Source organism: Mus caroli, unplaced genomic scaffold, assembly GCF_978045245.1.
Source record: "Mus caroli unplaced genomic scaffold, Mus_caroli_1 scaffold_11, whole genome shotgun sequence".
NCBI classification, from domain to species: domain Eukaryota; kingdom Metazoa; phylum Chordata; class Mammalia; order Rodentia; family Muridae; genus Mus; species Mus caroli.
The window spans coordinates 105,134,444-105,275,810 of NW_028227266.1; the positions used below are offsets into that span (position 1 = coordinate 105,134,444).

The 141,367-nt window shown below is 51.3% G+C and overlaps 2 protein-coding genes across 4 annotated transcripts; both read left to right on the forward strand.

The window, feature by feature from the left end:
- Positions 1-3,570: 3,570 nt before the first annotated feature.
- Poc1a (POC1 centriolar protein A) lies at positions 3,571-74,358 on the forward strand. 3 transcript variants are annotated; one of them, XM_085827972.1, is made up of 11 exons: positions 3,571-4,346; positions 5,724-5,808; positions 7,811-7,982; positions 8,343-8,522; positions 9,731-9,838; positions 10,839-10,954; positions 17,902-18,035; positions 27,970-28,038; positions 30,656-30,748; positions 52,687-52,802; positions 72,284-74,358. In XM_085827972.1, the coding sequence occupies exons 1-10, from the start codon at positions 4,329-4,331 to the stop codon at positions 52,753-52,755; spliced, it is 1,044 nt and encodes a 347-aa protein (XP_085684098.1). In that variant the 5' UTR covers positions 3,571-4,328; the 3' UTR covers positions 52,756-52,802; positions 72,284-74,358. The 3 variants fall into 3 exon arrangements, with proteins under 3 accessions (XP_085684098.1, XP_021027756.1, XP_085684099.1); XM_021172097.2 differs by having other exon boundaries at positions 3,583-4,346; positions 52,659-52,802; XM_085827973.1 differs by having other exon boundaries at positions 3,967-4,148; positions 52,659-52,802.
- Positions 74,359-91,134: 16,776 nt separating this feature from the next.
- Positions 91,135-98,309, forward strand: Dusp7 (dual specificity phosphatase 7). Its single transcript, XM_021172595.3, has 3 exons — positions 91,135-91,803; positions 93,194-93,628; positions 96,160-98,309. The coding sequence occupies exons 1-3, from the start codon at positions 91,284-91,286 to the stop codon at positions 96,465-96,467; spliced, it is 1,263 nt and encodes a 420-aa protein (XP_021028254.1). The 5' UTR covers positions 91,135-91,283; the 3' UTR covers positions 96,468-98,309.
- The last annotated feature ends 43,058 nt before the right edge of the window (positions 98,310-141,367 follow it).

The following is a 141,367-nucleotide window of genomic DNA, read 5'->3' on the forward strand; positions in this document are numbered from 1 at the left end:
GTATCTGAAGACAGCTACAGTGTACTTACATATAATAAATAAATAATTTTTAAAAAAAATCTTCAATTTGTTAGATTTTCCTGCATTGTCTTTCTTACCCCGCCCCCAAAACCCTTCATCTTCTACACACACACACACACACACACACACACACACACACACACCGTGCCTTGAATGTTCAGCTGGCTATGGAGACAAGGTTGTATCCTGCCCTAAGTTACTTTACATTGTGTGACAAACAGCAGCTTATCAGCTATGCCTTGCCCTAGTGGACTCCACATTACACAGCAGCAGATGGCTTTGTAGTGGATGCAAACACAGGGGCAGAGAGACTTTTCCTTTTTGTTTGTTTTCACATGTAGCTTATCACCACCTGTCTAGGCACCAGCCATGACACACAGACTAATACACACCTCATTCTGTCAAGTGAAAAGTCACCACCTACATTCATTCTTCTCCATGTAGAGAGGAAACTTGTAGGCACATGGGTATTTTAAAACCATACCAGAGAGGCTGGAGAGATGGCTCAGAGGTTAAGGGCATTGACTGCTCTTCCAGAAGTCCTGAGTTCAATTCCCAGCAACCACATAGTGGCTCACAACCATCTGTAATGGGATCTGATGCCTTCTTCTGGTGTGTCAGTGTACTCGTCATATATATATATATATATGATAAAATAAAATCTTAAAAAAAAAAAAGTACCAGAGACTCCAGGCCTGAGAACTTTGCTGACTTGTGCCTGGGTCTCACTCTGCAACTTTGGCTGATCTAGAAATAGCTGGCCTCAAATTCACAGAGACCCTCCTGCCTCTCTGCTCCAAAGAGCTGAGATTGAAGGCACATGCTGCTATGCCCAGCCCCTTGAGAACTTCTCGGAACAGACTGGACCAAGGAAGAGTGCAATAACTTCCTCTGGGTTCCATAAAAAGAAGACCTAACACCACCCTGTAACAGCTCCACTAACCTGCTTTTCAGTGACCAGTCCCCCAGTCACCAAGTGAATGTGTGAGGGGGCCAACAGAATTCACAGTCCTTAAGGCTCAACGAAACTCCCTCTCCTTAACTTGGCTCATTCAAATTCCTCTGATGTCCTATGGTCATCCATATCTGAGATGACCCATGTCTCTGCAGCCCCTCTGCCCCTGCAGGGTGTCCCTGAGAACCACCTACAGTTCTCAACTATGCTCATTAACAGCACGTATAACAATATTCAGAACTCCTCGCAACTGTATCCGATCCCCACCTCTCCTTCCAGCAAGGCTTCTTTGAACTGTGTAGCTCTCTTCAATCTCTCCTTTGTAGTCTACATAATAGTACATTGTTGGGGACTGGATGATGGCTCAGTGGTTAAGATCACTGACTGCTCTCCCAGAGGTCTCGAGTTCAATTCCCAGCAACCACATGGTGGCTCACAACCATCTGTAATGGGATCTGATGCCCTCTTCTTGTGTGTCCAAAGACAGAGACAGTGCACTCAAATAAATAAAATAAATCCTTAAAAACAATACATTGCATATGCATATATTCCTATATACACATATTTCCATGTACCTTATTATGTAAAGGTAAGAGATCTGGAAGCAATGTTAGCAATTAAGATTGAAATCATGTAACTAGAGTTATAGATCAGATGGGACCTTGCTTTGCCTAGCATGCATAAATCCCCACCATTGTGTAAACCAAACAAGATGGTATAAGCCTGTATTTCCAGAATGGAGGCAGGATCATCTGAAGTTCAAAGCTTTCTTCAGCTAATGCAGTGATCTGAAGGCCAGCCTACATGAAACCCTTCTTATAACAAGCTCCCACAACTGACTCCACGGCAGAAATACCATTCAGGCTGTAAAACTCAGCACATAGATAGCACTGCCTGCCAAAACTAAAACAATTACCTAATTCATCAAAGTCCAGAGATATGGGAAGCTCTCTAAATGTTGCTTGCTTTTTAACCTTGCTTTTTGACTTCTGTCGTTTCTCTTCTAATTGTTCATGTTAAGTATGTCAATCTAGAACATGTTTTTTTTTTTTTTAAAGATTTATTTTATTTATTATATGCAAGTACACTGTAGCTGTCTTCAGACACCAGAAGAGGGAATCAGGTCTTGTTACAGATGGTTGTGACACACCATGTGGTTGCTGGGATTTGAACTCAGGACCTCCAGAAGAGCAGTCAGTGCTCTTAACCACTGAGCCATCTCTCCAGTCCCCCAGAACATTTTATGCTTAAAAGCTCACCCTGAGAAAGGCTTGCGGCTACAATGGGATCTTGAACAACACCCAGTGTAGTTGCTGGCTGGCTAATAAAGACTTTTAATTGGCTTAAATCCATGTCTTAGCAGTCTTCTCTGGTGGCTACCCCACAATATTCTTAAAAAAAAAAAAAAAAGAAAAGAAAAAAGCAAGACAAAAGAAAAGATTAGTGGGGCTGGTTTAAGATTACTTAGGATCGGGTTTCAGTTCCCAGCACCCACATGACAGCTCACAACTGTTTGTAACGCCAGATCCAGGGGATCCGATGTCTTCATAAGACATCAGACATAAGTATGGTACATATACGTACAGGTAGGCAAAACATTCCTACATATGACATTCCTAAAAAAGTAAAAATAAAAAGCCTGTGGCTGCCAGAGGAAGGAAAGCTAGGACCAGATAGAGAGACCTTATCTCAAAAAGCAGCAAACTGCTACAGCTCGGGAATTTACTGAGAGGCAATACATCTTGACATTGTAGGAATATACAAACGTGACCATCATGTTTCTGGCATGGGGTGCTCATGACACTTATTGACAAGAGGAAAAACTGAATACTGTTTATGGGAAGGCTGGGAATTTGTGAGCAACTATTTTTGTCTTGAGACTTTCACCTTGCCTACGTTAAATTAGCTTAAACATTTCTAATGTCAAGGTATCAATTCTATGCCAACATAGTTAAAATAGGATCAGATATAGATCCTGTATCTCTCATCAAAACACTAAAAGAATTATTTTTAATGGTGTGTGTGTGTGCCTCAGGAGACAGGAGGTGTTGAACTGCCTCTGAACTGGAGTTCCAGGCAGTTGTAAACCATCTGACATGGGAGCTGGGAATAGAACTTTTGTCCTCTGGGAGAACCATATACACTCTGAACCAATGAATCATTCTTTTAGGTCCAAATACACTCCCCCACACGCCAGTTTCTGAGTTTACTGTCCCTGCAGATTTAGGGACACAGTTTCAAGTCTAGGCATGTGGTAAGAAACCTCAGGACACAGCCAAATCCTAATTAGTGTTTGAGTATGGACAAGTTGGCCGGCCCAGGAGAGATGATGGAAGGTTCTTGAATCTTACAAAACATCCAGTTCAGGTCAGATGCACAGGTCACTCTGGGCCTCGGCTGCTTTCATTGCAGAAGGTGGGAAAGGACGGCCTCTGGTGGTTCCGCCCGACGATTGCTTCTTTTACCTTTTTTTTTTTTTTTTTTTTTTTTTTTTTTTTTGGAGCTAAGGTCAGGCGACGACCCAAAGCCTTCTTAAGGCTAAAGAGTTCTGAGAGCAAGACGGGCCGCAGTCACATCCCCTCTTAAGACAAACGCTGAGGCAGGCCCTCCGAGTAGATGCATTTTTCCTAGGTCACCCAGTAGAGAATTAAGAATTGAATATATGTCTTTCTGCACCATGGTTCTGACTCTTGAATGACTCCAGTTTTTTTTTTTTTTTTTTTTTTTTTTAATAAACACTTAGGAGTATTCGCAGGAACGAACCATTCTGGGGTCCCAAGGCGCTAATAACTTGGTTCTCCATGGCGCCTCGGTCGGAAGCTTTAAGCCAAGAGCAAGGCCAGTATCCTAGTATCCTCCTTCCGGGATCCTTAAGCCTGTCACTCATAATGGTAAAACTCCGCCCGCCCCGGAGCATCTCGGTAAATGTAGTTCTACCTTTATTAAGACTGTGGGGTAAGTGCTATGTAGAACTTCATTTCCCCGATGGCTGCGCGCTCCGTTACCTGAGCTAGAGCTGAAGGGCCGAAACCTTCATCTAAGATTTTTCTTTTTTAAGTTCTCAGGAGGAAAGTGTGACAGCGAACTGAGGCTTTTGGTTGCTCGGCGGGTCACCTCATCTGGAAGAGCGGGAGGACGAGAGCTTGACGCTTATCGAACGACCCAACTTCCGGTCGGCGGGCAAAAACCTAGGGCGCTTCTCCTTTAATTGCGGTGGGCGGGACGCGGCGACGCCACCGGCGTTGCTATTGGTGGCGATTGGGGGCGCGGAAACTGAACCGGCACAACTGCCGACCCAGCTATCTCTGGCACTTGGGGCGCAGCTGGTCCTGCCAGCCCCGCTAGCCCCGTCATGGCTGCTCCTAGCCAGGTAAGTCCCTGGAGAATGGGCACCTGACTGGTTGGAACAATGGCCGCGAGAGTGGCGGATGGTGACGCGGGGTTCTAGGGTGACCTCCTCATCCAAGGTTACGGAGTGGATCTGGGCATTGACTTAGCACTCCAAGTGCCAGGCTAGATGCTGGACCACCAGGACGAAGAAACAAGTCTCTGCCTCTGGAATGTACGGCTTATTGAGGAAGACACAATCAAGGCCCGACCCTTGTCGGGACAAGCCTCGTAAGCTTGGCCTCTTGTGAGCAACAGGTCTTTTTGGAGGTGACATCCTTTCCCAACAAGTAGAAGCAGTTGGCCATCGGGATGCCTGGGATAGCGGAAGCCTGCAGTGTGTCCAGGGCTCGATTCTGACCCCTCCTCCCACTCCAGAAAAGGACTTCAAATTGGTCCTTTAAATAAGAATTTGCTTCCACAGGGCCAGGTGGTAGCTGGTGGCCCCTGATGCACCTGAGAAGACTTGGGTAGAAATAGGACCCAGACTTTTGAGTGCCAATTTGATACTCTGTTTACATTTAGCCCCACACAGATTTTAGGGGAAACTGTTCAGGGAAGAAGGCATTGGGAAGGGGTGTCACTGATGGAGTCAGACCTGAATCTGCTTCTGCCCACTGAGCCTAGGATGGATACTTCCTCACCCTTATGTTTCTGAGAGACTCTGGTGAGGACAGGAGAGGGAATGAGCCCTTGCTCCTTAGTTGATTCTTCCCCCTAAACTACCAGGCCATCTGTTAAAAGGCGTGAACTTGCAGGTGTGCTTGGGGGTGGAGCTGGGCACTGGGCCTCACCTTTGTTTGGGGTAGAGCTTTGTGGAATAGCAATGGCTTTGCTGTATCATAGAAATATCCTTTCCCAAGCTGGGTTCCTTGGAGCTCTTCAGGTGGTTTGGTTGTGTGTGTGTGTGTGTGTGTTTTGTCCATTTTTTTGTTTGCTTGTTTTGTTTTTAATTTTTGGTGTTTGAGGCGGAGGGAGATAACTTACTATGGTCTTGGCTCTCTTGGAATTTACTGTGTGGATCAGGCTGGCCTTGAACTCACAGTTCCACCTGCCTCTGCCTCCCAAGTGCTGGGATTAAAGGTGTTTGCCCTCCCAACACTGGGCCCATATTCGATCTGTTTGTTGTGGATTTATTGATTCGTCTGATTGTTCGTGGTTGTGTTTGCTGATCGTGAACCCTTCCTTACTGTACTCATTTGTCCTAGCAGTTTATAGTGGATTCCTTAGGATTTTCTACGTACAAGATCATGATTTGAGTGCTTTTAACATCTCCTGGTTATAGGAAGAGTCTTAGTTCCAGGAAGGACCCTTTTTTTCATTATAACCATTTGACCTTGCTTTTTTTTTTTTTTTCCAGGAGGACCCCTCACTGGAGAGACATTTTAAGGGCCACCGAGATGCAGTCACCTGTGTGGACTTCAGTCTCAACACCAAGCACCTGGGTAAGAGAAGGCCTCAGGATTCTAAACTGAGACGGCTGAGTTTCTCACTGGGAGACGTGGTGTAGGACCGCCAGATACAGCAAGGACATGCTGCTCTTTCTAGCCTTGGCTTTGCTTCTAGCTACCAGCCTTCCGGATGCTGGGCTCAGTAGGCTCCATAAGTCCTTTTGCATGTGAAGAGTATAATGAAGCATCTGTCTATAGCTCCAGTCCCTAGGGGTCTGACACCCCCACACAGAGATACTTGCAGGAAAAACACCAAATGCACATTTTAGAAAAAGTATTAGAGACACACTTGTGTACACACTCAGGAATCCCATAATGACATTAAATTGGAATCTATAGTATGTACTGCAGAGGACCTGGGTACAGAGGCATGCAGGCTCTATGCATGCTGGTAATGCAGTCTTGAAGAGAGAAACTAGGGCCAGGCATGGTGGCATTTAATCCCAGCATTAGGGGAGGCAAAGGCAGGTGGATCTTTGTGAGTTCCAGGACAACCAGGGCTACACAGAGAAACCTTGTCTCGAAAAACCAGAAAAGAAAAAAGAGAGAGAGAAAGAGAGAGACAGAGACAAAGAGACTCTTTTTTCCTGTACATTCTAGCCACATCTTCAGTCTGTCCTGTGGCATGGGCCTCAAACTGGCTGCTTTTGAGTCTTCAGTTTGATTGCCAACAGTAAAGCGGCACATTTTCTTGTTTCAGAGGCCTCCCAAGTGAAAACGATGTTGAATAGGGTCTGTCTCCTAACTCCATACCACTGCCCCTTCCTTGGACACTTTGGGGTTCCTAAACAGCTTTCCTGGCTGCAGCTTGCTTTTTGCATGGATTCAGCTCGCCTCTTTGTCCAGACGCTGTTGATGTAGTGGTTTTGCTGTAAGCAGGGAGGGAGCTGAGGCCATTTTTTGTCTTCTCCTTGGGCTTCCTATTAAGTTTGGTTCTTTCTTTTATTTTTACCCTGTCTGACTGTCTGTCTGTCTGTCTGTCTATCTATCTATCTATCTATATTTCTTTTGGTTCTTTGGGACAAGGTTTCTCTGTGTAGCCTTGCATGTCCTGGACCTCACACTATAGACCAGGCTGGCCTTGAACCCACAGAGGCTGCTTGCCTTTGCTCTCAAGTGTTAGAATTAAAGGTGTGCATCGCCACCGCTACCACCGCCACCTGGCCTTTCTTTTATTTTTAATTTATTTTTCGATTTTCTTATTTTCTGCACATGAATGTTTTACCTGCATGCATATCTGTGCGGCACATTTGTGCCAGGTAGCTCCAGAGTTCAGAAGAGAACATCAGATTTCCTGGAACTGGAGTAGGGACTGTTGAGAGCTGGGCCCAGATCCTCTAGGAGAGCAGAGAGTGCTCTTAGTCACCGAGCCGTCTCTCCAGCCCCAAGTTGGGTCCTTTCTTTTGTTTTCTTTCTTTTAAAGATGTATTTACTTATGTATGTGGGTGTTTTACCCGCATGTACATTTGCACACCAGAAGAGAGCATTGGATCCCATGTGACTGCAGTTATAGATGGGTGTTAAGAATTGAACTCAGGAGCTATGGAAGAGCAGCCGTCTCTCCAGTTCCAAATTGGGTCCTTCTAATAGTAAAAGGCCTTTGTGTCTGACTGGCTCCTGAGTGTTGGAAGTACTTGCCCCTGAGCTCTTAGATTATCAATGGGGAGACCATGGGCCCTACCGGTTTAAATTTCATAGAACCTTGGTGCGCAGTACAGAAATGTCACGTAAATGTCCTGTTAGTCTTGTGTTGGCCTGCTGCAAGGAGATCTGCCAGGCCATAACTGGCCAAACTATAGGTCAGCAGTCATAGGAGATGTGGGCCATCCCAGTGGGATCCTATCCGTGCCCTGCTGGGAATGCCTGGGAAGGTGGAGCTGGGCCTGTTGCTCTCTTGTGTCCCTAGTGTTGAGGGGGAGCTGGGCCTGTCCCTAGCGTTGAGGTGGGTGCTCACAGTCCTGAGATCTGAGAATCATCATGTTACTACTCTCCTCAGCCAGTGGCTCCATGGATTCAACCCTTATGATCTGGCACATGAAGCCCCAGTCACGTGCCTACCGCTTCACGGGCCACAAGGATGCTGTGACCTGTGTGAATTTCTCCCCATCGGGACACCTGCTTGCCTCAGGCTCCCGAGACAAGACTGTTCGCATCTGGGTACCCAATGTGTGAGTTCTGGACTTCAAGGGACTGACAGCATCGAGGGACTTGGTATAGGAGCTGTCCCTCCTTGGGTCCTTATCCTGGCTTTGAGCTGGTCACGGTGGGACATGTGACCTCTGAGGTGCCATCAGAGGCTGAAGCTTCACTGGGGCTGTCTCTGTATGTTGGAAGGACTGCTACCTGGTGCTGCTGCTCACAGAGGGTAGAGCTGGGGGGAGAAGCGCTTTGTTTCTTTTGGGGAGCTCTGGCCTTTTTTGGGGTAAGACCGGGACAGTCAGGCCTAGAGAGGTGGCGAGAATGTTGGCGTCCTTGTAGGCTCTCATGTCTGTTATGAGCCTCCTGAGTCTGGATACCTGTCTTCATAGCAAAGGCGAGTCAACTGTATTTCGTGCACACACGGCCACAGTGAGGAGTGTTCACTTCTGCAGCGATGGCCAGTCACTTGTGACAGCCTCTGATGACAAGACAGTCAAAGTGTGGTCAACTCATCGCCAGAGATTCCTGTTTTCCCTGGCCCAGCACATCAACTGGGTCCGCTGTGCCAAGTGAGTATTTCCTGTCTGAAGAACCTGGGAGGGGGAAGGGGTTGGGAGACAGAAGGACTTGTGGGTGTCAGCTTCTAACCTTGGGTAAGTTGCTTAGTCTCCCTTTGTTCTATCCCTGAGCCTTCTTTGTTTTTTTCTTTCTTTCTTTTTTTTGATTTATTTATTTATTATATGTAAGTACACTGTAGCTCTCTTCAGACACTCCAGAAGAGGGCATCTGATTTAGTTATGGATGGTTGTGAGCCACCATGTGGTTGCTGGGATTTGAACTTCGGACCTTCGGAAGAGCAGTCGGCACTCTTAATCGCTGAGCCATCTCACCAGCCCCGAGCCTTAATTTTCTAATCTGTAATATGTCAGTAGTGGTTGCTATATTGAACTTATTGGGAAGCATCACTGAGCTCATGTGTTATACATATTAGTAGGCCATGACCCTCTGCCAAGTGTGCAGAGCACTCCCAGGATAGCAGATGGCAGGTAACAGCAGCAACGGCAGCGGCAGCAGGGTCCTCTCAGCACCACCGTGTGCTTTCTCCTTGTTCTTGCGGACAGTTCTGCCAGCTGGGTGGCATCACTCTCAGTTTGCAGGACCAGAGACAGGCTGACAACAGAACAGTGCCTTTTCTCCGCCGAGCTTAATTGTGCTCCAGGGCTGCTGGGTAAGGCCTTGGTCTGGAGTCCCCGGCCTTGGTGCAGGAGGCGATGCTGTGATATCGGATGCCAGTGACCTGAAGAATTACAGAGACAGATATTCCTGCCTGTAGTTTTGTCAGCTTCGTTCAACAGAGCTTTCTCATGTCACGGCTCTGCTCCAGAGGAGGGGGTTAAGGTCCGTCATATTGTGCTTGATGCATGGCGGTGTTCAGGAGCTCCACAAGAGTACATCAGCACAATATGACGGGCCAACAGAAGCACACGGAGGTCCTGGGACCTCCCGTCCAAGGCCTACTGAGGACGTAACAGCTCAGTTTGCTGGCTTGCCCTCCCCATCAGTACCCACTCTCAGAGCAGGGCCCTCCCAGAATAAAGAATGGTTCTATCATAGGGAATAAGAAATTTCCAGAGGAAGAAAGTTCAATGGTCCCCAACCTCTGACTTTCATGGTTTCTTAGTGCTCTCTGGAGACCTTAATCCTCTCCTCTGGAAGTGGCTGTAGAGAACGTGATGTGGTATTCAAAGTCGTGCGACTTACGGCCCTGTCAACCTAGGTTCTCCCCTGACGGGCGGCTCATCGTGTCTGCCAGTGATGACAAGACTGTCAAGCTGTGGGACAAGACCAGCCGGGAGTGTATCCACTCATACTGTGAGCACGGCGGGTGAGTCCCTGCTGTCCTCCCTCTGCAGGTCCTCCAGAGTGTAGGTCAGGGCCTGAGGAGGCCCAGGGGCCTTCAGGGGATGGGGGGCCGGGGGCGGGGCCGGGAGCTGGGGCCACCTGCCTTTCCTAGGAGCTTTTCCTTTTCCTTTGTGGATGGAGAGTTAAGCCCCACCCTTACCCCATGGACAGCAGAAATCCTTTACCTAAAGTCACACAATAGTTTGGCCTCTTTTAGTTTCTAGTTCTCAAAATTATAATGTGACTCTCTGAGCATTGAATCAACCCCCCAAACTTCATGTTAAGACTTAGTGTCACCGTGGTAGTGGCTCTCCATTCTGTGCCACATTACACATGAGAGTAGGAGGACCCTGCCTCTGAGCAGGGATTTAGCTCTTCTGCATGTCTAAGCAGACTGCGGCTTCACTCCTCATTCCTTAAGCTAGGGCTCACCAGCAGGGGCCCCTCCAGAGTGCCTGAGTGTTACATGTTTGCATTGAAGGCTCTTGACCTGTCTTCTAAGACAGATGGGTGAGCAGCCCTGTAGCCCTGCTAGACCCTCCCACCCACTCCCCAGTTGGTGGGACCTGTCGTGGAGCTAGCCCTGGCAAAAGAACTCTAGAGCAACTTGGCTGACCAATTAATGGTCTGAAGATAGCTATCTCCACTCGTACTTAAAAAATCAGCAGTGGGCTAGGTGTGTTACATTCACACACACACACACACAGACACACACACACAGACACACACCCCTGTAATCTTAGTCCTGAGGAAGGGAGGTGGGAAGGCTGGCCAGGGTAACATACTGAATATAGAGGTGTTGTCTCAAAAAAACTTAAAGATGGTCCCTGATAAGTCTACTTTATATCACTGCTGGTCACTGTTGTCACCTGCTGTTTGGTCTCTGGCTACCTGATAAAGCAGCATGTTCCAGGTTGAGGGAGCTGTGTGAGTGGACACACAGGGAAGACCTCTTACAGTATCTGACCGCTCTGTCTCTCCAGTTTTGTCACCTACGTGGACTTCCACCCCAGTGGTACCTGCATTGCTGCTGCCGGCATGGACAACACGGTGAAGGTGTGGGATGCGCGGACTCATCGGCTGTTGCAGCATTATCAGTGTGAGTGTTGAGCAGTGTCCCAGGCCCACAGGCAGCCACTGCAGAGACTGTGCTAGGGCCGGCCATTTGCTTCATTGCTGTGGTGCTTACGTAGGCTCAAGGACAGACCCTAGCTGGGAGGATTCTTGTTGCTGTTGGGTTCGCCAGGATGAGTAGTTGGCAGTGTAATCATCTTGGCTTGGAAAGTTGGTCGGGTGGTACCCCGTTATGAGATAGCAGAGTCTCACGCACACTGTAGCTGTGGAGTCTTGGTTGAGTTTCTGGCTAGGACTGTACCTGAGACCTACTTCTTGATACCCCCATACTACTCATCTCTCCCTGTGACAGAGATGACTTTCCGGGGTCAAGGAGACAGGGCTGCCCATAGAGGTTGGTGGGACCTTGGCCTCATGTTATCTTCCACAGCTCTGCCTAGAGCCATGAACCACGTAGAAGGTTGACTTTAGCTGGTGGCTAGGCCCTGGTACCAGGCCTAGGCCTACGGCCCGTTCTTTAACACCTGCACCTGTGGATGCAGAGCACGGGGAGCTGACGGTGGGTTTGGAGTTCAGTCTTTAGCACTCTCTACCCCACTATTCCCATAAGCCTTTCTGGGTTGATTGTTGGGTGTTGGAAAGCAGCACTTTCTTGGGTAACTGAGGTGAGCGGACCTCCAGGAACTGGGAGAGTTCCTGGTTTAGGACAGGACAGAGTGGAGTGTGGATTCTATAGGCAGCTTCAGCATCCTCAGCTGTGTGACACTAGGTAGGTCAGTGGACTCCTCCAAGCTCTTGGGACAGTGATAGGGTTCCTCTTACAGGTGGCAAGACAGGGTTTGACTTGGCTCTTGTTAAGAATGAAGAGTGGCTGGCACAGCATGGGAACAGTGACAGAGATGTTGTTGCTGCTGGTCCCAAGTGTTCAGGAGTCATCCAGTGACTTGCTGAGGCATACAATTCATGGTGCCACCACCAGGTGGCAGGGCTCAGCCACAAGAACTAGGTCTTTCCTGTTCAGAGCCTAGGCATCAAGCATTGATGTTCTTTCAGAGCCCCCCCCATGGGGGGGGAGGCAGGGGGGGGGCTTCCTCCAGGAGATCTGTGCTCCCCACTTCAGGCTCAGAGACTTATTTTCTGTTCTGGCCCAGGCCCAAGTAAAGAACTAGGGCTGGAGCCTGGACACTGTCTCCATGTTGACTGGTGACGGTGGCAGAGCAAGGAGGGTTTGAGCAGGGAGAGATGAGACAGAAAAGTGAGCAGGAACACAGGCTGTGTTCTCTGGCCCTTGCCCACGAGGTGGAAATCTGATGAAAGAGTATTATAGGTATTAAGGTATAGTGCTGGGTGAGGTTGTGACATAGGAACCCCTACCCTGGGGGAAGAAGATGTCTAGCTGTCTCTGGAGGAGTCTCTCTAATGGATTGGGAACCTCGGCCTGGTATTCATGAGTTACAGCAACATGTACATACACATTAGAAGAGCTTTGAATGCCACCTTTAAATGTAAGATTCCAAATTCTAGCGGCTGGGAACTCTGGGGCCTGGCACTTGGAGCAAATAGAGGAGGGGCATTTGAGAGGACAAGCACTGCGTGAGATTCTGCTACAGTGTGGGGTTGATAGACCCTGGTCCGTGGGTCTCCATGCCCAGTGGAGCATAAATCAGAGTGGTCAGGCCAAGGGAGCTGCTTTATGTAGAACGAGTAGAGGTGGAAGCTGATGCTTGGTTGGTGGTGGGGCCTCCTGGGCCTTGGGATCTGGGACATGAGAAGGGCCAGTGCCATATTCTGAGCCATTATAGATGGAGGACCACTGAAGAGAAAAGATCTCCACCGCAGCCAGAGGGAGACCCATGAGATAGCCGAGGAGGGCAGAGCCCTGAGGAGACTGGGATCTCAGGAGGGGGCCGGCAGGAGGTGGAGGAATACAGAGGAGGTAGGAGACAACTGTGGGTTTCAAGGGAGTGGGTAGAAGTGCAGCTCAGGGCTAGCAGGGCCAGGTGGTATGTGGACTTGGGTGAGCACCAAGGCCAAGTTCCGAGTGGACGGGAGTGCTTGCAACCCACAGGTTCCTCTGAAAGCTTTCAGTGGGCGTTTGCTGCTGTCCTTGCCTCTTGGGATGGAACTCCTCAGCCAGGCTGCAGGGTCCTCTTTCTCGGCTGTCCTGGTGTGTGTCGGAGCCTAGTGGGGACTTTGTGCAGCCTATAAACACAGCCGGCTTCCTCCTGAGCTTCCTGCACAAGGCTGTGGCACCTGGTAGGTGTTCACACGAGAGCAAACTCATCTCTTAGCTTTGGGGATCACCTTCTGGGAGGGGGAGGGAGAAGTATGCCTCACTCTACTCTCTGATTCCGGGACCCTGGACAGGTCTGCTCAAGTCAAGAGCCTTTGCAGAGAGCTCCGCGGCTAAAACCCTGCCAGGGAGGATCACGCCTCTCCAGTGCACATGTGGGTCTGTTGGAGGCTCCTAGCACTGTTGTGGCAGCAAACCTCTGATCTCTCCTCTGTTCCAGATTGAAGGGGAAACCCAGGTGAAGGTCTTAAGGACACAGAGTCCAAATGGCTCCCCTGGCAATCGGGATGGTTGCCAGAACCTTCTGAGTAGCTTTCTGATTTGAGAGGCTGCTGGGCTCTTGTAAGAGATGAGGTTAGAGCTACTGCAGTGTGCACCCGGCGGCCCCGTGCTCATGCTTCCTGCCCTCACCTCGGTTGTTGGAGTAAAGCTTGCTTCAGCTTTGAGCTACACCCTGGAGCCATGCTCTTTTTCTAAGGCCCTCCCAGGCAAGGTGCTTCTTGGCTCCTCCCTATCACTTCAAGGATCGGTTCTGATTTCCTAATTCAGCGAGGAGGAGCCGATGGGCTGCTGGTGGAGCCCTGACAGTGCCAGTTCCCATGGAGGTGGTTAAGCGCCATATGCTCAGAGCCCACGTTACGACTGTTCAGACATCTGAGCAGCAGCCCCCGCCATCCCTGAAACCCAGAATGTGCTTTGCGGTTTACGAACATGTGCAGGTCCATGATCCAGGCACAGGCCTGGGTGACCAGCAAGGCATGGCCACTCCCTGCTCCACCCACAGGTAATTCGAGGCTTGCCTAGAGTCACGCAACTGGAAGCCAAATCTAGCTCTTCAGTAGGAAGGGTCTGGGAGTCTGCCCACTGTTCCCACACTGGGTCCTACACACTCTAGTGTTTTATTTACAAAGTTCCTGGGAGAGATGGGTTATCAGGAGGCTTGGTGTGGTCATTTTCAGAAACCTGAGTTGCTGAGTCTTGAGTTCTCTGGTCACTGGCTCCTGAGAACATTTATGTACCCATCATACCCAAGGGGGGTTTGTTTAATTTTACTTATTTTTGTATATATGAGTGTTTTGCCTATACATATGTTTGTGTGCCAAGTGTGTACAATGCCCAAAGAGGGCAGAAGAGAACACTGGGCCCCTAAGACTGGAATTACAGATTGTCATGAGCAGCCATATGGTGTGAACCAGGACTTGAACCAGGGCTTTTCAGAAGAGCAGCTAGTGCTTGTAACCACTGAGCCATCTCTCCAGTTTTTTGTTTTTAATGTGGCACTAGGAATTGAACCTAGGACATTAAGCATGCTGTCATCAAGCCATTTACCCCAGTCTCATTACAAAGGCTTCTTTGCTTTATTTTTTTTTTAAATTGTGTGTGTATGTGTGTGTGTGTGTGTGTGTTTGTGTGTGTGTGTGTGTGCGCGTGCGCATGCGCACATGCGCACACATGCATGCAGAGGGCAGAATAGGATACTGGTTTTCCTAGATGTTGGAAACTAAATGCAGGTTCTCTATAAGCACAGTATAGGCCGGGCAGTGGTGTCGCACGCCTTTAATCCCAGCACTTGGGAGGCAGAGGCAGGCGGATCTCTGAGTTTGAGGCCAGCCTGGTCTACAGAGTGAGCTCCAGGACAGCCAGGGCTACACAGAGAAACCCTGTCTCGAAAAACAAACCAAACAACCAAACAACCAAACAAAACAAGAACAGAACACATTCTTAACTGCTGAGCTATCTCTCCAAAGCATCATGAAGGGCTTTTAAATGGCTTTATAGCTAGCAAGATATTGAGCCCTTCATTTGGTGTTTTAAATTTTTAAAAATTATACGAATTTATTCAAATGTTTGTTTAGAGTATTGTGCACACACATGTGCACACATGTGAATGTGCCATGGCATTCTTGTGCAGGTCATAAGACAACTTTTAGGAGTTGGCTCTCTTTCTGTCATGTGGGACCCTTGACAACTTAGGTTGTCAGGTTTGGCAAGCACTTGTTATTTCTCTGGTCCTACTTGGGGTATTGAGACTTAATGTATTGGTCAGGAGCAGTGCTAGCCAGACCACCTCACTGTATCCTACCATCCCAAAGTGGCCATTTATGTGACCTTAGCAAAGAGGGACACTTAAGGTGTCCTTGCTGCTAGTATCAGGATACATTTAAGTTTATTCAACATTCCTTGGAGACCCAGAGGCCACTGAGTCACTGGGAATACAAGTTAGCATCATGAGAAACATGTTGGTCACTTGGAAGTGCACAGACCCCTTTGTGACAGGATGCGGACATGGAGCTCAGCCCCAGCACCGTCTACCTCAGAGAATTCCATCCTGCCAGGCGCCAGGCATCCCCTGGGTCCCTTGCCAGCCTTGGACTCTGTCAGGCTCAGGTTTGCCAAATGCTTCTTCCTGGATACAAAATAGTGTAGGTGGGATGGATTGTGTGTACGTAAGTCTCTCTTCAGGTTCTCTGCTGCCCAGAAGCTGTAGCCATTTCCTGGTGTTTAGGGACAGGGCTGCAGGACCCCACCGGCCCCTGGTTGACCTGTAGCAGTGTTCTGCTGTACATCTCTGGCATGAGTTACAGCTCCCACTCTCCATCACAGCTAGGAGCACACGGCTACCAAATGATAATCTGTGTTGTCCCTAATATCTGCCACAAAGCCAAGGCGGCCCGGACAGCTCAGGACTTCATAAAAAGGAAGTTGTTCTTGGACAGACACTGTTCGGGTGTTGAGGAAAGGCTCACCCTCTGAGGGCAGATGAGCCCTTGAGCCTAGATGGGTCCTGTGCACTACCTCAGCAGAGCAGAGTGGGGGAGGCTGTGGCCAACAGTCCAGGCAGGAGAACAAGTGGGGAACAGTGGGGGTGGGCTCCATGTCTGGGTGTCCCCTGAAGCCTGACATGTCAGCTCAGCCCTCCTCGGGAGCACATGGCTGGAGAAGTTGGGGACCCTGGCATTTGTAACAGAGTGGGGCTTCTGTTGTTCTTCCGTTGGGGATGGTTTTCTCTCAGGTAGGGTTGGGGGTGCATAGTGTCCTGTCTACACAGACTGCTGCCCCCTGAGCGTGCCTCATTGTGTTCCACCTTTCTGCCACTGGCTGTGCCTCTGCTGCTTTGCCTTAGGTGGGGCAGGGGCCGTGGTGGCCTTCACTCCAGGGTAGGCTGAGGGGTCTCTGTTCTGTCTCCAGGAGTGGGCTGCAGAACCCTTGAGATCTTTTCCATGCTGCTTCCCGGAGTTGTGTCATTGGAACGTGTTGTTCAGATATAAATATCAGGTTACATAAAGCCTTGGCTGTCTCCCTAAGTGTTCCCGGGAACATGTCTGCATGCTCCCCGCACACTCATACACCAATGTGGTTCGCATCTGAGAGGCTCCTTGTGATCCTTGTGGGCTCTGCTGAGGGCCCCAGAGGTTCCCACAGCCCAGCTGAGAGCCTGGGTTTTGATCTTGTCTCTATTCGTGATGCTGCCTACCTGACAGGGTCATGATTACCTCAGCTCCACCGTTTCTTCACTCCGTCAGTGGTAGTGACTAGGAAGGCACTGGGCCTTTGCAGCCTGTAACGAGCAGGTCCATGCATTAGCTATGACATTGCTCCTCCCTGCTGTGGACTACATGGGTCTGCCTGTCTCTCTAGCTCCATACACAACATGCCTTCAACCTCAAGGAAGGGCTGCGTAGCCCTCAGGGGCTTCCGAACAACCCTCGTACTTCCTTTCCATTTTCTAAGTTCTACTTGGTGCGAGACACCAAGCTAGTAGTGAGGGGACTGGTCTTAGCCTCTGCCTGGTAAAGGTGGCAATGCCACGAGATACCCCAGTGCAAGTACAGTGGACTGGTGTGAGGCCTGTGGTGCTTTGGAAGAGCAAATGAAGGGAGCCCAGCAAGTTTCCCAGGGGAGGTGACTTTAAGTGGAGAACTTTATGATCAGGGACAGGGCAAGAGACTTCTAGACACATTGAGAACAGGGGGTGAAAAGGCTCCACACATGGGTAAACCACCAAAGTTGGGATTCCGAGAGTGAGGGACATCAGAATAGATGGTCAGCTTGGTGGGAAAAGAGTCTTGAATGGATAGAAGAGAAGGGCACGGGGGCCAGAGGAGAGGCATACCCACGCTGGCACTGGGGCAGAGGGTTCAGCTTGAGATCCCCATGCCAGCCCCAACATTGGTATGGTGCCAATAAAAAAGCTACCCAGTTCAGTTAGAGATTGATCAGGGTCACAAGGCAGACCAGTAGGGAGTCTATGACGGGAGCCCAGGCCTCTCTGTGTCTTCTGCTTGCCTGTCCCCACACAGGTCCTCTTCTAGAGGATACCACACTGTGTTAGTGTTTTGAGGGTTTCCCCGCAGTAACAGAATTCAGCGCTGTATTTGTGTGTCCTCTTCTCTTCCAGCTTCAGTGCTGAGCATTGTGGGAAAAGGTAAAGGATCAATTTGATCCTTTCGTATGTGTCTTCCTTGTGTCTTCCAGTGCCTGCCCTTGGTCCCCATCCATAGAATGTGCCGCTCTCCTGGGAAGTCCATGTGGGGTTCCCTACCTTGCTCATCAATGGCCATTCTAGCCTATCCCTTGAGGCCACTGCTGAAATGCTGTTGACTCTTATTGCCTGTCTCAGGCTTCAGTTGTATTCTGGGGACCTCTCGGCCAGTTCCTGATGGCTGTCCTTTCTCCAGTACACAGTGCAGCCGTGAATGCCCTTTCCTTCCACCCATCGGGAAACTACCTCATCACAGCCTCCAGTGACTCAACGCTGAAGATCCTGGACCTGATGGAGGGCCGGCTGCTCTATACGCTTCATGGGCACCAGGTGAGGGACGGTGACATGGCATGGGGCAGAGGCACAGCTTTGACGTAGGTACAAGGCTAAGTTTCACCTAAGGGGATTCATCTGAGGGGTGTCCCCTGGAGCCCACTATGGTTCCATCTCAGCCTAGACAATGCAGTGAGACACAGAGACAGGCCTGGCAGCAGCAGGAGCTGACAGAGGCCTTTTTTGTGACCTCGCTTGATTGCTGGGGTTGAACTTTATGTGCCTGAGGAGGAAGTAGGGAACTTAGACTGGAGAGCTGTGGCTGAGTGGAATCAGTCCCCTAAAGAGCTTAGGCTCCTTGGTCTGGTGGTTGAGTAGTGTCCTGGAACCCTAGTCACCATTGGTGTCCTGGGACACACTGATGTCCCATGACCTCAGAGACACAGATACATTTTTCAGAGGTTGGGGCAAGAGAAGGACTCTGCATGTTTGTTTAAGGATTTCTGGCATTGAGTCAAGGGGGCAGAAGCTTTCTGTCTGAGTGGCTTTCAGAGAGCGCTAGCCCTCTGAACTCTGGTGAGTGGTGGCTAGTGTATGCTCCTGTGGCCATCTATGGAGTTAGGCTGCAGGCAGCTCTCCCGGTGGCTCACCTGGGGCCAGGCCTCAACCGTACCTTCTACCAGGGAGCTGTGATGTAGCTGTCTCCTGTTAAACAGATCAGTCACCAAAGTGTCATCTGTAGGCACATAGTCACTATGAGCAAGCTGGGTAGCGTGTGGGGTCCAAGGATTTTAAGTGTGTCCTTTTCTCCATCTGTGAGCTGGAGGAAGGCAGGATAAAGAGTAGCCCGGAGCCAGGTGTGGAGGATCTAGCGTAAGGCTCCTGAGCTGTTTGGGGAACTGTTATCTGCTGTTAGGGCACATGGAGCCTTTTGCCACGGCTCAGAGGTGAAGACACAGCCCTTTCTTCTTTCTTGGGACCTGAAAGCTACTTGTTGTCCCTATCCTAATGGTGAGGACTGTCTTCCCTGTGTGTTGAGGAGTAGGCCTGTCTTCCTTGGGCCACCACAGCCAGATACAGTGTGCAGTGGCCTGGGGTGTAGTGACTGCCAGCCAATTGCTTAGATTCATGTGTAACCAGTTTGGGTCTTGTAACAGGAGGGCCTGTGGACGCCACCTTTCCTGCTTCCTGTGGGCAAGACAAAAGCACTCCTGAGAAACAACACATAAGCAGGTGCATATCAAATGATGCTCCCGAGTTCCCTCTTTCTGTGAGGGTTCTTGGAACAGTGGACTTCTCTCAGCCAGGGACACTTCAGTGTGGACTGTAAATGGCATTCCCAGTATTCTGATGCATTATTCAGCACACAAAGGCAAACCTGTTGACATTGTTCTTTCTGCATCTGTTTGTCATCTGTTCCCTGCTCACTGGGTCACACAGGAGGGAGACGAAGTGAAGGTCATGGTCCTACTCTTTGGTGCTTTCAGCCTGGGCTGTGAAGAACTTCACTTAAGGCAGAGGAGCTAAGGGACTTAAGAAGGGCAGGCTGAGTCTTAGAGAGTACTGGCAGGGTTGGGTAAGAGTGAACAGGCCCTGCCTGTGTCCTGTGGTGTAGCTCAGATGGAGGTGATAGTCAGAATCTAAAGTCCAAGGATTTCTCCTTGCTCCTCCTCTAAGTTCCCTGTCCAGTACAGCGACAGGGTTGTTTGTCACAGGCTACAGGTTCCTCTTCTTGAGGTCTGTGATGTCCAGCCCTCTGCTGTGGTAGTTAGTGCAGGCCCAGGGATTCCTTAGGCTTGGTTTCTTCAGACTTCTGCAAGCTGGCCAGGAAGCCAGGGATTGCCTGGCTCTGCTCCATGCCCGTGTTTCCCAGAATTCCTGCTCTTTCTAGAGACACTTGTTCTTTGTCTACCTCCTCCTCTTATCGAGGCCCCTGTGCACTCACAGCTGGTGGTGGCCACTCAGCGCTGTTCTCCACACCAAGTTTCCTCTCAGTATAGGGTGGCTGGTTTGCGCTTTCTTTTGGGTGCTTACTAATGTAGAAGTAAGTGATTTCTGGTTTGAGAAGTTGAGTGTCAGGGTTAAGGAGAGGCAGTAAATATGAAGTCAGGGCTGAACAGAGAAAAAGGCCACGACCGCTCGCATGTGTGGTGGTGTAGATAAAAGAGAGGTCATGACCAGAGGCAGGAATATCTGGGAGAGTCTAGAGCCACCGTGATTCTGAACCAGGCTGTGTGAAGAGGGAAAGGAGAGGAGAGCAAGAGAGTAAAGGGTAGACAGAAAGGATTGCTAACCAAAATGGCTGGATTATATAGGGAAGGGCATGCCAGCCATACCCTGTAATAGGTAGGAACTGAGGGATGCTGGGAGAACCTGGCTTCTAAGTCCGCTTGGATATGTTAAATAGGCACCTCAGCCATTTGCCATGGTTTGAGGCCTAACAAGGGCTGCTTGAGCCTCCCCAGCCCGGTCCCACTCACCCACCTGGCTCTGCCCTGTTTGGAGGTCCAGTGTCAGCTTCCCAAAGGGGAGAATGTTACAGGAGAACAGCCTTGAATATCTGCTTAGTTGGTTAAAAAAGCCCACCATTCAGCCCCCTCTGAATATGGAAAGCTGTGGTCAAGAGTGGTCTCTGATCCACTCCATCCTTGGAGGTTGGTGTAGGCTGTCTGTGACTTGAGAGTTTGTCAGCTGCTACCAAGCAGGTTGGCTTAGCTGCTGGAAGAGGCTCTCTCTGGCTGAGTCCTTGAGAGAATATCTAGCTGGAGTCACGTCGTCACAAGAGGCTGTTCACGTCGTCACAAGAGGCTGTAGACCACTGGTTCCAGGCCCAAGTACTACTCCACTTGGGTTGTCCATTCCCAGCCTTGATCTTCCAGAGGACGTGCAGGTGGGCTCTGGTGCCTTAAGCTTTCAAATCCTGTTCCAGGGGGCAGTGGTTTGATGGGGGATTAAGCACAGCTGTTACCATCCCACACCCCACTCCCAGCTTTATGTGGCTTAGAAGCTCTAGGGCTTGCAAGTGGCTTCACCCTGCAGATAAGCATCCTGGCAGATTAGGAAGCCCTTCTGAGGACAGGTGACACTGAGAGCCTCCTGAGCTTCTCAGGACAGCAGAGCTGAGACAGGTGCTCACATCACAGTCTCTGCCACACCCACTTGCCTGTCTCATGGCTTTGACATTTGCGCCATAGCTTTTACCCTTGGCTGTGCATCACTGGTCTGGATAAGATGCCAGCAAGTCTCATAGCTACTGTATTGCTACTTTGTGTGACCCTGTTCTGGCCTAGTAGGAGGGGTACCCCAGGAAACTAGCTTAAACTTGGGAGACACAACGGTGGGTTATGGGGCTCTCTGTGCGTGGTGGTCCCCAGGCATAATCCCTAGACGATGTCACCCAGAAGTGCACTGAGTAAAGTAACTTCCTTGGGCTGAGGGTGGAGCCAGGGGGACAGCCTCAGTCACACCAGGAAGCAGCCCTTGATCAGGAGGGAGGGGCTATGCACTCTGGAGAGCCGTGCTTCCATGTCCTGTCAGGGCAAGGCCTAAGCAGGCCCTTTTGGGGAGACTGTGGGGGGGGGGGTCCCACATAGGACGAAGGGCCAGGGCTGCAATACTTTGGGTGACTTTCTTATCTGGGTTGAGGCCACAGCTGCCTCAGTGTGCCTTTCCATTGTCTCCCTGGGTACAGGGGCATTAGCACAAAGTAACTTGCCAAGCACCAGTTTGAGCGCAAAATCAACTCAGTCAGTTTTGTGTTTCTTAGATTGGACCTGTGCGCAGATGTGGAAGGCAGCTATCAGCCAAGGAGTCATTCTCTGGTGTATGCTGGGCCAGACTTCCCGCAGCCAGGGGTTTGCTAGAGGGTGGAGGACCCCCACTGTGAGACTAGGGGCTCACTATGGGGTGAGGGCTCACATTGTGGGGCACAGGACTTAGTTTTGGGTGACTGTCTTACTTTGCTGAGCTAAAGGCTCACCTGAGTTTAGAGGCTCACTCTTGGGTGAGGAGTTTGCTGTGTGGGAGGGCCTCATTTTGGGGTAAAGGACTGATTCTGTTGAGCTAAGGACTTCCTCTGTGGGTTCCGGGGCTCTTACTGTGTAGAGTGAGCTGAGGGCTCACTCCGCAGGGTAAGCAGATTGCCTGGCTCCACTTCTTGTTTGCTCTAACAAATGCCTTAGGGCCACACCTCCAGACTTAGCAGCATACTGTAGCAGTCCCAGCATTGAGGAGCCTAAGGCAGAAGGTTTACAAGTTCAAGGACAACCTGGGCTAATAGTAAGCTGTTGCCTCAAAACAACAGCTATAAATAAAAAAATTCCCCAAGTTGGGAAATTGATGAAGCTAGGAAGTTGTTTTCTCATGCTCTGAGACTGGGAGGGCCAAGATTAAGGCGCTGGCCGGTGAGGGTTGTTGCTGTTCTCCGCTTTCAAGGTAGTACCTCGACACCGCCTGCTTCTGGGGATGAGTGTCATGTCCTGTGTCATGAGTTCTACCTCACTTGGCAGAGAATAGGTGGGCCAAAAAGCCAAATTCCCTGTCCGTTTATAAGGCAGAGCCTGACTACTGGATTTTCCCTTTAAGACCACACTTTGAAGCACTGCAAATTTTGGGACTAAATTCTAGCATGAATTTTTAGAAGAACAAAAACATTTAAACCATTCAGAGAGATAGAAATTGGTAAGTTTATTGTAGGCATAAAGATTTCTAGTGTTATCATGTGGGCTGGCTTTGGAACTCAGATTCCCGTAGTCCATTTCACAGTCCATGTTGCTTGCCTGCATGGGGCGTGTGTGGCCGGCTCTTCTGAGGTTCTGTGGGGACTCTACTGAGTGACGTGGCTGACAGGTCAGCGAGCAGGGTGAGTTCTTTGCTGGCTTAGACTTGCGTGGGCCCTGGCCCTTTTTCGCTCTGCCTTAGCTTGGAGCCTCTCAGCAATGGTGGGAGGCAGGGGACTGTCTGCAAGCCACCGGATTCAAGCCTGAGTGGACACTGCCACTCTGTCATTCACTGGATCATGACAGCTCCAGAGGGGGCCTGCTCCAAGTCTGAAGCTTGGGGTCTGCCACTATCATGACGCTAAGCAGGAAGGAAGGGTTCCCAGCTCGTCTCTCCACTCAGGGCAGATTTAGGGAATTGAGAGCTGTAAAGGAGCTGCCATGCGCCCCCTCATCTTACGTCAGGGAACACCAGCAGGAGAGGGAAGGGCTTTCCCACTAACTGCAGCTGTCATTTAAAGCTTCGTGCCCTGAGCAGGGCCCTCACAGATCTGTGTGGCAAGTGTGGGGGCAAGATGCTAGAAATACAGATTTATTTTTCTATATTTTCTGAAACACAGTCTTGAGCCACGCTCATTTTGGTTTAAATCCTCTAGAGCTATTTGGGAGAGGATGGTGGGTGGGTGTGGGCGGAGAGTTAAATCTGGTATTAGTGGCTGTGCACTTGGTTTGCATGTTACTGCAGACTGTTACTGTGGAGAGACTGAGTAGCAGGCCATCCGCTGAACACAGGCGTCTGCCATAATGTGGGTGGGAACGCTTACATTGGACAGAAGCTGCTAGCTGTACTCGGTGGGCTCCTGAGGGACCCACAAATGTGTCCTGGGCACGTGGGGCTGGGCTTGGGGAACTGGAGGAGAGAGAAGAATCTTTGGTGCTTGTGCAACCCCTAGGCTTCAGCAGTGGAGGTGAGATTCTGGAATGGGTCTGTTTACCCCGTGTCCCGAGTCATTTAGTCCTCCTCCAGTCACTTCATTTTGGAGTATGTTAGTAGTCATAGGGTCGTACTTGGAATTGGTTAGACCCCTCTGGGAAGTATAAGGAGCCATGTAGACAGTAGTGGCGTGCACCACCGTAAGAAAGCAGAGTCAGCCTGGCCCCTTGTCACCTTCTAGCAACCCGAGTCGGGAGCCGGGCCCTGCCTGGGTCAGGGTTGAGAGACTTGCTGTCCCTGGGTAGCACCTCCTACACAGAGTTGCAATGTCCCTGTGGGTCACCACTTAGATATATAAACACTGGACTGAATTTCAGCATAGGGTCAGAGGCCAGAGCACCCACACCAAAGTTCCCTGGCCTCCTAGTCACCATATCTCTGATGGCCACTCTTCTTTTTGTCCTTCTCAAGGAGTGTGTGGTGTGATAGTCCTGTTTGCTTATTGGTACCTGGCTAGGCTTCGGCCAGTGTGAGGAGAGTGCTGAGGTCTGGATGGGCTGCTTAAGGGTAGCACAGTATGCAGTCCGCTTACTCACTATGGGGCTGTTCTGCCTGTCTGCCCTGCCTCCTTCTCTGCCTCCCTCTCTCCTCCCTCCCTCCCTCCTTCCTTTCTTCCTTCCATCCTTTTCCTCGTTTCACTGATGCTTGCTGTTTAAAGGAAATAGACATAGAACTGACCAGATTGCTTGTGGGTAAAGAACCTTGCCGCCAAGCCTGATGACCTATATTCTCTACCCAGAACCCACCTCTGCAAATAGTCTTGCTTCCACATGTGTGCCATGGTGCGCATGTTCTTGTTAAATAACTAAATAAAGTGTAAAGGAAAAAAAAAAACCAGAATAGCATAGATTCTGTGAGGCTGGAAATTGACCAGGGAAAGAGGCATGTGGTGAAATGGCAGTGTGAGCTCAGCCAAGCACCATAGGGTGAGGAAAGAAACAGGGCAGATACCATGTGTATGCAGTGTTCATGACAGATTAAGAAATGTCACCTCATAGAACAGCTTTGGGGAAGGAGAGGCCTGGCCTGCCGAGCTAGAGCACCTGCATGGATGCAGTCAGGAAGCAGACACGGGGCAGACAGGCTTGCCAGCACATGGGGCACTGCTGCTGTGGGGTGCAGGGCAGCTGGAATCACACTGCCGAAGGCCCAGCAAGAGATGATGCTCAGGCCACATTTAGGACCTGAGGAGGGGCCAGGGACAGGCCTGCCCTTGGGAGGGAAGAACCCAGCAGCATTCCTGCCTGGAGCCGGGTGCAGGGCACTAGGAGTGATTAATCAAATGGAAGGAACAGGCTGCCACCAAGCTAGAACACACCGTAGCTGATCAGTGACATGCATAGAAAAGATTCATTCACTTCCAAATAACTGACTGCCTGAAGAAGAACTGGAGTCAAAACTGGCAATTTGGGAGGGCATGTCTGTGAGCACATTACAGACTAGGAACTTGTGGGATCTGGCGAAGGTGGAGTCATAGACAAGTGTATTTAAGATGAAGGACGATTGAGAATGACTGAGGAGCTGGTGCTGGGGCCTCTACAAGGAATCCTGAGAAAGAGGCCTTTTCTGGCCCAGCCTTTGAGGAGCAGCGAGCAGTCAAGTAGGTAGAACATTGCTGAAGAAGGGAGGAAAGAGCCTGGCAAGGTGAGCAGAGGCCAGAGCAGAGATCAGGTAGAGGTCAGCAACAGAGCCTGGTCTGCAAAGTCAGTCTGAAGTACATCATCATGTGATCTCATCATCAAGCAAACATTGTAGCCTGCACTTGACAAACCGAGGGGCCACAATGGCCCGGTGATGCAGTCTGAGGAGCCCAGGCTGCTTCCCAGGGCTCTGGACAAGCTAACAAGACGCTGGAGGAATGCTGTTCTTTCTAGGGGTGCAGAGGGCCCTGGTTGCAGGCGTCTTGCAGTTCTCTTAGTAGACAGGCACTGCTGGGGAGGAGTGTGGGCCCCACAGAGCCTCCTGGCTGTGGGTGCATCCCTGAAGTGCAGTGCCTGGCCTCTGGCCCTGACCCCTGTAAGCGGAGTTCATTCTCCAGTGAACACTCCTGTTGCTGCTGCCATCTTGTCCCCAGCCTGGCATCTGGTGGTGGAGTGATGACAGGCAAGGGGAGTGGGCCACCTGTGTGCGTGTGCTGGCTGCATGCTGGCCCCTCCTGGCGCTCTTCCCATGAGCTCTGGATAGGCAGAGGGACTGGTCTGCCTTTGATGAGCCCTGGGTGGGCGGAGGGGCCGGTCTGCTTTTGAAACCCTGTGCTCTGGTTTCTTCCTGTTTCTTTCTTACCGATTTGGGTTTTTCCCCCTCAAAATGAAGAAGCATTTTGTTGTCTTTTTTTTTTTTTTTTTTTTTTTTACTATACCACTGACATACGTTCATTAAAAACTTACAAATATGAAAATGGCCATGATGTCAAGAATCAGGTAGATATTCTTGGAAAGTGTATCACCTCTCTCCGTCAGCCTTGTAACCCCTTGCCACCTGTCCACTAGAAGGGACACTCCCCAGCTCCACTCTCTGCACGTACAGCCAGTGTTACTCAGAAATGGAGTCACGTGGACCAGGATGCCTTGCACCTGGTATTTGATGCTCACTGTTCACAGATGTGAGTGGACAGTGTTCCCTATCAGTAAAAGTGGGTCTGTGTTATCTTGGTTGACTGTAGCTTAGAATTTCTGGGGCTGCCAGGGGTAGGGTACACTGGAGCCTGTGGCTCCACTTGTGTGGAGAGGGGGGTGACAGGCAGGTGTTGGCTTTGTATTGTATCCACTTGGGCTTTGTTTCCTCCAGCTTGCAGTAGCAAAGGCACACACCGTCCTCTGGGGATGAGATGGGTTAGTGCAGGTGCAGAGCTCTGAGCCATGCTAGCTGATGTGGGATTCTTTCTGTCTCTCACTCCATTCTGAACACCTCTGAGAGAAAGAACTAGAAATGGAAGTGTGAGCAGGCATGTACCCTCCTGTCTCTGCTCAACCTGCCTGTCTCCTGGGGGAGGAGAAGCTGCTCATGGCTGTGAGGTCTCTTTCCAACCTAAGCTATGCTGACTGCAGGGAGTCTCCCTAGCTTCCCCTAGTCTCTAGTCCAGACTATGCTGCTGAAGGCCTCTGCCGTGGGCAGGTCTTTTCTCTGTGTAGCCTTGGCTGTCCTGGAACTCACTCTGTAGACCAGGCTAGCCTCAAACTCAGAAATCCCTCTCCTGCCCCTGCCTCCCAAGTGCTGGGATTAAAAGCGTGTGCCACCACTGCCAGGCGTGGGCAATTCTTGTTACACTCTGGTGGTCTAAAGGAGCTGAGACGACCTTTGTGACAGATGCAGGAGTCAGCCTTTGACCGGGTTTTGCCTGCAGCATGCCAGGCACTCGCCATGGGAAATGCGGCGCTGGAGGTTTGCGTGTAAAGGTTGCGTCTGTGGCTGTGGCCAGATCCTTGCTTGGCTTATCTTTCTGGAATGGATTCCAGGCATATGGGGAGGAATGTTCTTTCTCTATTAGAACATGATGCTCCTCCCTTCAACCCAACCTGGGCGTGCTTGTCGGAGAGTGCTGCATAGTATGTACTTGCCATTCCCCTTTAGATGGTCGCTCTGACCGTCAGTCCCTAGGAAGCCAGAGCAGCACATCACCCAGTGTTAGGCCCAAACTTAAGGAAAATGCATGTGCATTGCAGAGACATTGGCGTCATTTGGTCCACTACCCAGGCACCTTCAGGGTTTCCCTCCTCAGCCCCCTTCTTGTTGTTCATACCCCTGACTTTGCCTTGTTCATTCGAGCCACTGGCTCCTCCTTGGGGCTCCCATTTCTCTGGGCTGCAGCAGGGCAGTGTTAGGCTTACACCAGATAGCTGAGTGCTGGTCTCAGCTGTGCATCTCACGGGGGAAGCCATGGAAACGATGCCAGCCAGGCCAGACTGCCAGGGTGGGTGTCCCGCTCTCCCCTCTGCCTGCCCTTGACCCCATAGCCTAGCCTCTAGTGAGATGTTTGGAGGCTGAGGCCCAGCTGTGCTTCTTGTCCTTCAACACATGCTGGTTTCTGGGACAGAGGCTGAGGAGGACCATGTGCTGAACAAGTGCCCAGGCCTTTGTCCCACTGCTACTGCCATTCAGGAACTGTGCAGTAGACTCAGAGTGACCTTTTGGGAGGGTTTTATATATATTGAGATAGGGTCTCATGTACCCCAGGCTGGCCTGGAATTGCTGATCTTCCCACCTCCACCTCCCAGCACTGGGATCACTGGTGTGCCACTATGTCCTGCTGATCTTTGCTCTTTGCTCCATGTTCTGCTAGGGGCCTGCTACCACTGTTGCCTTTTCAAGAACGGGGGAGTATTTCGCTTCTGGAGGCTCCGATGAGCAGGTAAGAAAGAATGGCCTAAGGAATCCGAACCCCATAGGAGGCTGGAGGCTTTCAGCAAATGATAGAGTGAGGGTGGGGCCCCCAGGACCCAGGTGTTGGCTGCTTCCCAGCAAGGCTCCCTCGGGGGTGACCTCATGGAAGTGTGTCAGACTGGAATGGGTTGGAAGGACTTTGAACTAATTATCATGGTGAAAAAGTTAGATTTTCAGGTTTTTTTTTTTCCTGATTGCATAAACAGTGAAGAATTACTGGCTACTTACTGCAGATCTGGTAATATCGTCAGTGTGGCAAGGATTTCATAGCTCATTTAGTTCTCCTGAGTCCTGTGGAGCGAGTCTTCCTATTTTATTCTTATAGATGAGAAAACAGTCCTAGCTGGTGGCAGGGACAGCGTGGGCCCTAAGCCCATCTGACTGCTGGGCCTCCTATCCCAGGAGCCTCTGCTCCATTATCTGCTGCCTTTTCCTTCCCAGCTCACTGCCCATCCTAAGGGTCAGCGTTTTCTGTATCCTTAGCTGAAGAGAGGAAGTCCTGTCCACCTCATCACCACTTGCACTGAGGCTTCATCCTGTCAGCCCTGTGCCTCTTTACCCAGACTGCTAAATGCCACGGGCTTATCTGCTGGGGGAGGGAAGTATGCTGACCTTGGTGCCTAGCTCAAAGCCTGGCCCAGGAAAGGTGTGGAGCACTGAGGGATGCACCCGTCAGCAGTCTCCCAGAATATACACAGCCCCCTTTGTCCAAGCACGGTGGAGGAAAGAGTAGTGGCCACCAACACGCTTGATCTGGTGGCTGCCGAGAATGGTCATCCTCTGGGTGCTCAGCCTAGACAAGTCCTGTTGGCCTTCTGTAAGTCCCAGCTGCAGTAAAATGTACTGATTTCTCAGTAAAGCAGAGGTTAACTAAAGGCTCTTTGTCCACAGCCTACATAAGAGCCAGCTTGTATCTTCCTACCCCATCACTAGGTCCTAGCTATCAGCCAAAGAGGAGGAAGGCCATGGAAAGCCTTGAGCCTTCAGTGAGTGTACAAGCAGGGTTGTATGGCGGACTCTTGAGTTGACTGGGTAGTAGATGTGCATGCTAAAAGCCAGGGTAAAATAGAGTCACCTACACAAGAAGCTTGCTGTGGTCTTCCCCAGACAGCGAGGCTGTCAATTCCCTCACCTTTTTCAGTTTGTTCTTGTTTTTCTGGGGTGACATTGGTGTTATGTCTACCTTCGTGCTGGCCACTCTGTTGTTGGTAATGTTAGGTCTCCACAGTTACGTAAGGATCTTGTCCATGTGGTATGTGTATGCCAACATTCAGTTTGTAAAATGGCAGATGAGGTACCCATCTGTATGCCCATCTCTCTGGGAGGTATGAACAGTGGTGGGTAACTGTGAGGAGCCTCCGGAGGAGTCATGTGCATTGCTGTTTCCCAGTGAGGTGGCATCTACATGTCACGTCTTCTAGAGTGATAGAGTGGTGGCTCTTGTGTGACACCACTGTTGCCTGATTCCCCCTCTAATGGCCGAGCCACCCTCTCTGAAGAGAAGCCAGCAGCACCCAGCTGCCATGGCTTCTAGCCACCACTAGGGCGTGCTCTTGCTTCCTGGCAGGGTGACTTTCTGAGCCTTTGTGATATGTTTTTAGGCATTATCCTCTTCTGGAAGACAGTGTGGTTAGTTAGTTGGTTAGTTGAGATTTTTTTGACATTCATTTTTGTATCTTTAGCTTTCTTTTTAAAATGAGAATAGGTGTTCCTTGCCTCTATGTGTGTCTGTGTATCATATTTATGCAGTGCCTGTGGAGGCCAGAAGAGGCCGTCGGATCCCCTGGTACTAGAGTTACAGAGGTTATAGTAGCTATGTTGAAATCAAACTTACCTGTCTGTCTGTCTGTCTGTCTGTCTGTCTGTGTAACTACATTGATCTCACTCTTTAGTGCTGGGTGGTCTGTGTAGACCAACTTGGCCTTGAACACAGAGATTTACTGGCTTTCACCTCCAGTGCAGATGCTACCATACCCGGCTAAGAGTGTATTTTTTTTTTATTGTTAAACTTATTGGGCTTAAAATAATAAGTGTGTTACTGTCCATTCCATGATGCCAGTGACTGTGTCCCATTTTGTCCTGTGAGCCTCCTAGCAACTCTGGGAGGTGGGAGCTGGGATCTTTTCATAGAAGAGGGCACAAGACAAATGCTGAATCCCTCTCCTAAGGCCTCACAGTAAGGGGCTAGAGTCAGGCCATTTGTCCAATAGTGTGGTCTGGAGTTTATCTTCATGACTTCACGATTTCACAGAGTGTCATGGGCAAGCCACTACCCTCAAGCCTTCCTTTCCAGGTCGACATGATAAACAAGGAAAAGGAAACAAAGGGATTTAATAGTGATTCTGACATTGAGACATCTATGGCACTTGGGTAGAGGGACAAACAGGTGCTAAGATCTAATCGTGCTACGTGGTGATACCCAATCCTGGTGCCACATGCACCAGGCCTGTCCCCAGAGACTCCTCATCAGGGATATGGGGCAGGACCCAGAGTTGAGTTGGCATTATCAGGTGGGAGCCACCACTGCTGAGAACTTTGGGGTTAATTCAGTTACCTCTCTCACCTCTGCCTGTTGCTCTTGGCAGGTGATGGTCTGGAAGAGTAACTTTGACATTGTTGATTATGGAGACGTGAAGGCACGGAGGCCCCCACCCCTAACCAGCTCTTCTGGAACTCTGGTAAGTGGCTTGGCAGTTAGGTCTTGAGCCATGTGACTCTGAGATAGTCACAGTGATCAGCACAAGGCTTGGAGATGAGGGGGCCTGGAGGCTTCTCTGTCACGAGAAAGGAACCCTGGTATGGTCTATCAAATAACACTTTGAGCCTTGGTGCCAACCCAGAATGAACGAAGGAGACATAAAGGCAGCAGAACAATTATAGGGTACAGGATGCTGGCCCTTTTGGTGGGGGTACTATCATGGCATGCGCTGCTGCTGGAGTGAGGCCAAGGCACACAAGGACCTGTCCCCTGCCGGGCCTTTCTTCGATCACAGGACCCACGTACATGGTTCCTAGAGGGCTCAGCTGGGACGGACGAATGGGAAAGACCCTGGTTTGGTTATTCTCACTTCTTTTTTCTTTTTCCCCTTAAACCATGTAGAGGAAGTTTGTTAGCCACAAACCATTTTTAGTACCTTTGTTGGTAAAAGGACATTCAGTATTCCTGAGTAAAAAGAATCTTTAATTTTGTAAAATAAATAATTGGGTGAAAAATGATAGCTGATAAAGGCTCATTAGATAAACCTATCACTTATTTCAACTTTGGTTGAAACCCCAAGGCTTTAAGCTTCTGTGGCCATGGACTATGTACTATGTACCCTCTCTTCCCCCTGGGCCAGAGAAGCACTGTGGCCTCCTGGGCAGGAGGAAGCTGGCCTGAGCAACAGGAAGCGGCTCGCCCAAACCCCCAGCAAGTCAAGGCTGGAACTCAGAATAGAAAAGGAAGCCTCCTGGTCTGTCCCGGGCTTGCAGTGGCTGAATCTCTCCTACCACTTGCCCAGTCTGCACTAGAACTGCCTCTGGAGTAGCCCACATTGTGCCTACAGTTTTCTCCCCAAGGATCTCTCCCTTGACTAGCCACCATGGCTGGAGGCTTTGTTTCTGTTCCGTGTCTGAGCTATGGGCTGTTTGGGGCTCTCTGGGTCGCCCCAGCATTCTCCTTGCTGCCGATCCCTTTTCTGCTTAGAAAGCACTTTGAATGGTGAGGCTGGGGTCCTCTGTGGATCCTGCCCTCTATCCTGCAGCTCCCTGACTGTTGGGCACTTACAGGGAGACCAGCACTGCTGAGACCTTTCCATGTGCTCACTGCCTGCAGAGCGAGTGGGCGGTTCTTGCCCTAGTTCTCTGGTGAGACTCTGAGCTGTAACCATGCTGTCCTCTGAGCAAGGCTAAGTAATCATGCAGGTGGCTGCTGGTGTCAGGGGCTGCTTGACAGCTCTTCCCATCCTAGGAAGCTACTGCTGTCTGCCTCGGGGGGATGGTTAGCATCGGGAGGAAGAAAAATTGACATTACTACTATTTTATTATTATTAAAAAGAGTTTCATGCAAGTATTGAGCGTATTTCTCCCACCCCCTGCCTTCTCCACTCTCTTCCTCCCCCTCTTGGCCACTGTCTTTGCCCCTACAGTTTAACTTGTACTTTCATGTTATATGTATATACACAGTTTATGAATTTATATTAGATATAAGAAGCGCAAATGAGAGAAAACATTTGGGACTGGCCTTTCTGAGACGGCCTTGATTTATTTAATCCACACAACTCTGATTGCGTCAATTTGCCTGCAAACAACACAGCTTTATTCTTTCTGTAATTTAGCTGTTGTGAGGAAGGCTGCAGGTGTCTCTGGGCTATGCTGACTTGGAGTGGCAGAGCTGGACCACACAGTAGATCTGCTTTGAGTTGTTTAAGAAGTCTCCACTCTGAGTTCCACAGTGGCTGCTTGCTTACATTTCCACCAGGGAAGTACAAGTGGACATTTTGTCTCCATCCTTGCCAACATTTGTTGTTTGTTTCTTACTGTCAATTCTGACAGGACTGGGGTGGAATCTCATTGTAGTTTTGATAACTAGTGAGATTGCCTGTATTTTTTTTTTCTTATAGTTATTAGGAAACTAACTTGGACAAACTGCCTGTTGTCCCTCGGCCCCACTCAGAATGGGGAACGCACCCGCCTTGTTTCCCAGAGCTTCAGGGCCTGAGAGTCTAGGGTGTAGTCACGTGGGTAGAGGAAGCCAGCGTGACAGAATGGAGAACTGGAAGTGAAGGGCTCAACAGGACTCAAGGTAGCCAGTTGTCCCCAATCTGCATTGAGGCCCATATCATGGCTATTGCTATAGTCCTACCAATGGGTGGCCCTACATGGGACTCAACAGGGGACAGGATATGAGTTCTGGTGTCATGGAGCTGCCTCTGAACCCTGCTGAGTAGTCCTGGGCAAGCACCCCATCTTCCCAAGCCTCCATTTCTTCAGGGGTTCAGAGTACTCACGGATGTGTCTTGAAGGCACCTAAAGTGACACAGTAATCTTAGCGTTATTCTTGGTTGAGATAGGAACTTCTTGTTCTTTGTCTTAAGTCCCTTCTAGAGCCTTGAGAGAACAGGTGTGCCTTCTAGACAGCCCACCTCCCCTAACACACACACCTAATGCTGCCTGAGGGGGTAGTTTCTCTGAAAGGGGAAAAAGAAGACAGCCCAGGGTATTGTTCTGCTCGGTTTTATTGTAGGGATATATATGGAGATCTCTCATTCACATATATATATATATATATATATATATATATATATATATATATATATATACATACACACACACACACACACATATAATATACATATATACATATGTATATACATACACACACACATATATATACATATATATGTATATATATATAAATTGACCGTTTTAACCACGTGTCAGTGTCAATCTTAGTAAGCCATCGGCATCCACCGCCACAAGTTTTTCATTCTCCTATGCTGGAAACAGTAAATTTTTTCAAAACTGTGATGGCTAGGTTCTCTCCTGAGGTAGGAAGGGAGCTGGGTAGTGAGTTCCCTTCTTCCCTGGCACTTAGGTCCCCTGCATGGCCAGAGAGCTTGGCTCCTCAGGGGAGCTCAGGCACTCTGCTCTGTCCTGTGAACCAGGTCTGACAAGCTTCCACACCTCATCTCTGCCCACATCCCATCCTTCCAGTAACTCTAGGTTGCAATATGCATTTGGAGCAGATATTCTTTGAGTGCAGTCCCGTGCACCATGATGTCTTTAGCATCCCTGGCCTTACCTGATATGTGCCAGTAGCATCCTGCTTCCCAGTCGTGACGACCAGAAATGTCTTCAGCTATTGTCAGGTGTCACCATTGAGAATCACTGCAAAACCTCCTCCTTCCAGAGAAGCTCAGGGAGAAAGCGGTTGGGAGGCGTGGGGTGAGGCTGTGGGAGAAGTGTTCAGGGGAACTGAGGTAGGCTGCTCTAGGAGCCTGTACAAGGGTTCTGCTCACTTGGGTCAGGTTTGGATTCCCACCAGAAGATGTGGAGCAGAGCTCTCAGCTCTTAGACCATTTTGTAGCAATGCTGTTTGGCCTATCAGATTTCAGGCTCTCCTAGAGATGTTGGTAAACAATAAGAAAAGACTCTTCACCTTTAGCAACTGGATTTCCTTCAGATTGGCTGTGTATCGCCCTTCCTGCCCAGAGGCTCTCTGACTCAGAGGCAATACCTAATGAGGGGCCTGTGGGTGGCAGGGTGGTTTACTCTCAAGTCATGGAGAAGTAACTCTGCTGCCACTCTGATGCCCTCTGCCCCTTATCTCTGTCTCTCAATCACTAAAACAAGGTGTACACTCCTAGGCACTTAGGATTGTCACGGAGTTCATGGGGCCAAGCACATGTGGAACTTCTGACTTGTGCTTTCTCCAGTGTGGCCATTGGAAACCAGAGGGACAGACCTTGCCTGGATCCTTGCTGCTCCCGCATCCCCTAGCAGAGACTGGCAAGGACAACCTTGTTAGCCTTTGGAGGTTCTTCACCCTTGAGCCGCCCTGCCTGTGGCCTCGTCTCTGAACGTGACGTTTCAGCTTTCAGATCCTGGAATGAAGGCTGTCCTTAAACTCACTCGGAGAGGAGCTGTGCTCACTGTGGAGCTATTTTCAACCTCTGGTTGAGATTCACAGCTTATTTTTAGGCACATTTCATGTTGAAAAGCAAAAGCCATTTCCCAGCCATTCAGACTGAGAAGAATGGGTGCCATTTTCCCTCTGTTCTTGGTCGAGTTGTACAAAGGAGGGATTTCAGGGCTCGTGGCTGGGGCTCTTTCTATGCTTGGAAGATTGCACATGAAGGATTCCAGGCCATGCTGTGGACTGAGAGTACGCAGGAAGCTCCACGCTCTGCCCTGGAAGAAGGCTGAAAGGACGGCTTGTGGGCAGATGAGTGCCTCCTGGAGGGGTACGGGTGGGGGTATCCAGAGGGCTTCTCTGTAGCAGATGCTTGTAGTGATGTTTCAGGGAACTACTGCTTAGCCTGTTCCTTGCTGCAGCCCTGCCCACTGTCTGTTCTTACCCACCCTCCTGTTCTCTGGACTGAAGGGTTTGTTCCTTAGACAGAAAGACCCTGGTGTCTTGGCTGATTTCAGAGTTAGCATCTTGCCCACCCCAAATCTTCTCCAGGACAGATTTCTACTCCAGCTGCAGAAGTACTTTAAAAAAATATATTTATTTTATGCATATGAGTACACTGTAGCTGTCTTCAGACACACCAGAAGAGGGCATCAGATTCCATTACAGATGGTTGTGAGCCACCATGTGGTTGCTGGGAATTGAACTCAGGACCTCTGGATCTCTCCATCCCCAAAAGTACTTTTAAACTTCTTGTTTGTTTTGTATTGGACAGGGTCTCTCCACATAGATCAGGCTGACTTTGAACTCAGAGATCTGCCTGCCTCTGACTGCATACTAGAATTAAATGCATTAATTAAATGCCCAACTTTAAAATCTACTTTTAATGAATATTTGGATCTGCCCTCACTTTTGCCATAGTCAGAGGCCCATTATGCAATTGAGGAGTTGTACTAGGTGGGGTGAGAGATGAAGAACACCTCGTTTTAGGTAGTTCAATGAAATGGACAGAGGAAAAAACCAACCCACTTACTGAGCTCTCAAGGTTGGCTGCTCCGGGTTAGAAATTAACCTTGGTCTCTGGGTTGAGGGCGCTTCTCTGCTCACTTCTCAAGATGACATTTGAAGGAGGAAAGCTACCTGTGGTTAAGAGCTTGGCTTCTGGCTTCCGACCAACCAGTGGCCGGATCTCTGAGGTCTTGGTTCCTCTTCTCAACCTGAGAGATGCTGGGTTCTCCTTTGGTGAGATTTCACGGGTGGTATGCCAAGCAGCTCCTGGCTCTGTTCCTGGCACATGGGCAGTGCCCATGAAGCCTAGCCATTTCAAGAATGTTCTTCTCCCTCTTTGGTCTTCTGAGAGCCAGTCAGAGGAACCAAGTGTTCAAACCTTCTGGGGAGAGGGACACTGGACAAGGGTGTGGCTGCATTGCTGACTGGGATGATTTCCAGTGCCGGCTCCTCCCACAGCTGGTTCTTGTGAGGCCCAGGGAGGGTTTTAGACCCTCCAAACATATATTGTTTGTTTTAACTGACAGATCCAAAGTCCTCTGAGCTTGCAGATTAGAAGGTAAACCTCTGAGGAGGGTAGAAACAATCACACATATACACTTACGCAATGCACCACACATATACATACCACACGAATCCATCACACCACACACACCACACAAACACACACACACTACACATATCACACACACACCACACACTACATCACACACACACTACATCACACACACACACACACAAACACATCACACACTACATCACACACACACCACACAAACATACCACACACTATATCACACACACAAACACACCACATACTACATCACACACATTCCACATACTAAATCACACACACACACCACACACATCACACACACAAACACACCACACACATCACACATACCACACACACATCACACACACAAACACACCACACACACATCACACATACCACACACACACACAAACACCACACACACACACACACACACACACACACACACTCCATACATACTACATCACACATACAGACACACAGACACACACACATACACACACACCTTCAAAACTACTTAGGACAAAATGCCCAGGAACCTCAGAGCCTTAGTGCTAGAACCTTTCGCAGAGAAGTGGTTGGCTTAGCCAGGGGTATCTGCCCTTAGCCCGGGGCCGCCTCCTTGAACCCCCTCTTCTGCCTTGTGCCTCGGGTTCTAAGGGCAAAGTTCTAGTTGTTGCTATGCCTGTGTTTTGTTTTGGGTTCTGCCATGTGCTTCTGATTTTTGGGTGCAAAGGAGATCTGATTTCTGCTCCATCGCTATTTCCCCTATTCTGAGGATTTGGAGGGTCCTCAGTGTTTGTGGGGGTTTTCAAGACTTAGCTTTTCCCCACAGGAACCTCACCTAAGGAGGCACAGAGGAGAAAACATTTCCATTTGTCTCAAGGATCTCATCTCGGTGCCTTTTGGCTGCTGTAACAAAATACTGTGAACTAGGTAGCTTTTAAACAACACATGAATGTCATGACATTCATGTCTGACAGTTCCAGAGGCACTGGTGAGGATGTGCTGGGACGGGCTAATTCCTCTCCTCTGTGTCCTACTGCAGTAGACAGTGCTGGCTAAACCCCTTTTATAAGGGCACTAATCCCAATCAAGAGGCTCTGTCCTCATGACCCAGTTACCACCTCCCCCCAAAGGCTTGATTCCAAATATGCTAGGGATTATGATTCTAACATATACATTTTATGGGGGATACAAATGCTCAAGCTATTAGCAGTTTGACTTCCTGCGTTGGGTCTGTTTCCCAGAATATAAATGTCTGGTGCTGGCATTTGCTTTTGTAGTGAGAAATAAGGACTCAAGCTGGGTGTGGATGGCACACGTCTGTAATTCCAGCCCTTGGAAGGTGGTGGGAGGGAGATTGGAGGCCAGCCTGAGCTACAGGGGAGCCTGCCCCCAAAAAACAAAATGTAAAATAAAGGAAACTCGAATTTGAAGGCATGCTTAGCAGGAGGGTCATTGAGGGTATTTGAAGCAGAGTGAGCCCAAGATTTATGTGTCTTAAAAAGGAACTTCTCCCTTCTCCACTTGACCCCATTTCTGGCTTTTTTTTTTTCCCCTCAAGACTGTTAAAGGGAAATCTTGGCTTTCTGTCTGCTCCAGTGAATCAGATACCCAGGAGTTGCACAGCTTGGAAAAGGGTTGGGTTTACAGGGCCCATTGCCCCATCATTTGGTGCTGCCCTTGCCTCTGGGCCCAGGGCATCTTGGTCGTTATGCGGTATCTCTTTATGTGTATATGTTGTGCACCTGGCTGAATGACCAGCTTTGTCCATCGTGTACCTCATCTTTGTGAGTGATAGCTTGGCCCCAATCCTGTTTGGTGTTGGGATGCTTTGCAGATCTCAGAGGACTTTGAGGGACTTAGGAACAGTGGGGATGTTAAGACTGTTGTATATCTCTGTGTGGCTCCTGGTACAGTTCATTCATGCCTTCTGCATGCAGAGGAGGAGCCTACACTCAGATCATATGACATTCTGGTGAATGGTTCTAGACCCAGTCAAGTGCGGGCCCCTGGGGTGGGATGCAGCAAAACCAAGAGGGCCTTGGATGAAGAATCAAAAGGTGTCTCCCCATTTCTCCTTCAGCACCCTCAGACCTAAGACAGGCCCCCAGGCTCAGTGTGTGTGTGAGTACACACATGTAGAACCGTGGCATTGCTGTCTTAGGGGCTTATGTCTGCATTCCTACCGTCGTTGGTCAAGTGTGTCATTAGTGTCTACTGCTGCTGCTTAGTGTCATGCTGCAGGCATGGCGTGCTGCGGATCCAGGAACAGGACTGGGGTGTCAGGTAATCTGGCTGCTCAGATGCCTTCCTGGTGTGAAAGTGCGAATCTTACAAGGACGGATTGCATTTGCAGGAGTCCGTTAGCTGTCAGGATAAAGACAGGTTTTTGTTTTGTTTTGTTTTTGTTTGAGTCTCACTATAAAATATTGGCTGCTGTTCTCAAACTCATAGCGATTTGTCTAGTTCCTGCTGCTTCCCCAGTATTGGGATTAAAAGTGTGTGCCACCATGCCCAGCCAAGGCAGTCTTTTTAACATTTGACATATATTTATTATCAGAAGCTTCTCCAATTGGTTCTCAAACTTAGTGGTGCATCATAGCAACATGGGGATGTTAAAACTTAACTGCCAGCTTGGCCATCCCCAGGGTGTCTTACTTGCTAGAGAGTTTCTACTTCTACCACATCAGACACCGATGTGGCCAGTGCAGACCACTCTGAAAATTGGTCTATTGGAAGATGTGTCCAGTGGTGTTTGACATCCCAGACAAGGAGTCCTTTTCCATCTTAGATATTTCTGTGACTGGTTCAAGTTGCAGCTTAGGAGAGGCAATTGAGGAATAGCTTGTCCTTCTCATCCCACTATAGTGGACAGCAAGTGTAGGGGGAGGGATGTGGCTCTGGTTTGAATCTTCAGTATTGTTCCAAGAGATTCCAGTGCTGTCCTGTGAGTCTTTTAAACCTATAAGCACCCATCAGTGGGCTTAGAACTAGGCAGGCTGACCTACAGCCTTCTCACCAGCAAAGACTATCAGGAAGGAAGATGCTGCCCTGGCATGGGCTTCTGCCAGGCTTGTCTTTCCCTCTTGCCTCCTGGCTGCTGTTAGATGCTGTCTATAATCTAGTAGCTTGTTCTTGAAGCTCCATTTCCAGCCACTGCTTTCTGCGTTGTCCTCAGTGTCTCCTTTTGTGTCTCTGTTTCCTACCTCATACCCCTTAGATGTGGATCCTTAGACCAGCTCCATCCTCTAGAGAGCCTGCTGACTCTTGAATCTGCATGGAGCTCAGAGGCCTCAGGTTCAGTTCTGCATGTATCAGGACTCACCCAGCATGTAAATCCAACCATGCGCACCCTTCCTTTGAGCTCTGCTAACTCCTTTGGGAGATCTTCCTTCTTGCTGTGGGCTCAGGACTGTTGGGAGCCCCACTTTTGCATGCGGAGAGATGGTTCCAAGTCAGGCAACAATGGGGTAGCCAAACCATTGTGCTTAGCCATAAGGCGCACACAGCCCTTGAGTGCCTGTCATCTCAGCAACTGCTGTGGCGTTGCCATTTTTCTGATGATGATGACAAACCCTGTCTGTCCACACTTTGCAGACCCCCTCTCTACAGAAGAGCCGGCAGAGCCACAGAAGAACGCAGCCAGCTTTGTGGTGCAAGCAGAGCACACATGAGCACTGGGCCTTCAGGCGCTTGAGGCTCGTCCTTTTCTTTTGGCTCTATTCTATTTTTTAAACCCAGAAAGCTGAAAGTGGGAGAAACAAGCCCCATGTAGAAACAGGCCCAGATGCTTGAGCTAGCTCTGCTTCTCTATTCCCAGCAGAGATGCCTTCCACCATTGGCTCTTTCCAGATGGTACCTCCTTCATGCAGTCTTTCCCAGGCTGGAAAGTCTTTCTCTTTCTCCTCTCCTCTCCTCTCCTCTCCTCTCCTCTCCTCTCCTCTCCTCTCCTCTCCTCTCCTCTCCTCTCCTTTCCTTTTCTTCCTTTTTAAAAAACAAACAAATAAACAAACAAACAGGGTCTCTGCATAGCTTGGCCATCCTGAAAATCACTATGTAGACCAAACCAGGCTGGCCTGGAACCCAGAGATCAGTCTGCCTATCTCCTGAGAACTAGGATAAAAAGTCATCACATCTGGCCTTTTTTATTTTTAGATAGATAGGTAGATAGAGAGAGAGAGATTGTGTGTGTGTGTGTGTGTGTGTGTGTGTTACAGTGAAAGAGTAGAAGTCTGAAGACAACTTTCAGAAGTTAGTTCTCTTTCTACCATGTGGGTCTTGAACTCAGGGCATCACATTTGGAAGCAAGCACCTTGACTCCCTGAGCTGTCTCCTCAGCCCTAGGCTGTCTTCCGACCACGCCTGCCCAGAGCCGCCTGCGTCCCAGAGTGCGCTCTCCTTCCCACCATCAGTTGCTCACAGCCCTAGGCCTGAGCTTGGCTCTCCCACAGCAGCCAGTGTGTGCCTGGGACAGGATGCTGAGGAGTCAGGGTGTGAAGGCCATTGCCTGGGACCACAGAGTCGTGTGCCTCAGTGCGTGAGCCTGGTAGCTGACTGGCTTTGGCCCCTTCCTTAAGGCTGTTTTTGGTTTTTGTTTTTAAATTTTTGTTTTGTTTTTTCATGGTTCCAGACTAAATGAAGAAAGTAACTTTCTGGCTTCATTTGTTCCTCTGGCAGCTGCTGGCATGGGGTGGTACAGGCATCCCTCGGGCCACAAAGGGAGGTAGAAGCTACATGTCTGGATTAGACTCCAGAGCTTCTCATTTGAAATGGAAAACCCCTTTTTGCATTTTATATTTTCCAGATTGGCTAGTGGTGTTGACCATGTGGTGTAAGGGTGTTGGATAATACTTATGTTTATGTTCTTATTGGTTACCATGGCAAAAGAAAAAACTCAGAATAGATGGTTTCCATGGAGATTATCTTACCGTTAGTTTCCCTGAAGGCCTGGACACTGCTGTGGGCTCAGTGGATACTGTTACTGCTATCAGAGGCTCTCTCTATGAAGTGCCATCGCCTTGCGCAGACATTCTTTCCAGTTGGGCAGAGCATCTGCCTCCCATGCTTGCAGAGCCCAGTGCCCTAAAGGTGGTGGTGACTCTGTGGCTCTACTTCCTGCCAGAGTTTCCCAGTGTGGCCTCAGCCCACAACACTTGTCATCAAAACAAACAAAAGCCCTTATGTGGCAGAATAATTCAGATTAGCACTGGAGTGGAGCAGATAGCATAGCAACCCCTTCATCTGGATTCTTCACTTGCCGACCTTACATCTTCCCCACGCTTGTCAGAAGCCCTCAGAGCACGTCTTTAATTCCAGATACAGCATTTTACTCTAAATAAGGATTTTCCTTGATTGCATAACTGTAAGGCTTTTGTCACATCCAACAAAATTAATCATTCCTTCATAATAAATACCTAGAACATGGTCACGTTTTCCCACAATTGTATCAAGAATGTCATTTTGTGGGGCTGGGGATATGACTCAGTTGACAGAGTACTGTGTTTGATTCCCAGCACCAAATAAAAACAGGTGTGGTGATCTATGCCTGCAACCCTGGCCTTTGGGAGCAAAGGCAGGAGGATCATAAGTTCGAGTCATCTTTGACTACATAGCCGTTTTAGAGCCAGCCTGGGTTACATACGACTGGGACTGGGGGTGGGGGTAGGGGTGTCTTTTCACTCGAGTAAGGATATAAAAACTTGCATGCCCATGTGTATCATCCTGCTGTCTACACTCTCCTCTCCACCCTGCCCATAGTTCTGAGTCAGGTCAGGAACAAGGGTACCTCCTGGACCCACTGTCCTTTGGTAGACCTAACTCTTCCTGGAGCTATAGTGCCTACATAGGCAAGCTATTGCTAGGAGACCTGGGCCAGGCACTGGATAGGATACGCTGGCCGTCTTTGGAGCCTGCAGGAGGAGGGGAGAGAGAGATGATGTAACTATAGTTCTTTCTGCTGTCTGCAACTTCATTTTCCAGGAAAGAGAGGCCATGAGACCCCATGGGACACAGCCTCCCTAGGAAGCATGGGGCACTGGCATCAGATTCTAGCTAATCTGAGGCCAGCTGCCTCTGCTGATTGGCTAGAGTCAGGCCTGGATATCTGTCTTGGCAGGCCTAGTTCATATACTTTTATGCTGTGCAAAATATGAATTAACTGAACTTGGGAGTGATGCCTGGGGTCTGGTCGGTGGCTCTGCCACTCTCCATTGAACTAAGTGCAAGGAAAGTTTAAAATAGTCTAGCCTTTGTTCCCAGAGTTTTAAAATTCAACTCCAGTAGTTACAATGATCTGTCTTCAAGTGCATCTATAAATAAACTGCTACTGTTCCTCTTTGTCACCAAAGCTTCCGAGTCTTCCAGAGACGTCTCTGCGGCTCATCTTCATTAGATGCCTCTCATCTGTAGGGCAGCTGCAGCCATCAGCAGGCTGGGCTGACACATGGAGTTTGTAAAAACAGCAGCGGCACATTCCCTTTTAAAAACCCAGTTCCCCCCAAATTAACTCTGGAGGGAGAAATAGCAGCTTTGCATTGGAGAAGCTTGGAGAGAGGACAGTGCCCCACAGAGCCATCAGCACTAAGTCCTGAGTGACAGACCCTGCAGGGGCAACATGTGTAACCTCAAGTCAGTCACATGAAATATGGGACAAACACAAATTGAGAAAACAACCATCTTGTATTGTTGGGAAGTATCAGTCCTGGAGGCCGGGGGAGCTGACACAGATGGCAGGAGGCTGGGTAAACAGGAAAGGATGCTGAAGGGGCCAGGGAGCGGGCGCGGGCCGCTGGTGCTGTCAGAGCCACAGCACACAGACCTCAGCACCCCAGTGTGGAACCCCAGCACTCATGTAGAAAGCCAGGTGTGGAGTGACAGGGAGACAGAGACAGGATGGTCACTGGCTGGCCAGGCTAGCTTAATCAGTGAGCTTCAGGTTCTATGAGAGACCCTGTCTCAAAAAATAAAGTGGAGAGCAACTGAGGAAAGTCAACAGTGTTGACCTCTGTCCTACACACACACACACACACACACACACACACACACACACACACACACGAAAATCCTGGATAATATTCTGTCTCGACTAGGGATTGGAGGATATCAGCTGCAGAAACTGGTGAAACTCGAATAACTTCGGTTAGTGGTGTTTCCCAGTGTCGCTCTCCTGATCTAGTGACTGTGTATGCTCTGGTTATGTAAGGTGCTAACATGGGGGGCAGAGAGTAATGGAAATTCTCTGTACTATATTTTGCAACTTTTCTATAAGTCTAAAATTAGTTCAAAGCAATTGAATCTTTTATTACAAGCCAGCTGCAGTCAACACTGGGGCTTTGTTAGAGTTCTTCATCTCCTTCCTCCCTGCCCTCCAGGCACTTGCTGTGTGGAGACTCGGTGTAGCTGTAGTGGACTTTACAAAAGGTTTGTGGGGCCCGACCTTAGCACAAGCTGTCCTGACTGGGACCCCTGTGTGTCCCAGGGGAACACTCTTTCCCAGGAGGGAGTCTCTGCGTGGCTACATTGTTTCCTTTAAAAAAAAAAAAAAAAGGTTCCTATCCTCTGACCACTCACCTTTATTCTGATTGTCTTCCTTAAATATTAGCTCATTTTAAAAACTTTTTGTTTGTTTGGGTTATTTTTCTTGTTTGTTTGTTTTGTTTTTAAGATGATCTCTTTAGCCACAACTGGCCAAATTGTCTATGAAAACCAGACTGACCTTGGGTTCAGAGATCTGCTTGCCTCTGCTTCGCCTGTGCTGGAATTAAAGGGGAGCCACTCCATTGTGCCTGGCAAACACTTTTATTTACTATGTGTGTGTGGTCTGTCTCACCTGAACTCAGAGGTCAGAGGTCAGCTGCAGGAGTCCGTTATCTCCTTTCGCCTAACCCTGTGTGCATCCCAGGGATCCAACTCAGGTCTCCAGGTTGGGCGGCGCTGAGCTGAGCCACGTGAGGCTGGGGCAGAGGCATGTCTCTCGGAAGTCCTAGGAGACTGTGAGGAAAGTGGGCTTCACTGGGGTGGCCCTGCCTCCTGAGCCGCTTGTAAACCAGGTTAAAGGACCTAGACTTCACTCTGCCCTCTCCCTCTGTGTGTTCCTGATCCCACCTTACCAAGGTGCCACCAATGTATGCCTCTGACTGTGCTAGGGCAGTGATGCCCTGACCACCGCCCCAAAGGCTGGTTGTTGTTTCTAGCCCCAGGAATGAAGGACTGGGACCTCCTGGGAAATGTGTGGTTGTGATGGGCGTGGCCAGTTGCTGTCTCAAGGCCTCCCTTGGTTTAAAGTGCTTGGCTTTCTCAGTTTCATCTTGTTCCCTCACCCCTCACTTCTGAGAGCAGAGGTGAACCCTGCCTGCCAGGGCATGCTCTCCCCTCTTTTGAAGACACCCCTAACCCCCACTCTGTGTGGAAAATGGTTGGAAACTTTTGCAGAGCCAGGCTGGTTGTGGGCCCAGGAGTGGCTATCTCGGCCCTGGGCCAATCAGAGTGGGGTTCTGTGCTTTGCTTGTTTATTGTTTGCTTCACGCCCACAGGCCCGAGGACAGCCTAGATGTAATGGAATCACCAGTATTCCCTCTCTCTGGGGGAATCATGACATAAAAAGGAACCGTATTGCCTTTGGTCCCGAACCCCAGATTGCACTGGCCTAGGTGGCATGACTGTGTTGATCAGACCCATGGATTCCTTGCCGTCTATTTTAAAGACACACACTCAATTTCCAAGCATTGAGAACCTATGTAGAGTCAAAGTGTAGCTGGCTGGGACCTGGCTGGGATCTTTGGTCGCAGAGTACCCCATTCAGCTGTGAACTACTGCTTTGGCCTCAGACCTTGTATTTGTCTGCCCCTCAACTTAAGCCTGACCCAGCACCCTGCCCTCCCCAGAGCCTGGGGTGGGGAACAGGCATGGTCATAAGTCTAGAAAGCCAGCAGCTGTAAGCGAACCCTGGGACCACATTTGGGCCAGCATCGGCCAGACTGCCAAACAATTAGATGCTTTTAAGAAACCAGAATTCCTCGTGGCTTCAGAGCTATGTTTAGAACCAGAAGTTTGTTCCCTGTTGGATCCCAGGCCAGAACCCAAAATTACAAGACAAATAAGGGTATAGTATATCTAGTTTGCAAATGTGTGTGATTTAAGAAGCTAGCCCTGCCTCTTCCACATGAGAAGCTGGGTGTGAGGCTGAGTCCAAGTGAGCTCTACCTTTTAATTCCCTCCCCAGGGCCCAGTTTAGCAAAGCTGAAGGCAGCTATAACTTCTGAGAGCAGCCAATGGCCTGAAGTCAGGAAAGACCTCTGAGCTCCTCTTGCTAAGTGAGTAGACTACAGTGAAAGAAAAGAAAGCTGAAGAGGTTTAACTATGGTGTGTGTGTGTGCATGCACACGTGTGCGCATGTCCATCTAGTCCTTCCAGTGTGGTTTTCAGCCTTTCTTTGGAAACTCAGTGAGATGCTTTGATGTGTTAAGTAGGCAATGAGCAGGCAGGCTGTGCAAGGAGGAAACTAGTGAGAACCCAGCCCTGGATCACCCAGCCTCCCCATTCTGGCCCCAAATGAAGCCATGGGTCAGTTCTTAGACACCGAACCATTACAGAGTTTTCATTTTCGGAGCAGGCTAGGGAGAGGACAAGGTCCAGGGTGAACAATTTAAAGAAAAGGAGAAATGTGTACTCTGGGCAACCATTAATCATCACCCGCCCACCCACCTGCAGCTCCGTTCTGTTAGCTCAGCATCGTCCGGTCAAATGGCAGGTGCTTCCGGCTACTTGCCCACTGTGCGCGGTCCTTGCTTGATGCTGTGCGGATCCCTGCGTAGCTAAGGGCTGCTTGGGGAACCTGCCCATGGGAGTGTGCTGCTTCCTCTCTTCCACTGAGGAGACTGCGCTGAGATGAGACGCTCTGCTCTACACAGGTGGAAACTAGTTCCCATATTGCTGGCAAGCCTCACACCTCTCACCTAGAGTCATCAGCTCATCACCTTGTGTGTGGAGTGGTAGTGATGGACTGACTGTCAAGTGTGGGATGTGCTGGACAGGTCGGCTCCTAGGGGCACCGAGATGTAATCGTAGCTTTAGAGGGAGTTGATAGAGTTTTGTAATTCCAATGGTAATATTCACCTTGAAGAAAGGTGCGGTTCTGAGTTTTGTCAAACAGATCCAGCTAGGTAACCCCATACCCCAACACACGACCAAGATCCAGAGTATTTCATTTGTTTCAAAAAGTTTCCTTGTGCCTCTTTGAATATATAAACGACACTAATTGACTTTCTTGTTGTAGGATTTTGTTTGTTTTTGAAACTGGGTCTCACTATGTAGGTTTGGCTGGCTGGAACCTGCTATGCAAGCAGGCAGGCCTCCAACTCCTAGAGACCTGTCTGCCTCAGTCTCTGCTGAGGTTAAAGGCAGGAGCTGTCATGCACAGCTGTTGTGGGGTGGGTTTTTATTTGTTTGGTTTTTGTTTTTTGAGAGGTTTTTGCACATATGTGTGAGTAACATGTAAACATGTGTGGCTACATGTATATGCAGCTAATGTGTGCACGTGCTTGTGGAGTGTGACATTCAATTATCCCCTGAACCCAGAGCTTGCTGATTCAGCTAGCCATCTGGCTCTTGGAATTCTGTCCCCATCCCCAGAGTACTGGGGTTCCCAGCCGCCGACACACCTGCTCAGCTTTATGAGGCTGTGAGTACAGCCCCAGTCCTTATTCTGGCCGGCCAGGCCCTTTACCCGTCCCCCCAGCCTCACATAGTGAGTTTACTGCCTAAGTTAGTTTGTGCCTCTTAGAACTTATGAAAGTGGGATCATACAATTACTTACTCATTTGAGCTGGTTTCTTCCAGCCTAATTATTTTGACACTGATCCACGTTGTTACATGTGTAAGTAGTCATACTTTTTACTACTGAGGAGGAGCCAGTGGAGTGGATACATCCCAGTCTGTTTATCTCCCTGAGGGTAAGCATTGGGTTACAGACAACAACACTAAACTGCTGTGGGCTTTCATATGCATGTTCATATGTCTATGGATATATGCTTCTGGTTTTCTTTCTTTTGTTTTTTAAGATTTATTTATTTATTTTATGTAGTAAGTACATCCTGTCTTTCTTCAGGCACACCAGAAGAGGGCATTGGATCCCATTACAGATGGTTGTGAGCCACCATGTGGTTGCTGGGATTTGAACTCAGGACCTCTGGAAGAGGAGTCAGTGCTCTTAGCCACTGAGCCATCTCTCCAGTCCTGCTTCTGTTTTTCGTACAGTGTATGGCTAGAACATATAATGGGTATAATACAAAGCTTATGCTAGTATAAGCTTTTAAGTAACTGCACGACTGCCGTGGGCCCCCGTGCTAGTCTTACGCAGCACAGGGATCAGACCAAGGGCCTTGGGTGTGCTAGGGAAGCACACTGAGCTGTGTCCCTAACCTTAGCCCTTTTGGAGGCGGACAGGACAGTTCTTTCTTCCTTTCTTTTAAAAATGTATGTGTATGATGTGTTACCTACATGTCTATACATGCCTTGTGCCCAAGGGGATCAGAAGAGGGTGTCAAATCCCCTGGAACTAGAGTTAACAGTGGTTGTAAGGAGCTGGAGAGATGGCTCAGTGGTTAAGAGCACTGACTGCTCTTCCAAAGGTCCTGAGTTCAAATCCCAGTAACTACATGGTGGCTTACAACCATCCACAATGAGATCTGATGCCCTCTCTGGAGTGTCTGAAGACAGCTACAGTGTACTTACATATAATAAATACATACATCTTTGAAAAAATGTAAAAAGGAGTAGTTGTAAGCCACACTGCATGGTGCTAGGTACAGAACCCAGATTCTCTGGAAGGGAAAAAAAGCTTGGCTCTTTCAGGTTATTCCCCTTTTTCTTCTTAGGGGAGGATTGCTGCTTTTCCCCAACTCCCAGTATCCTAGGCCCTTTGAATAGTCAGCCAACCTAGAGACCAGCCAGGAAATCGATCCAGAGTGATTTCTCTGACAGCAAAGACCTACAGGCGGTTCAGGTTTGTTTTTAATGAGATTTCATGGGTTGATGCCTCGTGTGCCTGGGTGACTGAGATAGTGATTTTAATGCATCCCTGCTGTGTATGAAGGGTGGAGCCCATGGTGGCATATGACAGGGAGCTGGCAGAAGGAAAGAACCTACGCAGACATCCTTTAAACATGCTGGCAGAGCCTAGAATCCTACTCCTGGGTGGCCTGAGAAGAGACCCCTACAGGTCCCAAGGGAGTCTCCACATGTTTCTTGTGGGTTTGGTCTAAAATAGCATTTGATGTAAAAGGCATAGTGTGGAACTGTACCTGTGGACTGACCTTGGTAGGGAGTTTACTTAGGATGCACTGTGTTATTAGTTTCGTTTCCCCTGCTGTGGGAAAGTACCTAGAAGAAGAAGGGAAGGAAGGAAGGGAGGTTTATTTCAGCTCCCAGTTTGAGAGGATACAGTTTGTGCTGCTGGAAAGGCATGGTGGCAGAGCGTGAACTAGTGGCCGCAAGCCAGGAAACAGAAAGAGACGGATGCTGGAGTTCCGCTCAGTTCTTCTCTTTTACTCAGCCTGGGACCACGGCCTGTGGGATGTTGCCACCCACATTCAGGGGTGGCAAATCCTCTGTTAAAGCTTTGAAAACACCTGACGGTCAGGACCAAAGGTGTGTGCCCTGATGACTCCAAGCGTAAGTATCCCACCCAAGAACCACTGTGGCCCTAGGATGCTTCATGTTAAACTGCTATGATCTTCGCTCTTCTGCACTGCTATTGCATCTGCAACTCCATTACTAGGGCTCTACTACCTTGGCACTTAGCTTTCCTGTGTCTGCTTTTGTGCTTATTCACAGGGCTTCTCAGGGAATGCTACAGCTCTTGAATGCTGGAGTGCAGGTGAGCGACAGCAGGGCTGTTGGGGTGGGGCTGTGGCCCTTTGCTGCAATGCAGATGGTGAAGAGGTCTTGTCACAGGAATCTCACTGCTCCTGTGGGTTGGGCCCATCCAGGCATCAAGTGTTTGTGGAGGGCCTCTGTTCTCACCTGGGCAGACAGACATTCCAGGATAGACAGGGAGGGCAGTGATGCAGAAATGGATCGGCTCAGAGGAGCTGCTGGCCTCCACAAAGACACTAAGGAGAAAGTGCGCAACCAAGTCCAGCTGCAGGCACCTGACCTATCACCTACCACAGACCACCTGATAGCCAGGGATTTGTGCTTTGAGGTTAGATCCCAGCAGAGTGCTTTTGAGAAAGTATATAACATATCAGGGTGATCTTTCCTGAGAGAACACTTAGACTGAAAAATAATAAAGCCATCCCTACCATGAAGGAGCCTCGAGGAGTTAATGAGGTGACGTTAGATCAGGGCTCACAGTAGATGACAGGTAAACATCACTGGCCAGCCTCAGTGTGGTGATTCTAGGCTTTGTTCTTTTGAGACAGGATGGCCCAGACCATGGCCTTAAGTTCACTTGGAGTCCCAGGCTGGCCTCACATTTGTGATCCTCCTGCCTCAGCTTCCCGAGGGCTGGGGTTACAGGGGCCATACACAGCTTCCAGAAACCCCAGATCCTTCTTAATTGTTTTCCTATTACATTTTTATTTTTATTATTATATTTTTCATTTTTTTAATTAATCCTACCACCCGGGAAGCTGAGTTCAAGGCCGGACTGGTCTATAGAATGAATTCTAGTACAGCCAAGGCTACACAGGAAACCCTATCTCAAAAACTATACACACACATATATACACACACACACAGTTTGTTTAAATTGAGTGTGTATGACTGCACCAGTCTGTGTGTAGTGTCTTGTGTGCATGGAGGGCAGAGGGCAGTGTGTTAGTCAGTTTTTTCCTTCTGCCATGGGTTTGGGACTGAGCTCAGTAAGCACGTGTCCTCATCCTGCCATCCCGTATGTCTCCACATGTAGCCCAGGCTACCCTGGAAGTCACAGCCCTCTTGTCTTAGCCTCCACCTGCTGGGATTTGCATTTCTTTCCTCAGTTTCCTTTGTTGTGGCATGAAGACAGCCCAGACCCATGGTATCCATGGGAACACATAAATCCCCTGGAACCACTTCTCCAGCTCGGAGCACCACAGCTCCAGTCTTTGCTGCTCCCTTGGATCTGCTCAGCTTTGGCACAGACGGAGATTGCTAAAGTTGGCGCTCACTCCCCACCCCCACTTCATCATCCCCTGTTTCCAGAAGCTCAGCTCAGCACTGGCAGCTTCCAGGCTGCTCTGCAGAAACACTCAGAATTGCCATCCCTCCTTTCTGGGCAGCAGGCAGCAGGCAGCACCAGCCTGGCCATACCCAGGAAGATGCCTGCTGTCGGGACAGGATGCCTCTAACCTTCTCTCAGTAGTCTGTTCTGGTGGGTCCACAGTTCTCCTGCCTTGAGGAAGAGTGTGTCTGTCTGAAAGGAGTGGGCAGGGGCACAAGACTTGATGGTGACTTCAGGTGAGCTCGTCTAACTTACTGACCCCATTTTACAGATGAGAAGGTAGAGATACTAGCTAGAGTGATAGAGTCAAGGCCTCTCCTCACCTGTGACAGAAGCACCTGAGCCTGGAGATCACTGTGCTGAGTCCAAGCTGTCTTGGCAAGGCTGGCAGGCTTCTGAAGTGTTTCCTTATGGAATGGGCTTCTGGGTACATCGATTCCAGGACTGGAAGAGCCATGGTCCTGATAGCCAAGAGCTTAGGAAATGTCCACATCACACAGCAGGCATGTCAACAGTAGGCACGTGGTCATGACACCAATCTCCTCAAGAATGTCCCTTTGGCTCACGTCTCACACTCAAGTTCTTTGGCCACCAGAGCTGGCATTTTTCAAGTTCGCATCAATATGTCCTTGAGAGTTTGTGGTTTATAAGATCAGAACTCTTTCCTGATAAAGAGAAATATTCAGGTAGATTCCACATGCTGACCTGTCATGCATTCCTTTGTCACGTGAGCCCTCTCCTGCGTCCATTCTTTCCAAGGACGGTGATGTAGTCCTGGTGAGCATGCCCAGGCCAGGTCATCCCCACAGTTGGGTTGACACTGAGGGGAGATGTAAACAGCCAGCTGATGATGGGTCTGCAGGCATCCCAGTGCTGTCAGGGCTGGGTGCTATCCTAGCTGAGTCTCAGTTGTCCCCAGTATACTCCACTGCCTGTGGTTCTGGGAGGTTGGCAGCTTCTGGGTGCAGTAGGCTTAGCTCTGTGGTACAAGGGTGGTCCACAAGTATGAGGAAAGGTGTGACAAGCACAGCCCACACTGGAGCCCCCTGAACAGTCAGAACCAATTCCTCTGCCTCTGTGCTAGCCCTTGTTCTGAAGATGACGTAGCTAGAGGAACAGGGTGGGAAGGAGGAGGCCCAGGTGTTCAGGGGCAGAGAAACTCCTGCTGGGGAGGACAGGTACTTTTAGCAGAGTGAGAGGGTAGGCAAAGCATCCATAGGGAGGAGAATACTGTGTGAGTGCCAGGGCACAAGCAGGAGAGGGTGTAGACGGAGGTGGATTGGGTTGGACAGAGCCCGGGGGTGACATGGTACCTCTGGAGTGTCCACTAGACATGTGTGGGTCATCAAAGCTTGGGGACTGACCCAGAGCATGGGTCACTATTGCATTGTGGAGCTAGCTGCAGGATTAAGACTGTGGCATCTGCTGAGCTGCCTCCAGGTACCCGTACCATGCTCAGGGAATCGTGCTCCATATATGCAGGCTGCTTCCTGGGACAGGAGAAGCCTTCATTCGAGTACAGAGAGGGGCTCTACTTTTATGATTTGGGAGCTTAGTCACTCTTCAAGTCATAAAAACCCAAGTGCCTCCCATTTCTGGAGTCCTGTTTGAAGCAAGTCAGCTGTGGCTGTCCTGTGGATTCTGGCTCCTGCCAGCCATCTGGGCACAAGAGTCACATAGAGATCTTTGTTTTTCCAGGGGATCTGGGGCAGGGCAGGGGTTGGAACATCCCCTCTAATTTCTGGACCACAGCTGCTGGGCCGTTGGGAGGGCAGAGTTGAAATCAAGCTGTCTGGGAGAAGAGGGGCTTCAGGGCCTTGCAGCCTTCATGTCTCTGACTTCCCCACAAAGCATCCTGGTTGGTGCCTGAGAGTGAAGAGTTGTAAGCTGGACCAGCCTCCCTGAGGACCTCTGAGACCTGAGAGTGCTCGGACCACTCAGGGCTCCACCTGCCCTGTGCTCAGGCCCCATCTAGTATGGACTGCCGGGCACTCAACTCCACTTCTCCCCAGTCTCTGCCATGAAAGATGGGCATGTGGACGTTGGTGTGTGGAAGGGGTGCGTGTCCTGTCCCTGCTGTTTCTGCTGACATAGAAGCCATTTCCTCGGCCCTCCTGGCTTCTCAGATAATCCTCTAGAGATGCTCTTCTTGTTTCCTCAACTACTAAATAGACTGAGGGCCTGGTCTCTTTCTGTCTTTAGCCAAAAATGGATTTGCCTGTCCCACCAGGCAGAGACAGGAGTCTGGAATCAGTTCAAGGCGAGCCCCAGGAGTCCATCAGCATGCCTCAGACACTGACCAGCACACTGGAGCACATCGTGGGCCAGCTGGACATCCTCACGCAGGTAGGGCCGGATGGGCTACACCTCTCGTCTTCATGGCTGTCTTGCTTGGCTTGATGTTGGTTGGCTGGTATTGAGTTTTAATACCAATGAGCCAGGATTACTTGGTTGGCCTAGGCTGACCTTGAACTGGAGACCCCCTTACTCCAGCCTCACTCAGTATTGCTGTCAAAGGTGTGTGTCTGTCACCATCCCCAGCAACTGCTAAGTTTTTAAAGGCAAGCTTAGAGTGCCTTTGTGTTCCTCATGGTCCATGTCCTTCACTGGATCAAAGGCATGGTGCCTGTCTTGTTATGATTTCTGTTGCTGTGATGAAACACTATGACCAAAAACCAAAACAAGTTGGGGGAAAAGGATTTATTTGGCTTATGCTTCCTCTAATGACAAACTAGAAAGTGGAAGTCAGGATAGGAACTTAAAACAGGGCAGGAGAGCCGGGCGTGGTGGTGCATGCCTTTAGTCCCAGGCAGAGGCAGGCAGATTTCTAAATTTGAGGCCAGCCTGGTCTACAAAGTGAGTTCCAGGGCTACCCAGAGAAACCCTGTCTCGAAAAACCAAAAAAAAAAAAAAAAAAAAAAAAAAAAAAAAAACAGGGCAGGAACCTGAAAGCAGGAGCTGATGCTCAACCTGCTTTCTTAAAGAATCCAGGACCACCAGCCCAGGGGTGGCTCCTCCCATGGTGGGCTGCTCCCTCCCTCATCAATCACTAAGAAAATGCCCTGAAGGCTTACCAGCAGCCTGATCTTATGAAAGCATTTTCTTAATTTAGGTTCCCTCTTCCCAGATTACTATACTTGTATCAAGTTGACATAAAACTAGCCAGCACAGTGCTTACACCTTTGGTTTTAGCACTGGGGAAGCAGAGGCAAGTGGGTGTTTATGAGTTTGAGGCCAGCCTGGTCTATAATTAGTCTTCAGGCTGCTCTTAATAAGTTCTAGACTGACCAAGGTTACATAGTATCTTAGGAGAGAGAGAGAGAGAGAGAGAGGAAGGTAAAGGTAAGTAGGTAGGTTGGTTTCTGTGAGTATAAAAGGAGGGTCTGGGGGGCAGAATGGATCTATTTTCTAGCTGACATTAATGAAATATCAGTGTCTTCCCTGGGATTCTGACTTTATCAAAAGCAATGGAAGCCCCAGCCACTAGACTCCAAAATCACCACACAAGTCCCGCCAGAGTTTGCCTACCCTGGTATGGCTGGGTCACAACAGTGCTTTGAGAGGAACACTGTCCATTCATGCTGTTCTCACCTGGCGGGAGCAGGAGCCTGGGAGCTAGACTCTCTGCAAGCCTGGCTTTGAACTCAGTGCCATCTGTGCTTTGCCCAGCTGCCTGTGGGATGGCCCCTTTAGTGCTTTAAACTCCGGTGCCCTGACTGATGCACAGGAGGTCGGGGCGCTGACCTTTGCTGTCTTGGTAAGGGTTAGCGGATTTGAATCTCTGCAGAGTGCTTGGCTCTTGCCTGATTCCAGGTATCTGCTGAGTAAACGTTTCCTATGGCCTGTGGACCTCTTCAGTGAGGTGAATGTGGGTCCTGCTCTTGGGAGCTTAACTTACAGCATAGAACCTTCAGTAAAAGCAATGGACCCCAACAAGGGTGGCAGCTTCACCGTGGTTGCCCAGAGGAGCATCACATCTGAGGGAGGCCCTGACAGAAGAGCAACCTGCCTGTGGTCTGGAGGAACCAATCCAGGGTAGCTGACATGTGGCACAAGGGGAGCAGTGGGCAAGGCAGTGTTGAAAGATGCTCTGTCTCCCTGGTGCCGTGGCTTTAGATGCCTGGCAGGGACCCTACAGATTGCTACTGTGCTGGCAGCCTGCAGGAAAGACTGTAAATGCAGGGAGAGGCAGAGCTGCCCCAGCTCAGCCCTACAGGAGGCCTGCAGAGGACAGCCAATAGAAGTGGAGCTCAAACCACCTGCTAGGCCTTCCCGGACTCTAAGCCCTGGGCACATAGATGGAGGTACCCACGGGAGAGACTGAGTGGCTGCTCTTAGGGTTGTGGGACTCCAGAGCACAGTGTACAGACATTCTGGGAAGCCTGTTAACCCCTGAGAAGAAAGAACGCCTTCTCTGAAGAGACACAAGCAGTGTGCCAAGGTTTGAAGATGAAAAACTCACTTGAAGCCCGACAGAAACTGCCTCCTGTTCTTCACAGCCTCTTTGAGTGAGAGGTCAGGGCAGCTGGAGTCATTAGGACTTCACGGGATAAAACTGGAAATTAAGTCTGAGAAGACGGCTAAAAATACAGGCATACAGCTCCCAAAACATCTCCTGCTGCTGACACGGGGGGTTGTTTGTGTGAGCAATCAGGAGGATGGTAGTAGCTTTGTAAGAAACGCGGATCACAGAGTAGAAGTGGCCAGCAGCTGGGTGTCAGGACGTCCTACTTGACACTGGTCCCTTTGCAACTCCACAGTGGTCTTCTCTTCTGACAGTGCCCATGTGTTCTTTGGTACCACGAAGTGAAAAGAGTTGCCCTTGAACCCACTGTGTCTTGAGGAAGCTCGGATTCCTTACCGCCCCACACAAGCTCAGCCCCCTTTTCTACATGGTACATTTGAGTTCTTCAGACCATGCTCTTGGGAGGCCTGGTCCTAACTGAACCAGCCCTCTCCTGAGGCTGAGCCCAGGCAGCTGATGCCACCTTCCTTTTCAAGTGGCTTGCTGAGCAGGACTCCATTTAGTATGTGAGTGCTGGCCTAGGGTGCTACTCCCTCAACACTATGTGCTTGGTCCTAAAGCTATCTGTGCTCTGGCCACCTCAGCATTGACTTCCACTTCAGCGATGTCCACGTGAATCATCTGTTGTACTGTGTGAGCAGACTTCCTGCCCTTTTCCTCCTCCTCAAGGCCCCCTAGAAGGAGATGGTACCGCCTGGGTTGCTTACACTTCTATCCTGCAGAGCATCCATCCAGTGAGAGCCATGCCATTGTGCTGGATGGTGGACAGGGATGATTTCTGAATGAGTCATGGGCCCTCCAGTACCCTGTTACAGAGGACCCTAGGGTTTTTTCTTTCTTTCTTTTCTTGTGTTTGTTTGTTTGTTTGTTTGTTTGTTTGTTTTTGTTTGTTTTTGGTTCTCTATGTAGTTTTGGCTGTCCTGGAATTTGTGCTGTAGATCAGGCTGGCTTCGAACTCACAGAGATTCTCCTACCTATGCCTTCCAAGTGGTGGGATTAAAGATATGCACCACTGCCACCCAGCTAGGGCCCTAGTTCTTAAAGCTGAACTCGTAGTTCACACTGGCAATCCTGGCACTTGCAATGCTGAAGCAAGAGGATCAACAGTGTGAGGCCAACCTGAGCAACAAAAAATATAAACAAACAAAACCTACCTTCTTAGTAAACAGTCTTGTCTGGGGGTGTGGGTGGTGACAAGACAGCCTCTGTGGATGCTTGTAGTCTGTTTACCTCCAGTCTGAGGGACAGACACAAATTCCCAGCCCTCTCCAGGGTGACACTCTGCCCCAAGCAGCCCTCTTAGAAAAGTCCTAAATTCGGGAAACTAAGCACCACTCCTCCTCCCCCCTCAGGGCTCAGAGTATCTCTGGCTTCTGGTGATCCGAGGAAAACCTAAGCCTCCTATAGGGCTGGAATGCACCCAGTCTCCAGGGCTCTGGGAATATGAAATATGCTCACCCGTGGGGCTCATCAAGCAGTGCCCAGCGGGCTTTGTACTCTTGTCATGTTAGGAGCTGCTCTTCCCATTGCTACAACCCAAGGCTTGCTGGGGCCAGAGCCTTCTGTATGACAGCACCACAAAGCCTTCCTCCAGTTGTCTACTGCCTCCTGAAGCTAGCCCTTCCCAGGCCCAAGGCAGCCATTTCTCAGCCCTTCCAATAGCAGTGATGGTTCCCCCTGTGAACACACATTCACTGAGCCCATTCTGTTTGCCCTTGTGTGAAACCCAGTGCCATCCCTGAGAGGTCTCCTTAACTGAATGTGACGTCAGAGTCAGGCTTTAAGGGGGAGCAGGCAGCTGGGGCCATTCCAGAAGCTAAGAGCCAGGCATGGAGGTTTTGAGTCCTCTGGTGGGGGTTACAGAACAGCAACCCAGAAGTGATGGGACACTGAAGACACCAGAGCTGGAGCTTGGCCTGGCAGAAGCCAGAGGAATGTGAGACAGAGACTTAGGCAAGAGGCAGAGCTGTCATAGGCTTGCTCCTGGGAGCCAGACTTCACTGCAGGTCAAGGAAATGGATGGAGAGATCAGCAAAACTGAGGCTCCAGCCTCCCAAGGCAACAAGGTGGCCCCTGGCGTCAAGACGCCTTGCAGGCCCTCAGATTCCCAGCTACCCGTAAGGTTTGTACTACATCAGAAATCAGTTCTTTAGCCCCACGTTGGGGTTGAGCTGGTTTTACCTTTTAGAGACTCCCATGTTTGTAAAGTGCACACATTAAGTTTCAAAAGTGTATTTACAAGCCAGGTATAGTGGTGCACGCCTGTAATCCCTGCACTCAGGAGGCAGAGGCAGGTGGATCTCTAAGTTCAAGGCCAACCTAGTCTACAGATTGAGTTCTAGGACAGGGTACATAGAGAAACTCTGTCTGGGGGCAGAGGCGTCTATAAGAGGAACACAGCTTTTGAAATGACCTTGCAAGGTGTGGGACCCTTTGCTCCCTTTCTTCCTGTCTGTATTTTCCCAATCGGCCCAGTCTTCTGGCTGGCCTGAAGACTCCTCAAATTGTTTTAGATGGGAAGCCCCTGAGTATGCACATCCTGATACTTGGCTGGAGCCAGCAGCTCTTCCCGGGCTCTCCTCTGTACCCTCACTTGAGCTTGCCTTTGGACTTCATGGAAGTTAGCATCTTGCCAGGTGCTGAGAAGGCCTCAGTAATGGCTTCCCCCGGATCCAGCCTGGGTCCACCCAGCTGTGGCTTTGGCAGGAAGCAGGTAATCCCGATTAGCCACCGTGGGCAGAGCATCACTGCATCCCTGCATCTCTTGCTAAACAGTTTAGGATGTCTTCATCAAGAGTGTCCTGCAGAAGATGTCTCACCTTCTTTTTTGGTAAGGCATTTGCTGTGCCTGCCAGTCTTTGATCCCTGGAATCCTCATAAAGCTGAGGGGAGAGACCGACCCCTCAGGGCCATCCCCTCCCCTCTGTGCACGTGCTGGGGACTTTGTGCACCTTCCTTCCTTCACTAATGAATAATTTTTTTAAAAGTTTGAGGCTAGAGAGACGTCTTAGCTGTTAAGAGAGTTTACATAAAAGTGCTGGGACATAGGTAGTGTTCGCCCTGCATTTGCAATACCCTCATTTCAGCCTCTGCTACTGCCCACCGGAGCCACTTCCTTTAGAACAAACTTGGCCCTCCTGAAGGACAAAGCCATGGTTCTTGCTCAGGGCTCTGAACTCAGAACCCAGAAGGCTAGCCCCTGAGGCCATCTGCCCAGAACACACACATGTGCACCATATTCTCTCTCTTTCTCCTCTCTTCTCTTCTCCCTCCCTCCCTCCCTCCCTCCCTCCCTCCCTCCCTCCCTCTCTCTTACCCTGGCCTGTGCTCTTGCTGTAGGAGACAGCTTGTTCTTACTGTCCCTGTGAGGCTGCTACCTGGGGCTTCACTTGTTCCTCTGCTGAGCTCATGGAGGATGTGATCCTAGCTGGATGTCTTCCATGCTTAGAGTAGCCAGGATTCTTCAGCTTCATTCATCCCCACCAAGCATGGAGATGCTCACTGAACAAGCCGCCTGCCTATCAAATGTCTCAGCGCATGCACTTTCCTAGATGTGAAGGCAACTGGATGTCGTAGACCTTGATATAATTCCTGTGGCCTGTTTCTTCCTTTCTTTCTCCTCCACCCCTAGTCCCCCACCTGAGACAGGGTTTCTCTGTGTAGCCCTGGCTGTCCTGGAATTCGCTCTGTAGAACAGGCTGGCCTCAAACTCAGAGATCTACCTGCCTCTGCCTCCTGAGTGCAGGGTATAGCCAAACCTACTAGGTCCTTGGTTAACTGTAAACTGGACTGGGGCAGCTATGATAAAGACCAGCAGTTTCTAGTGTTGTACGTGGCACCGTGGGACAGCCCTGAGAGCCTATAGCTTGGGAACAGCAGGAGTGGCCATTCAAGTCCAGGAGTCCTGTAAGCTGCCAGGGAAGTGCAGGTGTCTGGGGGGAGGAGGGTGCACAGAAGGTGACAGTGGCACTGGAGTGAAGCTGTTGATCCTGGACTAAAGCATCCAGGGCCAAGATTGAAGTTCTGAAAGATGGACAGTTTTCATGGCAGTCATTCTTACAATCCAGTTACCGCAGTAGCCTGGGAGGCCCCTGTGAGAGGCCCAGCCAGCGTTTAGGACTTTTCGCTTAGACATCAACAGCAACTGGCTTGGGGGAAAGGTGGGTGTTTCTTCCTTCTTTTTTAAGATTTATTTATTTTTATTTTATGTGTATGGGTGTTTTATCTGCTTGTATCTCTGTGCATTCCATGTGTCTGGTGCCTGTGGAGGCCAAAAGAAGTCATCAGACCCTCTAGATCTAGAGTTATAGATTATTGTGAGCTGCCATGTGGGTGCTGGGAACCAAGCCTAGGTCCTCTGGGAGAGCAGCAAGGCTCTTAGTGGCTGACCTCTCTCTAGCCCTGAAAATAATGGGGAGAGGGGGCACGGAGAGGCAGGGTTTCAGTGTGTAACATTGGCTGGCGTGGTGCTCAGCTTAAAGATTAAAGGTGTGTCCTATATGTGTTTGCCTTCCCTGGGAGGACTCTGAGCTCATCACCTCCATGCACCACATGCACTGCCCTGTGGCTCCCTCATCAATCTCTCCATTGGCCTGCCTGCCTCTGTCAGTTTTGCTAACAAGGCTGAAGCCTGCGGAAGGGAAAAGCCAGGAGCAGGAGCAGAAAGGCCTGGCCACTGTGGCTGGGCTTTGCTCCTTAAGGCCTTCTGTAGGGTGAAGCAACTGGTACAGCAGTGAGAGGCCCTCGGAGTGGCCATTCCTGCTGCTTCTGCACTGCTGGCTGTCCCACTGCCTGTATTGTCCTTCAGAAGAAGTCATTAGACCCTCTAGATCTAGAGTTATAGATTATTGTGAGCTGCTATGTGGGTGCTTCAGAAGCAGGGATGCAACCACTGTACTCACCACCTTTCTGTCTTCTGAGGTAGGCAGCAGACATCAGCAATTCTGGTAGAGCCAGGGCTTCCCAGGAGGCCTTGTGAAATCTGTTCTGCTGCCATGCCAGGCTTGTCCCTCATGGCAAGACCTGAGGACTCAACCCAGACCCTAGGGCTGACACATTCGCTTGTGTGATGTCATGTCTAGAGTGACTCTGGCATAGGCTCTGACCTGCATGCTCTTTCCTCTTGCACCCCTATATTGACGCTATAGGAAAGTTAGCTAGCAGGCTAACTCTAGAGTCTTGATCAGCTCAGCTCCCCATTGGCTCCCTGTGTTACACTGTGGACTCAGAATCCTGAAGGATTGCTCGGCAGGGCCCTGGTGTACTCTTGATCATTTGAGGCTCTGGTTTTCTCTTCAGGACACGGGACATGGGGTGGAGCATGGAGATGTCGACAGTGACTCGGGAGCCTGGGAGGCTTGTGTGCGCAGCCCGCACAGGCTTAGCCAGGGGCTCAGTGGTTCTGTTTCAGGAGCCGACAGCAGAGCTATTTTTGACTCAAGTTTCACATCTTGCTGCTTTTTAAAAATACCAAGCCATGAAATTCTTGCAAATTCTTGCTCCAACTGGTTTTTTAATAGCAGGCAGTGCTTCAGGCCAGCCCCAGCCATGCAGTGATGTCACAGTTGGGTCCCTGTGGCTCATAGAGACTGCTACACTCTAATCCAAGGCTAGAAATTTAAGCGAGAAGAACCAGACCATAGCAGCTCTGCTGACTTGGGGCTCCTTGGCAGTTAAGTTTTCCAGGTGTTGAGCTCTGCTGATGTCGTTCAACAAGGCCAAGGGGTTTTGTTTGATTTAGGAATTTAGATACTCTAACTGCCCCTACCCTGCCGAGTCCCTGCTTAATGGGCCCCTGGCATAAAGCGTCTGCTTCCACACTAGTGGGAAAGGTGAGATCGCTAGCCCACACCTCTGCTTTGGCCACGCTGCTAGGCTGCCTGTGGGGCTTTCAATGTCCTTCCTTGTCAGTCAAGCCAGCTGTCCATTGTAGGAACAGACTGGATTCTTAAGTAGTTACACATTTTCCCTATGGGTCCTCTCATGGGGTCCCAAACCCAATTTGTAGGGAAGGTACAGAGCAAGAGTTCCCTCGCATGCCTTCTGGCAGTCCCTGCTTACGAGAGGGTGCTTGTTTGTTTCCCCCAAGACCACCCTCTGCACATCAGCGTTTGCTAACAGGCACATCTAACCACACACAGGCAGTCCAGAGTGAGTTTCTTATCCTCTCATACGGGCATTCCTGGGCTATCCTTTCAGCACAGTCAAGTTCAGAAGGGCCTGAGCCCCTGCCACTTGTGCTCCTTTATCTTTCTGTTGAGAGGTTACTTCTTGGGAGACAAGGGACAAGACATTGTATAATCTGTGGTGGGGACAGGCTTGATGCCTGCCTTTAACTAGTTGTAGACACTCCAGGGAAGAATAAGAACATCTGTCTAGTCCCTGGCTCCTCCTCCCCAGCCCTGTTTCTGCCTTTGGCATTCAGTCCACAGGCTCCTGTGGCTTTACAATAGGGAAGGGTGGGGGAGGCCATTCCCGCCTTTTGCCCTACCAAGTCAAGGCAGTCTGCAGCCTCCCCTCCTGGCACGCACCTCATTAGCTGCACTTCAAGCCTAGCTTGCATTTGGTATTGCATGGAAGGCTGGATGGCAGCTCCCATAGGGACCTGGCAGACATCTCTTGCTTTCCATCTTCCATCCCGTCTGCGGTTGTGGTGAAAAGAAACACCCCTCCCCCAAAGAAGCTGCAGAGTGAAATGGGCTGGGCAGTGGCTGTGGTTACCTCTGGAGCCTGGGAATGTCACGGTTGGTCATAGGAGATTTCTTCTGCGGCTTCAAGCTAGAGTAGTAGGGCAGGCTGGAAGGGGGACACATGAGATGCGTGCATGGACCCCTCATTCTGGCTGGTGCGGGATGTGCTTAGAAATGGGTAAAGGGACTCCAGTATCTGTTCTTGTTCATCTGGAGCCCTTTAAAGGAAGAGTCAAACACAGAATACAAGCAAGGGGCCTGTGTAAGCTTTGTGTCAGACAGCTGCAGACAGGCTGATGCTGCGATGAACCGAGCCACAGCTGACCCTGTGCACTGGCTGCCAGGCGCTCTCTCTGCTGAAGTTCCATCACACCAAACCAGGGGAAGCAGAAAAGCTGCACCAGGCCTGCTATTCCCCTCCACTCACTCTGACTCAAACCTGTAGGTGAGCACAAACCCTTTTCCTACTCTGGGGCTGCACCCAGAAGGGAAAGTGGAAGGTTGAGCTTAGCCTAGCACAGCATGGAGAGCGGGTCCATGCTTCGTCCTGACCTTGGCCTGGCTGGCGCCTCTAGAAAAGTCAGGGCAGCTGGGTGTGGTCGCGAACACCTTTAATCCCAGCACTTGGGAGGCAGAGGCAGGTGGATTTCTGAGTTCAAGGCCAGCCTGGTCTACAAAGTAAGTTCCAGGACAGCCAGGGCTATACAGAGAAACCCTGCCTTGGAACCCCCCCCCAAAAAAAAAAAAAGAAAAAAGAAAAGTCAGGGCAGCAAAGTGGGTTTTCCCTGGTGTGTCCATGTGACAGGGGAAGCGTATGAAACCCACCCTGATGACACATGCCCTTCACTGTCCCTGCAGCTGTCCTGTTGGGCAGGAGTTGCAGCTAGCCTGCCCGGCTTGCAGTGATGGTTTGCAAGCCTCCCAGCTGCAGAGCAGTCTCCCAGGCTTGGGGATGTAAAAGGTGGCCAAGGTTCCTGCGCCTACTTAGCTCAGTGTAGAGTCAGTGTAGCAGAACCTCTGGATAAACGTGCCTGCATCCTGTGCCTTAGGTTCTGTCAGATACCTGGCTTCCCAGGTGGCTTTCCCATGGCTGGCAAGGAGAGGCACCTAAACACAGGTCCACGTTGGCAGGGCTGTGTTTTGGTCTCCTCTGGTGTGAGCAGTACTCCACAGGTCCCAGGAGCATCTGACTTTACAAACGCTGGAGGTGGGCCCTTTTATAGCTTCTCCATCTAAGGAGAGGCTCTGCTTGTTTGAGAGGTGGAAAGAGAGATTGCTATGAAGCCAGGAGAAGGAAAATTAGTCAAAATTCCTTATCCCAGTGGCTAATCCAAGGATAGAAAATAGCATTCCGTGTACTTCCCTAAGAAAGCTAATCCTCAGTAGAGATGGGGACTGGGGCGGACGAACACAGCAGAGAAATCCTATACCCCTGAGATAATGTGAAACAGAGCCGGGACCCAGGAAAGCTTGTATTGCTTGCAGCAGACTGGGGGCTGGGGGCAGCGGGGGAGGTTAGAGATTGTGAGGGATTTCTGTAGATTCTTCTTTTATGGGCCAGCTATGTGTGATCCTGGGTACTTCAGCATTACAGATGTCCTCAGAAGAGAGGACCTCCATTCCTTCCCTCCAGAGTTCCGGCCTTAAAGCTGTAAATCATCAAATGAGGGCTGATGGGAAGAGGAGGAACCCGCAGATCCTTTGACTCCAGCTCTGACTTTGTCTTGCCCCATTTCCTGTTCTCCTAAAGTCAGGGGGAGGGGGCTCTCCCACGGCCAGGCAGTTGGAGGGCCATGCTCGGGGTGGGGTCGCTGGTGTCGATCACCCCTCTCCCTCCCCTGCCACACTTAAGCTTGCCATAGCCAGGGATTAAAATGAACTAAGTGCTCTCCAACAGCCAGGCAGACCCACCGCCAACCTTGGGCTGCCCTTTGCGCTCAGGGAACTTTGTTCTCTCTATTCTCCCAATACTCAGGACACAGCATTTGTCCATCACGTACTTTCTAAGTGCCACCCGTGTCCTGGAAGAGGAAGACTTGGAACTTGTCTGTGAACAAGATTTATGCACTAGATGTCTAACTGACAGGCTGCTTGAGGGCCAGTGTGGGCACCCTCAGAGTTAAAAGCCCCTGTGCAACAAATCATTTGATGTGGGCTGTGACCAAGAGCCTGGGTGTCACGAAGGACTGAACTCAAACTAGCAGCCTGTCCCCCTCTAGTTCCTAGTCATCTTCACATGTGACTGGCCATGGTCCACCATCAGCAAGACAGGGCTTCCTCTGTGTACACATGTGTGCACACATTAAGGATCTGTCCCTGTGCTTGCTAGAGGCAGGGTAGAGCTGGGACAGACTACCTACTCGGCATTTGTACTTTGATTTAATAGCTCATAAGACCTCACACCAGAGAGAGACTCCCCATTCGTTGCTTCTGTTTTAGATGTTGAGAATCTGAGTAGAGTCAAAACCATTCAATAGGGAGATTAATTCCACATTTTCTGTCTTTAAAATGAACAAAGGAGGGCTGGTGAGATGGCTCAGTGGGTAAGAGCACCCGACTGCTCTTCCGAAGGTCCAGAGTTCAAATCCCAGCAACCACATGGTGGCTCACAGCCATCCGTAACGAGATCTGGGGCCCTCTTCTGGAGTGTCTGAAGACAGCTACAGTGTACTTACATATAATAAATAAATAAATCTTAAAAAAAAAAAAAAAAATGAACAAAGGAGTTAGATGTGTGTAGCACAGTCCAGGTTCCTAGAGCCAATAGCCATCCCTAGAACATTCTCCCAGACCTACCACTTTTACTCACAGTGGTGTGCCAGAGTAATGGAACCTTTTTTTTTTTTTTAATGACACTCCTTAGCCTCTAATAAGAGTCCTGTATTTGGGGGGATACTGGGGAACCCAAGACCCTCCAGAGAGACCTCCTGGGGGGAACCCAAATCAGCCACAGTCCTGGAAATGATTAAGAACAGTTTTCCATCGTAGGGGAGCTATAAGAAGCCATAGACCTCCTTGCACCCCACTGGCTCAGACCCTCCTAGGACTGATCACAGGAAACTCCTTTGGAACGTCAGTGTGTCCCAAAATTCCAAAGCCCAGCCAGGGCAAGAGCTAGGGGCATCATGTTGCCTACAGTGCACCCTATTCCCACCCCTACAGTATGTGTTGAATAAACATGAGTTATTAAGTGAGCATTGCAGTAGCTTTGAGAGCTGTATTTTACATACAAAAGAACTGAAGCCCTGAATGTGGTAACGTAGCCGAGGCCAGTCAGCCAGCTGGTCAGGTTCAGATGTGAGCATGGGCCATCAAAGTCAAGATCCTGCTCTTTTGTCCTACAGGCCAAAGCTTCTCACTGAGACTAGCTGTGACATTTCCCAGGGGTTCACACCCCTGCTACAGCCACAAACACAAAGGAGAGGAAGGCAGGCCCCAAGCATGAGCTGGGGCGAGGAGGGGATCCTGGGACAGAAGTTGTCCCTGGGCTTCAGGAAGCAGTAGTGGCCACAAGTGCCATTTGAGTGTCACACACAAGGAGTCTGATGTCTTGAGTAGAAAGGGTATCACATCCTAGAGGCGGTGGGAAGGATGGGATTCAAGGGTCACCCAGGACAGGGGTCACTAGGAAGCTGCGATGTGGGTGTTGAGGGGACAGACAGGCAGGGAAGGTGTGGGTCCGTAAGGCTGGTGTGTGCTAGCACAGAAGGAACCCCTTCTCTGCAGAGCCCTGCTGGGGCTACCATGGTTGCTATGAGACAGCTGAGTGCTACCTTCTGCCCAATGCTGCTGTCTTTTCCTAGCCAGAGTAGATCTCTGTCTTGCTCCAGACTAGGGAAGATGTCTCAGGCCGAGGCTTCCCTGCTAGACTTCAGTTCCTCCTCCTCTTGCCCAGGCAGGCGTGTGACGTGGCTCCTGGCTTAGCCACCTTGCCCACTTCCATGTTACCTACTTTCCAGCTCATGGAGCAGGCCCAGGAGGTGCCCTCCTATCTGGAATCTATTCCCTCTCCCAAGAGGGCCCAGGATTCTCCTTGGAGTAAGACCTGACCACAGGGAAGTGCTTTGGCCAGGGCGGGTCATAGCTGCTGGGAAGAAGGTCCCCAGAGCTGAGTGGGGAGTCGGGTAACCGAGGGAAGCTGCGGTGAGTCCGGCGCATGTGCAGACCCTCCCGAGAGTCTAGCCATGTATCTGAGAAGTATAGCTAGAGTGGCCGGCACACCACGTGCCTAACAGCTCACTTCTTAATTCCTCCTGAGATATATGTCACTTACCATCAGTGATAGCAGAACGGTTTTGCCAAAACTCAGCCCTCCCAGACTTCTACTGGTGACAGCAATGTCTAGACAGCCTCAGGAGCCAGAGTCCCTTGTCCTGCATGTAGTAGGTCTTCTGCACAGGTGGTGGCAATGGCTGAGGGAACAGTAGCTGCTCGAAGGTCTGTGACTCTGAGCATGTGTCATTGGTCTGTGTTCTGAAGAGCCTTCCATCCCTCTGCTTGTGGGACCCGGGGGCTAGGGTCAGGTCTTCACCCAGAGTTCCTTCAGCCACCAGCAGACACCATATCATCTTTCCCGATGGCATCTGCTCAGACCTGTGACTTAGTGACACAGTGAAGGCTTCCTCCTTCCCTCCTCTTTTTGGCTAGGTCCTCTACTCTAACTTCCTTCTTTCTTTTTTTCTTTTCTTTTTTTTAAATTGTTTTGTTTTTCTTTTTGAGACAGGGTTTCTCTGTGTAGACCTCTATAGACCAGGCTGACCTCGAACTCAGAGATCCGCTTGCCTCTGCCTCCCTAGTGCTGGGATTAAAGGCCTGCACCACCACCATCAGGACCTCAGCCCATATTCCTCTCGTGTACCTTTTCCTACCCGAGCACACTGGCCTCCCGACTGTTTGCCAGGTGTCCCTCAGCCTTTCCACTCATCCTGTGCATCAGTCTGCCACCTGGTGACATGTGTCAATCTTCTCCCAGAGGTGGCCTCCCCAGCCCTGAGAGCTGCAGCCTGAGGCCCAGAGCCCATTCTGTCAGGATCGCCATTCCAGTCAGTAAGACATTCGCCCAGGTCCGCTCTCTTGCCGTCTTCCCAAATACACAGTGAAATGTGGGATAAAAGAAGAAATAAACAAGAAGAAAGAGTTGTAGAGCCGGGCAGTGGTGGTGCACGCCTTTAATCCCAGCACTCGGGAGGCAGAGGCAGGCGGAATTCTGAGTTCGAGGCCAGCCTGGTGGTCTACAGAGTGAGTTCCAGGACAGCCAGGGCTACACAGAGAAATCCTGTCTCAAAAAACAAAACAAAACAAAAAGGTTGTAGAAAGATGCAGTATAAGCCCACCTTGAGAAAACCAGGCCAGAGAAGGAAAGGGGCTGGTGAGACTGTAGGGGAGGCCAGTGGTGAGGAGACGGGAGATGAGCAGGAGGTGACCATGAGGAAGTAGAAGGGATGATGACAGGCCCACATAACCCAGGGAGAGAGCACGAGGGTGTCAGGGGCCATTCCCTGAGGTGAGGACCTCACAGGTACAACACAAGTTGTACCTGACCTTTTCATTATTTCACCTTCCCTTAAGGAAGAAATCTAATCTCCGAGGTCCTGGACTTTCTCACCCCTCCTTAAAATGCCCAGAGAACCCTTCTCTGGGAGTTTGCAGGGACCACCAGTGCAGTGTGGCCACCTGTGAGGCCCTGTGAACTCACCCTATCTTCCTAGTCACACCAGTCAGGGAAGCCAAGAGTTTCCCCTCGGTCACCTCAAGCCAGCAGATGCTCAAGCCCAGGCTCGGTGCCATGCAGGGCATCTGGTCAGGCCACTGTGGATTCTTGGTCCTGTCAAGGACAAGGCAGGAGGAGCTAGATTCAGTTGTTTGGGGGTCCCTGAGTTTTCTTGGGATCCTAGTGGGCCTTCAGCAGACACCTCGGAACTCATGCTGGTACAGAAAGACATCTTCAAAACGGCCCTGGGGCCGGGAGCCCAGGGCCAGACTTGCCAGGCCTGCATTTTGGTGCAACTTCTTTGAGAATCACCATGGTACTTAGGTGACTAAAAATAAAGGCTGTCACTTTAGAGTCCATTCGTTTTTGACTGTGTAGAAGGTCCTTCAGAATATTACATAAAATGTCTTACTCGCCTTGAACTGTGAGTGAAAGAAGCCGTATTTGCCTGGGGAATGTTGTCCTAACCGGGGGCAGATCGCTGTCTCCCCTCCCCTCAAAGGAAAATCAGGATGGAAATAGAATACCATTGTTGAGCCTATCCTAGGAGGATTTTCCTCCAGAAGCCCAAGATGAGTCACACTGGCAGCCCCACCCCCTGGCCCCAGCTCCTAAATCCTCACTTGCTGGGCTGAGCCAAGGGCTGGCCCAGCCACTTGTCACTACGCCCTTGGGTTTTGTCCCCAGCACCTCACTCCCTTCCTGCTATCCATTCACCTCGGCTGGGCAGCCCCTCCCTGGCTGTCTTCCACACGCAGGGCTCACAGCACCCTAGATTGTCCCCTGTCCTCCATCAGGGGCTTCTCCTCCCCCTCTGCCCCCTCCAGCTCTCCCCGCAGTGAGGATTGACTCAGAAGCGCTTATTCTGCTGCTCACTGAGCCTCCTCTAGACCAAGACAAGGCTGATGTGTCCCTTGGTCCCCTCCAAGGGACCTCACACTCCCTGTCTCTCCTGGGCTCTCTTCTCTAACCTGAGTCTTGGCTCACTCTCCAGAGAGTTCTCTAATTTTGTCTATTTTCCTCCAGGGCTTCCCTGTCTCCAGTCTGAACCACCCCCACCCCTCACACCCTCCCATCTTGCCTTCCCACAGCCCTGCAGCCCCTCCCGACAGCAGCCACATCCTCCACGCTCTTCCTGCAGTTCTCAGGTCTGTGTGGCCTGAGGCCCTCTCTCCGAATCACTGTGTGAGCTCCTGTGGTTCCTTCTTCCTTCCTTCCTTCTTTCTCTTTCTTGTATAAGTATGATGCACACACATACATACACACACATACATGCCTACACATACATGCCTGCACACGTACCACAGCATGCATGTAAAGGTCAGAAGACAGCTCTGGGGATTCAGGTCTTTCCTTCACCCGTGGATTCTAAGGATCACACTCAGAATGGCAGTCTTGTGGCTTACCTGAGGAGCCATCTCACCAACCCAACATTTTTTTCCTTGCTTTTATGGCTTCTGTGAAAATTCCAAACTTCGGTGTTTAGGCAAATTAAAGACCATTTGCCTGAGGTTTGGGGAGATGAAGCTGGCAATGGAGAAAGTGCGTCTCGGTGTTACCAGGTGTGTAACAAGGCGGGCCGGCCGGAGTCAGGAGCTCTGGAGGCCTCCGCCTTCTCTTTGGGCTGTGCATGCTTAGACATTGGGCTGGAAGTTGTGGTAGATGTTCTGCCCCGCGGGCACCTGCAACTTGGTCTGACACACTTCCATCCGAGGGCCTGGAAGGCCAGGTCTTACCCGCCTTTGTACTAAAGAACATCAAGGCAGGTAGGCTATGGAGTGTGCTGTACCAATATTGCAGGTGTACTTAAAAAAAAAAAGATTGATTTATGTATGTGAGTACATGGTAGCTGTCTTCAGACACGCCAGAGAAGGGCATCGGATCCCATTACAGATGGTTGTGAGCCACCACACAGGTTGCTGGGAATTGAACTCATGCCCTCTGAAAGAGCAGTCAGTGCTTTTAACCTCTGAGTCATCTCTCCAGCCCCCATGGGTTTACTTTTATTAAGGTCCCATTCACATCCTGAGGGACAGGGATGACCTTGTGTCCCAGCTCAGACAGATCAGACCCTCAGTGACAGGAGACTCCCATGGGGTTGAAATGAGGTGAGCAGCTAGCCACCTGTGTGACCAGGCTCCCCTGCAAGGCACTGGGCAGTCAGAGTCCTCTGGACACTGATGCAATACATACTTACCAAGCCCTGAGTCACTGACACTGGTGTAGACATGTGCTCCTGCAGGTAAAAGTCCCACTATGAAAAGGCCCACATGAAGTAGCTAAGGGAAGTCCCAGATGTCCACCATGATCCTCCAGATGTTTTGTCCCTCCTCCTCTGGGTCCTGGCAAAGTGGCAGCAGCCTCTCCCGGCCATTCCAGTGCTGTGACCTGTGCAGACCCTGGCCAGGGGCTTGCTTAGTTATATCACCAGGCTAAGTGTGTGTGTGATCCTGCTACTCAGATACCCTGGTGGGCCTTCCACTGCTGGGAAAATCCTCTCCTTTGTGGAAGAAAACAACATCATGCACTGGGGATATAGCGGAGTTGGTAGTCATGTATCTAGCATGCACAAAGCCCTAAATTTGATGCCCAGCACCTAACTGGGCATTAATCAGGCATGATGGCGGCTCGTGTATGCCTGTGATCCTAGCACTAGAGGCAGGAAAAATTCAAGGCCACCCTCAGCTTCATAGAGTTCAAGGCCAGCCTAGGCTACAGTAGACCTTGTTCCAAAACAAAGGAAAAAGAAGAAGAAAAAAATCTAGAATTTTTCTGGAAAGATACACAATTCGAATTAAAGTGGGTTACAGTCTCACACAGATACCGCAGTGGAAGTGAAGACGTGGTTCCCAGGGCCCAGTTCTGTCATGGGAACCCTTGTTCTTAGTGAAAATGAATGCACATGTTTTATTGGAATGGGATCCATTGAGGGGGAAACTATCAAACAAAGAATGCCAGAGAGCACTGGTACCTAGAAAGCCCCTCCTGCCCAAGCCCAGCAACGTATCTGGAACTGTATAGTTAGTTATTCCTGGTGGTGACTGCCACCAGGGGCAGAACAGACAGAGAAAGTGTGGCCCAGATGCAAAGATGTCTCGACTCTTCAAGCTGGCCTGGCAGGGAGGGAAGCCTGAGAATGGTAGTGGGGTGGGGGGTGCAAGTACGAGGGGCGCACTATGAAGCATCCCTTGCCAGACATGGTGTTCTTGTCTCTCATCCCAGCACTGCAAGGGTTGAGGCAGGAGGATTGCCACAAGTTTGAGGTCTGACGTACATACAACGAGGCTTCAAAGCAAGGAGTCCCCTTCAGAACTGTATGCAAACGTGTCCCCAGTGGGCCTGCCACCCTCCATTATTCCATTTAATCTAATATGGACACATTTAAGGACCACATCCCTGCCAGGCTAAAGTATGGGCCTCCCTCCTATGGAACCAAGTAGAGGTCCCAGTACTGCCATTGGCCCAGCAAGTCTTGTTTTTTAGATCCACAGTTTCTGCGTTTGGAAATTGGGTTCCTATTAAAAGTTTAAAAGGGGAAGAAAAAAGAAAAAGCAGGCAGAAAAGGAAATGCCATCAGTCCTGCTCCCCCACTGTGGCCTTGAGTCCCGACTGTCTGTCGGAAAGGGTCTGGAAGGAGACCGATTCTGGCAGTGTGAGAGTTTGACAGCAGCCAATGGAAACTCGCAGGAATGCTGCTTGGGCTAGCCGGGGGCTGTTTCCACTGCTGCTTTTACGAGATGCAGACCCGTTCCTCCATTCCTCCATCCTTGGCTGGCCAACTTGAAGATATGAGGAGTTCTTTGAGCGTAGCTCTGCCTCGGGGGTCCAGTTCCTGTTCTACAGGCAGTGATTTTTCAGGTTCTGTCCTATGATCTAGAGTACAGAGTCCTCCCATCCCTGGCCAGCTCATGCAGAAGGGGCCAGCCATCAGATGGAGCACCCTCTATGACAGCTGACGTCCACACAGGATGCTGTGAGAATTTATAGCTGCTGCATTGAAGGGGAAACTCTTTCTCCAAATGTCTGTTTTATTAAGTGTATGAAAGCCTCCTTTCTGCTGGATCAAGCTCAAGCCCTCGTGGAGCCTCGGGGAATGAGATGATCTCTGTTGAGAAACGTTCCCTGGCCTTTCCAGTGACGGTGGGAGCCAAGCTTGCTGCGCTCCGTGCAGGGACCGTGTCTTCACAAATGCAGTAGGCACTCAGCAACCCTCAGTGATGGAAATGAAATGACCGGTCAGCTCAGCCTGGTAGGGTAGGTGAGACTGGAGGGACAGGCAGAGGGACAGCCCTTGGCCAAGTGTACAGCTGCCCAAAGCCAGGGGAGGTAAACAGATTTCCACAGCTTTTGTGGGAGCCCTGTCTGCAAGACTGGTCTTGGTCCATGAAGTACACATAGCCTTAGGTACACTGGGTGTGTGGAAGTGGTTCCAGAAGGCATTATCACTTGCCAGTGATCACCCTAGTCCTCACCCCCAGGTGGCACTGTCTCACTCTTTCCTCATAGACCCACATAACTAGAGCCCCCACCCTCTGGGCTCGGGCTGGTGGGGTGACTGAGGACTGACTTCCCAGCTTTGTCTCCTGCCAGCCTTGGAAGAAGTGCCCTTAGCATGGAGGGAGGTCTCTGTCCTGGGCAGGAGTACCAGACTAGGGCTCAGGATTCCCTAGACCATGGCTGTCTTGGGGGGAACGACTGGAGGCTATGAGATCTGTCATCTGTCTTCTCTCTTGCTGCCCACAAACTCCAGAGACGGGTGCAGAGGGCATGAAAGGCCAAGCATAGCCCACTGGCAGGTAGTGAGGCACCTGGTATTTGGGTACCAGGCTGAAGTGGCTTATACTGACTCCTAGGGCAGCGAGGCAGGCTTTCCATCCTGAGCCTGATACCTTTTCTTTTGCAGACAGTGTCCATTCTGGAACAGCGACTGACACTGACAGAAGACAGGCTGAAGCAGTGCCTGGAGAACCAGCAGCTAATCATGCAGAGAACGCCACCGTGATGAGGGGAGCAAGGATCAGGAGCTCAGTGATTGGGGGGATAGCAGGCCAGGGATTTGTATGGGGACTTGAGTAAATAAATAAAGGGATCCCACCTGAGAGAGCCACATCTTACCCAGTCTGGGATTGGGTGCCCTCCTCCCCACCCCTGCAAGTGCTGTCTGTACCTGGAGCTTCTCCATCTGACAATGGGAAGCTCCCAGTGGGCAAAGCCACACAGAAAGGAGACTGAAGACCCAGAAGGCAGGGCCACATGCAGTTTAACAAACTCAGAATCCTAAGATGGTGGTCTCTCCTCTCTCTCTCTCTCTCTCTCTCTCTCTCTCTCCCTCTTCTCTCTCTCTTTCTCTCTCTCTCTCTCCCTCCCTCCCTCCCTCTCCCCCCCCCCCACTTGCTAGGTCTTCATTTACCTCACCTTCAGCCTCCTGACTGGTTTCTAAGTTGACTGCTCTTTCCTTAGATGAGCCAAGAATTTCTTTCCATTTGACCCTCCCCCTGCCCAAAGCCCCCCAGGGGACCCACCCAGGTCAGGTTTGTTCAGGACAAGCTGGATGGGATAGGTGGAGCCTTTGCAATGCCCTTAATTCCTGTCACCACATATATTCACCAAGACCCATGGCTTCTTCCTTTCTATATGCATGAGAGTAAAGGAATCTGAAAATGCAGACCGCTTTGCCTGATCTTGTGCAGGAATGGCTTGTTCTGGGTAAGACCCACTCAGCCCTCCCATCCCAAGGTCCCTAAAGGGAGAGTCACAGCAGAGGCAGGAAGTGGGGTGCTCAGAGACCAAGGATACCCTTATTTGCAAGGATAGCCAAAGGCCCTGTGTACTACCCACAGCCTCTTAACTGGCTTCCATAGGATGTAGAAACCCCGGGCATTCTGTTTCCATTCATTCATGAGGGCTTCCAGGGGCCTCCTCCTCCACATCTGGACTGGGAAAACCACAGTGAGCGCGTTCCATGTCTGAGTTGCTTGTGCCTTCAGCCTTGAGCATCTTGGAGCTTAGCCAATCAGGGAGGTCCTTACCCGCCTAGCTTACTGCCCTGCACCAAGGTGGGTCTCAGTGCTGGAACTTCTCAGAAGCTGTCAGTACCGGTGGGTAATACAGCCAGCCCTTGCAGCTTCCAGGAGAAGCAGAGCCTGAAAGTCTTAAGACTTCAGGCTGGCAAGAGGGTCAATCTGTGTTGATTTCTGATAAGCCGTAGTATGGGAGGTTGCCTCCTCCAGCTTCCATTAGGTATGGAAAGCTGAATTCCAGGGTCAGACCTTGGTCCTGCCCACCCCAAGCTGTACCCCTTAATACTGTGGTCTAACCAATCTGAGGCTCTGCTTGATAGAGTTTTGAAGTAATGACCCTGTTCCTCCAGGTGCTGTCTCCCCCCACACACACACACACCCCTCCCTGCCCAGTGCAGACTACTGGCTCAAGGGAACCTGTTGCTCCGTCCAGTCCCACTAGATGGCAGAGCCTTTTGTCAGGGACAGCAGGTGGGGAAGAGCCAGGGGCTCCCAGGATGCCCTGAGAAGCTGCGGTGTAAGAAGCCCAGTGGCCTCTGGTAGGGAGGCCGCCTCGGGAGACAAGCACCCCATCGCATGAGCCTTAGCTGGCAGCCAGCCCAAAGGGCACTGCTTGTGTGGCCAGCCTTGTCATCCCCTCCCATGCTGCCTCCGCCACCCAGCATGGGCTCTTTTGGTGGAGGCAGGCAGAGTGTAGCTAGGCTCACATGGGAGCATACGCCTTTAATTCCAGCACCCAGTAGGCAGAGGCAGGCGGATCTCTGAGTTTGGGCCTATTCTCACAGTGAGACCTGGTCGGTCTCAAAACACAAGTGGGAGTGGGAACAGAGCATCAGCATCCACCCATCCTTCTCTGCTTCCTGGCTCGGGGTCGGTAGTAACCGGCTGCTGCAAGCCCGGGCTGCCACGGCGTCCCTACTGTGACAACTGTGAACCAAATAAACCTTCCCTTGCTGAAGCTGCTTTTCCACGTCTTCTGTCAACGCTATGGAGAAGGTAAGAGGCTGCCCTCAGGAGGAGCCTCTGCAGCTCACACACCTCCCTCAGCAGAGCTGCCAGGAAGGGACCTCAGGGGTCCCAGCCTCCTCACATCGCTCTTGGAATGAGCAGAGATCTTAACTTCCATGCCCAGGGCAGATTTACAAAGGGCTGAAGCTCATTTAGGACCAAGATCTCCCAAAAGGATTTTTCCCCCTACCAACCATGAGACCCAACTCAGAACCTGCCTGGTTGGGGCAGGGTTCTAGAGTTCTCTTACGCAGACTAGCTACTCTGCCATGTCCTACCCTTGTGAAGAAACCTTAGGCTGCCTGAAAGGGCCAATACAGGGCCCTGGGTGGACTTCCAGTACCCTGCAAGGTTGAAGGTCATGTAACGGGGCCTTGCTTGCAGTATTTATCTCCCCAAATGATACTATCAACCCTACCTAATAGCCATGCTGACCCTCCCCCCTCCCTTCTGCTGCCAGGCACAAAAGCATCCCCTCTGGAAGTTTAGCCAGAGGCTCTGTACTGGCTGGTTTTGTGTATCAACTTGACACATCTGGAGTTATCACAGAGAAAGGAGCCTCCCTTGAGGAAACGCCTCCATGAGATCCAGCTGTAAGGCATTTTCTCAATTAGTGATCAAGGGTGGGAAGGCCCATGGTGGGTGGGACCATCTCTGGGCTGGTGGTCTTGGGTTCTATAAGAAAGCAAGCTGAGCAAGCCAGGGGAAGCAAGCCAGGAAGTAACATCCCTCCATGGCCTCTGCATCAGCTCCTGCTTCCTGACCTGCTTGAGTTCCAGTCCTGACTTCCTTTGGTGATGAACAGCAGTGTGGAAATGTAAGCTGAATAAACCCTTTCTTTCCTCCCCAGCTTGCTTCTTGGTCATGTTTGTGCAGGAATAGAGACCCTGACTAATGCTCCAAATCTTGGATTGAATGACTGAGCTCCCAGAAAAGCAAACTGTAGTTCGCACCCCCAGTGTGCTCTGTCCTTATCCCTTTGTCCCCCTAAGATGAAGCTAAGTTGCCACGGCCAGCTTCTCCAGGTTCCAGGGCTTGGACCCGCACTTCTTGTCAGAGAAGCAATGGTGGCAGGCCAGGTGGGCTTTGATAAGCACGGTGCCTGGAAGAAGTTGTCAAGCCTGACCGCAGCCCGTGATTTCCTAGTTTGCTTCCGCTACTGACCCAGAGCAACTTGGGGAAGAAAAGGCTGACTTGACTGACACAGCCGGATCTCAGTCCATCCCTACGGGAAGTCAGGGCAGGAACCCAAGCAGGAGCCTGGAAGCAGAAACTGAAGAGGAGGCAGGCCATGGAGAAACACTGACCCCATTCTCCATGGCTCAATCAGCATTTCTATAGAAACTAAGACCACTAGCTGAGGGGTGGCACCAGAGTGGGGCTGGGCCTTCCCACATCAATCATTAATCAATAAAATGCACCCCCAGACTTGCCTACAGGTAGGCCAATATGAAGGAACCATCGTCTCAGTTGAGGTTCCCCCCCCATTCCCAAATGACCCTAAGTTGACCCAGACTAACCAGCACACATGGCAAGCCCATCTGCCCTCATCTTTGAGTACTGCCCCCAGGGGCTCCTATCAGGTAGGTTTCAAGGTCCCCAAAGGCCTGTGGCCATTTCACAGTCTCCACAGGAACTCTCTCTGTCTCTTTCCTGCCTTCTGTCCTGGAATCTCTGGATTTCTTCCTGGTAGTGGGCATCTGGGGCAGGGGCAGCGCAGCAGCTCAGTTAAGATGTTGTTCCTCATCCATGTCACAGGCCCTAGCTCTGTGGTCTTGAAAAGTCCTCTCCTATTTCTTGACCTCCGTAAAACACGCCGAATTGAGTGTGGACAACATATGCCTGTCTTTCCCTGACAGCCAGGTCTCTTTCCTGGCACTTGGCTCTTCGTGTCAGTGGGGACAGGGGACTTGGTTCCAGGGTCTCTCTGGCTCAAATTCTAGATGGCCCTCATTTCCTAGTCCAAGAGCTCCTGCCACCGGGAGCCATCTCCAGGGGCAAGAAGGAAGTTGGGAGTGTGAAGAGGTAAAAATTCCAAAGCTGCCACCTCCTCTGTCACAGGGAGGCCAGCACAGGCTTCGGGGTGGATGTTTGTGATTACCCAGAATCCCGGAAACCCAGCCCGCTGAGCAAGCAAGTACATGGTGAGTCACCCTCACCCTCATCCCAGCTCCCTGTCATTAACCTCATCTTCCTAACGATTTGCTCAAGACAGTCCCGGGAAGGCTCAAGCCTACACTGGTGTGTGACCGTGTGAGGGGGACCCGAAGCACAGGGCCAGTTTCTCACAAAGCAGCCCCACTCTACCTGCCCCACCCCACCCTGGGCTGCTGAAGAGGGACGCCGTGTTTGCTAAGGGAGCACTGTCAGGCCGGTGGCAGTCTCATTGACCTCAGAGCATAATCCCACTTCGGACTTAGTTCCTTTGCCTGGTAGACTAGCCCACCCCAGCTACAGCCCAGTGAGCAGAGGAGTGTCACACCTCCCTGTGACAGAGGAGGTGGCCTCAGCTCCACCACACTAAGGAAGTGTCCCTCTAAAAGCTTCGCCTTGTCTTTTGGCCCAGGATGGGGGTGCTCATGACTGTGCCATGAACCATCCCTGAGTTCTTGCTGCCTAGCTGCTAGAAAGCATGGGGAGCCAGCCCCTTCTGCATGTGGAAGCACTCTCCAGAGATCCTGTTTATAGAGCAAGGGGAGGAGTTCCCACTTAGGTGAGGCCACCAACCTGGTGGCCTGGAGTCAGTTGTGGAAGAACCCCCAGCCCTTACCCCTCCCACTCCTATGCCTGGAGAAGTCCGTTCACTGGGAGGAAGGGAAGAAGCCTGCTTTCCTACTGTTTCCTGTTCTCAGCCCTCCGCTTCTCTCTCTCGGGCACAGCGTGTGTTCCTGGAAGGGGGGCTTTAGTCTGTTCAGTGGGTGCTCTGTGGCAGAGGTTGGGCCTTCAGGTCAATGTCACAATGGCAACACACACACCAGTGCCTCATCCATCTCCACCTTCCAGACGGGCATCGGCACTTGGTGAGTGAGACTTTCCTAAGCGCCCAGGCCTGTGTGTTCCCTTGATCTCCAGGGCTACCCCCTAGGGGATGGTAACCACGCTCAGGGCTGAGATGGGATCATGCGCCCAAGGCTTGCACATGGTGACCTCTCGCCAGCCCTGCCCAGGATCCAGCGTCTTGTCCCTATGACACTGCTGCAGAGTTTGTCCCTCAGAACCCTCTGAACCCTGGAAAGCAGTGTGTTAGCACTCCTGCCCCTCCAGGTAGCAGCTCACATGCGCCCACACCTATGCCTGCTCTCTGGAAACAAGGTACGTTCTGTCCCAGTAAACGTGACTGCTATGGGACAAGTCTCTGGCAGGAGCTGGGAGACTGACCTGTTCTGAGGCTGCCCCTGGAGTGTGGGTTGCAAGCATCTCCCCCAAATAGTTGGGATGCACCTAGAGCAAGGCCAGTCATGAGCTCCCACAAGGATGTCCACAGCCCTGTGAGAAGTGGCTAGTCTCCTGCTGAGAACCGAACAGACTAAAGCCCCCCTCTGATCTGAAGGAGACGAAGTCCCATAGACCCCTCTGATGGGAGTGGAAGTCTTAGGCAGGAATGCCAGGTGAGGACCACCAACATCGCTGATAGCATGAACCTGTTCCCCTCCTGCAAATCAACAGAAAGCCCAGCAGCAGCAAGCCAAGGCCTTGCCAACCTTTCTCCCGTGCCTGCCCCTGGCAGCACAGCACTCAGGCTGCCAAAGGGTCCAGCAAAAAGAGAACAAATAATAGAAAGCTCATAAGACAGCTCACCCCACTCCCGCTCAGCCTCCAAAGACAGGCCAAGGGGGCCCTCATTCTCATCCCCCATGGTGTATTTCTCATTGCTCAGCCCCAGGGTTCCTGCACCCAGAAATGCAGGACCTCACCCCCAAGCCTCGGCCTTCATACACACAGTGACAGCAACTTGTCGGTGGTGGCTGAGACAATTCACAAACAATTCCGAGAGCTGCATTTCTCTGCAGTGAAATAAGACCCAAGCCCAGGAAGTCATTAGGAACCCAAGAGGCAGGCCTGTATTACTGGTGCCCCCCCCCCAATGCTAGCCAGTATTCCTAGGAGGGGTTCCATTGTCCTCCACGAGTCCTCGAAGGTCACTGCCCAAATGTCACACATCTTTTACTGGACTCCACCACCCACCACAGACCAGCATGGCCTCTTCCCAGTGGGACTTCCAAGCATGTGCCAGGCCTTTCCATGTGTTATCTGTGAGTGCCAAGGTGAGGTGAGGTGCAGACTGGTGTTTAGCTCCTCAAATCACCAGGCCTGGTGCAAGGACAGGGCTTGAGACAGGGCTCTGTCACTAGTCACCGGAAGGGGGGAGGCTTCTATCCCCATCCTCATCCGGGTGCTATACACCAAACCCCTATGGTCCGGGACCTAGACAAGCAGAGGCAGGAGTCTGGCTTTTTCTATCTGAGAGAAGAGCAGCCTCCTAGGGGCCTCTTGCACCACCCCCATCGGACCACTGGCCTGGGGCCTCCTGCAGGGGCCTAGGAGCCTGCCTACCAATCTGGGGTACTGTAGAGCTTCTGGGGACTGAGCCTGCCTTGGCTTCTCCACAGCCACATGTTTCCAATCCCTTCCCCGGCCCCTCTCCCCAGCCCCAGCCCCTTCCCATTTCCGCTCAGCCATCCACTCCATGTGGAACTCATTAAGAGACCCTCAGGGCTCTCGTAACCCAACTCTGGCCTGGGCTTGGGGAGAGAGATCTGTCCGTAGCCTGCAAGCAGAGACTCAGCCTCCCCATGGTCACCCCACAACATCTCTCTCTGGCCCTGAGTAGCTCTAAGCTGAGAGAGCACGAACACACACACACACACACACAACCTGGCTATGACCAAGAGTCAGCCATCCTGAGGAAGGAAGTACAGCCAGGCCATCTCGGCTCTTCCTGTCCTCTCCTTTTAAATAACCCAGCCTCCTCAGTGAGTACCCCAGCCTCCTCAGCAGCTGGGTTGGAGCCCTGATCCTAGTGGGCAGCTGGACCCATGTCAAAGGCGAAGCTCAGTGTCTCTGAGGGCAGACTTTTGAGGCTTCTGAACCACTGACTTGATGACCTTCAGCTTCCTGTCTGAAAAATGGGAATGTCCAGGGAAGAAATCAATGCCGTGTAGAATAGCCACCAAGCAAACATAAGGCCACATTCTCTTGAAAGCCCATTCCTTGGAGGTTATGCATGCATAGACAGACAGACAGACAGACAGACAGACAGACAGACAGACAGACAGACAGAAACCTGATGTTGATCACTCTGATCACCAGAGTTTGGGAAACACCAGGATGGGTGTGTATAGCTGACACCCTCCCTGTAGGACTTACTTGTCAGAGCCTTCAATGCATACTTACACAGTGGAATTGATTCCAGATGTGTGACCACATGACCTTTAGTGTAGAGGTGTACCTAGCGAGCCTAGAGTTGTGTGGAATCCATTCTGGAAAGTACTATAGGTAAGACTGTCAGAGGCCCCTAATAAGAAAGACTCCTGCGGATCTGAGCAGTAATTTCTTTCTGGCTGTTAGGAAAAGTGGACACTGAATGGTGGTGACAACTAAGGAGGGAGCAGAAGCCCATGGGGGCAGGGGATGTCCATGGTCAGGGCAGGAGTCAGGCCAGGGGCCCTGGTGACTCTCCACCTAATCGTCCTTCCTCATGGGAGAACAGGCAAGTGGGTGGGACAGCACTAGGTGCTGGGGCCTGGGCCGTCAGGCAGGGCCTTTCCCATGCAATGAGACCTGCACAGGCAGGCCCAGGGTGTTGGGAGTGTCCGCACTGCCACCCCACAGCAATATCAGCCCGGGGATGGGGCAGCCACTGGTTCAAGGTTCAAAATTCAAAAGAGTTCCTTTGTCTCTGCTTCCCACCCAGCTGGGGCCAGCCTCTGCCCAGAGCCCACTCTACCTACATGTTGGCACGGGTACCCCTCACGCTCCTGGATCTCTGCTCCAGAAGGCCTCCCCACCAGGGTACTCCACTAACTAGTCTGCCCTCTCTCCTGTCTGACGGAACACAAGACACTCAAGAGGGATAAGCAGGGAGGGCTAGGGCTTTCACACACACGCACACCAATCCTGTCTCAAGGTGGGTTTGCAAGGCATCCTACAACCCACTTTACAGAGAAAGAAACAGGTTGGGGAGAGGCAGTAATGGCTTCAGGTAGGAAGCAACTACCTCAGCTTAGGCTTTCCAGTTAACACCTCACCCAGTTTCACCCCTACTCTGTCTTGAAAGTTGCAGCAGGGCCCAGCAGGTGTCTGTACTTGATCTGAACCAACACAGTTTGACCAGGCCAAGACTACTGCTGCATACAGAGAAAAGAACAGGGTCTGTGCTCAGCCAGCCCCCTTGGCCACAGAGAGTTTCTCCAGTATAAGAACCTGCCAGGCATCCCTCTTCCCTCTGGGAGTTAGCTAGGCAGATGGAGAGATGGAGGGCCACGGGCTGGAGCCCTGCTTGGAGCCATCTAATTGGCAACATAGCTACGTCTTTTCAGCTCTCCGGGTCTTTGTGTGGGCCTGGGAGCTGCCTGGGAGTCCAGCATCTGGGCAGAATCTGGGCCCTGAGGAGTCCAGCTACTTCTTGCCCTGAGTCCTGCACTGAGACAGTGTTCCTGGGCCAGCCGCTGTTTCAGAATCTCCGCTGAATGCCTAGAGTCAAGCATCTCCTTAGGACCCGTTCCCCTGCCCCAGGGGCCAGGCAATGGGGGTCAGAGCTATTGTTTTGTTGTTGTGTTTTGTTTTTGTTTTCTTGCTCCTGCTCCTCCTCCTCCTCCTCTTTACTTTTTATTTTTTATTTTTATTTTTTTAAGGAGACAGGATCTCACTATGTAGCTCTGGCTGTCCTAGAACTCACCATATAGACCAGGCTGGCTTTGAACTCACAAGGATGAGAGATCAGCTGCCCCTGTCTCCCGAGAGCTGGGATTAAAGGTATGTGCTACTGTGCCTGGCTGGCTCATGCTGTCTTCTGAGACTTCATGAGCTATAATAGATAGATGCCAGGAGAAAGACGAGGTGGCTTCCAGCAAAGCTTGCCTCTTGCCCATCCTGTCCTCACATTAGAGATCATTCAGAGCTCACTGAATCTCTGCCCTGCCAACAATCTTTTGCATGTTTCATGAGATGGAGGGGGCCTGCCTTGGGAGGGACACTTGCTAATGTACCAGGAGTAGGACTGGGTGCAGCCAGGCCAGATAGCACATCCTCCCACCCCCAACCTATTTCCTGGTGTCACCAACCTGGGGTCAGGCCACCTAGCTCCAGGACAGCCCAGCTTGTCTGAGGTGTACTAGGCGTGACACCTGGGACAGGGACCTCAAGCCGGCACCCGTGTCTGGGCCAGGCCAGGTGGTTCCCAGGCCATTTCCTCAGCATCATCATGGTCCTCGTCATTGCCACCATCATTGTCTCATGGGAGGGATTCCTGAAAAACAGGGCTGCGTGGGCTGGGAGGGAGGGGTACAGACAGGCCCAGGCGACAGGCAGATGCTAATAAGGCAATTAGGCCTAACAGCTACAGAGAGACCTGCCCACCCAAGACAAGCCCAGCCCAGGCCCCTGGCATATCCGCCAGCCCAGGCCAGGTGCCCTGGGAATTTCTGGCCTGCTCCACCCTCGCCACCTCAGAGGTGGGACTGGCTTTGATAGGCAAGTACCTTTCACTCCTGCTTCTCTAGTTCAAAAACCACACGAGCCTAGAAAGATAGAACCAGCGACCTCTAACTCCATCGCTGCTTTTTACAAATGAGTTTGCGGGCTTAGAGGGGCCCCAGCCCATCTAAGGTAGCCATTAAAGGACCAGAAGCTTGGTGCCAGAGGCCAAGACTGGCATGGTGAGCAGTGGCTGGCAGCCAAATGCCCTGCTCCCCAAAGATGTCCTCATGGGTGGGCTCATGGGAGTGCTGCCCCTAGCCAGAGACTGTCAGGAGGAGAGACAGCATGCTTAGAATTTTGGGAAAGGGGGATACTTCAAGACAGCGACCCCTTTCCCTCTCTGCCCAGCCTACCTCTGAGGCCCAAGAAAAAATGTCAACAGCCTATCTGATTCTCCTGACTCTCTAAGGATGACTTCAGTGTCAGAAGATGGGGCATCCGGCTGAGTCAAAAACCCTCCACACCCCTCTTTCAGGTTTAAGGGCTGCTGGTATGGGTCTGGAAACCGCACTCAGAACCCCAAGAATTTAACAACCACAACGAGGCTAGAGTTCTGGTCTAGCCTGTGGAAGAAGGGTATGCCATCCTGTTCCTGGCAGGGGAGGGACAAGCTCTGACAGGGCTTGAGGCCCTGCCCTGGGGGGAGAGCAGAGGCTAATGGCAGGGAGCCTTTGGGCTCCAGGGACTCCTACTGAGCAACTCCAGGTAGGTCAGACAGGACATAGTAAAGGCCACGTGGGGAATGGAAGTTAGAGGCTGCTCTAGTTATACCATTTGGCAGGGGAGGCCCCAAAACATTTGAAGTCATAGGAGCATGCTGGGGTGGGTTCTAATCCCGACAGAGCCACTCTGCGGGTATCTACTCAGGTCTAGGAGGGGACAGGAGAGTCTGGGGAAGGAAACCCTAGAAGATGCATTCTAGCACAGGGAATGATAGTGCCCTGCCCATCCATACACCCAAGCGAGAACGGGCACGGGGTCTGAGAGGAAGCTGGGTAGACCTTGGCAGAGTCTAGCCAAAGGGAATGTGGAGGGCAGCTGAGACCCTGAGGTAAAAGAGTCAGGGCTAGACTGGCCACAAGTGGTGGGGGTGGGGGCAGCTGCGGCTTGGACCTAAGGCAGGACCAGCTCACTGTGGTTCTTAGACATGCTGAGGGCAGTGGGTAGCAGAGCTATAGAGCTGGAGACAGGAAGTCTGGATAGGGACTGGAGGGACCCACGGGAAAGGGCAGAAGGCCAGGCTGTGGAGTAGTACCTGAGTCCAATAGTCTCCAGGTCGTGGGTACATTACCCACGTTTGCTGTAGAAGTAGAAAACCTCCCCCTGTGGGGCTGCCTCCCACTCTCAGTCCTCCCCACTGTCCTAGTCCTCTGACCTGGGGTACTGGGGGGCAGAGCAGAGGAGCCTGGAACCTGGCAAAGGAAGAGGAGGTCTGGATTTTAGTCCTTGACCATGGTTTGACTCGTGACCATGGGCCTCAGTTTCTTCATCTGTCAGCAAAGCTGGCAGCATTCCCAGCGCTGACACAAAGCCCAGATGGGAGGCCAAGAGGGAATGTTAGACACAGTCAGATGTGCACCTGGCCATTAAAGCCCAAGGGGGCCCCGTGTGTGGGAACTCATACTGGGAGCCCCAGGCAGTCTTCCACCCTCTCCCTAGCCCGCCCTTCCCACTTGCTCATGTTTATATGTTTCCTTCCCATCACCTGGGCCACCATGACTCACCCCAGGCCCCGTGGGTATATGAGTAACTGGCTGGGACCAGAGCCAAGCCAGTGGGCAAGACACTTCCCTTCTTGTGCCTCAGCTTTCCCATCTGTAGAATGGTCAGAGCCCTGTTCCACTCACCTCATTGAGGAATGTGGGGCAATTGCAGGGCAGAGAAGGTGAAAGCAAGAGATGCCCTGGATAGAGGGCAGTGCAGGTCTCACCTGCCCGGGGCCGACCAGCCCAACAGTCCCTATCTTCTCAGGGATTCCAGGAACTTGGAATGACAGGTGGGCCTGGCTTGACACTGGCTGGCAGGACTCTGGGGATAAAACAGACCAGCCCACAGAACCAGTTGTCTCTAAGTGGGTAAAGGACAGGAACTTCCATATCCTGTAAGGGTGAATCTGGAGCTTTGGACAGATCCTACCAGGCAGAGAGACAGCCTGCCTTGGGGGAACCTAGGGGAACTGGAGATGCGATGGGTGCTGTGGGATAGACAGAGAGGATAGGGACTGAAGTGAAGCTTGAGAGTTCAAGGCCAGCCGTACTACAAAGTGATACCCTTTCTCAAAAACAAAACGCTCTAGAGATATAGGCAAAGTGCTCGTCTATTGTGCGAGAGCTGGTAAGTTATCTCCGCAGAACTGGGAGGAAGGTGGGATGAGTTCAGAGGGTGGGGACAGAGTCTGGAACAGGGAGTGGGAGGGTCAGGATGAGGTGGTGGGGAGAGGCCAGAGCTGGTATGGCTGTGAATTAAGAGTCCACCACAAAGGCAGCCTGTGTTTGCAGTACCAGGGCCTGAGTATGGAGTACGGAGTCAGAGAGCAACTGTGGGAATCGGTTCTCCATTTCTGTCGCGTGAGTCCCAGGGATCTATCTCAAACATACACCCAACCTCAGCATTGAGTGCCTGTATCCGATGAGCTGCTTCACCAGCCCCTACTATTTATTTCTGAGCCAGGTTCTCACTAAGTTGCCCACGCTGGCCTTCAGTTCACTCTCAGTCTAGTCAGGTCTTGTGAGCCTCCCACATCAGCCTCCTGGATAGCTGGAGACTCCAGACCTTTGTCACCAGGACTGACTGGCTGCAGATAGGTTTTGTGTCCTTTTTTTTTTTCTTTTTTTTTTTTTTAAAGATGTATTTATTTATTATATGTAAGTACTCTGTAGCTGTCCTCAGACGCACAGGAAGAGGGCGTCAGACCTCATTTCGGGTGGTTGTGAGCCACCATGTGGTTGCTGGGATTTGAACTCTGGACCTTCGGAAGAGCAGTCGCTGTAAAGAATGTGAAGCCAAGCCAGGCGTGGTGATGCACGCCTTTAATTCCAGCACTTGGGAGGCAGAGGCAGGCAGATTTCTGAGTTCGAGGCCAGCCTAGTCTTCCCAGTGAGTTCCAGGACATCCAGGGCTACACAGAGAAACCCTGTCTCAAAAAAAAAAAAAAAAAAAAAAAAAAGAATGTGAAGCCAGGGGGCTGGAGAGATGGCTCAGCGGTTAAGAACACTGACTGCTCTTCCAGGGGTCCTGAGTTCAATTCCCAACAACCACATGGTGGCTCACAACCATCTGTAATGGGATCTGATGCCCTCTTTTGGTGTGTCTGAAGACCGCTACAGTGTATTATATACATAAAATAAATAATTCTTAAAAACAAACAAACAAAAGAATGTGAAGCCAGGATCTGGCTTAGCAAGAAGTGTTACAATTGACTAGTAATGTCTGCCTGGAATAAAACACAGATGGCTGCCCCACTCGGATTCCTGCCTCCTATTTTCCATTCTCAGACTGGCCTCTGGAGATGGGGACTCCATGTAGAGAGGTTCTGCCCTGTCCTGCTGGGTAAGGAGGATTTGCACTCATCTGATCTTATCTGAATGCCTGGTCCTGTTTCGTATCTTTCCTGGTACAGAGCAGGTTCTCCAAAAATGTTTGAGAAGGAGCAGATGGAAGGCTAGCCTCAGACCAGTCATTTTTTCTCTCTCCTCTTTGCTTTCTCAAGGCAGCCTTGGGGATCAGATCCCCACAGATTGCCCAGGGCCATCATGTCTTGTACTCTGGCCTGGACATGGCCCTATCTCTTGCTCTGGTTGTCTGTTCCCCAAGGCTCTGCATTCTCAACTGCTCTGCCCACACATCTGGGCATATGTGGCTCCCAGCTACCCTGGGCCCTAGGATTTATCATCTGGGGCCAGGAAGAAGGCAGGGGACAAGCCAAGGGTAGAATCTTCTTCCTTCAAGAACTTCAAACCACTGAGACCCTAGAACTAGCCAACAGGAGACAATGAGACTGGTGGGTAGGAGTAGGAGTGTGGTTCCCACGGGGTTGGTGGGACAGCCCCTCTGGCTGGCCTGCCTGACCTACCTAACAGGAGCAGCAAATGCCAGAGAGAGGGGCTGGGTGTGTGTATGTGTATAACAATGTATGTACATGCTGTCTACCTTTTCTATATGTACTTAGGTACCTGTGATATATATCTATGATACATATCTATGAGATGTGTGCATGTGTGTGTGTCTCGTCTCATAGGTAGATCCATGTCTTGGGAGCTGTGTTGTCTATTTTTGAAAGTATATATGTATATGCGTGTAGAGATGCAAACATATGAGCATGTGTGGCAAGAGATCTGTTCAGGACTTGTCTTTCTTTTTTTTCTTTTTCTTTCTTTCTTTCTTTTTTTTTTTTTTTTAAGATTTATGCCAGGCAGTAGTGGCACATACCTTTAATCCCAGCACTTGGGAGGCAGAGGCAGGCAGATTTCTAAGTTCAAGGCCAGCCTGGTCTACAAAGTGAGTACCAAGACAGCCAGGACTGTACAGAGAAACACTGTCTCAAACAAACAAACAAACTAACAAAAAAACAAAACAAAACAAAACAAAACAAACAAACAAAAAGATTTATCTATTTTATGTAATGAGTACACTGTAGCTGTACATGTGGTTGTGAATCTTCATGTGGTTGTTGAGAATTAAATTTAGGACCTCTGCTCACTCCGGTCAGCCCCAAGATTTATTATTATATGTAAGTACACTGTAGCTGTCTTCAGACGCACCAGAAGAGGGCATCAGATCTCATTAGAGATGGTTGTGAGCCACCATGTGGTTGGTGGGATTTGAACTCAGGACCTTCAGAAGAGCAGTCAGTGTTCTTACCTACTGAGCCATCTAGCCAGCCTCAGGACCAACTTTTCACAGATCATTCCTGACCTACTTGTTTGGGCATTATCTCCCCAGGTAAGTGACCCACTGAGGGCTGAGCAAACTGCCCGGGGCTTGGGGCAAGCAAAATGAGCGAGTTTCGCGGGCAGCATGGGGAGCCTCACGGGGCACTGGATGGCTGAGCCAGCGGCAGGCAGCAGGACTCACCGACTGCACTGTCCTCACTGCCCTAGCACTGCTCATTTCCCATACGTGATGGTAGACAGGGCTGCTCACAAGCCAACCCTCTTAGCTGGAATCACAGTATACACCATAGGCCCAGCAGTCAGGAGGCTGAAACAGGGATTGTAATTTGAAGCCAGTCTGGGCTACAACCCAGACTACAAAAGAGAGGTCTTGTCTCAAAAAAAAAAAAAAAAAAAAAAAAAAGCCACAAACAAGAAACAAAGGTTGCAGAAAGAAGGAGAATAGGAATTCAACCTAAACACATCTAGCTTCTTCAGAGGACAAGAAAGTGACCCCTCCCTACAGGCTCAAAACATGATGGTCCATCTTGAAGAAATCTGCAAGCACCAGAGGAAGTCTGTTTCAAAGATGCTTAAACTGACACAGCCATGGGGTCACCGAGCCACACTGGGGGAGGAGGAGGTACACCCCAATTCACATCTGTTCTTGGGGATCTGCAACTCCTCCTAGAACACAACAAAAGGCAGGAAACGGCCCCGCAGCACAGCCAGGCTTGTCCTCCTCCGTCATTCGGGATTGAATGTGCACACCCAGGGAAGGCAGCTGCAAACGTGCCTTGTGGGTTCCAGGTAATTAGGGATGAGACAGGGACAGAGGAAGTGGAGGACCACAGATGCCACTGGGCATCCAGACTGAAGAAGTCTGTAGGGGTGTTGCCTGGTAGCTGTGATGGAACGCAGACCGGATGGGGACAAGGGTCCTGCAAGCTCACAGCAGCGAATCTGGACAGGGACACCTAAGCTGAGATCAGAGAGTAGACAAAGGCTAGGGGGGGAAAAAAAAGTGAGTTTTTGTAGTTGACAGTTGTTGTGTAACAGTTTCCTCTGGGATTGAAATACTCCATCCTTCAGGGAAGCTACTTAAACAGGAAGGTAAACAACTCAAAATAGCTTCAGGAAGTCCCTGACACCGACCAGATTCACTAGGCCCCTCCCCATCAGACTAAGCAAGAAAAGCTGAGAGTCCCTCTAGGAAGACCAGAGCCCAGAGCCCAGAGGCAAAGAAGACCAAAACAGCTGCCTGGAAGCAGCATAAACTACCCCAGCTACCTGGAAGAGGTCTAGAACCACTGAGTCACTTGGAAAGGACTCTCTCCGACCTGTTGAGTTGCCCGTAGGCTGTGCAGTGTGCTCCAAGTTCCCAGCTTTTGTGAACTGTCACCCTCGCTGGAGTGGGCTTTGGTGATACAGCGGTCTCTGAGTCATTTCTGCTCCTGTAAGTGACCACAATAAAACTCATACTTCACCAAGGTGAACTTTGGAGGTATCCATACTTTGGTCTGGAGTAGGCTTCCTAGCTGGGGCGAGCCAGATGTGTTTGCTGAGATCTCCTCAAGAATTCTTGTCACAACGGTGCAAAGGCCTGGAGGTGTGGACGAGGCTCTGCCTGCAAAGAGCTAAAGTAAATCCACCCTACAAACCACCTGGGGGCTCTGCTTATCCTGGGGGGTACAGACCTGTGAGGGAAGCCTTTGTCTGTTCTTCCTTTCCGTCAGGGACACCTTGGTAGGCTAGGCACTTCTCTGAGATGCAGGAGGGACTAGAGAGAATGAGGTACCAGGTCTCCAGCAAAACAAACAAACATCTGTTCCAAGGGCCTTCTCCCAGTCCCTTGGAGGGAGGCTCGTGGATTCTGGGTGTCCACTCAGAAGCAAGGTTTTGGGACTTCCCTCCAGCCTGGGTGGGTGGAGGCCCTGATCCTGCCAGCATCTCTCACAGGCTGCCTTTGCTGTTCTTTGTCTCCATAGTCAACCCCTCCCCCATATGGTCTCCCTCATCCAAACTCTGATGCTTTTTCCATACTTACTCAGTACACCCCTCCCCAACTGGGGGCCCTCTCCAGTTTCCAGCATCCTGCAGGTGTGTGTCCCTTTGAGGGACTCCAGAGGGGAGAAAGCCAGCCAGTGAGAGAGATATCATGGCTAACGTAAGGAATGGCAGGCTCTCTAGCCTTTCTCTAGGGCATGGGGTGGAACTATGGGTGCACCCAAAAGATGTCTTCTTTCAGTGGAGCCATCACTGGGCAGAACCTAGCCAGTTCTCCCCACCTTCCATTCAGAGACCCTCAGAAGCAAACACATCTGCACACAATGGGACCCAGCCTTGCCTGAGGGCAGCAGGAGACTCTTGTTAATGTGACTCTGGCTTGCCCCTGGGGGGGTGGGGGGATGTCATCATCATATGTAATCCTAGTTCTGTGGGATCCTACTGTCTCTTCTGGCCTCTGTGATCCATGGACATTCACATAGAGAAAACACTTCAATCTTTTTTAAAAACTTAAAAGAAGCCGAGAGGTGATGGTGCACACCTTTAATCCTAACACTTGGGAGGCAGGGGCACCCAGGCCAGCCTAGGCTACAGAGAGAATTCCAGGACAGCCAAGAGTACACAGGAAACCCGGTCACCACTGCTTAGTGCTTAGCAGAACTGAGACCAAGAAAGGAGGCTGGTACTTAGGATATACCACACATCACCAAGTGGCAGGACAGATTGGGACTTAACACTTGGCCTCTGGAAGCTGTCTACAAGCTGTGTGTCCAGGACAGTACTCACAAAAGGGTCAGCTCTTTATACCTACAACCCCTCCTGACAAGACCCTCCCTGGCTGCCTTACTGTGGCCTTTCTCTAAGCGAATGTAGAAGAGGGCTCCTGCGGCTGAGAAAAAAAAAGGGAGGGGGGAGAGAACATTTAATTAGGAGATGGAGATTGAAACTGTAGCCCAACCGGACATCCCTGACACCGCAATCCCGGGTTAGGGTCAAGTTGGCTCAGAGATGACTAGCCCGGGACCGAGTGAGGGACTAAGCCTCAAGTTGGGATCCCCTGCCTGTTAAGAGAATGCACTCGAGCCTTGGGAGGAACAGCTCCCACCAAGGAAAGACCGCCTTGGTCTGGTCAAAACTGTGCGGTAGGTCCTGTCGCTTTGTTTGAGCCCTACCTGCAGAACCATTTACCTCCTTAGCCCCACCCGTCTGAGAGCCCGAACACCACGCTGGACGAGGCCCCGCCCACTTCCAGCTGGGTGGACCCGCCGAGGGACCCGCCTCCTTTCTCCGCAGCCTCTTTCAGCGGCGATTGACTATCTGCCGAGCGCGTGCCCGCCTACCGCGAAACTTGATTGGTGCCTGGAGAGAGAGGTAGGTGAAGGGAAGCTGATTATGGAGCGCTCCCTCCCTCCTACCCGCCCCAATAGGAAAGTCACGTGGCGCTTCACTCCGGGCCAGTCACCACCGCACTTGTAAAAGCTTTCTTAAAGAGCTCGCGTTCCCTTACCCAGGGATGGCCCTTTCAGAATTCCTCCACTTCTGCCTGCGATTTGCGAGAGCGGTCCTTGAACCACCCCCCACCACCACCCCTCGAGTCACCTATTCCCTCATCAGACCCTCCAACTCAGGTCTGGAACCTATGGCCATCAAGGGTTGGGATGATGGCAGTCATCTGAAACTAAGACCGCCTAACACAGAGCACGACACGTAGTAGGAATTCAGTTTCCATTTGTTGAATGAACGCTATCAGAGAATGAATGAGGATAACAGACAAGAGGAGGGAAGACTGGCTCTGGGTGACCGCCCCCCGCCCCCAATCCTGAAGAAATTCTGCTTCTGTAAATGTTAGGTGGGGTCCCCAGTGCAACCTTTCTGCAGGGCACAGATGTAGGCGCTCAGCCAGAGGAGATCTGCGAGGCCGCCTTGGCTCGCCCCTGGGCAGGTGGTAGCCAGGCTAGGCGGGACCGCAGGAGCCGGCCGAGGGCGCTCCCGCGCCGCTTGCGGGGGAGGGGCTGCGGAGGCGCGGTGCCTTTAAGCCCGGGCGCCGGCCTCACGGCCCCGCCTCCCGGAGGACGCCCGGGCGCGCGGCCGGCGGAGCCGCGGTTTAATTGGGGCTGTCAGGCCGCGGCACGCGCGGAGGGCCGGCCGGGCGGGACTGAGGCCGGAGGCTGAGAGGCCGGGGCGGCGGGCGCGCGGCTCGGCGGGAGGCGGGCGCCCGGAGACGCGGCTGGGGCCAGCGCGGCCGGGGCGCCGTCCCAGGGCTGGGTTGCCCGGCCCCGGCCCCGGCCCCGGGATCCCCATGAAAAACCAGCTCCGCGGGCCCCCAGTGCGGGCGCACATGTCGACTTCGGGGGCGGCGGCGGCGGCTGGGGGCACTCGGGCGGGGTCGGAGCCCGGTGCGGGATCTGGGTCCGGCGCAGGCATCGGAGCGGGAGCAACGACGGGAGCGGGGGCCATGCCCTGCAAGAGCGCCGAGTGGCTGCAGGAGGAGCTGGAGGCGCGCGGTGGCGCGTCCCTGCTGCTGCTGGATTGCCGGCCGCACGAGCTCTTCGAATCGTCGCACATTGAGACGGCCATCAACCTGGCCATCCCGGGTCTCATGCTGCGCCGCCTGCGCAAAGGCAACCTGCCCATCCGCTCCATCATTCCCAACCATGCCGACAAGGAGCGCTTCGCCACGCGCTGCAAGGCGGCCACCGTGCTGCTCTACGACGAGGCCACGGCGGAGTGGCAGCCCGAGCCCGGCGCCCCCGCCTCAGTTCTCGGCCTGCTCCTGCAGAAGCTGCGAGACGACGGCTGCCAGGCCTACTACCTCCAAGGTGAGGACAGAACCTAGACCCCAGGCGGCATTGGGGCTGCGCCTCTGCTCCCTGGCGCCCTGGCTGCAGGCTGTTTCCTTTCCACTCGCTTGGCCAGGCCGGGCGCCACGTCGCCCCTGGTCCGAATCCGCCCTTCTGGGAGCCATCCCCTAAGGTGTGGATTTAGCCAGGCACAGGGAACCCGATCTGTGTTCTCTTTCTCGGCACCGTTCAGTGGCTGAAACAAACTTTCCCATTCCTATTTAATTTTTTTTTCTCTGTGGATGGGTAGACAACAGCGCACAGGCTCCAGCTGAGCTCGGAGGAAGGGAGAGATCGGTACTGGAACCCAGAAAAGGAGCAGGGCCCACAGGCTAGCCTGGAATTTATGTCATTAGGAAGATAGGATCGGGAAGGTACCTTTTTCAGAATCACCCACCCTCCTGGGCACGGGCCCGTTTATGATGGTTTCTCTGGGATCCCAGTATGGCCCCTATCAATCAGAATCACGGCTTGGAGGCACTTCTGCAGATGTGTGGGCAGTGGCCCAGGTGTGAGTGTGTGTGTGTTGGGGGGTGGGGAGTGGACCTCAGTTCGCTGCCCCTGAGTTTATGGAAGGGGGAGACAGGCAGCCTGCCAGCCAGGGGGTGAGGGGAGCTATTGGCTGCAGCCGGTGTTTCCAATTAACATTCCAAAATGGCCTCTTGCTGGCAGCAGACAGGCTGGGAGGGGAGGGGAGTCCTGCGGCACCCTCGGGTGCCGCAGGGCCATGTCTAGCTGCATGGTGCTCCTTGTCTCTCCTGTCCTTGTATAGCCCCCGTGGCCCCTCTCTTTGAGTCACATGCAGTGTGTCGGGTGCTTGTCCAGGGAAGGTGAATCGCTAGTACCCGGTTCCCCTCTTGCTGGGGAAAGGGACTTCACACCACCCTCCCCAAGTGTGGTTGCTTGGGCTCTGCCTCTGACTGGCCCATAGGTGTTCTGGCTCCTCTCTCTTTGGAATAGGGGTTTGCTGACCTACAGGTGCTGGCCTGCGATGGGTTTGTTGGCCTTTCTTTGCCCATTGGCCACGACTGAGCAAGCACTCAGGTGTGTTGATGTATGTGGGAGGTATGGAAGAGAAAGGAGCTGGTACCTGACCTCAGGTGCTCTACATCAAGCCATGGGGCCAGTATACTTTAACGGTTACAGAACCCGCTCAAAGCCTCAGTTCCCTTAACTGTGAAGTGGTGATTGTTTAGATGGCCAGAATTGTTTAGATGGAGTGAGTCCGTGTGTGATGTATTAGGCATGGTCACATTGTCCTTTGACGTGGACATGTTGTGTGAGTCCTGACCGTTAATAGTCTTTTGTGGCCCATTTGGACTCACCAGACGCCCCCCACCCACCACCCCCAATCTTGCCCTGACCACAGGTGGTTTCAACAAGTTCCAGACGGAATACTCCGAGCATTGTGAGACTAATGTGGACAGCTCGTCCTCACCGAGTGGCTCGCCACCCACCTCCGTGCTGGGCCTGGGGGGCCTGCGCATCAGCTCTGACTGCTCAGACGGCGAGTCGGACCGAGAGCTGCCCAGCAGTGCCACTGAGTCGGATGGCAGCCCTGTACCATCCAGCCAGCCGGCCTTTCCGGTCCAGATCCTGCCCTACCTCTACCTCGGCTGTGCCAAGGACTCCACCAACCTGGATGTACTTGGCAAATACGGCATCAAATACATCCTCAACGTCACACCCAACCTGCCCAACGCCTTTGAGCATGGTGGTGAGTTCACGTACAAGCAAATCCCCATCTCTGACCACTGGAGCCAGAACCTCTCTCAGTTCTTCCCCGAGGCCATCAGCTTCATTGGTAGGTGTCTTTGTCTGGGCAGAGGGGGTGGGTGGGTGGGCGAGGCAAGGTGTGTGAGGGACGCTGGGTGTCGCCCCTGCCCAACTGGGTACCTCTGGGCCTGTCGAGACCTGTGTGTGCACTGCATGTGCCGGCATGTGCCCGTGGGTGTACCCGTGCTTGCTGTGACTCACGGAGTCCCTCGGGCACCTCTACCTGTTAGGACCTGAGCAGTCCCCTGAATCCTGGATTCCCCCCAGCTCTCAGTACCTATTGGACTCTGTGGTCCAACCTGTGTTTTTCTGGCTTTGCTGTAGTTTCAGGCGTAGCAAGCTGAAACATCACAGCTCACAGACTCCCACGGGTCTCAGTAGCTCTGCATCACGCCTCGGCACATGTGTCTCTGCAGCATGGGGCTGTCACGACGCCTCTTTTGGCTTTATTATGCTTCTGAGAGGGCTAGGAGGTAGCCCAGGGAACCAGACTGTCCCTAACCTGACACAGTGCTCTGGACAGGGGGTGCCCTCCAGTGTCTCTGTGGGATCCAGGTACTCTTAGCTGCCTCATAGAGAAGGTGGAGGCAGCTTGAGGAAGGTCTCTGTCCCCGACCTCAGCTGACTCAGGCTCCTCCTCCTGCTTCCTCCTTGGCCAGCTGGCCTGGAGGTCATCCTTTCTGGCCTCAGGTCTTAACCAGGCAGCCAGGAAAGGGCACAGGCTCAGGATAAACAGAAACCTTGTGCTCTCCGAGCCTGAGCAGCCTCCAGTGTCGGGCTGAGGGGGGACCTGGGCAGTGTTTTCCAGATTGATGGCCACAGTGTCCAGCTGAGGGCGTTTAGTGTCAGCTGGGCTGGGCTAACTTTAACAACAGGAAGTGGGAGGCTTCCCCCGCCTCATCCGCTTACTGGGAACCAAAACTAGGTGCCCGGGCTGGGAGGAAGGAAGGAAGCTGAGGTCTGGGGGAGGGACTGCCTAGAGCTTCCAAGCCTGCCCCAGGGGACAGAGCCAAGCAATCTGGAGGTGCAGCCTCAGCATTTGGGCTCCCACAAAAAGGGAAGGCGCAGAGAGAAGGACCCCAGGTTGCTCGGGACTAAAGCCAGGCTTGTGGATGGTTTTATTCTTAAAAGCTCCCCTCCATTTCTGGTGAGACCCAAGGAAAGAGTCTCCTGCAGGAAGGGAAGGTACCCGGATATGATGATAAGTGAATCAGGCCCCCCACCCCCTCACTTGGACTCCCCGAGACAGGCCTGAGCCACACTTCAAAAGCTCTGTGGGTCATCTGGGAGTGACCCTATCATGTCACTCTGAGGGCTTTTCCCTCACCCCTTTCCCAAATTTCAAAGTCAGACCACTTGACTCCTTACAGAGCCACATCTGCCACCTGTCCTGCCCCTATCACCAGGAGCCATCCGCCAGACTGCCAGTCCTTCTCTTTGCTTAGGAGGTCTGCTAGATGAACAGAGATGATGAGGGGAGCCTGGCCAGGCCAGAGACAGTAAAGAATAACCGGTAACTGTCCTACAGGAGAGCATCAGTTGTCAGCTGTGTGCCTGGCACAGGAGGCTTGGAGGCAGGGATCGTAAGGAGCCTGGGGCTGTCACTTGTTAGTTAGCTCATGCCCCTAGCAGCTGTGGTACAGAAAGAAGCTACTGCTGGAGGGTCTAGGGGAGAAGAGCTGGGTGGCACTGTTCAGTAGCTCAGTATTTGCAGAATTCATGCTATGTCTCAGACAGAGGTGTCCTTGGTGGCCCTGGAAAAGCCTAGAAGGGTGTAGGGAGGAAAGGGACTGCCCGTGGTAGGAGATGCTATTCTCATCTCTGGGTCTTCAGGAGCTAGAGTTAAGACCTAGGAGACCAAGAGGGTAGAATAGAACATGGCCACGCTGGGCCCAGCTGCCCACTTTGCACAGGCGCTTACCCCAAACCCTCATCCTAGAATGTGCTGAGAATCCCTGAGGGAGCAGGTGCGGAGTGGAAGGACACTCTGTGTGCCCTTGTCGCTTCATTTCTACATCCGTTTTCACTTTGACACGATGGGCTGCCTGGCTGTGGTGTCATCAGGAGGATGTGGGTGACACCCTGTGTACCACTTGTGGCCATGTGGGACGAGAAGTGATCCCAGGGGTGACAGTAATTTGTGCTTGGTGAACCCCCTTGCCTCAGGTCCCTACAAAAGCACTGACAAATACCTGGGCAGTAGTAGGGGACACCTTTCACTCCAGCAGTCCAGCAGGCAGAGGCGGGCGGATCTCTTGAGTTTGAGACCAACCTGGTCTACAGAGTGAGTTCTGAGATAGCCATAGCTACACAGAGAAACCCTGTCTCTTAAATTGGGCTGTGTAACAGAGGATGCTGAGGCCCCACTGGTGGCCAGGGTGATCAGCATAGTATTATTGTCCTCTCACACCCTATCCACGATGGGCTTTATCAGGCCCTTAAAGCACCTTCCTGTGCCAGCCAACCCTCCTCTGTGCCTCTGCCCTTCTGTGTGACGCCCATCTGTCCTAGGGATTTCTTGGAGATGGCTCTACTCTGACCTGTGACCCTGTGTTTCAGATGAAGCCCGCTCCAAGAAGTGTGGTGTCTTGGTGCACTGCCTAGCAGGCATCAGCCGTTCAGTGACAGTTACTGTAGCCTACCTGATGCAGAAGATGAACCTGTCCCTTAACGATGCCTATGACTTCGTCAAGAGGAAAAAGTCTAACATCTCGCCCAACTTCAACTTCATGGGGCAGCTGCTGGACTTTGAGCGGACGCTGGGACTCAGCAGCCCATGTGACAACCACGCACCCAGTGAGCAGCTCTACTTCTCCACACCCACCAACCATAACCTGTTCCCAATCAACACGCTCGAGTCCACGTGAGGCCTGGGGCACTGATGGGCGCAGCACCAGGGTCTCCCAGCCCTTCACGGGGCCTGGTGGGGGCCCTAGCCTGCTGCCCCTCTGGCCTGAAGAACCCACAGATGTCACCTGTGTCCAGAGAACCAGGCTGAGCAGTGGCTGAGTTCCCATGCCATCCTGTGCAGGGTCCTGTGGCAGCACTTGCCAGATGGCCTCAGCTTTCCAGACATGTTGCTAAGCGAGCGTTGGCCTCAGCTTTCAGACTTGCGGCTTGGGGGCCAGCGGGGCCTTGCCTCTGCCCCAGGACATCCATTCGGCTGATAGCCCAGCCATTCTGGCTATTTTTAAAGACATATCCACAGACCTGAGGTTGCTACTTTTGGCAGGTAAATCCGAGCTCGCTGGAGCAGAGTTCAAGCTCTTCTCGGTTTTTCTTTTCTCTTCTTCCTTTTTCTTTCTTTCTTTCTTTCCTTTTTTTTTTTTTTTTTTTTAACAAAAAGTGTTATTTTTCAGGCTAAATGCAACAATGGATTGTATAAACCGATATTTCACCCCCTTTCTTAGAGAGAGAGAGAGAGAGTGTTCTCAGTTTCTTGTTTTAAAAAGCAAACCATGGATGTATTTTGTTTTCAATGGAAAAGACAAACCCCATGTTCTTGACCAAATGCATTTTGCACGTGTGTGAAGTCTGATTTCCCAGCAGGCCATTCTGGAAGGGTGGGTTGTCGCTCTCTGGGCATCAGGACCCTGGTTCTACCATCTCCTACATGTGATCCAGCCCACCTCAGTGCCACCTTCGCACAGTCCCATCACTAGGAGCTGCGCCTGGTGGGCACTGGTGGTCTTTGTGTTGTCTGCCCTCCTACCAACCTTCTGAGAGTCCTGCAGACCTCCCTGCCAAGTCCTACTGGAGGTGGTGCTGCAGGGGAGTGGCAAGCAGTAGCATTAGCCATCTGGGCTCCGCCCCTGAGAGGGCTGCGCCCTGGCCCTTTCATAAACTGCCCACCACTTCTGTCCTCATCTCTGTCTCTGAACTGGGAATAGAGGCCCACAGTGCCTGTGTAAAGCCTTCCCAGTCCCTTAGCTTTGCTGTAGACTCCAACAAAGTTCACCCCCAGCCCCCTTGTCCAGGTGCACACCTGCCCTGGCCCATGTTGCCCGTGCCTTTTACCTGCAGGCAACCTACACCTATTGCGGCCCAAGAGCTGGGGCAGGTGGGGCAAGGACTGGCTAGTGGAGGGTGAGAGGCCCCCATCCCAGGATCCATAGCACAAAGCCACGGGCTCCATAATAGTCCTCCGGTTTCATCGCTTCTTAGCCTTGCTTCTCCCTGGGCACCATGAGGAACAGGAAGTGCTGGGGTCCTGATGGGACGCACACCCACAGGGGGCAGTGACTGAGGCCACATCTTACCTCACAGGGCTGTTTTTCAGGGATTCTTTAGGGAAGCAGTTTAAAATCTTGCCACAGTTGAGAAATTGGCAAAAAAAACAAACAAACAAACCAAAAACAGAAAACAAAACTTCCATTCTGTACATGGTATGTTTCTCTCTCTCTCTCTCTCTCTCTCTCTCTCTCTCTCTCTCTCTCTCTCTCTCTCTCTCCCTCTCCCCCTCCCTCCCTCCCTCCCTCCCTCCCCCTTCTCATTTTTAAAAAGAAAACCCAGAAACATAGATCAGAGTGTAAATGAGGGTATACCAGAGGGTGGCCAGTTTTGCTTTAAGATCTTATGAAGGAAAGTTTGTGACCCTACATACATATATATATATATATAGACACACACACACATACACACACATATATATCCCGAGCCAGCAACGGGACTTTGTTTATATTGCAAATAAATATTATTTTTTCTTTAAATGGAGTCCTGGTGTTCAATAAGGGCCTGGGAAGGCGAGGCAGGAACAGTGTTGTCTGTTTCTGTGAGAGTGGGCTGCCTCTTTCCTAGCGTCGGCCAGGAAGTGCTCAGATACAGGAGGTGGCAGCAAGGGCTCCTGGATGAAAGTGAATCCACACTGGGGCAGGGACGCACACCTCTAGTCCTAGCACACAGGCAGAGGCAGGTCTCTGCGGCTGAGGCCAGCCTGCTCTACAGATCGGGCTCCAGCACAGCCAGGGCTACCCAGAAAAACCCTGTTTTGAAAAATACAAAGTAGACCCAAGCTCACCGAGACATTGACCACCTCTTGGGTTTGGCATGGTGAGCACCTGTTTTTTCTGCAGAGGGCATGGGCATGCTGGGGGCAGGTGGAAGCAGTGTGCTTGGGCCTCCAGTGGGCACTACTCTAACAGGCTAGAGCTGCAAACAAAAAAGTGGCTCTGGGGGGTGGAGAGATGGCTCAGCGGGTGGGAACACTGACTGTTCTTCCTAGAGGTCCTGAGTTCAAATCCCAGCACCCACATGGTGGCTCACAACCATCTGTAGTGGAATCTGATGCCCTTTTCTGGTGTCTGAAGATAGTAACAGTGTGCTCACATATATAAAATATAAATATTTTTGGTTTTTTTTTTTTTGGTTTTTCAAGACAGGGTTTCTCTGTAGCCCTGGCTGTCCTGGAACTCACTTTGTAGACAAGGCTGTCCTCGAACTCAGAAATCTGCCTGCCTCTGCCTCCCAAGTGCTGGGATTAAAGGCGTGCACCACCACGCCCTGCAAAAAAAAAAAAAATTTTTTTTAAAAGTGGATCCAGAGAGGAGGGACCACAGCGGGGAACAGCTCCCCTGTTGGACTGCTTCAGAAAGCTTCATCTCCTTTGCCTCTGCCTGCATCAGGTGGACTCAGGTGCAAGGTGGGTAAGCAGGCCCAGCCTCTCCCAGGCCTTGGGCCTCTGTCATCCTGCCTCTTCTCTGACACTGTCTCCTTGGTGCCCCTCTGTCACAGAGCACCAGAACAGTCACCACCCTCACAGCTTGACTTAGGACAGAGGGACCAGGCTCTGCCACCGGCCAGCGGCTCAGTGCTGGGACTGGCAGCCTGAATTCAGTGCTCAGGACTCCCGAGTAAAGGACCTCCCGTCCCTGTAGGCCGAGGGCCAGGGAAGTGGGGTTCTCGCAATGCTGTCAAAGAGGCGGTTGCTACTTTTACTGTCAGGGTTCCTCAGGGCCTTGGTCCTTCTGTGCCAGGGGCAGGCAGGGGTGGGTGTCTGAGAAGGCAGAGACTGCCCCTTTGTTCCCTCTCAGTGCCCTTGCCTGGGGCTAGGGAAGCCCGCGGGCGCCTGGCTGGGGGCTGGGCCCTTAACAGGCAGAGTAAGTGCCTGGCAGTGCCAGTTCGCCCAAGGACATTATGGGGGTGGGAACAGCAGTGACTTCCTGAGCAGACTCCTCAAGCTGAGGACTGAGGGCTTGAGAGTGCATGAAGAGGGCCAACCCCACCCTTGCCAACCATGAAATCTTAGACCCAGTGGTCTGTCTCGGACCCACAGTACCCTCATTCTTTGGCAATTCTGCCCTCATGTGCTGCTTGCTAAGGCTGGGGGGCAGTGGTCCAGATTATGGCTGAAACCATGCCTGGTCTGAAACCTTTGGCCAGGCCATGCAGCTCTAGCTCCTAGACTTCATCCTTGTGGACTCTCACGTTGTCTTTCTACCCCGTCACAGCTAAGACCCATCAATGGGTTCTGAACATTTCAAACCCAACCTCAGCTGGGTCCCCAGACACCAGTCCCCCTAAACTTTGGGTGAGCACTTACATTTGGGCCATTCTACCCTGTCACTCAGTTTCCTGACCCTCTCTTAGCCCTGCAAGGTCCCCGTTTCTGCCTTTTCAGACTCTTCTCCAGGAACCCAAAGAGTTCCACTTCTTTGTCGCTTTTTAGCATTCTCAGGGGAGAAGGATCTAAGCCACTTACTCACAGGCACATTCATGCGCCAGCCATTTCCTGTGCTGGCTGGGCAGTCCCAGGAATGGGAACATGCCCCAGGGAAAGTTCTGTGATGTCAGCCTGGGTGGTAGGATAATGGGGCCCTCAACTTGTCTTCTGATAAATGAATCAGATTGCAACAGCAAGAGTGACTAAGGCTGGACACCAAGAAGAACTTGAAGCACTATGAACTAGTCATCTTGGGGTGGGGTGTGGATAGTGGTGGTGGGAGCTGGTTGTGACAAGACCACATGAAAGATGAACATTTTCCCTTAGAGTCTTGATCTGAGCCTGGGATGGGGAAGACAGCCTTTAGGATAGATGGGGCCACTCTACCTACCCACCACCCTTAAGATTGAAAATACTCAGTGCCTCCTGAGTGGGGTGAGGTAGGGGATGGTGGGACCTCTCCGTGCCACTCTTACTGCCCAGCACACTTGGATGCTGCGATTGTATGGGTCACTGTGGCCACCAGCGCTTCCACCAAACAAGCTGCGTGTTCTGTTCTTCGCGTGAACCTCTGGACATCCTGGTAAGCAGGAGCACCAGCTTTTAACACTTTGCTCCACACTTGTCCTGGGTACCACCAAGACATAGAACTCTCCTACCCCAGAAGCCTCTTGGATGGGTCCTGTCTGATGTCAGAGAACCAGCAGACCCAAGGAGGCCTGAGACTCTTCAGGTACCCCCACAGTGGGGCAGAGGGGTACCACGAAGCAAGTCAGTCCTCACCCTGCTGCCTGTCTTTTTCTCAAAGCCCTGCCTCCGCCGTCAGTCTGGAAGCATTCCTCCCTCAGGCCCCACGAGAGGCCAGACACACATACTCATGTGTGCACATGAGGCCTCCTCATTTCACAGGCTGAACAGGTCCAAGCAAGTCCTACTGAGATGAAGGAGAGCCTGTCTCTGACTTACAGCTTCCTCCCATCCTTTAATGCCCAGAGTGACATCAGCCCTTCCCAGACCTGGACATTAAAGCCTGGCATTTAAAAGCTCTCAGTGGCCTTATCCTCATTGTCTGAGCCACATGAGCCCCTGTCGAAGACTCTAGGCCTGGCAGGTATCCACCTTGCCTAGGTAGCCACCCCCCTCCCTAGGGCTTCGGTGGCACATCTCCAGGAACACTATCTGCAGTGGAGCTCCTGGGCTCCATGGGCATTTCCATGGCCACGTGTCCTCTCATCTGGTAGCCTGCAGGCAAACCAACAGGAGCAGTTCCTTTTCACATAAGGCCCAAAGGCCAGGAAACCTCTTAACGGGGCAAAGGCCCCTAAGTGGCTTCCAGTTCAAGGCTGTCTGTATCTAACTGTCATTGTCATATATTCTAGTCACTGATTGGCAAGTAGCCTGAAGAGCAAATGTACAGGTCAGTGGGTGGTAAGGAGGCTAGGCAGTCATTCAGGGCCGGTCAAAAGGGCTGGATCACATGGCTCAGGCGCAGACAGTGAGAGGACATATTTTCTCGACCAACAAGACTTGGCCCTATGGGAAGCAGATGTCACATAAGACCAGAGGGTCCCAACTTGTCTGGCTCTGTATCCAGAGTCTGAATCCTGACTGCCAGCTTCATGGGTCCAAGCCTTAGGAGATGGTTCTTGCAGTGAGAAAGACAAGATGGTTTAGTCATGAGGACTTGAATTATGATGCCCAGCATCCACGTAATGCAAGTCACTGCAGTGTGCAACTATTATCGCAGCTAGGAAGGCAGAGACAAGAGGGTCCCTCAAGCTTGCTGGCCAGCCAGTCTATCTGAATCAGTGTGTGCTAGGACATTCAATAAGAGACTCTGTCTCAAAAAAATCAGGTGGGGGGGCTGGATTGATAGCTCAGCGGGTAAGAGCACTGACTGCTCTTCCGAAGGTCTTGAATTCAAATCCCAGCAACCACATGGTGGTTCACAACCATCCGAAATGAGATCTGACTCCCTCTTCTGGGGTGTCTGAAGACAGTGACAGTGTACTTACATATAATAAATAAATAATGGAAGATCAATTGCAAAAAAAACTCTGGTCTGCCCACATATGTCCACATATGAACACACACACACACAGACCCTTAGGCAGGGTTTGTATGGGTCTCAGTCCCTACTCATATCTTCTGCGGGGAGCTTGTGCCAACCTTTATCGTACTCTACACTGAGCACCCAGGAGAGGCAGCATCCTTAAGGTTCTTCTGCTGCCTCCCAGGAAAGCCCCACATGATTGACCTCCTCAGTCTTAGGAGTGTGAGCCACAGTGATGTCATTTGCGTAGGACCTCTCCACCCCTGCTGAAGGGCACCTTTCAGGGGACAGCCACAATTCACTGAGACTTTGGGTAGACCACCCTCATAGGATCTTTACCCAGTCTGATGATGATAGTGATCTGGAGAGACCTGGCCCTCAAACACAGACCCTCAGCCTCGTCCCAAGGACTGGACAGCTTGGCCAGTACCCATGAGGACCCCAGGGGCCACTGCCTAACTTAAGAGGGCCAGTGCTGAAGTTCCATGGAGTGTCTAAGGGCTGCCAGGATAAAATGAGACCAGGCTAGGTCTTTTCCCAGTACAGCATCAGACCCATCCCCAGTAGGCTCTCTGTCTTCCTGTCCCTCTTTTCTTCCCAGGGGACACCCTCCTTCACTTGCTCCTGAGGTCTAGGGGAAGTCAGTGTGCTCTTAGCAGAGGGCACTTACCTTTGGGTTCCAGTTCCACTAAACTGCTCTGGTCTGGAAACCACTCAGGCATGGATTCTGGCTATTCCCGTGTGGCCATTAGGAAAGGCCTTAATCCCAGCCTACTCCCTTCCACTCTTGTCTTGCTCATTTCCTATCCTAGGTAGGTAGGTTGGGGGCAAGCTTCCCAACCTACCCACCCTTAGCCCCGGATCTCTGAGAGTACCCTCCAGTCTCTCTAACCAAGACCCACTTTGTTTGTTTGTTTGTTTGTTTGTTTGTTTGTTTGTTTGTTTTCGAGACAGGGTTTCTCTGTATAGCTCTGGCTGTCCTGGAACTCACTTTGCAGACCATGCTGGCCTCGAACTCAGAAATCCGCCTGCCTCTGCCTCCTGAGTGCTGGGGTTAAAGGCGTGGGCCACCACACCCGGCTAAGACCCACTTTCTATCTAGCTCTTCCTGTCTTCCTCTCTGAAGAGCTGGGTGTGCTGGGTGCCGTGTGTGGGGAGAGCACAGGAGGAAAGCCTTGCTCATCCCTATCCCAGACCCCTAGAACTCTACTTTTCTCTACCCTGTCCCTGAAAGGTGGGGAAGTGGGGGGAGCTAAATGATAACCAATCCCCTTGGTCACTAGAAGTTCTGATGAGCCAACTTCTGCCCTTCCATACCTCTGGGTAGAGTCTGAGTGTGATTTCTGTACATCTGTGCTTCTCTCTCCCTTGGGCATCGTGCCCAGAAGCAGCATTTCTGGGGCAAACACCTGTGTTCTGGTTTTTTTTGACTTGGCTTCCAAAGGGAAAGAGCGGGGCGGTTTGGCTTTCCTGTTGGCCTATTGTTGCTGACTTGCGAAAGCCAAAAGTCAGCTGTCCCTGGCAGAAGCCAGAGACCCAGCTAAGCACCCCTCCTTGGCCCGAGCCCCTGCCTGGACTGCAACTGCCCCTCCTGGTTGGCCCTGCCAGAGGGTTGTGCTGACTCGTGGGATCCCCAGCCGTTCTAACTGCAGCAAGAGTGATGGTGATAATAACATACTCAGTGTGGCCCTCGCTCTAGGTCTGGGTGTCCTGCAGGCTTAAGATGATAAACTCATTTAATCCTCCCGGCAGCCTTCAGAGGGAAGGACTGGGCTAACCTTGATAGACAGATGAAGAAGCTAAGATAAAGCGGCATAGCCGTGGTCTGGAAGGTGCTACACTAGGTAGGCTCGGGCTGGTAGATGAAAGGGACTTTCGGTGTTTGAGATTTTTTTTTTTTTAATTTGTTTGTGCGGTCATATGTGTACTTGGGCATAATTATGGAGGTCAGAGGACAGCCTGCTGGAGTCACTTCTCTCTGTTCATCATGTGGGTCCTGGGGTAGAACTCCAGTTGTCAGGCTTGGCAGCAAGCACACTCACCCATCTCACAGGCTCCTAAAGGGTCTTTTGGTCTTCATTCCCCTCCGAAGCCATAACAATCACCAGAAGCAGCTGAAGTAGGCCGTGGAGGCCCTGCCAGTGCACCTGTGGGTTACTGGGAAGGGGACGGTTAGGAACAGTGAGGGGAGCTTGAAAGTGTGGAGCCAGTGCTACCTTGGGAAGCTTCCCAGAGGAGGTAACATCTTCCAGTGAACTGTGCCCTCTGAACACCCTGCCTCTAGTCCTTGGGATCCATGTGTGTGTGTGTGCGCGCGCACACATGTGTGACTTTCTCTTTCCAGAATATAGAACCACTTACTGTCCCTTTCAACTAGCTACCTCTTACCTAGCTTTCCTCTGAGCCCACCTCCAATACTCCCACCTCTACGAAGCCCTTCCCTAAGCACGTTCTCCAAGTTGGGGGGTCTGATGTCTCTTTTGGTTTCCATGGGCCCCTGTGCAGAATCAACCCTGGGCCAGGCTCCATCCCCTAGGCCACCTTGGGAACAGGATGAGTTAGTTCTGTATCTGTCTGTCTGTGTGAACTACACACATGAGGTATTGCCTAGGTCCCTAGAGGGTTGTCCCCTTTCACATGGTGCTGCTCCCTGTCTCCCCCCAACCCTGATTGCTCCCCTGCCCTTGGCTAGGCTCCAGCCAGAGAAGGTTCTGGTCACTCTTGTTCAAAAAGATCTGCCATTGCCTCAGCTAAGTGGAGGGGTCTGGAAGCCACGCTAATTGATTAATTAAACCCTCTCGGTTAATTAGCTACATTCCTCCAGGGAAAGAAGTCTAGAGCTGAGCCAAAGCCTAGCTGGGACTGGGGGAGGGGTTTATTAGCTGGGGTCAGGCCCAGCCCGAAGCTTTAGGCTTGATGGTTGGGGGGGCAGTGGAGAGGGGAGGGCTGGAGAGGTGTGTAGAGTGGTTCTGGGCTCTGGAGCCAGCTGGTCCACCTAGGGGGGTAGGAGAGTGGTGGCGGGGATGGGGGGTGGGGGGAAGAGAAGGGGCCTTTAGCTTTGTCCTGGACCCTGAGCTCAATCCTGAGCATACACACTGTGAGCTAGAGACTAGGGGCTAGTTAGCCCCGAGGAAGAGAGAGAAGCAGAAAATCCAGGAGCAGAGGGTTGTATCTGGCAGGATAAAGCCCGCACAGGGCTGGGGGGGGGGGGGGGGAGGGAGGATCCAGGCAATCCTGTCCCTGCTGCTGCTGCTTCTACGCCTTGGGGGGAGGCTTTGAATGCCTGCACCAGAACATAAATCTGGGCTATGGTGGGGGGGCGGGGCGGGGCAGGCTGCAGCAGGTTTGCAGCAGGGGCAGCACCTGATCAGGTTTAGGTTTTAAAGAGTCCAGGGGAGGGGCTTGGAGAAACAGGAGAAGGGTGGGACCTGGCGCAGAGGGGCTTCAGGCACCCATGCAGCAAGGACACCCATCCGGTCTGAGAATAGCATCAGATAAACTCCCACTGCGTTGCCTAGGGACACCCAAGTTCTTCCTCTGGTTCTCTTTCCTCATCAGCAAGGAGCCATGGGGGTGGTGGGTGGGGAGGAGGTGGCCCTGAGGCCACACAGCCTTGGGATATGAATGTCACCCAGTATGTTTCCTTGACCCAGGACAAAGCACCTTCTTCACCTCTGCGCTCTTGTGGCTCTCGTGGCACTCGTGGCACTTACAGGCGCCAAGATGCACCTGCTTGTGAAGTGACATGCCCAGCCCCCAAGGATAAGCATTCAGGAAATGCAGAATTCTGGTTCCAGGGTCGCAGAGGGACACCTGTGTCTAGCCTAGCTCAAGAGGAAGAGGGATTGGCCATGGGTCAGAGGCAGAAAGCCCAGGACATCCCGAGCAGCCACAGGCAGCAGGCAAGGGCTACAGCCTTGGCACGAAGCCTGCCCTGGGCTGGTCCTCCAGCTCCCTGAGTGGCTGCCCAAGTGGGAACAATGACCCTTTCACGTCACGCCTCCTCCAGTCACAGCAACTTTGGCGCCGCAGGACAAAGGGGCCATTTCATCATTGTTGGATTGGATCAACAGCCTGCCCGACAGAGCTCTGCTGCCCCCCACCCAGCCAGGCCCAGGACTCTGTCTGGTCCAACCTCATGGGTCCCAGAGACCTTCCTGATCCTTGTCTTCCTTTTTCTGACTTACTGTGAGAATGCTAGCCCAGCCTCCCCGCCCCAGTCTTCCCGTGTGGAAAGAGGGTACAGCAGTGCACTACCAGGCTCCATTCAAGTTGACCACACGGAGATGTACCATCTTCTACCTGTGTCTTCTGTCCCCAGTCTGCCCTGGTCACCAAGGTGGAGCACAGCCTTTGGAAGGGAACCTGTCCCAAAGGTACAGAAAGGAGACACTTGTCTGAGTCCTTGCCCCCTGCCTGGCCTTCTAGGGCTACCGGCCTCCCATCATGTGAGCTAGTCTGAGACTGGCCAGAGTTACTCCTTTCAGAGTTAGCCTCAGCCCACCATGGGATACCTGACTACACAGAGACCCAAGAGGTTGGCTTGAGCCGAGCTTGGCTAAGAGGAGAAATATAGAAAGAAGGCCTTACCTTGCTTTCAGTGAAGAGACACACGCCTCCTGCGATTGATAGAATCCTGCCATCTGGAGACCAACGTCCCCACAATGAAGCAGGCACTGTGGGACACAGGGCAGGTTGTGGTCCCATGCACCTTTGGGCCTGAAGACCACAATAGTATTAGAAAGTACCATGGTTTCAGAGACCCAGAAGGTCAAGGCCATAGGTCTGGAGATCCCAGCTGTTCACGAGCACTGAGTGTAAGCCGCTCAGACAGCCTGTCCCAACAGGAGCATTCTGCCATTCTGCTCAGCGTGGGTACAGGCTCAGGACCCTGAGAGTGGGACACAGTTGCAGTGTGGCCTCCCTGTATTGGGGATGGGTGAACTAGGGACTTATGCGTTTCGCCAAAATGCCGACTTTGCAGGTAAAGCTCTGAGGCTTCGGCCTGAGGCTCTGAGGCAGTGTGGTCTGAACCCCACACGGACAGGGTTGGAACGCCTCAGCAGTCAAAAGCACACACTGCGCTGGAGTTTGGTTCCCAGCATCCATAGCGACAGCTCACAACCCCTTGTAACTCCAGCTCCAGGGAAGTGCAATGCCAGCCACCTCGGGCACGTGTGTGTGTGTGTGTGTGTGTGTGTGTGTGTGTGTGTGTGTGCTTCCCACTGTGTACACATGTAAATTTTTTTCTTTTTTGAAACAGGGTTTCTCTGTACAGCTCCAGCTGTTCTAGAACTTGCTCTGTAGACCAGGTTGGCCTTAGACTTAAGAGATTCACCTGCCTCTGCCTCCAGAGTGCTGAGATTAAAGGCTTATTAAAGCCACCACTGTCCAGCTACACATATTTATTTTAAAAAAATAAAAATAAGGCCTAAGAATAAACATGCGTACTGTGATATCTAACCTCTCTGACAGGTAAGGGGCATAGTTAAGGAGGGAGCTGGAACAGGGGCTGGGCTCAGGGTAGCTGCTGGGCAACAGCATGGATGTGAAGGTCAAACAAGGCATGTGTGGGTGTGGGAGCCTGCCGGGCTGGGCTGCCTCCACAGTCTCTGCCGCCATAGTCCCCGCAGGCCTGGCGGCCCTACACGGGCATTGCCCATTTACCCTGCCTCACTTCCTCTGACTAAGACTAAAGAATTACCCACCCCTCTAGGGGAGTAGAGCCCTGGCACCCATCAGCAGGAAGTGCCCAGCTCAGCCTTCCTCAGAGCCACGCGCCCTGGCGTCCTCATCTGGGCTCTTGCCCAGGCCTCCTAAGAGCACAGGGTTGGAGGTGCTGCTTTTTCTGAAGGCTGCTGAGCTCAGCCTGGGCCATCATTAGACAGTCTAGGGGAGGAGGGGGTGCCCTCTCACACAAGGCTGCCCAAGGATTCCCTTACCCTAGATGCCAGTCTTGCTGACACCCCACCTTTTAGAAATCTCGGTGTCTAAGAACCCAGGGCCTTGAGAGGAAGTCAAGTCAGTGCTCAGCCCCCAGCAGACAAGCAAAGTCGGGACTTTCAAGGGCTTTCATCTTCCTCCGACTCCTGGGTAGTGCTATTCGGGGACAAGGGACTGAGAGGGTGAGAATGCCTCAAGGTCTGGAGCAATGGGAGCCTGGCCTACAGACAGTGGAGACCAGCCCCCTCTAGGGTGCCTAAAGGATCAGGGTGAAATAGTGGGGGACTTGGACTTGGAGCAGCTTCTAGATTGAGGGCACCTGCCCAAGTAGGGTCTTTCCTAAGCAGAGACCACTGAAACCCAAAGGAGAGGTGCAGCAAGCCACAGAGATCCTCAGAAGGCCCAAGAGGGTAAATCTCTGGATTCTCACTGTAACTCTGCCCCTAAAGGGACACAGGCGTACAGCCACGTCCTGCTGGGTCTCGGTCCCAGTGTCTCCTAAGGCTGCACGTTGGCCAGCCTATTGATGACGATCCTGCTTCAGACTCCTAAGTTCCTGCAAAATATCCCACGAGGCCAAACACTCAAGTGTCCTGTAGCCAGCAGGCCCAGTCGGCATGTTTGCAGGGGGTTCCTCTGAGAGGATTCCACTCTGTCCCCCCCATGGAGTGTCAGTCTGAGAAGGACACAGAGGGCAGCCAGCGTTGTAGCTGAGCAAGATGACAAGGTAACCTTAGATGGAACAGGCTGCCTAAGACCTGTGTAACACTCACAGGCTTATGCAGAGGGACCTGAAAGCATTTCACTACTCAAAACATAAAATAGTCCAGCCCCGGGGGTGGACATGGGACAAATAGAAAGCCCCATAGTGGCTGGGCCAGCAGCCTGTACCCCTGAAACTCCTCAGTACCTCCTATCTTGTATATGTACATAGTGCTGCCTAGGCTAGTCAGTGACTCCATGCTGTGTGATCCCGAGCCAGCCGGCCCTGCTCTCTCTGGGCTGTAACTACAATTCCTGCACACGGAGTCCCTGCCTTCCTTAAAGGTTATGGGCAGAATCAGAGACCTCAGATGAGCAAAGGCCATGGGAGGCTTTGCCATCAGACTGACCTGAAACCCATTGTCAGAAGGGACCCTCTGTAGAATTCTTGGGTAGGTCACTTGACTTCTCTGAGTCTCACTTGAATGATGACAATGAAGATACCTCATCAGACCTGGGGTACCCTGGGGACCCAGGGGAGATGAGGGCAGCCCCTCCCAGGACAGAAGTAGTGTATGCACAAAGGATGTCCAAAAGTTTTAGGGATGCAGGTTGTAAGGATGAATTGTGTTGGGCTTTCTACCAGTCCCAGGTCATCGCTCTATGGGTAGATGGCATTGGGTTGCGGTGGCTCCTGGGTTCCCATCAGTGCCTGTTGCTGTTAATCTAAACTGCAAAGGCCTCTCCTGTGAGGGTTGGGAGTTGTATTGTTGGGGCTGTGCAAAGTGCAAACAACCTCACTGTGGCATCTATCCCAACTGGAGGACACAGGAGATAGAATGTACCCTGGTGACCCTGTAGAATGGTGGAAAAAGCCAAGCCATTGTGACTAGAGGCAGAGCTAGAGGAGGGGATCTACCAGTGAAAGAAGGTCCCCTGGCCATGATAGTCTGAGCCTGTGGCCTGGGGAATCCAGGGTCTTGAATCACTGGCAATGGACTCTGTCAAATTCTCTTCTCAGAAGGCGTCTCTTTCCCTAACATCTGGGGCCAGCAGCGACCAAGTTGAAGACTTGGCTCAAGTTCCCCAAGTTGCTCCATTAGGTTCATGCTTAGTGTTTTATTGAGGCCAGTGTTCAATAAAATGGGGTGAGATGGGGGGACCCCTGTAGTGGCAATTTTGGAGTCTGGGTTTCTTTAAAAAAACAAACCAAAACACAGATTAAGAATGTGTTTTCATTTTGATTCCAGGTGTAAGATATGGGGCTGCTTCAGACTGTCCACAGCAGCTGACTATGATTTGCCTCGTGCTCTAGCAGAGGCATGATTTTGCCAGCTGCAGATAATTTCTGTGATTGTATGGTGTTTGGAATTCTGGGAACTCTTTAGAGGGTATATAAATGCTAGGGCCCCAAGAGGCAGGGTAGGTTGTTCTTTGTTTGTTGTTGTTTGTGGCTTTTAATAGTAGTTTACAAAGAAGAAACAACAAGAGGAAATTAGACATCCTGATGGCAAAGATCAAACTTGCCCCAAGGAACTCTACCCTAATCAGTAGTCTAATGCTAACATCTCCCTTTCACCTCTATCCTTTCTCTATCTAGAGGGGTTGAAAGGGTGGGAATGGGGAGAGAAAGGTCTAAAAAAGAAGAACTACAAAGTAGTAAAGCTACCTACCACAAGTGGTACCCAAATGTAGGGCTATGCAGAATGAGAAATTTTATTTCAAATGCCATAGAGAAAACAGCAGGGAATGAAGAATGGATTTTTCTTTTCAAGACATCAGCAAAAAAGTTATTGTGTCTGGTACCACTGGGGTATCCCCCACTTCTTTGTTCCCAGAGGTGGTAGTCATCATCATCTTCTTCTTCTCCTCCTTCTCCTTCTTTTTTCCTCCTCTTCTCCTCCTCCTCTTCCTCCTTTTCTTCCTATATTCTGTTTCAAAAAAAAGGTAGGGGTCACTCTACTCTCATTTCTTTTTTTTTTTTTTTTTTTTTTTTGGTTTTTTTTCGAGACAGGGTTTCTCTGTGTAGCCCTGGCTGTCCTGGCACTCACTTTGTAGACCAGGCTGGCCTCGAACTCAGAAATCCGCCTGCCTCTGCCTCCCGAGTGCTGGGATTAAAGGCGTGCGCCACCACGCCCGGCCTACTCTCATTTCTGAAAAGGTTGCAGAGTTGGTGAGGTGCACTAGAAAGAAAAGGGAGAACAAAAAGGCTCAGTCCTAGTAACTGAACAAGATGGAGTTATTTGGAGGAGGAGAGAGGGAAAGAAAGTGCCCGAGGGTGGTCAGGTCAGAGAAAAGCTGAAAAGGCAGGAGGACAATCTGATGAAACAGCCTGTTTCCAGAGAAAGGGTGAGTCTTGAACCAACTGTGCTGCCAGTTAGAGGAGGGGTGGCTCTGGGTTGTGTGACCATCATCAGCTTTCCCAGTAGTATACAGCATAGGCCTGCTAAAAGATAGGATGGTATCCTACAGACATGGCAGATCTAAGGCAATTTAAAGAGGTCATGATTTCATATGAGAATCACTTGCCTTACACGGAACAAACTCTAAGTGGCTGGGCTACTCAAAATAGAATTATTCCTCAAGACTGGAAGGGATTGATAACAGCTGTACTAGAGGCCATTTCATACTTGCAATGGTTAATATGGTAGAGTGAAGAAGCTGTTAATATTGAACCACAAAATAGAGTGAGAGGAATGAACATAGTCAAAGATCAGTCGCTGGGTGAAGGGTGGTATCCTGATCTATAAGGACCGATTCAATTTGATGATGCTACTATAGAACAATGTCACTTAGCTTTAAGAGTTTTGGGACAAAGTTGAGGAGCTTAGAGGAAAGTCCACCTCATTTACAAATATTACACAAAGCACTGAAGAATCCTTCACTGTTTTGTTTTGTTTTACACAGATTAGTTTCAGCTGTGAACAAAGTCATATCAGACTCTGATGCAAGGCAGGTGCTGATAGAGACCTTGGTGTTTGAAATGCAAATACCCAATGTAAAAATATTATTTGACCATTAAAGGCACGGGGAGTGCCCATGGATGAATGGATAAGGGATACATCCAATATTGGTGGTTCTAACATGTACACCTTATATCATAGGTCAAGCTACAGCTAGAGACCCCAAAGGCCCGGCCCTTGCTTGGACAGGAGGGATAGACTTGAGCTGCTTTGTCTTGGGCCTTGGCTCTACCCCAGAGAGGTTTAGGAACCATGCTGTCCCATGGGCCTCTGTTTAGTCTATCCCATTGTGCCAGAGACTGCCTCCTGCTTGAGCTGGTATCACCTCTTCCAGGGACAGATGAAGGCTGTGACTTGGATGTACCCTCTTCCCTGTTCCTCCTTCTACAAGACAAGACTATCTCATTCACTCTCAAGTCTCCAAAGAAATAAGTACAGTGAAAGGAGCCATGAGAAGGGACCACAAGGCCATGAAATCTTGGGGTCAGGTCAGAGGTCCTCCCATACTGCCAGTGGGGCCCGAGGTGGCCTCATCCCTGGCCCCAGCATGCGGGTAGGTGGCTCAGGTGAATCTGGCTCAGCTGTCTTATAATTTCCCGAGTACATGAGAGCTCGGGCTGCTTTCTGGAAGCGCCTTGACCACTGGAGTCAAACGGTTTGAAAATATACACAGATTTTAACCCAGAGCCTATCTATCCCTGTGTGTCTGCCCCAAGGAAACTGCCACTTGAACGCTCAGGGAGGGGAAACCTCTAACTAGCTCGGTGATCCCTGACTCATGTCGGCTGTCAGCTATATCCAGACTTCCTCACTGAAATTGTCCTCTCCCACAGACTTGAGGTCCCCTGTCTATGCTATTCCCTGCCCACCCAGACAGGATATCTGTTTCTCAGGAATACAGATATCATCCAGAGGCAGGGGAAAGCAGGCTGTGAGCTTTAGCCCTCTTGTGTGCCAGGCTCCATTCTAGGTACGTAACACTCCATCCTGTCTTCACAGCAAGGTTTTATTCTCCCTGTCTTTCATGCAATAAAAGCAAGGCATCCAGGGAGGCTGAGGCAAAGAGCCAAGGAACTCAGCTGTAATCCTGCAGGCAACAGAGGGAGTCCTAAGAGACATGGTGGGCAGGGCGGATATGGAAGCCCCTCCAACTCCCTCAGAGCCCACCCTGGCTCTGCAGCATTTCCCTTCACAACACTATAGCAGATGCTAGAGGCAGAGGGCGATGCCTGCCTGTCCCCTGCCCCACCTCTTTGCCTTAGATACCAAGCCCTGGTGTCCCGTCCCGTTCTTCCCACACACACACACACACACTTACACACAGCCTCTGCTGCAGCCTCTGGATGTGCCTGGAATCCCAACATTGAGCTGCAGAGATATCTGGCTAAAGCCGCAAGGTCAATCCCTCCCTTAGCTCTGTACATACTACTGCAGCATCTGGCCAGCCTCAGGGGAGCCCCCACCCCCACCCCATCTTGAAGAAACAGAGAATGAGTCAACTTCTGTCCCACCTTTAGAGACTATTATGGGAGAGAAAGAAGTAGGGGTCCCTGGGCCCCCCCAAGGTAACTTCTGCTTAACCATCCATAAGCACTGTCCAGAGGGCTGAAGGCAGAGTCAGGCAAAGCCAACACTCCTCTGCTACAGTCCCCTGAGAGCTACATGTGGCCTCTGAGCAGGGAACAGGGTCAGGATAGCCAGGTTAGAACCCCAGCTATGCTACCTACAGCTATGTGATTCGAGACATTTAGCCCTAGTATGTCTCAGATTCCTGGGTAGAAAATGAGGAAAAGCCGGGCGTGGTGGCACATGCCTTTAATCCCAGCACTCGGGAGGCAGAGGCAGAGGCAGGCGGATTTCTGAGTTTGAGGCCAGCCTGGAACTACAAAGTGAGTTCCAGGACAGCCAGGTTTACAGAGAAACCCTGTCTCAAAAAAACCAAATAAATAAATAAATAAATATTTAAAAAATGTAAAAAAAAGAAAGAAAGAAAACGGGGAAAGGCTGATCAGAACCTCAGAAGTTTGGAAGAGGCAGGGCAGGACATGTGGTGACCATGAAGGCTCCTGCCACCACCACCTGAGTGTGGCCTTGGTCTGTTCAGGCTCTGCACAAAGTCTTTTGTGTGTGCCTTGAATCATCACAAAAAATCCCATGAGACACACCTATTCTCCTCAAGCATGCAGTGTGCTCCATGGGTCATAGACAGACAGTCGGAGAGGGCTGAATCACCTTGTGGTGAGGCCAGTGATGGGGAATGAGGGAATATTGACTTGAAAGACAGTGTGTGGGGGGGAGGGTGTAGTGGGGGAGGAGGGGGCGGGAATGAGATTTGGATGGGAAGCATGCGAAGATAGCAGTCTGAGTATAGGCAGGTACTAGACCAGCTTCTTCAGAGGCCAGTGTTGGTCTTAGTCAATTTTCCAAAGTACTACAAAGGAGTGTTCTTGGGGTCCCCGTCTCTCGTCTCTCCATCTCTCCTGTGTTGCTTAGCCTGGTCAGGCTGAGACAGATATGCTCAGGAGGTGGTGGACTTAGGTGGTTGATTCCAAGTAGCTGGCTCCTATCCAGACCCTGACCATCCCTGGGACACAGGTGCAGCTCCTGCCTTGTCCCCTTCCCCCAGTTGCAGCAGAATGCTCAACCATTGCTCTCCAGCCTGCACATGGAGCTGGCCAGGCTCCCAGAGAAGTCACCAACATGAATGGATTCCTTGCCCTGCCACCCCAGCCCCCAGCGGATGAGGGATCGCCAGCACGGAGACAATAGGAGGCCTGCTTCTGATCAACCATAGCAGCTTCCTCCTTCCTTTGGAGAAAGGGGCCAGCACCAGCCTGGAGACTCCAGGCTGAGGCTCATCTTTGCCTGCTCTGCCCTATACCCTAGCAGGTAAAGATCAAAGTTAGGAGTTAGAGGAAGCTCTCCATGGTCCCTTGCCCTGGACCTTTTTGCTCCCTGCATCATGTGACATGCTTCTTGGTCCACCAGACCTGACACCGGGCACCTGAGAGGCCCCTGGGGGGTGGAATTCAAAGCATGGGAATGGAGTCTGAGCCCGCTGAGGGGTGAGTCTCATTCCTGTCATAAGTGGAGGTCAAGGAAAACCTGAAGGGGCAACACTGGGATAGGGTTGGTCAGCGGCCATTTGGCAAAGGAGGCAAAAGCACGGCATGGCTGAAGAGGGGTCACGCCTGGCGTGGGCCTTGAGCTTTGGGACCTGCTGGTGATTAGAGGCCAGTGGCCCTTGTGGCTGCTTCTCGGAGTTGCTCTGAGCCTCACCAAGCTGAGATGAGCAGCAGTGAGAGATGGCAGGCACAGGGCTCACAGAGGCCAGTGGGTTCCAGCGGCCCCATCTCAGCCAGGTCCTTGGCAGCCCGCACTGCACTCGGGCCGCAGATTACCAAGAAGCCCTATCAGATCTTGGCCCCAGCTAAGTGATCTCAGGCCAGGCTGAGTGAAGTAAATTGCAGTATTTAAATGAAAGGAGACCGAGGAGGCTGTGATGAATGCGGTTTGGCTGTGACAGACCTGTAGTTGGCACGACTTGTCCTGTTTGTTTGTTTGTTTGTTTGTTTGTTTTTATGCAAGAACTTCCTTCATAGTTCTGACTGTCCTGGAGCTAATAATTGTGTAGACCAGGCTGGGACTGAACTCACAGAGCTCCTCCTGCCTCCGCCTCCCGAGAGCCAGATTAAAGACATGCACCACCAGGCCTAGCCCATTGATCGTCTTCTTGGTCTGGGTGGATATCCCTGAGGCCGACTTCCCACACTCTCCCATCCCTCATCCCATTTGACAGATGGAGAAACTGAGCCGAGTACAAAGCCCTAACTGGCCAAAGACCGTAGGGAGTTTGTTTCAGAAGCGACTCGGTTTGCCTCACCTTGGTCTCCTGGGCCACAGGAAGTAGTCAGGAGGGTGTTTGGACTTGTGGCAGAGATGGGAAGCCCCCAACGCATTAACCTATTCACTGGAAAGCCTTGGCTTTGAGCATGGCCCTCTTCAGCCTCCCTTTCACCCGTGAAGCTTCAACCCTTTCTCTCTAGCTTCTGATGCTATACCCCCCTTGAGCATCTTCTGTCTTTCCATGATGCAACCAGGCTTAGAACTGCTCCAGGAGACAGATGCTGAGGCCTGTGGTTCCGTGTTCCTTCCTAGTCAAGCTCAGCCCGAGGCAAGCATGAAGCCCAGCTGGAGTGAGGCTCAGGCAACTCTACCCCCTGATACCCCCTCAGAGGAGTATCAGAGGTGACAGAAAGGAGGAAGGGTAAGAGGGTCCAGAGTGAGGAGGAGGGGGTGGAGGAGTGACTGAGAGGGAAGAGAAAGGAGCCGAGGAACAGCAAGGTGAAGGTTCTTAAGCTGCCAGTCATGTCTGGGCCAGCCCTGCAGCCCTAGTCAGGATACTTTCCTGGGTCTCAGTTCTCTGCTCTTCTCCCTTTGTCCACAGCAAGGATGCAGAGCCCCAGTAGACAGAGAGATAGTGAGGGGCCCCTGGTGGGGGATCTGTGTGTATGCAGGCACTTAAAGGGCCCCCGAGAGCACTTCTTGGGCTGTCTGTCCACAGCATGGCCTCGTGGATATGTATTCAATGCCTGCCTCAGCTAGAATCACAGGTGTGCTCTGGAGAATCCACATTGCTGAAACCAGTTATCCTCTAGCGAGGGGCTTGGGTTGCCTCTCTGCCTTGTCTTGGTCCCACTACCAGCTGCTGCACCCATCTGATTGGCATCCTGTGAAAGGGACCTGGGTGGGGCACATTAAGTCCCTAGGATTCCACCCCAGGGATGTTGCTGGCCCAAACCCCCTCGCCAGGACTGCGCTCTTAAGCAGTGAGGGACACCCCGGGGAGTGCCAGTCCCTGTGAGTGTGTGCACCGGGCATAAGGGTTATTGACGCTCTGTGACGCCAGGCAGGGTTTAGCCCCCTCTGGGCCTCTGTTCCTCATCTGTAAACAGGGATTAATAATTGTGCAAATCTCCCAGGGTCATGAGAATTAATTAAACAAGAGAGTACCAGAAAACCGAGCTTAGCCAGCATCTGGGGCAGAGCCAGAGCAGAGCGTGCTTTCCTCTAGGTTTCTTGGGTTGTCCTGTGATCACATGGCCGCTCTGTCCCCTGAGGAGACCTGCTCTGTCTGTCTGTCTGTCTGTCTGTGCCCTGCAGCCAGCAGCACCTTTGCTTCCCCATGCAAAGACCAGAGCCACTTCCCAAGGCTAAGAATTGTCTGTGCGGGGATTGCTCTGGCTTCTGGTTCAGGGCCCAGCCAAAGAAAGCATGTGTGTCCTAAAGATCGGAGGCCTGTGTCTCCCCGTGGCTTAATGTCAGGTCATTCAACCAATGTCAGGTAGCAAAAATCCTTTCCATAACTTCCAGTCCATGCAAGCCCATCTTGGAGTGCGGGTGGAGGGCCCTGGCCAGATTGAAGGAAGGACAACTCAGTATAGGAGCCTCCAGGGGCCTGTGGCCGTCAGACTGGCGCCCACCCATCAGATCTCTGAGATTCTTTCTGCATGACCATAATGACCGCAAGCTCCCTTCTGAGGCCCAGGGACCCTTCTGATCCCATGCTAGACCTTCATGCCTTCTCAGCTAGGCCCAGGCTAAAGAAAGAGGATATAGAGTCCCCTAGAAGATAGATAGTTGTAAGCCCCAGTGCCCCCCTCCCCAGCCCCCTGGGACTTCTATTGCCTGTCAGATGAACTCAAAGGGAAATATTTTTGGGTTAAGTCTACTGCCTGAATACTAGAACATGGAAGAAGTTCAGACTTTTCTCCCTAAGACTTTCCTTGGATCCTGAGGTCTAGCCTCCTCTAATATCTGAATGCAGTAGCCCTTAGGGATGCCAGGAGAGAGGGCTGCAATTGTTCATGCTAGGGGGATGATAAGTCTGGTTCCAGCTAGGAGAGTCCCCTCACTCCATCCTCCTCCCCTTCCCCATCTCTGAAATCCAAGGCTTCCAAAGAGGCCACTGTCATTTTTTTTTTTTAATGGAGACCCAGCAGGCCAGGCGGTGGTGGCATAGGCCTTTAATCTCAGCACTTGGGAGGCAGGCAGATTTCTGAGTTCGAGTCCAGCTTGGTCTACAGAGTGAGTTCCAGGACAGCCAGGGCTACACAGAGAAACCCTGTCTCAAAAAACCAAGAGAGAGAGAGAGAGAGAGAGCGAGAGAGAGAGAGAGAGAGAGAGAGAGAGAGCCCCAGCAGATGATAGAGCAGTAAGGAACTTGTCATGTACTGGAAAGCCGGCTCTGTGGGTAAAGGTGCTCACTGCCAACCCTGAAGACCTGAGTTCACCATCCAGAACCCCCATGGCAGCAAGACAGAAGTGTCTCCTGCAAGCTGTCCTCTGACTCCTACACAGGAATCACTGTGTATGCACATACGTACATGCGTAAGTGCGGGCACACGCATACATATACTAAAAAAAAGAAACGTAATAAAAACCGTTTTTAACGGTTGTTGCTTATGCTTTGTTCAGAAGTTTTTTTCCTTTCTCTTCTTTCTTTTTTGACAGAGTCTTTCTTATATAGTCCAGGCAGCCTCCAATTCTCAATTCTCCTGCCTCAGCTTCCTAAGTGCTAGGATTACAGGCATGTGTCACCACATTTGGCTTTTCCAAAGCATTTATTGAATACTACTGAAATGGCAACGGGGGAGAAAAGGCAGGCAGAACAACCCAGGCCATTCAGACAACTGAAGGTTGATAGCTTCTGTCTGGGCAGAAGGACCCCAGAGCTGCTTCTGTCTGGCGGGTTTGTTCTAGACTCTGCCAGTCAGTGCCCAATACCACATTGAGCTGACAGTTGTCTACTCTGGCTTGGAACACTTCTCCAAGTGCTCAGCCTTCAAACTCAACTTGATTACTTCCAAGAGATGGGGTCTGGGCCTAGGACTTCACTGTCTGGGTACTGTCTCCAACTGGCCCACATCTGGGAACTGCACAGAGGTCGAATGGTGTGTGTGTGTGTGTGTGTGTGGTATGTGTGTGTGTAGTAAGTATCCAGTAAGGTAGGTCATGTGTTTTCTTCCCACCCACGTTGTTCAGCTGGGCAAAGGGCAGGCTGGGGTCCAGTGTTTGTTTGCTTCCTCTACTAAGAGGAGGCCAAAGCCAGACCCTATATTTCACTTTCCCATTTAAAATTCAGCAATAGGGGCTGGAGAGATGGCTCAGCAGTTAAGAGCACTGACTGCTCTTCCAGAGGTCCTGAGTTCAATTCCCAGCAACCACATGGTGGTTCACAAGCATCTGTAATGAGATCTGACAGTCTTCTGGTGTGTCTGAAGACAGCTACAGTGTACTCATAACAATAAAATAAAATTGTAAAAAAAAAAAAAAAGGAAACAAAGACCAGGCACCTGTGGCCAGCCTGTGGTTGTGGGGCAGGATATCACAGCACGGGGCACAGGGAGGGGATTGTTGAAGCGGGTCCAGGGTGGAGACATGATTCCTCCCCTGACCTCTGAATGACCCTGGGTTATCTCCTGCAGACAGTTCCTTCCAGCTCTGCTCTCTGGCCACCGCTTATCTCTCCCTGATAAATGGCCCAGTGTCCTTTAGAAGAGCTGTCTGTGTCCTTTAGAGCCTTCCCTGCCTGACCTAGGCATAGCAGGGCCTAGGCATGTGGCCTCTGGACAAGAGTTTGCCAGGTAAGGATAGGGCTCTGCACCCAGGGAGATTGGCTCTCTCCAGACTGTCCTCACAGGGTCTCGTAGGAGAGACAGGTTTGGCCTTACAGACTCTGAGAGAGGCAAGGCCTGCTTCTCACAATAGCCTTTCATTCCTTCTCTGAGTGCCTGCTCCCTGTGCATGCCCACCACTACATACACCACACAGTCTTGGCTCCTCAGGCTCACTGAGCAGTGACAGGGTCATAGGGAGGAACTGGACACTGCTTTGAATTGTGATTCATATGTGACTCTTAGCCACCACAGCTGGGGACAGGAACCTACCAATGAGGCCATCAAATGGGCATCTACAAAAGAGAGAGGCCTGTGCCTGACTCTGTGGGGTCCCTTGGTCCTCACAACTGTTTGAAGTCTGTCTCTTGAGGGCCAGAGCCAGGATCCCAACAGAAACAGGAAACTTCCAGGAGCCTGTAGACCCCAGCCCTTGTCCTTCTGCAGATAGCACATGTCCAGAGAGAAAACAGCGAAAGAAAGAAAGAAAGAAAGAAAGGAAGGAAGGAAGGAAGGAAGGAAGGAAGGAAGGAAGAAAGAAAGAAAGAAAGAAAGAAAGAAAGAAAGAAAGAAAGAAAGAAAGAAAGAAAGAAAGAAAGAAAGAAAGAAAGAAAGAAAGAAAGGAAGGGAGAGAGAGAAAGAAAGAAAGAAAGAAAGAAAGAAAGAAAGAAAGAAAGAAAGAAAGAAAGAAAGAAAGAAAGAAAGAAAGAAAGGAAGGAAGGAAGGAAGGAAGGAAGGAAGGAAGGAAGGAAGGAAGGAAGGAGACTGAGTGATTCATAAAATAGAGACACTCCTGACATCAGAACGTGCTGGCAGCAGAAGCAAGCATCTCTATGTAACCAACAGTACCCTGGGATCAGTCTGCCCTCACCAATCAGGAGCAGGCCAAAGAGTCTGCAATTACTGATAAGCCTCAAAAGGACCTAAAAACTCAGACTCCAGGCTGCTCAGCAGACGGGTCTCCAATGTACCTTAACGCTGGTCACATACTCCAGCAACAGTGTAGACCCTCTCAATGACTTCCTCCCCCACTGTGGTATCCTGACTCTGGCCTGGCTTTCACGATGTGACCACTGTGTGTCCAGCACTCTGGCTGACATGGCTAAGCATAACTGAAGTCATGAGCAGTTAGTTTCTGTCAGTCTCGAGCCAGCACCCGCTACTGTCCTTCTGCCAGTGGACGTGGACATGACGGCTTGCTGTGCACTGGACAATCGGGCTTGCATCCCACTTGTGCCTCCTCTGCCCACTGTCTGTAGTCCTGCCCCCTGGATACTGGTGGTGTCACTTAGAAGCTAGACTGTTAGATTCATCTGTTATGAGTTGTGCTGGGACCCTTTTATGTGTGAATTATAAACTGTTTTTGAAAAGGACACCTGGTTATCGACCTCGCTGTAAGGTCCAAGACCTGTTTGAGACAGGAGGGGACTAAGAAACTGGCTCTTGAGCAGGAAATGAAGAGTAAAATGGGAAGGGAAGACAGGGCGTTGTGTTGACACTTGGGTTTAATTTCAGCACTCGCGGGGTGGGGTAGGGGAGACACAGGTGGAGCTCTTCGAGTTCAAGACTAACCTGGTCTACATACTGAGTTCCAGGACAGTCAGGGCTCCATAGAGAGATTCTGTCACCAAACAAACAAAATCACAAAGAGGTTCCTGGCAGAAAGAGAAGGTCCAGCACAGGCAGATGGCCAGAGGGATCAGTAAAGTAGACCGGGCACTAGAATTGGAGGCAGGGAGGAAGAATGTTTCCAGGGAGAGGCAGAGGCAGGGTGGAGGAAAACAGTACTCGGGGCCACTTGGGGAGCTGCCTTAGGGTTTCTACAGCTTCAAAGAAACATCATGACCAAAAAGACAACTGGGGAGGAGAGAGTTGACTCAGCGAACACTTCGACATTGCTGTTCATCACCAAAGGAAGTCACGACCAGAAATCAAGCAGGGCAGAGCCGATACAGAGGCCATGGAAGGATGCTGCTTACTGGCTTGTTTCCCCTGGCTTGCTCAGCCTGCTTTCTTATAAACCCCAGCACCACCAGCCCAGGGATGGCCCCACCCACAGTGGGCCCTCCCCCATTGATCACTAATTGAAAACATGCCTTACAGCTGAATCTCATGGAGGCATTTCCTCAACTGAGGCTCCTTCCTCTCTGATGACTAACTTGTGTCAAGTTGACACACAAAACCATCCAGTATGGAGCCATGGCAGGTTAACCAGAGGGAGCAGGAGACCAGGGGTGATTTTGAGAGGCTCCCCTTTGGTTGCCAAGTGGAAGGTAGATTCTGAAGGATTTTGCTCCACAAAGTCTGGGACATATTTTGCTATTATGGCTAGGGACACATTGTCATTTGCTGCCTCTCTTGTGACTGACTAGACAGCACCTGAGGGCAGGAATTGGGGTTGGGTCTGCATCTAATCCCTTTATCTCTTCTCCCTCTCCTCTCTCTCTCCCCCTCCCTCTTTGACATAGGTCTCATTATGTAGCTCAGGCTGGCCTTAAACTTACTACATAGCCTAGGTTGGCCCTGAACTTATGTTCCTTCCTGCCTCTGTCTCCCAAATGCTGGGATTACAGATGAGCATAGCTATACTAGGCTGGCATCTAATTAATTCCTAAAAGTCCAGAACTAGACACTGCAGAGGCTGACAAAGGAGCTCACTGAAAACGTGTCCATCTATCTGATGATGAAATTGTCTACCTGACACTGCCTCAGCCTGCGGGCTGGTATTCACAATTTGGTCAGGCACCACTGGGCCAGTGCAGGCAGGATGTGCATGAAAACAAGCTAGGCATCGAGAAAGCAAGCTGGGTACTTCCATTGCTCACATGTTGGCTGCCAACTGGGGAAGTCTCACCTAGAACCCTACAGCCATATGGCCAGATCTGCCAGCACCATCCATCACAGATGAATCAATCTGGCAGACAGTGCCATGCAGAACTCAAGGTCCTGTCCAGGGTCCACCTATCTTCGGGCTTTCTCCGGCAAATGAGGTAACAGGAAAAAGATGGGAGCTGGGTGGTGGTGCCTGCAGGTTAGCTTGCAGGGAGCCATGGCTGGGATCTTAAGGAGAACGGCTCCTCCATCCAGAAGGGATGAAGCTGGGCATATTCATAAGCAGCTGGTGAGCAATGAATGAAGCATCAGGCAGGGGAGCTGTGTAAGCCAGACCAGATGCTGGAGGAGCCACCCAGCTCCGCTCCACCCCACCATGCTCCCTTTGCCCCACTGAGCTTCAGAAGCTGTGGCTGCCACCTGCAGCCAGTCCCGATGATTGTGGTGTCTGGTGTCTATGGAGGAGGCTGGTGTGGGATAACCCAGAGAGCCCTCCTCTTCCTCCTTACCACACACACACACACACACACACACACACACACACACACGTATGTACACACTGACAAGGTCCTCAGATCTGAATGAACCAGGAAGTGCTCCCAATGGCTTCTTGTGTCCTCTCCCCAGCTCTGCCCCCATGGCCTGTGCTCTGCTCCCCTGGAATTCTCTTCCCCTGCTTAAGGACACATCCATCCTTCAGGTCTCAGTTCATTTGCCTCTTCTTGCAGGGAGTCCTTTCTAACCCCATCAGGAGTTCCCACGGACTCTTGCTCATCCCCTGCTAAAGCGTCTCACTCTGTCCTGTAACTGTCTGGCCACAGGACTGTCACCTTCATTACCATTCGGTGTGTCAGAGTCCAGCACGGTATCAGACAGTGTAAATGAATGATCTCCAAAATCCCTTTCAACTTGGCCCTGATCTTGACTGGACCTCTTGACTCTACGCTCACTGTCAAATACCTGCGGAGTACAGGCTTGGCCTGAGTATTGACTGGCGCCTGGGAATCTGAGATCCCTGCACTAAGAAAGGGAGGATGTGTTTAGGACACTTCTGTAGCATGGTCCTCACTTGGGAACCGGCCTCTGAGAGCAGGAAGCAGGAAGGGAACTTATCTTCTGTTCTCCCACCCAATCTCCAATTTAGAAGTGGCTCACCCTGTAATTTGGAAGACTAATTCAGTGTAGGGTTAGGAGAAAGCACTGTGTACCAAGCTGTTGGAGCCATACTTCTTCCTGCCTATTGGATTAAACTCATGTCCGAGCAGTCTTCTCTGGTGGGCACACCACAACAGACAGGTCTCTATATGTGGCCAAGGCTGATCTTGAACCTGAGTCCTTCTAGAGTCCCCTGCTGGGATGAAAGGTGTGCATTACTGTCTCCTTGCTTCCGGCACTCAAGCACCAGTTTTTACAGATTTTACAGGGGAGGCCCTGTAAAATCCCCTGTGGCTACAGGAGGTAACCTGGGATTCAGATTCACCTGCCTGATAGGTACCTGGTTGCCTTCCCATCAGGACATGGACTCGGTGAGCAAGGTTGGCCCAGAGCCACGCCTAGGGTCTGGCTTGGCAGAGCCATGATATCTGATAGGCAGAGAGGCCAATCCACTCATGACTGTGTGGCCCTGGGCCAGAACTGGCACTTTCCTGGGCCTCAGTTTGCTTGTCTGTGGGCCAGACACAGAGCATTCATTAGTGTGCACTCGAATGACAAATAGAGCAGGCATAGCCTGGGCAATCCCTAACCCTCTAATCTCTAAGTCCTGCTCCCCTAAGGTACAAGTCTCTTAGCCCAAGCACATGTCAGCAAGGAGGGCCATCGCCCTTGGTGTGTTTAAGCTGGGCAGAAGCCTGGGGAAGGGCAGAGCAGGTAAAAACTGAGAGCTTTTTTTTACTGAAGTATCAGGTGGCAGGCTTAGGCAGAGAGGGACAAAAGACTCTTTAGAGTGGTCCCCCCAATGGATCAGTCCTTTCAGTTCAAGGACCCCAGATATCCTGGGGTAGCAGACTGTCCCCAGGCTACACAGCCCCCACCCTCAGTTCACCCACACCCTAGTAACTCTGAAACTCCTGCTAACTGGGCTCAAACCGTCTGTCGCTGGTGATTCACACACCGCTCCTCTTTCCTCTTCCTGACTAATTATAGCTCTTGCGTGTTTTTCCTCCTGGAAAAAAAAAATGTCTTCTTAAAAAAATATATCCCCAAGCCAGTGGTAATTAATTTGGAGAGCCTTGCTGTGTGCATTTCAGACTGGCTTTGAGGACAGACAGGTCCCGGTGTGAGGGTATAGAGCAAGCCACACAGGAAGGAGTGATGCGGTCTGTGGGATAGGTGTGAGGATAAGCAGCTGAAGCCCATGCCATTCCTCACCCGATCCATCATGGCTTTAGGGACCCTGGAGAGTAGCAGTTACAGTCGTGGGGACTCTGCTGAATACGATGTCCTGTGCTTAAGAGCGAAACGCCTACCATATGCATAGACATCTGTACCTGGTACTTCCTAAAGCATGCCTGGATATAGACACACCCTTTAGAAGAGGGTCCCACAGTCATCAGTGACCTAAATAGAGATAGGCTCTAGGGAAATTAAGCCTTCCAAGGGCAAGGGCTTCCCTCACTTGCCTTTTCGGGGAGTCACAGCCAGAGACTGTCCTGGAACAGGGCGCCATTAGCATTCTCTAAGCTTCTCCAAAGTTTCAGCTGGTGTGGGCAGCTTGGGAAGGAAGGAGGGTCCAAGGACAACTGTGAAAGGGGGCAATCTGACTGGATCGGGGGCACAGAGCCACAGGGTATCCACAGAGACAGACAGGAAGCTTCAACCAGAGACAGGTCTGGAACGGTGACTGCGAGATAAAGATAAATAAAACCTAGAGAGACAAGACAGGAGCAGGGACCCAGCAAAGAGAGTAGTTGGAATCCTGGACAGAGCCCCAGGGACAGCTGGGATGGGCAGGAAGCCCAGGTCCTTTGTAGCAGTGGGATGGGTTCTGCCAAAAGAACAGGGGTTTGGGGCTAGGATAGAGCCCAGGCTGAGGACCACTGAAAAGAAAGGCTCATGTGCAATCCCTTTATAAGGTTTGGGCTGCCGGTGAGGCTCCAAAGAGACAGGGCAGGCATGGCACTCCAGATAAGATTTCAGTTATGAACATAGTACCTTCTGCCTTTATCAATTCAGAAAGACTATCCCTGGAATATCCCAGGATGCACTCTGGCCTTGGGACTAAAAGGACTAATGTTGATGGAGCGAGGGAGCTAGAGCAAGGTAGATGCAAACTCATGCTAGGATAGTAAATTCAAGGGGAGCCTGGGCTACACAGCAAGTTCTAGGTCAGCCTAAGGTACAGAGTAAAAGTCTGTCATTTTTTTAAATTAAAAATTATTAAGCCAGGCGGTGGTGGCACACACCTTTAATTTTTTTTTTATTTTGGTTTTTCAAAACCCTGTCTCGAAAAAAACAAACAAACAAAAAAAATGATTTTATTCGCGCAGGTGTGTTCATGCATGTGTGCCGGATGTGTGCCTGCTAACCATAAAGGCTTGGAAAGGATATCAGATACCCTGGAACTGGAGTTATTGGCAGTTGTGAGCCATCGTGTGGATGCTAGGAATCGACCCCAGGTCCTCTGGAAGTGCAGCCAGTGCTCGAAACCACTGAGCTATGTCTTAGCCCTAAGATTCTATCTTAAACAAGTAATGAAGCACCTAGTATTGTGGGGCATGCCTGCAATCCCATTGTGATGGTTTGAATATGCTTGCCCCGGGAATGGCACTATTAGAATGGCTTTGTTGGAGTAGGTGTGTCACTGTGGGCGTGGGCTCTAAGACCCTCGTCCTAGTTGCCTGGAAACCAGTCATCTCCTAGCAGCCTTCAGGTGAAGATGCAGAACTCTCAGCTTCTCCTGCACCATGCCTGCCTGGATGCTGCCATGTTCCTGCTTTGATGATAATGGACTGAACCTCTGAACCTGTAAGCCAGCCCCAATTAAATGTTGGCCTTATAAGAGTAGCCTTGGTCATGGTGTCTGTTCACAGCTGTAAAACCCCAAGACACCCAGTTTTCAGTAGGCAGAGGCAGGAGGATTACTGGTAACTTTGGGAACCACCTGGTCTTTCTAGTGAGTTCTCATCCAACCAAGGCTACTTGACAAAACTTTGTCTCTAAATGAAAACAAAAACCAAAAACCAAAAACAAATGTGTGTGTGTGTGTGTGTATTCTTTCTGCTAATTCCTAATAATAATAATAATAAGCCTATCCCTTCTTCAGGCTCCTGAGGCCAGATGGACTTCCTTAGCATAGCATATGACTACCCTTCTTTCCCTGGGCCTAGATCCCTCAAGACAGTCTTTCAGATCCCCAGGACAAAACTGGACGACCTCCTCAAACTTCAGAACAGGATCTGCCACCTCAGGACAGAGCCCTGGTTGCTCTCTCTCAGATTCCTCAGGCCAAGGCCCATCAGCTTCTCAGATCCTCCCTCCAACCGCCCAGATCAGGGAAAGACACACCCTCCACCCTCCCCCATTCCCCCTCCTCAGCCCCCACCCCTACCCCCCTGCCTGGCTCTGACCATTGAGGAGGTGTTGACAGCTTGCTAACCACAGGCAGAATGCCTCTAACTTCAGCCATCACCTCCCCCCACTTCTCTGAACACCTGACATGGCCTCCCGCCTGGCCAGGGTCAGGGCTGGGTGCCCAGGACCTTTTAGCCAGGCAGCTGTTGGGATTTCCGGCAGCCACTTTCTTGTCTGGAATCTCCTGGCCAAGTCTGCGCTCTTCTGGGGTCCGGGTCTGAACTTTGGAGCATCTGTCGTTAGAAGGGAGAGGGATACAACAGAGAGCAGGTGGCCTTTGGTGGCCTTTAGCCCAGAAGGCTCAAGGACAGTGCCCGTGAGCACCAGGAATGGGGAGAAATGGCTGCCAATTCTGGGGCATGGCTTTAGCCAGTGCAGCAGTCAGAAGAGCTAGGAAATACTCACTGGGGGTTCAGGCAGCCCATTGGGTCTGCCAGGGATTTTTTATGGAAATGGATGGTTTTTCATAGGCCCACAAAACAAACCAGAGAACTTTCTTTGTGATGACTTATAACTAGAGACAGCATAGTTTGAGTTAATCCAGCCCACACTCTGGGTAGGCCATACCACTGACCTCAGTTTCTTTATCTGTAAGATGGATAAATGGATTGCAGTAAACCCTCTTCTTTTCCTCTCTCTCTCCCCTTCCCCCCTCTCTCCTCCTCCTCTTCCTCCATCTCCTCCTCCTCTTCCTCTTCCTGCTCTCTCTCTCTCTCTCTCTCTCTCTCTCTCTCTCTTTCTTTTTTATTTTTTTTTTGAGACAAGGTCTGGTCTCTCTGTGTCTCTTTGGCTGTCCTGGAACTCACTCTATAGACCAGGCTGGCCATGAACTCATATAGATCTGCCTGTCTTTGCCTCTTTAGTCCTGGGCTTAAAGGTGTTTGCCATGCCAGTCAGTGATGGTAACCAAGACTCCACCTAGAGGCTCCAAACCTTTCCCTGAAGCCATCTTCCTCCTGCTAAGCACCTAATGGTTTAAGCAGATAGGCAGCCCTTAGCTACCTACCCCAACCCACTGTAACCCAGGGCGACCACACTGAGCTCTGCAGGAAAAAGAAGCCTGGATGGGCACTCAGAATGGAGATCTAGAGTGGAATTCCTCCTGGAAAGGAACGTGGCTGAGCCCCTTCCCTCCAGCCTCTACAAAACGGGGAGCTGTTGGCTGAGAGCCTGTTCCTCTGATGCGGAAGCCACAGACTGGGCCCGGATATCTTCTATCCTCTGTCTTCACTCAGCCTCACTGCCTTCCAAGCTCTTCTGACCTTTGGCCCCAGCTCCTTCAACAAGATGAGGAGGAGGAGAGATGGCCACCCCCATCCCAGACCTTTTTTAGCCCCCCTGGGAACTCGGCGTCCTCCCAGCAAGGGTGCGTGGGTCGCAGTGAGTATTAATAGCTTGGCTGGAGGAGGTGACAGGGACTATCTCATAGCCAAACTCTGGAAACTTCACTTCCTAGGCAAGCCAGACAATCCTCCTGTCCCCACCTCCCCTATTGGCTCTAAGCTTCTCCATTTCTGTTTCCCCGGGGCTCTCTCAGCCCCACAGCTCCCACCCCCTCAGGCATGCCTCTGGCTGCCTCTTGGTTTGAGCCTTCGTGAGATCCTCTTGGGCCAGAGCTCTAGTGGGTTGAGGGCATAAGGCTGCTCTGTGACCTGCCCATGGTAGACAGAGCGGGGCTTGACTGGGACAAGGATTTTTTTGTCTGCACCCTTCCTTCCCTGTCCCCTGACTGGCTGCTCCTTCCTGCATGATTCCTCTATCTTTGGTTCTGATGGAGCTGTGGTATGTCCTCAACATTTTTGTCCTTGCTCTGTTGGGCATAGGAAGAAGTGGAGAAACTGAGGCAGAATAATGCCAGTCTGGGGAAAGTGCTTCCATGCTGTTCAGGTGGACCACCTCTCAGGGTTGCTTGGCAAAGAATGACACTCTGAGCTGTGAGTGGGGACAGTGCTGTGGTCCAGTGTTGCCTCTAAGGCTAGGCTGTGGGGACAGCCACAAACCCCCACACAACCGGTTTAGAGCACTGGGGGAAGCTGAGGCCGAATCTGGAAACATGGAAGGAGCATGGTAAGTGCTAGATGTGACCCACAGTTTAGCGATTAGCAATGGAGATGGGGTGGGGGGCATCCTGAGGACCGGAAAGCTGAGTTGGAGCCTCAGAAAGTGGGGCTTTGGTCCCTCGCTCTTTCAAAAGTCACATTCAACCCCTGGAAGCCCCGTCTTGCTTAATCTCTGTTCCCACCCTGACTGATCGATTTCTAGGAAATCCAAGTTTCTGGGTCTCTGAGGGACTCCTCCTCAGTCAGCAGCAGCAGCAGCTGACTAACATAATCCTCTGACCTCTGACCTCTAACCCTACTTAGTCTAAGTCCTAGCCTTGACCCCAGGCTGATTTTGCACCTCTACCCTCATCAGATCTGAGTACTGTTCCTGCCCGGTAGCCCCTGATTTCTGATCAAGTCTGGACCTCTGCTGCCAAGCAAGGTAAAAACAAAAACAAAGAAAAACAAACAAACAAACAAACAAAAACAATAAAAACAAAAAAAAAACCCTCCAAACTGAGGCTAGATGGATGCAGGATCTCTGACCTGTGACTCAACTGAGCCTCACACCAGTGCCAGGCCTAGGGAGACTAGTTCCCCTCCTCTCGTACTCAACTTCTATCCTTGGTTCACCCTCGTTCTAGAGGAGGCTTTGTGTGCCTCACAGGCACCTCACCCTAGGTCTTGAAGCAAGATGACACTAGGAACATGTCACACAGGGTGATTTGTGACTTGGAAGAACAGAGGTGGAAGTGAATGCTATCTCTGGGATGAAGCTTACTGGTTTAGACTGAGGACAGAGCAGAACCCTCAGTGGAATAGGGAGGGGAGGAGGTAGATGGACCCTCAGACACACAAATACAGTGTGATGGCTAATCTGAGACTGGGGCAAAACTTTCCTGGGGCAAAAAGGCAGACATCCATACCCCAGCCAGGGGACAACAAATTGTAGCAACACACACCCTTAACCCCTGCATCTGATTTTCTCTCTAGTGAAGGAATATGCACTCCTGGAGGCTCAGGGTAGAAACTGGGTTTAAATCTTGGTTCTCCATCCTAGGAACACTGACCTGAGCCAAACTGCACAGCCTCAGCCCACAGTAGCCTCTGTATTCCTCTCTGTAAAATGGGATCCTCTGCTACATTCATTTCACAAGTTTACAACTTCAAAATGAGTCTCTGCACATGCTCAATACACACAGAGAACTCAGGAGAGCTGAGTAGGTATGGGGGTGCACGTCTGTAATTCCAGAACCCCAGAAGTGAAGACAGGAGGGTCAGTTCATGACCAGCCTCGACTGCATAGTGAATGTGAAGCCAGCCAGGGCGATGTGAGATCCTATCTTTTAAAAAAAATCAAAATCAAAAGGGAAGGAAGAGCTAAAATTAGCCCTGACTATGAGATGAAGCCCCCATTTGCTGCCCTGCCTTGAGCACTCATCTCACCCTCTGAGCCAAGGGCTCCTGAGAGACACACACTGGAAACCCTGAATAAGATTCATGGCCTGCAGCAGAAGCACAGGCTGACAATTAAAGGAGCTGGGACAACATGGGATTTGTCAGCCTGGAATTAGGTCACAGAACTCTTAAAAACCAAGAAACTACAGAAGCCCCAGTAACTCAGCATCCTGGGGGACAATGCTCATCGAATTTCCTGAACCAAGCACAAAGGGCACAAACAGACCAAAAAATGGGCAGGGGGAGCGAGCAGGGGTCAGGTAGGAGGGAGAAGCAGAGATCCTGCCTGCAGACCCTGAAGCGTAAAGGGAGCCTGAGGGTTCAGAGAGGGTGAGGGATCCTCTGGCTTCACTAGGGTCTTATTTTTTAAAGATGTATTTTATTTTTAATTATGCGTGTATGTATGCATCTGTGTAGGGTATGTGCACATGGGTGCAGATACCCACAGTGGCCAGAAGAGGGCATCAGATCCCCTAGAGCTAGAGTTACATACAGTTGTAAAGCCAGGGGGTGGCGGTGGTGGCACTCGCCTTTAATCCCAGTACTTAGGAGGCAGAGGCAGGTGGATCTCTGAGTTCGAGGCCAGCCTGGTCTACAGAGCAAGTTCCAAGACAGCCAGTGCTACACAGAGAAATCTTATCTTAAAAAACAAACAAACAGGGCTGGAGAGGTGGCTCAGCAGTTAAGAGCACTGATTGCTCTTCCAAAAGTCCTGAGTTCAATTCCCAGCAACCACATGGTGGCACACAACCATCTGTAATAGGATCTGGCACCCTCTTCTGGAGTGTCTGAAGACAGCTACAGTGTACTTACATATAAAAAAAAAAAAAATCTTAAAAAAAAAAAACACCAAAAAAACAGAACAGAACAAAAACAAAAAACAGTTGTAAACTGATAGACTTGGTGTCTTAGTCAGGGTTTCTATTCCTGCACAAACATCATGACCAAGAAGCAAGTTGGGGAGGAAAGGGTTTATTGGGCTTACACTTCCATGCTGCTGTTCATCACCAAAGGAAGTCAGGACTGGAACTCAAACAGGTCAGAAAGCAGGAGCTGATGCAGAAGCCATGGAGGGATATTCTTTACTGGCTTGCTTCCCCTGGCTTGCTCAGCCTACTCTCTTATAGAACCCAAGACTACTAGCCCAGAGATGGTCCCACCCACAAGGGGCCTTTCCCGTTTGATCACTAATTGAGAAAATGCCTTACAGTTGGATCTCATGGAGGCATTTCCTCAACTGAAGCTCCTTTCTCTGTGATAACTCCAGCTGTGTCAAGTTGACACAAAAATAGCCAGTACACTTGGGTTCTGGGAACTGAACTTGGGTCCTCTGCAAGAGCAGTGTGTACTCTTAACTGCTAACCTATGTCTCCAGCTCACTACTACAAACTTGAATCTCCCCATTTCTTGGGGATTCTTCTCCTCTGCCAGCTCAGGTTCCCTGATGGTCCATCTTTTTCTAGATCACCTCCCTGGCCTGTCTACTCTCTTCTGACTCCTAGGATGGGTGAATCCTTGGGACTGTCCCTGCTCCCCGTGGCCTTCATGATCGTGTCCTACAGAGTGGAATTCTGACACACTCCTGACCACAAGCCCTCTCCTCTGGCCTCCCTTACAAGTGCAGAAAGCTTTGGCCTGTAGGAAGGATGCATGTATTGAGCAAGCATGGAGCATATGTGGAGACACCTACTGTAGAGCAGGGATTTACATACAACCTCTCTAATCTGGGAGCCCAAAGACCAGGCAGGGAAATGACATACCCAAGACCACTTTGCTGAAGGTGGCAAGGGAGTTCTGAACTGCAGCTAGTGTCCTGAGAGGAGAGGGGCACTTATGTAGCAGCTGTCTAACAAGCTGTGGTTTAAGGGGCTGCGACAGCCACCTGTGGCCTGATCTCTGGAATGGGGGTGGGGGTGCTAGCTGCCACCGTGGCTGGCTAAGCAAGCCCTTCCCCTTGGTGCCAGTCCCACATGACCTTTCTAGGTGGTTAATGAAGGCCCAGACACCACTCAGTAATTGGCCTCATTAGGCAGCTAGGACTGCTCAGGGGATGGGGTGGCGGATGCTGGGGCCCTGTGGGGACAGGCCAGACAGCAGCCTGTTAATTACCTGAGAAATCAGACAATTAGGCTTTCTGCCACCCGCCTGCCCATGTCCTGCTGGCCCCTAATTACTGAATGGCTGTTGAGCAGGCCAGCAGTGACCTGAATTTGGACCTGGGACCAGCCCCTGCCATTTCCCCACCTCTATTCTCTGCCTCCACCGTAGGCGACAGAGACCTGGCTGAGTATCTCCTTCAGGGATCCACCCCTGCAGACCCCTGACCTCTGCTTCTTTCCCAGACCTTGGGTGCTCTTGTCTTATCTTTCCTGCCCAAGAACGTGGGCTGTTAAAAGGGGACCCAAAGGGGGGATTCAGGAGGTGAGAGGGTGATGAAGCCATTCAGGGTCTCTGCAAGACTTCCTCAGGGAGGAGGTACGGGACATGGCTGAGGAGACGGAAGTTGAGGGCCTGAATGTACTCCAAAGAGCTGTGTAGGCTAGATCTATCCTTGGGAATCCCTTCCACACAGAAGTAAAGAGAGCAAGATTGATGGGCAGCCTGTGTTCAGGGGAGGTACAAGGAGAGAGTTATGTTGCGAAGTTCTGGAACCCTACCAAAAATGGAATGATCAGGCTGAGTCAGGTAAGGACAGCTTAACAGCACATTTGGGGACCTGGAGGTAGACTCTCACGCAGCTGTTGTGTGCTAGGCAACTGACTGAAAAGAGCCAGATGGGCTCTGCCCCGGGATGATGAGTAGCAGGCTGGGTGGTTCAGTGGGCAGGGCTGCGTCTCATTCTGAACATACAAGGAGCTGCTGCCTGTCAGGCTCCGCAGGAGGAAGTGAGACCATGAAGAACCAGCTTGCAGGAAATACCTGGGTTTGCTGCTTTCCATCCTAAGACTCTTTGCTGGTTCTATTGTGGAACTGAAAATTCCATCCACTATCTATCTCTCCCGATGATAGGGGACGGGTCCCAAAACTGCCAACTGCTCAGAAAAGCACACCCAGCCCCGAGACATCAAGAAGCTACGTTTATCTGTCTAAGGATGCACCTGGTTGGTAGTGGTAGGCATGAAGCTCTGGCTTGGCTCCAAGGGCCACACAAACCCAGGCACTCTGGTTGCAACCCCTGCATACCGGAAATGAAAGACAGAAGAATCAGAAGTTTTAGGTCATCCTCGGCAAACTTGAGACCAGCCTGGGCTACATGAAACCCTGTCTCAAACAAGAAGAAAAAGCAATTAAGTAAAAGGAGCCTGGCCGGCTGGCTGGAGTGGGTTTCAGAGCAACATCCCTGTGCCATCCTAGCCCAGCAGAGGAGGCACCACGACAACAATGTAGGAGAGAGACTGGGCGGATTGCACTGACATGGCTGGACACTGCAATGCATTTGAGAGCTGACACAAGGCATGTGGCTTCTTATCTTTACGCACAACTTCAGGATTGGGGGCAGGGGTGGGGTATCATCTGAAAGACCTGCTCCCAGCCTTCTCCAGAGAAAAGGCCTAGGAAACCTTTGTGGGTTTCTTCTTGGGGCTAGCTCTTGAGATTCAGTGTAGCCCGAGGCCAGAGGTCAGAGGCTGAGAGCTGAGTCTGGAACACACTGCTACCGAATCTCTCTTCTCTCCTCCTCACTGGCTCGAGGGCAACCTCTGTATAACCATGGGTGCTCTGCAGCCCCCATTGCTTAGGTATCCAGGTATTTCCTGGTAAACACATGCAGTACTCACCCCAGAAATGTGAGACCTCAAGGCTTCTGCCAACTGTTTCCCAGAGAACCAGTCCTATGACACATACCCACATGTATGCAAACACACACACACACACACACATTGTAGCCCTAACTGCCTGTTGGCCTCTGAGGTCAACTGGGTTGACACATCACTATTCATTAGAACAGGTTGTGCCCTTGTGCCTTCAGGGCACCGTTCCAGACACCAGAGTCATTGTCTGGCTGATCTTATTCAACTGGCCACGTACTTTCACCTGTCTAACCTCCAAAGGCAGGCCAGGCCTTGCTCTGCATCCTCTCCCTATGGTATCTGGCTTGCTGTACAATACACAGAGGGAGAGCTGTATTTGTTAGGCAAATAGAATACATGTGTGTCAGGGGATGGAGACAGCGAATAAGTGACTTTTCCAAAGTCCCTTTGACAGTGTAGCATGTGTAGGACCTGGAACCTAGGATCTGTACTTACAAGTGCTGCCTGTCCCCCGTAGGATGTCTATACAATGGGGACCTCCCATCTGTGCTCTTAATCCTAATTAACATTGGCCAAGGTAGATGACCAGGTTGTGCGTGTGCATGTATGTGTGCGCGCATGTGTTCTGTTCTGATACCTGGCATCAGACCCAAAAAGGTGGCGCTCACCTGGAGAAAGAAGATGTTGTCTAGTCCAGAAGTCTCCCCTGGGATGTCACCTTTAGGGTCTGGAGCTGGCAGAGAGCACAGCAGGGAGAAGGGCACTGAGAGGGGAGAAGGGAGGGAGACAGACAGCGTAAAACCCACCCCTAATTCAACATCCACCTTCTCCATGCCTCTGCTCTGTAAGCCAGTCCTAGGTAGAGGATGCGTCTGCCAATCACTGACTCTGTGCCCTCGGGCAGCCTGCTTCCTGTTGAATCCTCAGCTGACTCACCCAGAATCAGGTGAACAATGAGAAAGATACAAAAGATGTCTGGATACAGACTCCAGGCTGGGTAGGTTCCACAAATGTGGCTACTCTGTATCGCCCCATTTTCTAAAAGGAAAACCAGGCCTGGAGAAACAGGGTACTATCCTGAGGCAATAAAGAGGCCGGGAATAACACTCTGATTCTCTTGTAAGTATGGCAGCATTTTCCCCACAGTGACTCCTCACCATGGGGTTTGGGTCCAATAAGGCCCAGCAGCTGAAATCTGTGGTTTCATGTGTAGAAAAAAAAAAAAAAGTGACTCACGTTCAGTGAGTGACCATAATCAGGGTGTCCGGGTTACCCCCCTGAGGACTTCCCTGAAAGGAGACTCTGCCCACCCCCCACACACAAGTTTGCCTAAAATTCTACCTTTGAGCGATCATTGTTCCTTCTGAGGTTAAACCCTATCCCCATTTCTGTACACCGAGCCTCCCGGATCACTGGCCAGAGGCTATCTTGGGCCACACTCTTGGCTTAAAACATCTGCTGGATGTGGCTAGACACACGTCTTGCCTTTGAAGACATTGGACTAAGATGGCCAACACCTTCTTGGCTCATTCTCAGAGTCACACCAAGGTACAGGCTGTTCCTGGAAGACTGTAACATGAGCTGGGCCTGGTAAGGGCAGTGCCCATGGCCCGCAAGGCCCAAGGCAGCTCTCAGGCAAGGGCCCGCTGGCTGTGCAGTGATGAGAACTGGCAAATCAAGGCCTGGACATCAGGGATGGGATTTGATGTTAATTCTTTCCTCAATAAAGTGGCTAAACGCCATTAACCCTACCCACCCACCCCACAGCTTCGTGGAGCGTGACAATTCTGTGCATACTGTAGTGTATACGTCACACACTTACGGTCTGTGAAGTATACACTACACCTTCCCAAGTGGTATTGAGTGTGGAGTTGTATACACCAGGGCCTGAGGGGGTTGGGCTTCAGGGTCAGTTTCTCTCTGCCCTGGCTGACTCTGGGAAGCAGGGGCATTGTTAGTCTCCTTCCATAGATGAGGTTATTGGACCTCAGAGAGAATTGTCCGTCATCGTCCACAATCACACATTCTTCTGACTCAGCAACCTATGCCCCTGAGCAGGTGCCTTAGCTACCATCAATCATTCCAAAGGCATAGCTACTACTAGCCCACGGGCCAGAAGCACAGAGAGCAAGGCTGAGTGGCAGGGCAGCCAGAGGCCCTGCACGACAGAGGCCCCAGGAAGACATCCTGGTTGAACCTATCTCTTTGCCTTCTCATTGAGCAGAGCAAGGACAGTGGCTCCTAACAGACAGCCCTCAGGGAAGACTCACAACTGTTCTGCAATAGTCTGTCTCATTCCTGTTACTAAGAACTAACGAGCCTGGCTAGAGAGATAGCTCAGTGGTTAACAGCACTGGCTGCTCTTCCAGAGGTCCTGAGTTCAATTCCCAGCAACAACATGGTGGCTCACAACCATCCGTAATGGGATCTGACGCCCTCTTCGGGTGTGTCTGACGACAGCTACAGTGCACTCAGCTACAGTGTACATAAAAATCTGACAAGCCATGGACGTTCCCATAATCCTTTCCAAAAGCTTCATTCCCACCATCAGAGCAAAGCTCTCCAGTGGAAACCCTGTGTCCACCTCCCCAGTGTGTGGAGTGCCTTCCACAACGTGGCAGCTCAATGCAGGTGTGGTAAAGCTATGGATGGTTGGCTGGATGAATGGACAGTGTGTGTAGTTCCTACAGCTGCTGTAAGAGATTCCCACAAATCTAGTGGCATTGAAACAACGCCAATTCCTTCTGGAAAGGGAGTCTCCATAGGCTGAACTCTCCCAGGGACAGCTACAGTCCAGACTCTCCTGGAACATCCCTTTTTTTTGCCGTTCATGGCTTCCTACTCATATCCCATGCCTTCACAGGCCCTGTTTCTTCATCTTTAGACTCAGCAATGTTGGCCAAATCCTCCTCACATTCTTTAGGGACCCCTCTCTCCTCCTCGAGACCCTTGTGATGAAATGAGGTCCCCTAGGAGAAATCCAAGATAATCCCCCTATTTTGGCTCCAGACAATTAGCAACCTCCATCTCACTTGCTACCTTAACTCCCTTTTGGCGTGTTTAACGACTGTGGGTACTGGGATTAGGACATCTTTAGGGAGCCGTTATCTGATGTTAGTTGTATGTGCGGATGGTAGGTTGAAGGATGGATGGAATGGTGGATGCTTGCCAGATGGAGTGCCGGCAGTGGGGATACACAGCTTGAGACAGAGACCGAGTGTCTCATCCCACCTTGTTTTCTGTTCAAACCAGCAGAAAGAACTTAACAGGCCCTGCTTTTCTTCCCTTGTATTTTATCTTCCCATCTGACACCGGCACCCCCAGACATAGGGTTCCAGTCCACCTACCAGCCTGATGTTCTAGGCTGCATCTGGACCTACTCAGAGTAAGTGCACAAGAGAATGGCTCAATGAGACATCCAGCTAGAGTAGGCTATCAGGTTATCTATTGGGTTTGAGAAAGAGGCTCAAAGAATTGAGCACTTCATTCCCAGTTGGTGGCACTGTTAGCCGGAGGGGGGTGGGGATGGGGGGTGGGGGGAGGAGAGCTAATACAGCCTTCATGGAGGCTTCGAGAGTAAAGATGTGATAGCTCAGATTCCTGCTCCTGCCACCATGCCTACGACTTGAATCCACGCCTCACCACCATGATGGAGTCTTATCCCTCTGGAATTGTAAGTCCCCAAACTTCTTCCTTCTGTAGGTTGTCTTGGTCACAGTGTTTCATCCCAGCAACAGAGAACAGCAACTCAGCTGGGTGGTGGAACATGCCTTTAATCCCAGCACTCAGGAGGCAGGCAGATCTTTGAACTGGAGGCCAGCCTGGTCTACCAAAGAGAGTTCCAGGACAGCCAGGGCTGTTACAGAGAGAAACTCTGTCTCAGAGGACAGACAGACAGACAGACAGGCAGGCAGACAGACAGAAAAGTAACTAGTCCCAGCAACTAAAAATAAGGGTCTGGAGTTGGACCTCCTTGGGAAGGTGACAGAGGAGTGTGTATGAGCTCAGTCCTCAGAACCAACTTCCTTCTGTGGGTCTTGGTACTCAGGTGAAGGAGGCCAATTAACTATGTGTCTATCCCTTCTTTATCTGCTTTAACTATGTGTCCATCCCTTGTTTATCTGTTATAACTATGTGTCTATCCCTTGTTTATCTGTTTCAATGTAACAGGATTAAGGTAAACAACACCAGCAAGGGGCAACTGAGAATAACTGTAAGGAACACTTGTGATCTACTCCAGACCTAAATAAAGGCGTGAACCCACTTTACCGGTGCACAGGCTCTCTGAGGTCTAGGACTGGCTCTGTCTTGCTCACATCCCTGTCTCCCATCCATGGGTGGAAGCTTCCTCGTGTGCCTCCTTCACTCAACCCTGCTTCTCCCAGAGTGTCACAAGTCAACATTTGTCACTTCCTGGCCCTTTAACAGTCCTATCATGTTGATATCAAACCCTCAAACTATATCATTTAGTTTTGTTTGAGGCTTTGAACTGAATGTAACTAACCCCTTGCAAATTGCTTGCCTTATCCCCAGTAATACGGTTTGGAAGCCTGGAGGTGGTGGCGCACACCTTTAAACCCAGCACTCAGAGTCAGAGGCAGGCAGATCTCTTTGAGTTCAGGGCCAGCCTGTTCTACAGAGAGAGTTCTGGGACAGCCAGGGCTACACAGAGAAACCCTAGCTGGAAAAATCAAAATAAATAAATAAATAAATAAATAAATAAATAAATAAATAAATTTAAAAAGGTTTAGGATTCACGACTTCGCTCCTGCGGCTAGGGGAGCTGTGGTTGATTTCTCAGTTCTGTCGCTGCTATTCCTGGAGTTCCTAGTTTCTGCTTAGGAACAGAGCTGCTAAAAATGTCCCCAGAGCTAGGCTGGGTTCTTGTTCTTAGAGTTATCACTGGTCGTGTTCCCGGGAAGGTAGATACACTTTTTCTCTTCCTTCCCCTGGCCCCCTGGCCCCTGGTGTGTACCAACAGGTCCTAGCCATGCCACCGGGCTCTTGTAAACTCAAGGCAGCCAAGGGTGAGTCCTGGCGGGGGTCGAGGGGTGTTGGAGGCCCAGATGCAGGGAATGTCTCACATCAGAGCCCATTGCTCCACCTCCAGTGCTCCACACACATCAGATTCTGCTGGCCCAAAGTTCAGAACAGGAAGAGAGAGTAAAAGGAGATCTATGCCAGGAGGATCTGGCTTCAGATGTCCAGCCGGCCATCAGGTTAGGTGAGGTCCTCCTCATGACTTCAGTGTCCTCATGAAAGGAGGACAGAAAACCTCAGTACTATCCCCTCAGGGATGTTAGGGAGCACCCAAGGGTGCTCCATGGAGGCTAGTTAGGATGTTGATTTTCCTGCTCCTGCCTCAACATCTTCATTCCAGTCTACCCTAGAGTGCTTCAGTGCCCCACCCCCTGTCCAGGTGACTACCAGGTTGCCCTCTTGCTGAGTTGCCTTGGGGCTTGCCTTCAGGCCAGCTGTGTTCCCTCTCCCTGATGTGTCCCAGTGGCCCTGGTATATGGAGCTGGGGATGGCTCTGATAACATCATTGCAGGTAGAGGAGTCTCTGCACCTACCCTATACCACACATGTCCCAGTCTGCAGACACCACTGTCTACCCTCCACAAACCTGTGGGTTCCCCAGCCATTTTCCAGAGGACTCCAGCTCTGAAGGGTGGTCACAGGGTAGCCCCTTCAGCTGGCAGAAGAGCCTGACGCACTATAGACAGGTGAGACAATGGCTTGCACAGTGGGGACGGAGTCCGCCGCTTGGTTTCATAGTCGCACCTAATTTTCAGACAAGGATTCTGGGGTTCAGTGTCCACGCAAGGAACTTAAGTCCAGATGCAGGCCTCTGCCTGATGCCTGGTAGGCCTGCATTCCAGGCAAAAAGCCAGAGTGCATGGGGGGTGGGTGTGGGGCTCTTGTCCAAACAGACTATGCAGTTGCAAAGAGTCCCCATGTCACACCTCAGCCAGGCCTGTCGACCCAATACAAATGAGCAGGGGTGATAGCTAACTGCCTCCAGCTCTGTTCCAGAAGCCCAGCCCCTGAAGCCTAGGTCTGGAGGCTAGAGGGAAATGAGAAGGGACCCCCGCTCCCTTCTGCAGACTGCACCCTTTCCCACCTGCCAGCACGCACTCTTCTCGGCTTCCTTTCAGGGAACCCCCTCCTGGCTGCTGCCACATTCCCTACAATGCCGCCCCCGCACCCCCTGGCCCCTCCTCTGCGCCAGGGTGGGAGCCGCAGCGATTCAAGTTATTTTTAGCCAAACTGCCTCCTTCAGGAGATTCAAGTCAAGGGGAAGCCGCCCCCGCGCCTCCAGGAGCTGCTTGCGGAAAGCGACCGATTAAAACCAGTGCTGCGCGGGCTGGGTGCCAGGCGGGAGGCAGTCGGTGAGACAGTCCTCTCCCGCGCTGGCTCCCAGTGCTGCTGTGCGTTGCTAAGAGTGCCGGGGTCCCCATATGCCCTTTGTTGCCACCTCTCAGCCTCTGGCCTTCAGCCCAATCCACCGGTCCTGCTCCAGCCTCCACCCCAACCCACACCCTTATCCCAAATCTATTCGAAGCAATGTACCAAGAAGACTGGCAGTCTCTCCTCCCATCAGGGGAGATCTGGGAGTAGGGCAGAGGAGTCTTTATTTTGCCTGTCTGGGTTTCTGCTCCATCAATCTATCTATCCATACATACATCCATTCACCCATCCATTCCCCCACCTTCCTTCCTTCATTCCTTCCTCTGCTTCTTCCCTTTTTCTTCTCCCTCTCCTTCTTTTCTCTCTTCTCTTTTGCCCAGTCTGTATCAAACGTACTGATAGCCTAGATTCCATGACTTCTGATCTTTCCGTATCTCCTGAGCACAGTGGAGTTACAGGTACGTAACACCATGTAGGGCTCAAGTCACCCTTTGTCTTTTGGGTGAACTATCAGAAAGGATGAGAAGACGCTGACTCTGGCTGCCAGCTCCTGGTCTTGAAGAGTTACCAAGAGGCAGAGGCCAAAGTAACTGTCAAGCATAAGGGACAGGGATTAACCAGGGTTAGCACCCTTGTGAGCAAGTTACTGAGTCAGGGTCCTGAAGATGCTTGGAATGAGTTGGTCCTGAGACCTCACCACAAGCCCCC

Excerpts from the sequence above, each read along its gene's own strand:
- Dusp7 (XM_021172595.3), top strand. The coding sequence starts at position 91,284 with ATGAAAAACCAGCTCCGCGGGCCCCCAGTGCGGGCGCACATGTCGACT. Across the intron at positions 91,804-93,193 it reads CCAGGCCTACTACCTCCAAG|GTGGTTTCAACAAGTTCCAG; the intron begins GTGAGGACAGAA and ends CCCTGACCACAG. Across the intron at positions 93,629-96,159 it reads CGAGGCCATCAGCTTCATTG|ATGAAGCCCGCTCCAAGAAG; the intron begins GTAGGTGTCTTT and ends CCTGTGTTTCAG.
- Poc1a (XM_021172097.2), top strand. Across the intron at positions 7,983-8,342 it reads CGCATCTGGGTACCCAATGT|CAAAGGCGAGTCAACTGTAT; the intron begins GTGAGTTCTGGA and ends CTGTCTTCATAG. Across the intron at positions 30,749-52,658 it reads CCAGCTCTTCTGGAACTCTG|CCAAAAATGGATTTGCCTGT; the intron begins GTAAGTGGCTTG and ends TTCTGTCTTTAG.